Genomic DNA, 144,179 nt, shown 5'->3' on the forward strand with positions numbered 1-144,179 from the left:
CAGCTGCTTTCAATGGCATGAGACACTAACAAACACCCCTTCCACAATGAATTGTTATTACATTTGGGAGGAAAGGAGGCATGGTATAGCCTGACCTTATGGGATCTCAAAAGCTAACCAGGGTCAGTACTTTGATGGGAGACCACCAGGGAAGATACTGCAGAGGAAGACAATGGCAAACCACCTCTTCTTCTTGCTGGGTTCACTGTAAGTTGGTTGTAACTTGACAGTACGTAAGTACATACGTCATCTCACAAAAAGGTTTCCAGTGTGCCTCAATTACGTCAGAACCAGATATTATTCACGAAATATGTTCTCAAACATACTATGAACAGTTGGTGCGATCTGCATCTTGCCCCAGAGGGTGACCAGAGTCATTTCAAAAAAATTCCTACAAAAGGGTTACTACATTAAAAAGGTACTAACTTTCCCACAATATCACTGATACTTCAAGCTGACTACTGCTGCGCCTATTTGTGATTAAATGTAAATAGGCCTGGCAGCTCAACTGATTTCCCAATGGGACAAATAAAATGATCTATCAATATGCAACACAGTGGGTAATTCTCATGTATGAAACTCTCACTCTTGCTTGACCACATTTAAAGAAGGGGAAACAGCAGCGGATTGGGATGCTTACACCCGACTTTATACTTGTCACATGTTCTTCAGGCACAACTTGACCACCCTGGTCTCACTCACTTAGACACTGGCTGTTCCTCAGCCAGATGCAGTTGTCATCTTAAGAATGCTTTCCTGGTAGTAAGACCTATTGAACAAAATTTGACTTCCTTCTGCCTAGGCTTGCTCTGAGAAGGACTGCCTCATCAGGCTCAAATCCACAGTGCTTGTTTACTGTAAAAAATAAAAAATCTGTTGAACACACACGAACACATGAAGCTGCCTTCTACTGAATCAGACCCTTGGTCCATCAAAGTCAGTATTGTCTACCCTTGGTCCATCAAAGTCAGTATTGTCTACTCAGACTGGCGGCAGCACTCCAGGGTCTCAGGCTGAGGTCTTTCACATCCCCTACAACCTGATCCTTAACTGGAGAGGCCGGGTATTGAACCAAGGACTTTCTGCATTTCAAGCAGATGCTCTACCACTCAGCCATGCCCAGTCATAATCAATGTAGTGAAAATCTGGGTACCCCATCACTTGCCTCATTTAAGTGACATTTATATACATCCTTCTGGACTTCCGGCTTGTTTGTTTTATGCAGGAAAAGGAGCATGTGTGCCATTGCGCTCCTAAGAGGTGTACACAAAGCTTAGCGCATCAGTCTTGATGTGTGTTGGGGAGAAGCTGACTGACGCTTCTGGAAGGTGGATTTTTCAATTTAGAGAACAATGAGGGCAAGCAATTCAGGTCGGGCGATTGACACAGGATATAAAAGGGACTGGTGTGATTCTGTCTCTTTTCAATTTCAGTTTAGCACTGGTAAGCATTTCTTTTGCAGCCATATGACGTGAATTTATTACAGATAATCGCTGACCTTTTTTCTTAAAAAAAACATGCAGCACAACATTGAGGTGCTTAGTAATTATTTTAAATTATTTATAAAACACTTAATGGGAGGCTGTTGTGTAATAAAAAGTACTGGGTGATAAGAAGTAGAGTCAGGATACTGCCATAGGATGTTACAGTAGCTACCAGAACATGTGACTTTAAAAGGCTATTAAACAAATGCATGGAGGATAGGACCATCAATAGCTATTAGTCAAGATGGGTAAATGGAACTGCCATGTTTGGAGACAGTATATCTTTGAATACCAGTTCCGGGGGGGGGGAATAACAGGGGTGTTTGGCCTCTATGCCTTGCTGCCAAAACATCTGATTGGCCGCTGTGAAAAACAGAATACTGGTGAACCACTTGTTTGATGCAGAAGGATATTTCTTATTATCTTGAGTTGTAAGTATTGCCAACCTCCAGGTGGCATCTGGAGATCTCCCAGAATTATAAATGATCTCCAGAGTACAGAGATCAGTTCCTCTGGAGAAAATGACTGCTTTGGGGAAGGGCCATAGCTCAGTGGTAGAGCATCTGCTCGGCATGCAGAAGGTCCCAGGTTAAATCCCCGGCATCTCCAGTTAAAGGGACTAGGCAAGGAGATGATGTGAAAGACCTCTGCCTGAGACCCTGGAGAGCCGCTGCTGGTCTGAGTAGACAATACTGACTTTGATGGACCAAGGGTCTGATTCAGTATAAGGCAGCTTCATGTGAGGGTGGACTCTATTGCTTTATACCCTACCGAGGTCCCTCACCAAACCCCACCCTCCCCGGGATCCAACCCCAAATCTCCAGGAATTTCCAAACCTACTGTTGGCAACCCTGTGTGTTGCTCATGTTATAGCTGATATGACCACCTTGGTTGCCGTAGAGCCCAATGATATGTATGTTGGTTTTATAAAGAGAGAGAATGAATGAGAATGCCAGCATTAGGCAACAGGAACTGATGGCAAATTAAATTATCACATCTAAAGACAAATCAGCACCTGGACAAAAAAGTTAAAAAGACCCTCTTGTGAATGGTTAAATAGACCTTGGAAAACATTAAACATGGAAGTTCCGAAGGGTATGATATAGCTATTTTAAATAAATAGTGATTAAGCTCAAACACTTGGTAAAATGTAAATGGAGGCTCCCTATACTAATTTATTTTGAATAATAATTTTGTGATTCAGTGACTATATGACTAGAATTGCTAGGTCCGTCTTCACCACCAGCAGGAGGTTTTGGGGGCAGGGCCTGAGGAGGGTGGGGTTTGGGGAGGGGAGGGACTTCAGTGCCATAGAGTCCAATTGCCAAAGCAGCCATTTTCTCCAGGTGAACTGATCTTTATCGGCTGGAGTTCAGTTGTAATAGCAGGAGATCTCCAGCTAATACCTGGAAGTTGGCAGCCCTATATATGACCCTGATTGGACTAGATGACCCTGGAGGTCCCTTCCAACTGTATGATTCCATGACTGCCAAAGAAAAACATTCATGAATTAAACTATATGAACACTGTAATTTTTAAAACATTTGTGAGCTGTGTTTTCATATCAACAGTACATTATGCTTAAAAATAATGACAGCTTTCAAATTAGTCCCCTGATCAAGAACTGGAGAAGGGAGTTGCATGCATAAAAACAGGTTTCTGCACGCGTCTCTAGCTAGTCGGGAAACTGTGCATGCACAGCAGCCGCACGTGCCGTTCCCTTTGCTAAACCCACAGCTGAGATAGTGCGCACAGAGCCCCACTTTAAAAGATTAAATCCCGGCATCATCCCTTTGGGTGGAGGGAATAGGCACATCCCATCCTCTCTCTCTTCCTTCTCTGCCATTCAGCTGATAGCCATGATTTTAACTCCTAAAAGGGGGAGGGGTTTCCTGTGTGTGCCCCTCAGCTGAAGGGAGGTAGGATGATAAAAAGAAGGATCTAATCCAGGGCCTTGTTTCCCCCAGTGGCTAGACAGATGCCTCCTGAAACCCACAAGCAGGGCATGAAGCCAACCGCTTCCCTCCCTCTGCTCCTCACTGGTCCTTGTGGGTACACAGCCTCTGAGCAGGGAGGCTTTGTTTAGCCATCCCGCCTAATAGCTGCTGATGGGCTCATCCTCCATGAATTTGTCCAGCCATCTTTGGAAGATGGATTCGATGGCATCATATCCCTGCTCAACCCCAGGGTTGCCAACTTCCAGGTATCAAACCAAAATAACAATCACCCGGTGCTGTACTGAGAGATACTCAATCAAAATAACAATTACACGCTGTGAAACTTCTTAGAAATTCTTCAGACCTGTATTCAAGGCGAATTTGAATTCCTCTAGACTAGAGACATGCAAGGGTGATGAATCCTCTTCTGGTGAAACGCAAAAGAATACCTGAGATTTGCGTACCTTCGGTGCGGTTCTGAACAACATCCTTACTGTGGGCCCCACCAGACGCTTTACATTACCCTTTTAAGGGATTCGTATCGGCTCCAATACTACGGGTGAAATTAAGGATATTGACTGTGCACTCGATGCAAGTCAAGTCCACAAACGGCTTACTCTACCCCGTACCTAAAGGGTTCTAAAGATTTATTATCGAACTTACATAAGCGTGCTGTGGGACCTATTTTGTATACTGTATATATTTGTAAATAATAGTTTGTGATAGCTTGGTTCAGTACCACTTGTTTGTTTGTATATACTGTTTGCATGCTCCTAGTTAGCTAAGTATTTCCTGTTTTCTTGTCACTTCTATGTTAATACAACCTGTGTTTGCTATAAAACATATTTGTGTGCTGTTATTTTGATTGAGAACCTCCAGGTACCAGCTGGAGATCCTCTGCTATTACAACTGATCTCCAGCCGATAGAGATGAGTTCACCTGGAGAAAATGGCCACTTTGGCAATTGGACTCTATGGCACTGAAGTCCCTCCCCTCCCCAAACTCTGCTCTCCTCAGGCTCCACCCCAAAAACCTCTCGCTGGTGGCGAGGAGGGACCTGGCAACCCTCCCGTCCCCTATCTCCGCCCTCCCCGGTCTCCACCTCCAAATCTTTAGGAATTACCCAAGTCAGAGTTGGCAGACTTATTTATATCTCATAGCTAAGAATGGATGTTGTCAATAGTTAGTTTAAGGATGGAAGGTTGGTGCTCTTTCCTGAAAAAAAAACACAAAAAAACCACAGTATTCTTCAAATCATGCATAAGTTCTATCCTGTCCCTTCTTTCCCCCCTAAACTATACCCAAATTTATTTATTTACTTCCTTCATGTATATTCTGCCGTTCTCCCCAACAGGGACCAAAAGCTGCTTACAATGTTCTCCCCTCCACCATTTTATGCTCACAACAACCCTGTGAAGTAGGGTTACCAGCCTTTGCTGGCTCCCACAACAGCTTTCAGGGGTGGGGAGGGTGTCATTGTGGTGCACAATACTGTGACATCACTTGCAGTTATGCACCCAGAAGTGACATCACGGTGCCATGACAACACTCTAGGAACGTTCCGAATCTCTATGATAAAAACCATAGGGATCTGGGTAACCTCTAGAGCACTGATGCAATGCAGTGATATCACTTCTGGGTACATAACCAGAAGTGATGTCATGCAGCATCACTGCTAGGTCACTTTTCTCTGCATTTTGCTCCTGCTGCTCCACTGAGCCTGGAGCCCGGGGATGGGATGTTCCCCAGAATAGCTGGAGACCTGACCCAAGGTCACCCAAGTGAGCTTCCATGGCAGAGCAGGGATTCAGACCTGGTTCTCCCTGCTCCTAGCCCACCACACCAGCCCCTCAGCTTTTCAGCAAAAACACAAAGTAGTAGAGAGTGATTAAATAAGTAAGTACCACTTGTTGGACAGCTACTTTAAAAATTATCTCAGTTTCAAAGTGCTTTTTGTTTAATTGTTGACTGCCATGTAAAGAGTATTAATGCAGCATAATCTGGTCTCTGTATCTGGAAGTCCCCACTTTAGTTCTCATTTTGCCTTTGGCCATCTATTATATTGCTTCAACATCCCATGTGTAATATGGTGATAATTATGCTGTTTTGCTTTACGCTTGAATATTTGTATCAATTAACCATATTCCTTTTTTCCAGTGTTATGTCCATGCATACTGGGAGCCTCCCAACCATGCTTAAATCCTCCTGATATGCACAGTTGCCCTGTTCTCTGAACAGGGATTACACCCCTGATTTGCATGCACATACAGTTTTGGTTGTCAGCACTGCCTTAGCAAATGCTGGGAGATTTCCAGAGCAATGCCTGGGAAGAGGGGAGTTTGGGGAGGATGTGACATTGCTTCCAGAGTATGTTCTAAGAATCTTCCCTCATCTCCATGGTAAAGACCATAGAGACATGGGGAGATTCCTATTGTGTCGCAGCAGGCCATTTTTTTCTTCTACTGCTCAATTTCTTGAGGGTGGATTGGGACAGGGTTTACCAGGCTCAGGCAAGCAAATGGAAGCCTAACTTGGGTACGTATGAAGTGACCACTAGATTGTTTTAAGGGTTCTGGTTCACATCTACTAAAGTTGTATGCACATTAGGGTTACCAACCTCCAGGTACTAGCTGGAGATCTCCTGCTATTACAACTGATGTCCAGCCAATAGAGATCAGTTCACCTGGGGAAAAATGGCTGCTTTGGCAATTGGACTCTGGCATTGAAGTCCCTCCCCTCCCCAAGCCCCACCCTCCTCAGGCTCTGCCCCAAAAACCTCCCGCCGGTTGCGAAGAGAGACCTGGCAACCCTAATGCTCATGAAAAATATGTGTTGCCCGTATTCAAACAACGTGTTAACCACTTGTATCAGGAGCACTGTCTGAAAAGGGCTAGTTGTAAAAGTCTACCCACTTTTCCAAAACACCCTATGCTGAAGAGGTCATATGAACAAACCCACAACTGACTCATCAAGTGCTCAAAATATCACCGAGACAAGGAATTCTTTCCATGTCGGACACCTACGTTAGAAAGGATGACTAGGACAGCCATGATCAATCCACTTGCCTTGGATGACTGATTTGGAGCCATTTTTTGATTACAGAGAGAGAAGGAGCTGAATGTCAGCGTATAAATGATGAACAGCTTCTCAATAAAAATGAAAAATACGTTTTGCTGAACAAGTGAGTCAACATTGCAGCCTTGACTTAATTTTTTTCTTTTCTTAAAAATGTAAGATTTGAAAAATTGCAGGCATTTGTGAAATGAGATTTTCAGAATTGAATCTAGCTTTTCTCCAATAACTTTTGCATTTAATTATCAAAGGTCTTTCCCAGAAGTTCATTTAATTTAAGACTGTCACATAATCATCACTTAATGTGATAAGTGGTCTGCCATGGAAATAGTAGAAGACTAAGTTTTCAGTTAGAGTATATTCTGTTTATTTGAATGAATGAATGAATGACAATATATATGTATATATATTCCAGTAGAATATACTCTAACTGAAAAATTTATCTATGTATAGACACACATAAAATAATTCATTTCCTTCAATCTCAAGAGTTTATATGTTCATATTTTTACAGCAGGCTAACTTATATATGCCCTGATCTAGATGGTCCAGGCTAGCCTGATCTTGTCAGATCTCAGAAGCTAAACAGACTACCAAGAAAGTCCAGGGCTGCTACGCAGAGGCAGGCAGTGGCAAACCACATTTGTTCGTCTCTTGCTCTGAAAACCCTGTGGGGGTCACTATAACTCAGCTGCGACTTGACGGCATTTTTCCATCACCAATTCATATAGAATGGCTTTTTGTGGATAGTTGAATCTCACCATCCCTTTAGCCAGCAAGACCATCCTCCATAGTAGTTGCAGACCATAAAAGGAGACCACTCCATGCTTCAAGGCTGAACCACCCCTGTCCTAACATTCAGCTTTGTGGGGGTGATAGTCAATAAAGAGAGTTCAGCTTTTAAATTGATGAAGCTTCATCTGGTGGGATTAGAGGGTCTCTGAGACCCTGGAGAGCCGCTGCTGGTCTGAGCAGACAATACTGACTTTGATGGACTAGGGGTCTGGTTCAGTATAAGGCAGATTCATGAGTTTATGTGTTCTTTTTTGGGGAAGGGCCATAGCTCAGTGGTAGAGCATCTGCTTGGCATGCAGAAGGTCCCAGATTCAATCCCCAGCATCTCCAGTTAAAGGGACTAGGCAAGTAGGTGATGTGAAGGACCTCTGCCTGAGACCCTGAAGAGCCACTGCCGGTCTGAGTAGACAATACTGACTTTGATGGACCAAGGGTCTGATTGAGCTGAAGGCAGCTTCATATGTGTTCATGTGTGTACAATGGCAGAAGATCATGGGGCAGTAGTTCAACCTGGTACTCATCTGGATAGCCCAGGCTAGCCCAATCTCATCAGATCTTGGAAGCTAAGCAGGTCAGCCCAAGTTAATACTTAGATGGGAGACCACCAAGGGCATCCAGGGTTGCTATTCAGAGGCAGGCATTGGCAAACCACCTCTGCACCTCTCATGCCTTGAAAACTGTACAAGGTTGCCATAAGTCAGCTGCAACTTGAAGACACTTTCCACCACCACCACCACCATTTCAACCTGAGGCAGCAGCTTTGGCAGTCTATATGAAAAGGAGGTGGTAGTGAATTCTTTCTTTCAGACCAAGGAAGAATAAATCTGGGATTTGAAACACTTGGCAGAATCCTGGGAACATGGGACAGCCAGGCGTGGAGCACTCCATTCTCCACTGAGACTTTAACCTTTCTGCGGTCTGTCTCTCTTCTCTGTCTGCCTGACCACCTTGTATCTCTGATTACTTGACTGTTCCCCATGGATCTCATCCAGCAAAGCTCTATGGCTCTGATGCCTTTCGAAGGGGAACTATCAAGAAAAAACTTTCCGGCTCTCAAATCTCTGCCGAACCAGATCCCAAACATAATTTTACATGTGCCAAAAAAACACCACCATGTCCCGTTGAAATGAAATGCACAAGTAAGAAGAGAAATGTGCTGAACACAGTTCAGGGGCTAGGCTTGTTTAAACTGGCTTCCGCATCACCTGGAAACACCAAGAATAGATGGTGTCATTTTGAGCGGGTTCTGAATTTATGAAAGCCATAAACCTTACTCTGCCAAGCGGCCAAAATGTGAATCACCATTAAAGAGAGTGACCTGGGCTCCAAAGGAATTCTGGCAGGAAAAGAATTGGAAAGCTGAAGCATGGCTTCCTGAATTACAGCTACAAGATTGCTTTGAAAGGGGAAAGCCCAGAGGCAGGAACAGAGGTGAAAAGGTGCAACATGAACAGATTGCAAGGCAGACGTTCCATTATTCGGGCTGGGGGGAAGAAAGAAAAGTAAGTGGTAAGAGTTTCGGAAAACCATTGCAGCAATTTAAGTCTAGTACGGTGTCAGGGCCGTGGTTAAGAGTGAGAGCTGAAAATCCCCAAGATCAAAGGTCTCTCTCCGGCCCAAAAAGAGCAAGACAGGGATCATCCTGACTTACCTGTTAAGTTGGCTGTCAATATTACAGAGCAAATGTAGACGAGAAGCAGTGGGATGGCATGACGATTCCCCTCTTCCTTTTTCACTTAACCAAGCGGCTCCTTTTTTTTCTTCATTTGTCTGTCTGTCACCCCCTAGATGTTAAAATGTATATCGATGTATTCTGACCCAGCCTAGGAAGCTGAGGAACTGGAAAACCCTTTGTTGGTGTATGTCTGAAAATGGCACAGAAAGGCTGATATTAATTCAGAACACATCAACTGTTTTATTTCACTCTTACAGGGAAATGGTCAAGTCACACTGTTAGGGAGGTTTCAGTTTTAAACTTGGCAAGTGAAAAGGCAACAGGAATGAAGGAAACTTCAAATAACAATATGCAATAGATAGTTTGTCACAAAAATGTTGCTGTTTTGTTCCACCGACAGGTGTTTCTAACTGTTGAGAGAGATCACTTGGCTGTAACTCCTTAGTTAAACAGGCATAAGCTTATTTGATGCAAATATTCTAGTCTGTGGAGCCAGGAGCATACACACAGGTTCCAATTTTCCTTCTTTAACACTTGTTAGGGATCACACCCTTTGCCTAGGAGCAATTTTCTTCATGGTAAGACTACCAGTTTCAATTCCCTATTTAGGATCCTCTTCGATCTTTCACTCATCTCCTTCTCTACTCCTTCCACTACCTTCCTTCCTAACTGTCACTCTCCCAATTCAACAGTAGAATTCTTTTTGAACTCCCTGTCTCAGACTGGTATAAGGCATCTGCATACCCCTCTCCTCCATGAACACGTCCACTCCCCTCTTAAAGCCTTCCAAGTTGGTAGCCATCACAACATTCTGGGGCACGGAGCTCCACAATTTAACTATGTGATGCATGAAGAAATACTTCCTTTTATCAGTTTTGAATCTCTCACTCTCCAGCTTCAGCAGATGATCCCATATTCTAGTATTATGAGAGAGGGAGAAAAGCTTCTCCCTGTCCACTCTCTCCAAACCATGCATAATTTTATAGACCTCTTTCATGTCTCCCCTTAGCAGCCTTCTTTCCAAGCTAAACAGCCCTAAGTGTTTTAACCACTTCTCATAGGGCAGTTGCTCTAGTCCCCTAATTATGATGCATACCTGTTCTCTCCAGGATCAGAGGAGCATGCTTATTATATTACGTGCTGTGGAACACAGGCAGGAGAATGCTGCTGCAGTTGTCTTGTTTTTGAGCTTCCTAGAAGCACCTGGTTGGCCACTGTGTGAACAGACTGCTGGACTTGATGGACCTTGGTCTAATCCAGCGTGGTTTTTCTTATGTTCTTATGTGCTACATTCATAACAACAGCTCAGTAATGGTAGCGGTTGAGCCACAGAGATAGTAGGTGGTAACCAGAGGTTGGAGAGTAGGCACACATGGAATCTCTGTACACTGACCCAAGTCGCTGGGACCATTTAATTGGCAGAGGCTTCAAGGCATCTTTCAGCCCTGCTTTCTGAGAGCATTTTAAGTAGAAATGCCTGAGACTCTTTGTACATAAAAGCAGAGCTACAGCCCTTTCTAAACACTAACACTGTTTAAGAGCACACATGAAGCTGCCTTATACTGCATCAGACCATCAGTTCATCAAGGTCAATATTATCCACTCAGACTGGTAGTGGCTCTCTAGGGTCTCAGAGGGAGGTCTTTCATGGTCGTTTATACATGGATACATTCGCTCATGTTTGCCCCCGGTCTGTCTCGGTTGTTCCTTGGAGTTATGCATGAGTTTTCCCTCCATTAGAGATGATCTCGCTGCCAGCCCTCACAAATCCTGGGTCTTCCCGTTCCTCTGTTAACCCGATTCTTCCCTCTCCGTCCATCTCAGCCCGGGTGAAATCTCCGTGCAAAAGGCAAAGTGTGGGTCACACAAGCTTGGTTTCTCTCACAGCCAATTACAAAGCAGCATGTAAAGAGGCGAGGATTCAAATACTTCCTGCTTCCTTGGAGCTCTTTCTGAGCAGAAGAAAGACTTTTAAAACTGAGGCTTGGGTTCCCCCCCCCCTTTTCAGATTTCTCAGTTTTTTGTTCTTAACATGCTTTTTAATGTGGTAATTGGGTTTGGGAGGGAATTTTCTCTCACAGTAAACAACGTAAGCCAATTACAAAGCAGCATTTTAACAGCTGCGACTTGATATGAGCTTGGAGACTGCTAGTGCATAGATTCCCAACAGGAAAGTACGGGTCCAGCGAACAACAAACCTCAGGTAAAACTCCCATGCATAAACTACACATACAACCTATTACCTGGTCCTTTTTTAAACTGGAGATGCCGGGGATCAAACCTGGGACCTTCTGCATGCTTAGCAGATGCTCTACCACTGAGCCAGGCCTCTCCCCTAGACAGAGGATTCAGATTCGTGATACATGATAAAGCACTTCCAGGATAACCTGCTGATTGAATATCCTGGGACTTAACCAAAGAAGAGCCCTGTTCTGCATCTCAAAGCCCCTAAACTTCTAACATGTTTGTTAAAAGTTTTGTCATTTGCCTTGTAAAGGACTGGCCATGCCCGTTCCACAACCACTCCATTTACATTGCCGTGACGAAAGGCAACACACTCTTTGAATGAATTCTGTGATTTTCAGTCCGATGGGCTTTTCATTTCACACTCCTTTGTTTTAATTACATTTTAAGATTAAGTGTAGGGATCGTGATTTGTTATATCCAATGGGATATTGTACTGATTAGAAGGGTCATCGCAATAAGAACTGGGAGGGCAAAAAGAAAACTGGTTCTGACATAATTATTGGAAACAGCCACATGAACAGGAGCACTCAAGTGGAGACAGGAGTTTAATAGAAATCTGCCTTGACTGCGATTAAGGGGGAATTTGCTGAATTAAAGCTTCAGCTCAAAAGTTTGCTGTCTTTCTAGATCTCTTTAAAAGCAGGATGTTGAACCAAAGAAAGTTGGATTTGCAAGGCCTACTTGACCTTCCAATAACTAAAAAGATTGTCCTGAAATTACAAAGTTACAGAAACAAATGGGTACCCACTAGGGTTGCCAACTGCCAGGTAGTAGCAGGAGATCTCCTGCTAAATCAACTGATCTCCAGCCGATAGAGATCAGATCACCTCGAGAAAAATGGCCGCTTTGGCAATTGAACTCTATGGCATTGAACTCCCTCCCCAAACCCTGCCCTCTTCAGGCTCCGCCTCCAAAATCTCCCGCCGGTTGAGAAGAGGGACCTGGCAAGCCTAGGACCCACAATACTTATGAGGGGATACCTCCCCCCTCACTGCTGATTCCCCACACACCTCCTTACTGCTCCTCACTGCATGTAGCACGGCCTGGATGCATTCAGAGACGATTGCATTGATCCAGTCGAGCGATTCCATATCCACATTTTAATGGGCAATTACCTGTTACTTGAAAAGCTACAGTAAGAGCCCTTTGTCTGCACAAGCAGACAAAGCAAAAGTATATATTTTATAGCTGAGTTCAGATTTTTCTGCAAACATAGGGAGTCCTCCAAGTTGGGAGAACTACCTGTTTAGCATCAGTGTGGCCCCAATTCACGGATTTAGGTATCCGCAGATGGGGATCACACATCACTATTAGATATATAGATTTATGAGAAGTTACAAACATAAGAAGAGCCCTGGTGGATCAGACCAGATCCAGCATCCTATCTCACACAGTGGTCAACCAGTGTCTGGAGATCTCCTGGGATTAGAATTGATCAGTTTACTTGGAGAAAATGGCTGCTTTGGAAGGTAGATTCTATGGCATTATACCCCATTGAAGTCCCCCCCTCCCCAAACCCTGCTCTTCTAGGGCTCCACCCCTCCCCGCCCCAAATCTCCAGGTATTTACCAACCTGGAGCTGGAAACCCTAATTACTATGGAATTATAACTAGGACTGTGATTCTTCAGGACCACATTAAAAAGAGTGAAATGTTGGGCTTGGAGTGCAACTTAAAAAAAATCGCTTTTAAAACAAAACGTTTCTAGCCTTAATGCCTGCAAAGATTTTAGGATTTCTTATCGCACTTTTCCTTGTGCTCAGGATGGCTCATGTGGTAAAAAAGATACTTTCTAATAAAATTGCAGCTGTTCAAACCCAAGCAGAAAACTGAACATCAACATTTACAAATTTGAAAAGCCCAACAGTGCAGAAGCATCTGTCATCATGAGCGTTATTATCAATTCCTTTATAGACTTAAAAGTTCACTTTGAAAAAGTTCATACAACCTCTATGAAAACCTAATGGCAATGTGGTTTGAGTCATCTCTATGGGGAGCTGATACCGTGGGGCAGGTCCGAGTACCAAAAGATCCTGTTTGTTACAGTCACATATTTGATGTGGCGGTAAGATGAGAGTGCCGATAAGCCCTTTTGAACTGATCTTGAGAGGCACATGTGCTCATGTGAAGAACCACTCATCTAGGTGGTAGGATGTGTGTCCTGCCAATGGGCCCTCCCCTCTGCCCCTACCTCTCTGCCAGTGGCAGAAACAGTTGGGGGGGGGGGAGTTGGAAATGACATCCGGCTACATGCTGGCTTCATGTCTGCACATCAGCCAATGCAAAAACTCTATGGTTTCTAGAGCGTCAGTCAATGCACTGATGTCATATCTGGGTTTTTGCCCGAACGTGCCGTCAGCGCTTAGCTCAGTGTCAGTTCTGCCTCTTGTCCTGCCCCCAAACCTTTTGGGGCTGCCCCTGACATCCCTACTTCTGTGTCACCAAAGAATGCTCAGATAAATTCAAATACAGGGTTCAGAGGTATCTCAATTGAGAAAAATGAGTACACTGACTTTTTGTTACTTGTTTTGAATGCAGAATGTGGGGCTGATTCACACATGCAGTTAAAGCCCTAGTAGAGTTTTCTGCTGCTTATCCAATTTCCTTGTAAAATGAATGAGGGTTTTTGTTTGCTTGCTTTGTGTTTACGGTTAAGGGGGGGGGAAGCATCTCTCGTTTTATTGTTCTCTTTTCATTTAGCACCTCATCATCCCAGGGTCCCGGCAGCAAAGCACAGCTATTAAAGCAATGTTGTTTCATCAAGAATATATAGTGCAATTAAAAGTCACACACTGCTTCTGGTGGTTCTCTTTAAACATGTCGCAAAGCATGCTGCTAATGTGCTTCTTATTAAACAGGTTTTGCACTGAGGATCGGACAATAAAAACTTATCACAGCCACCTCCAGCTTTGGCGGTCCCCCAAAACCAAGAGATGAGCTTAGCACACACACACACAAAAATATGCATAAAGGATGTCCATTAGGGTTGTCAACCTCCAGGTACTAGCTGGAGATCTCCTGCTAGTACAACTGATCTCCAGCTGATAGAGATCAGTTCACCTGGAGAAAATGGCCACTTTGGCAATTGGACTCTATGGCATTGAAGTCCCTCCCCTCCCCAAACCCCACCCTCCTCAGACTCCACCCCAAAAATCTTCCGCCAATGGCGAAGAGGCACCTGCCAACCCTAATGTTCATATCTTGTGGCTCTTGAACTTCTAAAATTAATTATCTGCAGCTTAGAAGTTCAGCAAATCTGCCCACCCCTGGCTGTTCTACATGAAGAGTCAATATGGTTTACCAGTTGGATTGTTGGTCAGGGTTGCCCTAAGAATAACTGACCTCCTGGTCTTGCAGTTCAAACCTGGTGGACTTCTGTGGTTATTGCTGGTTCATTGTACAGGCTGTGTTGTGACTGGTACGATCATGTGAATACAGGGCCCAACCCATTTAGATAAAAACTACCAATTTGCTTCATATTTGGAAGATAACAGATGCGAGTGAAGATGCTGGAACAAAAGGTGCAAAATTATATATGTTGCAGTTAACAACTGGTTTGTGGAGCGAAATTGTTTGCTCAAGCTAGTGGTGGAAAATTGATTTAATACATTGTTCTTGAAAAGGGGCTTTATTTTTCACTGCCCTTTCCAACTACTGAAGGAGTCCTGCTTGTTAATAACTGTAATTAAAAGCTCCTTACTCAAATGATAGGTTGTGGTACTGCTACATTAGAATCCACATAAACCAGGCTAAAAAAATCATCTTAACATCATTTTCTACTCATTATAACCCATGGGGGGGGGGAATTCACAACAGCCAAAGTAACCTCTGAATCCACCCCAGCCAAGAATCTCCCGAATTATTCTCCCACTGATACACCTACTATCCCACCTAGGGATGAAGTGATCCACAAAACTCTCACATTTGAGGAAAAGGGGCATTTCAATAAAAAGTGTTCTATAGTATCAATTTTCCCATAAGCACAGCCTCTCCGAATAGGGCATCTTCCTATAATGACCATTCATTACTTGAGATGGTATAGAAGTCAACCTACCGAGCATAAAAGCTCTCCTATATCGGGGCACAGTCAACAGTTTAATATAGAGCAGGAGAGTTCTGGGGTAGGACAATCCCAAGTAAATGGAAGAACAACTCTACGTGCTCTGAGAACTTAAAAAATCCAAATCATATAAACAACCCAAAATTACTGCTCTAGCTCCCTTCCAACCCCATCAACTCCAATTCCAAAGTCTGAATTCCCGATAGGGTTGCCAACTTCCAGGTAGTAGCAGGAGTTCTCCTGCTATTACAACTGATCTCCAGCTGATAAGAGATCAGTTCACCTGGAGAAAATGGCCGCTTTAACAATTGGACTCCCCAAAAACTTCCCGCTGGTGGCAAAGATGTACCTGGCAACCCTAATTCCCAACATAGATAACCTAGTTTCTATCAGTTGCTGCCAAGATCTTATGTAATAGTCCTTTCTTTAAAATAAAAGGCAACCTTTACTTTTCGAAGTGAATACATCTTCATGGCAGCCGCCCAAGCTCGGGCTTCAAGGGAATGGACATCTAGTCCCCGCTACAGCTCCAGGGACTTCGATACATTCATGCAAAAATTGTATCCACATACAGTCCAGTGCTTCTTGACAAGTTTCTATCCAAACAGGAGTACCATTAATCAAAAGATACCGAGAATCTGTGTTGCGCTATGATAGCAAAGCTAACCCACTAACTAGAGCTCCAGCTATCCTGGCTGAGACGTAAATGCATCCTTTAGATGCCTTTAAAACAAGATTAGGCAGATTCGTGGAGGAAAGGTATATCTATGGCTACTAGCCATGGTGACCAAAGGGAATCTCCACATCCACATTCAGAGATAGTAAACCTCTGAATCCTGGTGCCAGGATGCCACATCAGAGGAAGGCCTTGGCCTCTGTGCCCTGTTGTTTGACCTCCAGAGGAACTGGCGGGCTACTGTGCGAGACAGGATGCTGAACTAGATGGACCATGGATCCATCCAGCAAGGCTCTTATTATGTTCTGAAGAAGAAGAAGAAGAAGAAGAAGCAGAGTTGGTTTTTATATGCTGACTTTCTCTACCACTTAAGGGAGAATCAAACTGGCTTACAATCACCTTCCCTTCCCCTCCCCACAATAAACACCCTGTGAGGTAGGCGGGGCTGAAAGAGCTCTAAGAGCTGTGATTATCCCAAGGTCACCCAGCTGGCTTCATGTGGAGGAGTGGGGAAACCAACCCAATTTACCAGATTAGCTCATGTAGAGGACTGGTGAGTCCAACCCAGTTTTCCAGATCAGAGGCCACCACTCCAAACTACTGCTCTTAATCACTACACCAGATTGGCAATAGTACCCAACAATAATAAAATTATAGTCCCGTCCAGTTCATGTGGATCTAAATTTAGGAGACCAACTGCTGAAACTTTCCTAAAGGCAGTGCTTTCTTCTATGCCAGTTTGAATCAACTCTACTTCTTCCTTCCAGAATAGGTTCCATCCTCTGCAACAAAGGTACTTTGCTCTGATTAATAATAATGGCCATCACAGTCCACTGAGTATAATAAGATATCGCTGTTGGGGGGGGGGGGTCTTCTTAAAGATGGGACGCCAGATGCAAATCACCCCTGGGGAGATCAGTCATGCCTAGACTCAAAGGAATGGCAGCTATCCTCAGTGCACTTCTCTGGAACTACTACTTTCTGCATTTTAAACGCTATGGTTGGTGATAAAAACAAATAGACTCACGCTAATTAAATCAATAGCCCAACCAAATGAGTTTTTCAAGCGGAAGTTTTATTAAGCCTTATTTTATTTTAGTGGGAGTCTATTACAAGAATAAGAGGGCAAGGTAGGGGTTGCTTCCAACCCTGTGCTATTAGGCCTCTCACCCAATTAAGGGTTTTATAAAGTATGAGAGCCTAGTTAGACACAAAAGCAAAGGCGGTAACGTTTTAAGGCCAGATAAATTATTGGGATTGTCAACACTGTGTCCCAGCGCACTCACAGGGCTGGAAAAGAAAGAAGAGAGATGTCATCAGGCAACACTTTCAGTTTATCTGTTCACCATCCACCACAATTGAACACCCTGCAGTAGTTTCCCATCATGCCTCCAATTTAGGGTTACCAACCTCCAGGTACTAGCTGGAGATCTCCTGCTATTACAACTGACCTCCAGCCGATAGAGATCAGTTCACCTGGAGAAAAAATGGCTCGTTTGGCACTTGTATTCTATGGCATTGAAGTACCTCCCCTCCTCAAACCCTACCCTCCTCAGGCTCTACCTCAAAAACCTCCCGCCGGTGATGGAGAGGGACCTGGCAACCCTACTCTGATTTCCTGGGAGGACAGGAAGCAGCCAAGCACCAATCAGTCATGCCTGGATCCCCTCCCCTCCCCCTCCTTCCAACTTCCCTGCCATTTGATGGGGCCAAGAGAGAGGAGGCAGGAAGCAACACGGTTCCTGTGCTTCCTGCCTAGTCCTTCCTCAATTTAATTTATTGGGTTGCCAACCTCCAGGGGGGAGCTGGAGATCTCCCAGAATTACAACTGATCTCCAGCTAGCAGACATCACCTTAATGATCGTTTGCAAGTGGATTTTGCCGTTTCACAAAGTAAAGTCCAGCTGGAAAGTGCATTGAAAGTGAATTGGAAGCACATTATTCAGCATGTATGAAAGTGCCCTAAATAAATCACTTATTTCACACACACACACACACACACACACACACACAAATCACAAAATCACACAAGGTTGGAAGAGACAACAAGGTCTGAGCCTTGCTTTGGCCGGAAAGAGCGGAGTAACAAATGGAAATAATAAATAAATAAATAAGGGCCATCCAGTCCAACTCCCTGCCATGCAGGATCCCACAATCAAAGCTCTCCCAACAGATGGCCATCCAACCTCTGCTTAAAGACCTCCAAAGACGGGGACTCCACCACCCCCTGAGGCAGGGCATTCCACCGTCGAACCGCCCTCACCATCAGAAAGTTCTTCCTAATGTTTAGGTGGAATCGCTTTTCTCTTAGTTTAAATCCATTACTCCGTGTCCTAGTCTCTGAAGCAACAGAGAACAAGCTAGTTTTCTCATTAACATGGTATCCCTTCAAATATTTAAACATGGCTATCATGTCACCCCTTAACCTTCTCTTCTCCAGACTAAACAAACCCAGCTCCTTAAGTCTCTCCTCATAGGGCATGGATTCCAGACCTTTGACCATTCTGGTCGCTCTCCTCTGGACATGCTCCAACTTGTCAACATCCTTCTTAAATTGTGGAGCCCAAAAATGGACACAGTATTCCAAGTGAGGTCTTACCAATGCAGAATACAGTGGTAGTATTACTTCCTTTGATCTAGACACAATAGTTTTTTTGATGCAGCCCAGAATTGCATTGGCCTTCTTAGCCACCATATCACAATGTTGATTGAGACTCATATTCAGTTTGTGGTCCACTAAGACCCCTAGGTCTCTTTCACATGTACTGTTGTCAAGCCAACTATCTCCCATCCTGTACCTGTGCCTTATGTTGTTTCTGCCTAGGTGAAGTACCTTACACTTCTCCCAACTGAAATCCATTTTATTGTTTATGGCCCAGCTCTCCAGTCTATCAAGGTCATTCTGAACTCTGACCCTGTCCTCTGGGGTATTAACTATCCCTCCCAACTTGGTGTCATCTGCAAATTTAATTATCATGTCCTCTATTCCATCCTCCAAGTCATTTATAAAAATGTTAAATAGCACCAGTCCCAGGACAGACCCCTGTGGCACCCCACTGGTCACTCCTTTCCAGGATGAAGTTGTGCCATTAATGAGCACCCTTTGGGTTCAGTTGGTCAACCAATTACCAATCCACCTGACAGTAGCAGTGTCCAGCCCACATTTTACTAGCTTTGCTTCAAGAAGATCATGGAGGACTTTATCAAAGGCTTTACTGAAATCAAGGTACAATACATCTACAGCATTCCCTTCATCTACCATACTTGTCACTCTATCAAAAAAAGATATGAGATTAGTTTGGATGACCTGTTTTTGAGAAACCCGTGTTGACTGTCAGTGATCACGGCATTTCTCTCTAAGTGCTTACAGAACATCTGTTTAATTATCTGCTTTAGTATCTTACCTGGTATTGTTGTCAAGCTGACTGGGCAATAATTGTTTGGGATTTCTTTTTTTCCTTTTTAAAGATGAGGACCACATTTGCCATCCTCCAGTCTGCTGGAACTTCTCCTGTTCTCCAGGAATTCTCAAAGATTATTGCCAGTGGTTCTGAGATCACTTTGGCATCTATGGCTTTGTACCCCACCTTTGTATTTATTTGTTATTTATTTATTTAAAAACATTTATTCCGCTTCTCCTGAAGAAAAGGGCTGCTTTGGAAGGCAGACTGCATTGTAAGCCAGAGGTTGCCATCTCCCGGACTGTATTACATGGCAATCACAGAGACACGTGTCATCGCCAGTCTAGACGGGAGTCAAGCCCAGATGTCACGGACAGAGGCCCCCGTACTACCCAGCCAAACGGATATGGAGGAAAGCCCTAACAGAACCAGAAGGAATCCATTTTCTCTGTTCCCAGATCGTGTCTCCAGCAGCTGTCATTTCGCAAGAGACGACCTGTCATGTACGCAGTCTTCCCCCCCCCCCCCATCTGCATGATTAATAGCCTCCGAAATATCAGCTCCGAAAGATCGCTCCTCCAGCATCCAGGAAGTAACCCGCCCGGATGCAGCTGTTCGCGTCTTTGTCTCCGACCCGATAATCCCATCAACCTTTGTCTCCCAACCCTCCTGGAATGTGCACTGTCAATGGTTTAGGTTAGCCTGTCTAAAGTGCCCCCCTGCCCCACCTTAGCAGCTGACCATTAAGGTCTTTGTTCACGCCGGGAACCACAAGGGGGTAATCTAATTAACCCCCACCCCAGAAGGGTATAACTGGGGAAGCCAAAGCGCATAAGCTAGTGAGCCCTCTCTCTCTCATACTTGCTGTTACTCTGTCGGTTTGGGAAGCAATGCTCGAGCATGCAGGGGACCCCCCTCCGCCCCCTTTTCATTCCTCTCTGCTGCACGGAGTCCAGGATGCCGTCTTCAGGATCAGGTGAATATCGCCCCTCTTCAAAGGACCCTGCCACAATGGCGAACGTTCTCTATCTACTACCTTAATTTCCTAGACTCTGTGTGTATGTTATGAATGCGTTGATATGTTTTGTGTGAGTACATATTAATTCAAGTAAACACCTTTTAACTAAATCCACTGCCTCTGCCTTATTTTGAGGGTCATGGTACGGACTCTGATATACGTTGGTTAGATCCCGAAGTTATGTCATTTGCCAGTTATTGATTTGCTAATTCCCCATATAAATATTCATAATTGAGCAATTTGGTTAACAGCATGGCATTATACCCTCCCTATCTCCCTCCCCTCCCTAAACCCCCCTCTCCCAGACACCACCCTCAAGGGGAGGGCAGGGGAGTGGACATGTTCAAAGAGGAGAGGGCTATTCATGGCTACTAGTCAAAATGAATACTAGTCAAGATGCATACCTGTTCTCTCCAGTACCAGAGGAGCATGCCTGTTATATTAGGGGCTGTGGAACACAGGCAGGACAATGCTGCTGCAGTTGTCTTGTTTGTGGGCTTCCTAGGGGCACCTGGTTGGCCACTGTGTGAACAGACTGCTGGACTTGATGGGCCTTTGTCTGATCTAGCAAGGCTTTTCTTATGTTATTATGTTCTTAAGATGCTGCTTCTGTGGAATGGGAGACTCCCAACCCAGGACAGCAGAAGGGCGGGGATTCAAAGGTCTGTGGACAGAGGAGGAAACTGGCAAATATTTTCTTTCTCTCTTGTTAGTGGAAATTTTCCACTGGATCCCACTTAGGAGTAACAAGCTAAAAACTGACCACAGCATGGCAGGAGCTATGAAGTTTTTAGCAGTGTGTGTTTCTTTGAGAAACTGGCATTTACTGCAGTGGGACCTATATAGAGTGGCTGACTCGAGTTGGGAAACACTTGGAGACTTGGGGATGGAGCTTGGGGAGGCCAGTTGGGGTACAAAGCCATAGAAGCCACCCTCCAAAGCAGCCCTTTTCTCCAGGGGAACTGATGTCCGTTGTCTGGAAACGAGCTGTAATTCCAGGAGATCTCCAGGCTCCAGCTGAAGGTTGGCAACCCTAAGCCTGTATAAAAGGAGTAAGAAGACTGCAAGAGGCAGACTGTGTAGGAAGAGGGTTCTTGTTTGTACTTCTGCAAAAAAAATAATCAGTTATGTTGGGCAGGTGAGATGAACCGTTTCTGCAAGGTATTGCTTCCTCTGCCATTGCAAGGTCGCCTTCATTGCTGTATATAACATTTAATAAAAGCCCTCCGTTTCCTCAGAGGGGTTTTATGACAAAAGCTAATACCTCCTCTGAAAGCACCTGCTTGTGTTTTATCTGTTTAAATTTAGCAGCCACAAATTCCTACTCAGAAGATAAAGCAAAGAAAATAGACCCCTTTAAAAGGCAATTGCTTTCTTGACGTAATAGATTGCCAGAGCACAGCCAAGTCCTTTGTCATGCAACTTTTGACTTCTCTCCACCCAATTCTAATTTCGGGTTTGTAATAGCTGGCTGGTATGATTATGTCCCCCCAATGCCATTTTGCTTGGCACTGGATAATACAATTTGCAGCTGAAAGGGAACCTAGGGTTGCCAACCTCCAGGTGAGGCCTGGAGTTCCCCCGGAATCTCCAGACTACAGAGATCAGTTCCCCTGAAGAAAACAGCCATTTCGGAAGATGGTCTCTATTGAATCAAATCCCCACAGAGCTCCCTCCCCTGCCAAAACCCCACCTTCTGCAAGCTCCACCCACAAAATCTCCAGAAATTTTTCAACCTGGAGTTGGTAATCCCAAACTGGCAACTACAGATTGTGAACTCTGTGACATCACATCCCCACTGAGCTCCCGCCGCAAATGCCACCTTCATATGAACATAAGAAAGGCCATGCTGGATCAGACACAGGTCCACCAACTCCTGCAGTTCACACAGTGAACTGTTCACACAGTGGTCAACCAGGTGCCTCTATGAAGACCACAAACAAGACAACTGCAGCAGCACCATCCTGCCTGTGTTCCACAGCACCTCATATAATGGGCATGTGCCTCTGATCCTGGAAAGAACAGGTATGCATCATGACTAGTACCCATTTTTACTAGTAGCCATGAATAGCCCTCTTCTCCATGAACATAACCATGCCCCGTTGGCAGCCATCACCACATCCTGGGGCAGGGAGATCCACAATTTCACTATTCATTGTGTGAAGAAATGCTTCCTTTTTTCTATTTTGAATCTCTCAACCTCCAGCTTCAGAAGATGACCCTGCATTCTAGTATTATGAGAGAGGGAGAAAAGCTTCTCCCTGTCCTCTCTTTCCATACCATGCATAATTTTATAGACCTCTATCATGTCTCCCCTTAACTGCCTTCTTTCCAAGCTAAACAGCTTTAAGCATTTTAACTGCTCCTCATAGAGCAGTTGCTTTAGCCCCCTGATTCTTTTGGTTGCTCTTTTCCTCAAGCTCCACTCCAAATCTCCATGAATGAAGTTGGTAACCCTAGGCAGAGACCATGAATTCAGTCAATCCTTGTTCAATTCCTGAGGAGCTTTCAATTCCAGATTCTCTCTGCAGAACCCAGTTTCATCCTTCAAGCATGTGTCATAGTAAAGGAGAAGGCTCCGTTGAGCAGGACTAGGGTTACTATCCTCAAATTGAGGCCTGGAGACCAGACCCCCTGGAAGAAATGGCAGCTCTGGAGGGCAGACTTTTCATAGAATGGAGAAGAAAAGGAAGTCCAAGAATTACATCACATCCTCAATGAGCTCCTACTGTTCCCCAAATTCTGTCATCCCCAGGCAACACCCCCAAATCTCCAGAATTTCCCAAACCAGAGATGGCAACTCACATTCTTATCAGTAAGTACCCAGATCTGAGTTCTGGGTAAGAGGGGATCCTTCAGCTCCAACACTTCTCCTTTATGAGATAAACCTCTTCTTACAATTAGCAAAAGAACATGGCAAGAGCAGCTTTGCCAAACCAAACTAAAGGTTCATCTGGTGCGGTGTTTTGCCTCTGGGAATCCCACCAAACAAGCAGAGAATGAGGGAGACAGTCATCCCCTGTTCTATCAACCATGTGTATAGCAATCAAGAGTCCACTGCCTCGGGACATGGAGTTTCCATTTTTACCTCTGATGGTAGACCTTCCATCATTCTAATTTTTCATCCAAGTAGAAAAGATCTGAGCTTTTTTATTAATAAATGGTATTGGATGTTTCTGTTTATTTCAAAGACTTATACCCTACATTGGATCCAGTGATCTCCAAAAAACAGCTTACAAGATATGAAAGCTATATGTCCTTCACCCCCATGCCTGCACCAAGCAACTACTGGTAGCTAGTGCAGAATTATCTGCCCAGAAGAGTGGAAAGAAGCCAATTTCCCTGTAATGGCTCTGCTGACCATTTGCTGGCAGGCTAGCTGGGGTTTTTCATCCATGGCTCTCTGCTACTCTTCAGTTCCAATTTCTCCACCCTTCTGTCTACATGAGAATGGCTGTTTATCAGCATAAGAACATAAGTATAGCCATGCTGGATCAAACCAACGGTCCACCTACTTCAGCAACCTGTATCAACTTGAAATGCTTCTGGTACAACCTTGCATCCAAAGAGTTACATATGGACCAACCAGACCTTTGTACCAGGCATGGTGCTTCATTGTCTGGCTATCCAGGTTTGCCTGTCTAGATTTGCGCATTTGCACAGAGGAAAGTGACATGCTATGCGTAGTTCCATAATCCTTCTCTCCAGACTTTCTGTTTTCTTTCCCACAAAGGCTTTTATTTTAAGTGGAGGAGAGAAATTGGGAGAAAATTGCCACTCCCACACTGCTTTTACCAGCAAATATATGGGTACCCATAAGTTTTTCCTCAGTGGAGAAAAAACAATTTAGGGTTGCCAATTGCAATTGGACTCTGTGGCATTGAAGTCCCTCCCCAAACCCCACCCTCCTCAGGCTCCACCCGCCAGTGGTGAAGAGGGACCTGGCAACCCTACTAATAATTAGGTTGGCCAGGTCTCCCCTGGCCACCAGAGGGGGGAATGGGGGGTAGGGTTGCCAGATCCAGGTTGGGTAACTGCTGGGGATTTGGGGATGGAGCCTGGGGAGGACAGGGTGACAGACCGAGGAACCCTACTAATAATTAGGTTGGCCAGGTCTCCCCTGGCCACCAGAGGGGGGAATGGGGGGTAGGGTTGCCAGATCCAGGTTGGGTAACTGCTGGGGATTTGGGGATGGAGCCTGGGGAGGACAGGGACCCTCAGTGGGGCATAATGCCACAGAGTCCACCCTCCAAAGCGTCCATTTTCTCCAGGGGAACTGATCTCTGTAGTCTGGAGATGAGCTGTAATTCTGGGGATCTCCAGGTCCTACTGGGAGGTTGTCATCCCTACTAATCATGCCCATGCTTTAACTTCCTAAGAAGTTGCACTTTCTTTTTATCACTCACTTCTCTTGGGCAACCCCTTGCTCCTTTGTGTCTGATCATCAAAAAGAAAATACCCCCAGAAGGAAACAGTTTACATCTTACTCTGTGTGAGCCTTTGTCTCATTCAGATAACAGATTGGGGAAGCCATCTGTTCACAGACTCTTTTTTTTATTATGTTACATAACTCCTTTCTCTCCACAGTTTTATTTACACCCAAATGTATACAGCAGGTCTTCCAGATAAAGACTATGCATTTAGCTCTTCGCTTTGCCCCATACATCATTCTTTGAAGTCTGATATTAAGTGTGACTTCATTTCTTCCAGGTTTTTATTTCCTCCCAGATAGGGTTGCCAGTAGGGTTGCCAGGTCCCTCTTCGCCACCGGAGGGAGATTTTTGGGGTGGAGCCTGAGGAGGGGAGGGTTTGGGGAGGGGAGGGGCTTCAATGCCATAGAGTTCAGTTGCCAAAGCGGCCATTTTTCTCCAGGTGATCTGATCTCTATCGGCTGGAGATCAGTTGAATTAGCAGGAGATCTCCTGCTACTACCTGGCAGTTGGCAACCCTAGTTGCCAGGTCTCAGTTGAGAAATTCCTGGAGATTTTGGGGGTGGAGCCTGGGGAGGGGGGGTTGGAGAGGGGAGGGACGTCAGTGAGGAATAATGCCATAGAGTCCATCCTCCAAAGCAGCCATTTTCTCCAGAGGACTTCATCTCTGTAACCTGGAGACCAGTTGTAATTTTGGGAGATCTCCAGCCACCCTCTGGAGATTGGCAACCCCACTCCCAGAAAAGAGTTGGGTGAATTGCACTCCAGGAGCCATATCCAGCTGGCAGGAAGTTGCTGTCCAGCCCTCAGGCTGTTTAACAATTGGGGAGAAACAGACTCCTAAGCGGAGTTACATCCTTCTAAATCCATTGAAGTCAATAGGCTTAGAAGAGTGTAAGGCCTTTTATGCATGGCCTTGTGGTCACCCTAGGGTTGCCAACCTCCAGGTACTAGCTGGAGATCTCCTGCTATTACAACTGATCTCCAGCCGACAGAGATCAGTTCACCTGGAGAAAATGGCCGCTTTGGCAATTGGACTCTATGGCATTGAAGTTCCTCCCCTCCCCAAACCCCGCCCTCCTCAAGCTCTGCCCCCCAAAAACCCCGCCGGTGGTGAAGAGGGACCTGGCAACCCTAGGTCACCCCTTCGACGACTTCGGGTTGTTGTTTGGATTATGCATGCCGTTTCCAACTATCAGAGGTCCCCTTGCTCTCACCTTGCGTTTTCCCTCATTTTACCCACATTTTTCAAATTCAAGATAAAACAGGTCCCTAAAAATGCAGGCAAAATGTGAGGAAATGCAGGAGGAGAGTGAGGCGACCCTAGGAAGATTAAATGGAATCGCCCTGAGGTGTCTAGGGATGAGAATTAGGATATAAATACAATATATGAATAAATGTTGTACTTTTATTAGACACATTATCTAGGAACTGCCGAGAGAACTGCACCCCAGTTATTTTTTTACTTTTCAACCCCAAATCCAGAACCCATTTCTTTTCCCTCGACAGAAACTAGGATCACCGTGACTTACAAGCCCACACTCCCAGAGCCAAGCAGTTATTTATGTTAGAATTTGCATCTAAACCAAATAATATTAACATCCCTCCAAGGCAGCCAGGGTAACAGTATCACCCAGGGAACAGCAAGACTCTAGTTTAGGCAGGAAATCCATCATCCTAAATCACCCCCAGCAGCACAATTTATAACCAGTTTTATTATATTTACCGTTTTAATATGACGAAGGTCAGGAAGGGGGGGAGAGTTTATTTTGGGCTTTAAATCAATGACGGAGGAAAAGATCAAGCTATCACTGGCCAAAATCCCTTCCGCTTGGAACAGTTCAGATTTACTACCGCTGAGGAATTTTGTGGATGTATCAAGAACCGCCAAGTTTGTGCGTGATTTAATGTGCATCTGTCTCATTATCGAGAAAATGGCAAGCGAGCGATCATCTTGCAAGGTCTGTGTCTCCTTGCTGCTAGCGGAGCGATCCGCAGTGGCCAAGTTCTCTTTATATTCAAGGGAACGCTACGCCATTGAACTTTAATTAGTAGTGAAATATAATCCTGGCTCAGGCAAACAGGACTCCTGTTTATTCTTGTAGAATTCAAATCAATATCTCCCATCTCCCAACGTGCCTGTAATTCCTATTCAGTGTTTAATTGTATCTATTTAATTTTAACGGCTCAAGGCCCCCCAGGTGGAAGGCAGAAACAACTTCGGCCATCGCTAGGAAGCATGGCTGTTATCGCACAAAAGTGGCACATGCGTAAACCGTTGGTGCATATGTGGCGCCTTCGCCACCCCCATAAAATAACCACAGGCAGGGTTCCAATCTTGCACACCTAAAGGAAATGTGTAGAGCATAGGGTCGCCAGGTCCCTCTTTGCCACCAGCGGGAGGTTTTGGGGCGGAGCCTGAGGAGGGCGGGATTTGGGAAGGGGAAAGACTTCGATGCCATAGAGTCCACCTTCCAAAGCGGCCTTTTTCTCCAGGTGAACTGATGTCTATCGGCTGGAGATCAGTTGTAATAGCAGGAGATCTCCAGCTAGTACCTGGAAGTTGGCAACCCTAGTAGAGCAGCCACAGAGGACTGCCCCACATTTTACAATGCATTTAAGATTATTTTTAAGTGTAAGAAAGTAAATTGTGAACAAGACAAATATGTATTTGTAAGTCTATGTATTGATTTCGGTTTCAGGCAGTTTGCTTACTTCCAGCCAAAACTCCCCAAACAGCTGCAAACCTATACTAATCAAAGAGCCGAGATTAGCTGCAGCTGCCGGCCAAGTGCCCTCTTTCTCGTAAACCCAAGTTCACTGCCATGAAATGAGTGCAAAGGCCAATTCAAGTTGCTAGAAGGAGTACCCAGGATAGTCCAGCCAAATGACATGCTTTCGCGAAGTCACTAGATTGTTGCTGTTAGCAGCTGCTCCCTCGCTGTGGGCTGTGCATTGTCCAAGAAGCAGCTTCTCGTAAACAGCCGCCTAGGGTTGCCAACTCCAGACTGGGAAATTCCTGGAGATTTGGGGCAGAGCCTGGGGAGGGAGGACTTTGAGGAGGGAGATCAGCAGGGAAGTCATACCATACAGTCATACAATCATACATACAATTTCAGAAGCTGCCATTTTCTCTGGAGAGCTGATCTATGGGGAGCTGAACAGTTATAATTCCAGGAGGGAAGGGCCGTGGCTCAGTGGTAGAGCATCTGCTTGGCATGCAGAAGGTCCCAGATTCAATCCCTGGCATCTCCAGTTAAAGAGACTAGGCAAGTAGGTGAGGTGAAAGACCTCAGCCTGAGACCCTGGAGAGCCGCTGCCGGTCTGAATAGACAATACTGACTTTGATGGACCAAGGGTATGATTCAGTATAAGGCAGCTTCATGTGTTCATGTGTTCAGGAGAACTGCAGGCCTCATCTGAAGGTTGGCAGCCCTAGGTGAATTTGAGCCAAGGCTTCAAAAGATAAGTCCCGGATCCTGTTCTGATGCTTCTCCTCTCTTGAACACATGAAGCTGCCTTATACTGAATCACACCCTTGGTCCATCAAAGTCAGTATTGTCTACTCAGACCGTCTCAGACTGAGACTCTGGAGTATTGTCTACTCCAGAGTCTCAGATAGAGGTCTTTCACATCACCTACTTGCCTAGTTCCTTTAACTGGAGATGCCAGGGATTGAACCTTGAACCTTCTGCATGCCAAACAGATGCTCTACCATTGAGCCATGGCCCCTCCCTCTTGTATGTTATGGGAAAGTCTCTTCATGCCACTGGACTCAATTTCGCTCCCAGGTTAACAGTACCATTCTAAAACTTCTGCTCAGAATCCTAATCTCATGTCTATTCAATAGGGCTTAATCCCAGGAAAGTGATCGTAGGATTTCACTCAATCTCTCTTTTTTTGGGGCTGGAATACATGAAGAGACAATAAAGATGAGAGACCCTTCTCCCTTGAGCATGCACAAAGTGCCACTGAGAAATGGCTACCAAGTTCTTGAACAGTCAACCAATAAAATGCAAATAATAATATCACATCAAGCAAATCTGAGAGCCAAGTCTATGACTTGCAAGCAGCTTTAAACCTCAGGTCTGGACATTTTGGAAAATGAACATGGCATGAGCCCAGGAGATGAAATTTTGTCATCAGTGAGTCAAAAAAAGCTGCAGTGCAGACAGGCTGCGGCAGTGAAGGTTACCCGGCAGAGAAATGATGCTTTATTCTCCGCCGGCACACAAGAAGACATCACCGAGGAGGATCCTAAACCTCCACCTCTTAAAAATAATAAACTGCTATCTTCTCACTTTATTGGCCATCTCCTCCTGCCTTGGATTCTTTACTAGTGGGTAATAACTCCTGGTGAAACTTCCTGTTTCACCAAGAAAATTGCATTTGTCTCTCAACTTTATGTTTTATTCTTCATCCATCACGGCACTTCAACCAACTTGGTCCGTTTGACAGACTTTTTTTATAACCCTGACAGTTCGGTCACTCTCCAATGAATCTAGGCAGGGCATTATCTTCTGTTCTTCAGCTAAGACCACCCAAGTTTAGAAACCCAAGTTCTACTGTCAGAACACAGGAGCTAAAGTAGCCATGTCTGGAAGATGATATTATTCATTCCAGTCAGGATTTGGGGTTTGGGTGGGAAAGGGCCAAGAGGGGAGAGGACAGGTGGAACTTGGGGTTACATGATCCATGAGACCAGGGTGGTGATGTAGAGATGGGTAGTGATGGGCAATTTTGTTTAATTTTTTATTTTGTATGTTCTGATGGTCACTAGTTTCTGTTGACCTCAGTTCTGTCAATGTAATTGATTATTCTTTTTCACACCATCTATACACAACCAGCAGAACATTCACTAGAAAATGTAGATTAAAGGTGAGGAAAGAGAAACTGAGGTAGAAGTAAGACTCGCAGGTAGTGTCTCACAAGGGAGAAGCAAAATCAAAAAGTGGGATATTCCCATGAAACCAGCTAGCTTTTGAAATTTTGAAACCAGCCACCTTTTGAAAACGGTCCAGGACCATCGTATCTGTGGGACCGCCTCTCCTGGAACATCCCCCGTAGAGCAATAAGCTCAGCTAACACCAATGTTCTGGTTGTCCCTGGCCCAAGAAATATCTGGCTGTCCTCAACTAGGGGCAGGTGGCAGTTCCGCAGGTCCTGTAAGACCGAGATGTTCCTCCAGGCCTATAGTTGAGGGCAGTAACGGTTTCCATCAGAGCTGGTCTCCCTACATTTCCCCCCATTTTCAACTTATGCCTTATTATATCATTCAAAGAGGGGGTTGCTCTATCTGGATTGGCTTGGTCCTGTGTGCCAAAACTGAGCACCACTTGTTTTTAGATCAGAATTGCTGGGTTTAAAATTAATGTCGAATTGAAATTTGAATCTTTTGTTGTATTGTGTTTTATTATGTTTTTAACTGCTGTTAGCACCCTAAGCCTGGCTCTGGCCGGGATAGAGGACAGGATACAAATCTAATAAATAAATAAATACCTCAGTCTTATGCACAAGCCAGAAATCTGAAACACCAGAAGAATCTATTGTCGAAGGCTTTCACGGTCAGAGTTCATTGGTTCTTGTAGGTTATCCGGGCTGTGTAACCGTGGTCTTGGAATTTTCTTTCCTGACGTTTCGCCAGCAACTGTGGCAGGCATCTTCAGAGTAGTAACACTGAAGGACAGTGTCTCTCAGTGTCAAGGGTGTAGGAAGAGTAATATATAGTCAGAAAGGGGTTGGGTTTGAGCTGAGTATTGTCCTGCAAAAGTAATGTGCTAATCATTGTCCTGTAAGTATCAAGATAATGTGCTAATGAGGGTATGGTATGTTAATATGGAACCATTGTATCCTGAAGTGATCTGTTAATGTGTGTAAACCAAAGCTAATCTGCATGGCTATTGTTGAATGTTGTCTTTGTTAGTCTGGAGGTTTTCAGAACAGGAAGCCAAGCCTTATTCATTCTTAAACTCTCCTCTTTTCTGTTAAAGTTGTGCTGATGTTTATGAATTTCAATGGCTTCTCTGTGCAATCTGACAAAATAGTTGGTAGAATTGTCCAGTCTTTCAGTCTCTTGGAATAAGACCCTGTGTCCTGTTTGTGTCAGTCCATGTTCAGCCACTGCTGATTTCTCAGGTTGGCCAAGTCTGCAGTATCTTTCATGTTCTTTTATCCTTGTTTGTATGCTGCGTTTTGTGGTCCCGATGTAAACTTCTCCACAGCTGCAAGGTATACGATATACTCCTGCAGAGGTGAGGGGGTCTCTTTTGTCTTTTGCTGATCGTAGCATTTGTTGTATTTTCTTGGTGGGTTTAAACACTGTTTGTAGGTTATGTTTTTTCAAAAGTTTCTCCATCCTATCAGTGACTCCTTTAATAAATGGCAATACCTTTCCTATGGGAGACTGTTTTTCTGTCGGGGGTGGTGGTTGGAGTTTTTGTGTAAGTAGCGACCAACCAACTCACACAGATCGCTACTTACACAAAAACTCCAACCACCACCCCCGACAGAAAAGAGGAATAATCAAAACATTAATGGACCGTGCAAGACGGATCTGTGAACCACAGTTTCTCAAGGAAGAAACTAACCATCTAAATCACGCACTGCTAGCAAACGGCTACTCCAAGAATGAAATCAGAAGGGCCATTGAACCAAACAAAAATCAGAAAACTCAAGAAAAACAGTCTCCCATAGGAAAGGTATTCTTGCCATTTATTAAAGGAGTCACTGATAGGATGGAGAAACTTTTGAAAAAACATAACCTACAAACAGTGTTTAAACCCACCAAGAAAATACAACAAATGCTACGATCAGCAAAAGACAAAAGAGACCCCCTCACCTCTGCAGGAGTATATCGTATACCTTGCAGCTGTGGAGAAGTTTACATCGGGACCACAAAACGCAGCATACAAACAAGGATAAAAGAACATGAAAGATACTGCAGACTTGGCCAACCTGAGAAATCAGCAGTGGCTGAACATGGACTGACACAAACAGGACACAGGGTCTTATTCCAAGAGACTGAAAGACTGGACAATTCTACCAACTATTTTGTCAGATTGCACAGAGAAGCCATTGAAATTCATAAACATCAGCACAACTTTAACAGAAAAGAGGAGAGTTTAAGAATGAATAAGGCTTGGCTTCCTGCCCTGAAAAACCTCCAGACAAAGACAACATTCAACAATAGCCATACAGATTAGTTTTGGATTACACACATTAACAGATCACTTCAGGATACAATGGTTCCATATTAACACACCATACCCTCATTAGCACATTATCTTGATACTTACAGGACAATACTTTTGCAGGACAATACTCAGCTCAAACCCAACCCCTTTCTGACTATATATTACTCTTCCTACACCCTTGACACTGAGAGACACTGTCCTTCAGTGTTACTACTCTGAAGATGCCTGCCACAGTTGCTGGCGAAACGTCAGGAAAGAAAATTCCAAGACCACGGTTACACAGCCCGGATAACCTACAAGAACCAGAAGAATCGTCTAACCCATCTCCATTGCTTTACAATTTATGTATGCCTCTATATTTTTCTCCTCAGACAGGTGATTTTTGTTCTTTAAAAACTCCTCTTTTCAAATGGCCTTATCATATCAGTTATGATAAATGAAGTGTCCTCAAGTCACAACCAACTCAGAGCAACTCCTCATGGGGGTTTCAAGGCAAGAGATGAGCAGAGGAGGTTTGCCATTGCCTTCCTCTGCAGCACCAACCAAGGGTGACCCTGCTTAGCCTCTGAGCTTTGATGAGCATAGGCTAGTCTGGGCTATCTGCCTGTTATGGATTGTCATACCAGCATGTAAACTCACAGACTTCAACATAAGTACAGCCCGAGCTATGGTGGTCATTTATTTTCTGGATCCATCATTCAACTGTTCAACTGAAGAGCTGTTGATCAGAAACTGAAAAGTTATTTTTTGTTGATTGAGATATTATTTTGTTGGTTTTCGAGTTACCAAATACCTCCCACTGTTAAATTCACTGAGAGGAGCCAGGCATTTGTTCGATCTTAGTCACAAAAACTGTTTTTAGTGGCAAGACTCAGCCTGGCAAAAATGAAAAATGTGTCAAGAAGAGAGTGACTCTGAACAGCCAGAATTAAATCATGCTGCTCTTAATGCAAGTTAAAGTGCTTTGGCTGGATCATGGCAAGTGTGTACAGTGTATTTCCACCACAGCCTGACCCTACATTTTCATACACATTTGAGGTTAGGGGGCCTTGCCTTTAACTCCCTTCCATTCAGACTTGAATTCTAGCACTTGGTGTTTTTGCTGTTTGATGCTGTAGTGATAAACTGATGTGACCAAGTGGGATGAAAACACTATGGAGAGCAGTTGACGCAGGGATTCCATTTTCAGCAGCAGCCTGGTGTTGATTGTCTTTTATGCATAGCTGTTTCACTCACCGTCACTCCTTCGACGACTTCAGGTCTTTCAGTTTCCGACTGTTAGAGATCGCTTCGCTCTCCCCCCGCCTTTCCCTGCATTTTGCCCACATTTTTAGAGACCTATTTTATCTCGAATTTGAAAGCGCAGGCAAAACGTGAGGAAAGGCAGGCGGAGAGCGAGGCAGCATCTGTCAATTGGAAACGGCATGTATAATCAACCCAAAGACCCAAAGTCATTGGAGGGGTGACAGTGAGTGAAACAGTCATGCATCAAAGACCCATGCATATTTCCGCCCTCACTGTGGTGATTACAACTCAGCCTTCTTCCCTGCACCCACGTTGTTTGCCCACCTGCTGGTAAATTAAAAGCGATGCCTTTAAAACACAGATTATAAAGATCTCATGGCTTCAGAGCTATATTGCCTGATTATGAATTCCCTGACGTTAATTTAATTGCATGAGGGAAGAAAATGTTAGGCTGTGAATGGGCTTCTAATTCAAGAATGAAGGTTAACGTTTGAACACTAGCTTGGCCCTATTTTCTAGTTGCTCATTTTCAGCCTGCCAGATGGTTTGTTCCTCAGACGTTTATGGCTTCTATATCCATTTTATTAGCCATATGTTTTGATTGATCTTGTTATTTCTGACAAGAAATCAATTGGAGGGGTGGGAGGGAAACCAGCAGAATTGCTCTCTACCTTGACAGAACAGACTTACAAAAACTGATACGAACACAAACATAGCCATTGCCATCTAAGGTCTCACAAAGACACTTTGCTGGCAACATATCAAGACAGCTAGAAAAGCAGGTTGATCTAAATTAGGACAGGACACACATTACTTATTTATTTTTAAAATGTTTAACAAACCCTCTTGTGACCAGGAGATATTCAGAGTAGTTTACAATAGTAAAGCCCATTGAAATGCATCATAAACCATAATCAACAAAAACAATCCATAACACATTAAAACAGCAGAGTAAAAAGACCAAACAAGCCATGACATTAGCTCTAGTAGAGCTAACTACTCTAATTAACTAAGCCAGCAAAATTGAAGATCAGGAGGTCAATTTATTGGTGTGCCATCAACAATGATCTAAGTTAGATTATCTGTTACATTTTTGTCCTACCCTCTCTCCAAAATCATGTACATTATTCTCCCTTCCTCTATTTTATCTTCACAACAACCTCATGAGGTAGGTTCAGCTAAGAGGCAGTGATTGGCTCAAGGACACCAAGTAAGCTTTCATGGATGAGCAGGGATCAGAATCTGCATCTCTCCAGTCCAACCCCTACACCACTCCCAAATCTCAAGATTTAAAAAAACCTGCTGAAACAAGACAGTTTTAACCAGTTACTGAAAAACGATCAGGGATAGTGATGGAGTTTCAAAACCTTAGTGCCACCACCTTGAAAGCTCTGCGAAGAACCTCTCCAAATTTTTGTAAAGTGTTACGAAGGATGATATACTGCCTGATTATGAATTTTCTAACAGTTAGAGTGGTTCCTCAGTGGAACCGGCTTCCTCGTGAGGTGGTAAGCTCTCCTTCCCTGGAGATTTTTAAGCAGAGGCTAGATGGCCATCTGTCAGCAGTGCTGATTCTATGACCTTAGGCACCTTGGCCATCTTCTGGGCATGGAGTAGGGGTCACTGGGGGTCTGGGGGGGAGGTAGTTCGGAATTTCCTGCATTGTGCAGGGGGCTGGACTAGATGGCCCTGGTGGTCCCTTCCAGCTCTATGATTCTATGGGTCTATATCAGTGGTTCCCAACCTTTTTTTGACCAGGGACCACTAGGACTTTTTTGTTCGGTGCAGGGACCCCAAGGTTCAAAATAAAAATTCCAAGAATTTGAAAATAAACTTTAATCATAACTGTTAGTTAAACATTAAACTTAGAATAATATTTGAATATATATTTTTATAATAGAGAACTTTTAATTGAAAATATTAATTTATTATGGGTTTATAACTTTGTTTCGCGGACCTTAATTTAGTTCTCGCGGACCCCTGGGGGTCCATGGACACCTGGTTGGGAACCAGTGGTCTATATAGTTGAAAAAGGAGTTAATGTCTGAAGGAGGAGGGAAGGCAGCATGGTATAGCCCAATTTCCTCAGAACTCAGAAGCTAAGCAGGGTCAGTATTTGGAAGAGAGACCTCCAAGGAAGGCTCTGCAGAGGAAGGCAATGGCAAACCACCTCTGCTTCTCACTTTCCTTGAAAGCCCCTTGCCGGGGGTCGCCATAAGTCGGCTGCAACTCGACAACTTCACACAGGCAATGTCTGAAAGAGAAGCCATCTGCCTCCTGGTTGTGTCTGGGAAGAAGTGCGGTGCTTTTGTTCAGATGGCCACTGGTAGGGTTTTCATGCTGAGCACAGGGAGTGCTGAGTGTGGGGAAGAAATTGGCGGGGGGCTCATCGGCATTGCACAAATGCTTATCACTTTCAGCTTAGAAACATTTTGTTCCAACTTAGTGTAGCCCAGAAGGTGGCCCCCTCCCTTGACAAGGCCAATTTGGCCACCTGGATCCACTCCATGGTAACACTGAAAATATGCTACTGTAATACATCTACATAGGTCTCCCCTTGAGGTCAGCTTAGAGACTCCAGGTGACACAGAATGCTGCAGCTCAGATTATCAGGAGCTAGGTGCAGCTTGCATTCTACCCCCATTTTCCAGTCACTCCACAGGCTGTCCATCAGCTACCGGGCTCAATTCAAGGTATTGTTCATCACATACAAAGCCCTTCATGGCTTTGATCCAACTTATCTGCCGGACCACCTCTTTCCCTATGCTCCACCATGACAGCTTCACTCATCTGGCACCTTCTGAAGATGCCACTCTTCAAATGGGCAAAATCAACAACTGCCCATTCATGTACAATTCTCTGTAGTGGTCCCCGTCTTTTGGAATGGCCTGCCTGAGGAGATCAGAAGGGTTCCACCCTCCTGGCTTTCCACAAACTATGCAAAACTGAATTATTCAGGAGGGTTTTTTTATACTGGAAATAGGACTTTGGTCTTGGGACTGTGGCCTATACCACTATCTTGAGTACATACTGTCTGTTGCCGTATGATCCTTCTATGTAATTTGTCACCATTTAATATATAGTGTTAATGCTTACGCTTTGCTTCAGCTTGGTTTCAGCTCTGTTTCCAGATTTCTGCTCGTTTTCATATTTCTACAATCCAAACCTGTCTTGTATTGTTTATTGGATGTCACATTCCTGTTTATTTAAATGGTCTCACACTGTGTAATCCATCTTGAGTCTCAGTGAGAAATGTGGGCTATAAATGACACAAATAAATAAACAAACTTCCAGCCCAAAACTGGAAGTACCATCATCGTATTGAGGTGATGCTCTACGATTCACCCCAAACTCCATGGTTTAACACTAGAGGTTTGGGGCGAATCATAGATCGCCATCCAGATGTGATGATGTCACTTCCAGTTTTGTATCGGAAGTGACATCTCGGGTTTGCATGACACCCAGTGCGAGTATCCCTGCCCCCAGCATCATATGGAACCAGTTTATCATTGAGATCGTACAAAGCTGCCTTATGCAGAGTCAGACCCTTGATCTGTCAAGATCAGTACTGCCTACTCTGACTTGCAGAGGCTTTGCAGAGTCTCAGGTAGATGTATTTCACATTACCTATTACCTGATCCTTTGATCTGGAAGTGCCAAGGATTGAACCCAGGACCTCCTCATGCAAAGCAATTGCGCTACCCCAGAGCCACAATTCCTGTTGGATGGGTCTCTATTCGAAGAACAGCATGGTCACTTTCAGGACTCAGAACAAAATGCTCAGAACGGAATTCACGTAGGCACAAATTTCAGGAGAATAACTGTGTTAGATCTAATTCACATTTAACCACCACCAGCAACATTGCAATAAAATATATTGCCTCTAGACCAAGAAACTGTTTAGGGACACAACAGGCCCTAAACTCATGATCAAAATAAACAGTTCCCCTCCACTTTGAAATGAAAACTTAAAAAAAAAAACCCCAAAAAATATAGGGAATGCTTAAAGTGCAAAAAGAAAGACAAAGGACCAATTCACACAGTACACAAACCCCTATTTGTGACCAAGCGTACACTTAACACAATCAGAACTGTGGCCAATCACAGTCTCCTGGGGAGTGTACATGCTTCTTGCATTCACATGTCATATTTTTAGGAGTATACTTAAAACATCGTTAAGTCTACATCTTAAAATGTAATGTGTGAACTGGCCCAAAAATGTACCGATGAAGGCCCAGTCAGGACCTAAGTCAGGGGTCCCCAACCTTTTTGAGCCCGCAGGCACATGTGGAATTCTGACTCGGCTTGGTGTCCGCAACAACAAAATGGCTCCCACAAAGTGGTTGCCACGGGAGGCAGAACCAGCCACAAAATGATTGCCACAACTTAACTTCAATAACACAGTGCAGATCCTTGTGCGATGGTAGCAGCTGCTGCCAAAGCAACTGTTATATATGAGGGGTAATGCACGAGACTGGAGACGGAGTTCCAACAAAACCACTTCATTAATACTCAGAACTGAACTCTCTTTAATTGAACCGAACTGAACTGTAAGGGCACAACACCCTGGCTTATATGCTCAACCCAACCACCCGGAGCCACGCCCCCAAGTCCTCATTTGGCCAGTAGACGTCCATTGTCCAATGGGAACTCAGCAGCAAGCCAAGTCCATGATTGGGAGGCTTTAGACCACAGTCCAATAGGAACACACAGGCGAAGGAGCCTGGAGTAGACTTCAAGCTCAACATGAGCCTTGTTTTCTGCTGCATACATAACAGCAACATTCAAAAAATATGCACAGCCAATCACATGTCCAATAGTCAATCAGAAGGGTTGCTGGGCAAAAGCCCTACCTGGCCCCACCCACTTCCTAAAAACACTTGGCAGGCACCAGAAAAGGTGTAGACGGGTGCCATGGCACCTGCGGGCACCACGCTGGAGACCCCTGACCTAAATTATTAGCCTCATCATATTATCTGCCTGTGTTTTTGCAAGAGCTGCAGGTAGGAAATTTCTGCTATGCAGTGCAGCCAGTTGTGGGGAAGCTTATTGCATATAACACTGGAGTAATCATAATGTGAAAGAACATGGCAATGATAAATGAAGTGCATTCTGAAAGGCATGCTCATCTCACTGTCAGCAAAAACACAATCTATTTAATTAGCAAAACGCCAGTAGACATTGATAGGAAGAAACGGCGAGAGTAAATATTTACTCTGTGCTGTTGGAACACAAGGAAGATTGAGACATTAGAAGCGGGAACATCTACAGCTGTTAAAATGCAGACACTGCACATAGTCAAAGTAAAGGGATACCATTGAAGATGACATGGTTTGCTTGTATCATAATGGACCTGGAAGGAAGTTATTACCTTCAGCTACGTTAGTTGTCAAATTCAGGACTACTCTTTGAAAAAGAAAGCATTCCTCTAAAGACCTGCATATATTTGAATTGCTGCAAAAATCTAACTTCTGCCATCAATCATGATTGCTAAATCAATATAGATATAATCATCCTTAAATGATCTGTGTCTATCTACTATGGCTTTATCCCACACTTCCTTTCCTGAACAAAGTCTTCCATGGTACCCCTTGACCATGCTGGCTGGCTTTCAGTCTACTAAACGGCATTTGGAAAGCCTTCAGCTGGCGTAGAATGCAACTGCTTAGCTACCAAAGATCATTGGCTACTATTCCTCAGTGGAACAGGCTTTCTTGGAAGGTGGTAAGGTCTCCTTCCCTGTATGTTTTTAAGCAGAGGCTAGATAGCCATCTGTCTATGACCTTAGGCAGATCATGAGAGGGAGGGCATCTTGGCCATCTTCTGGACATGGAGTAGGGGTCACTGGGGGTGTGGGAGGAGGTAGTTGTGAATTTCCTGCACTGTATAGGGGGTTGAACTAGATGACCCTGGTGATCCCTTCCAACTCTATGATTCTAGAAATAGCTATGGTTCTAGGACCCGATTTGTTCCTAGCTTAATCTAGGTCAAAGAATCATAGAGTTGGAAGGGACCACCAGGGTCAACTAGTTGGGGGAATGTCCCTGCATAAAAGGCATTTGAGAGGTGTACCGGGATGGGCTTTTCTTACGGAAAGGACTTCCTTAGGCATCTTAATCTCAAGGGATCTCTTCTCCTCGAGACTTCTCTATCATTGTGGTACATTTACTGTATATGTTACAATACTGCTTCCCTCCTACTATTTGTGTGAATTAGTTCAGTCTCATGGAAAGAGCCCCTGCTTAGTAATGTTTGTTGGGTAGAAATACAGACTCCATGAGTTCCCTCTTTCTGAACTGGTTGTTTTCATCCCTATATCTCATTAATAAATGGATGCTATTTTGAGTACACCCGTCTCTGTTGTGTGAACCTCAGAGCAGGAACCTGAGTGAGTACCCTAACCCTTGTATGTGTGTGTGTAAAGTGCCGTCAAGTTGCAGCTGACTTATGGCGACCCTTTATGGGGATTTCAAGGCAAGAGACTAACAGAGGTAGTTTGCCAGTGCCTTCCTCTGCATATCAGCCCTGGTATACCTTGGTGGTCTCCCATCCAAATACTAACCAGGGCTGACCCGGCTTAGCTTCTGAGATCTGACGAGATAAGGCTAGCCTGGGTCATCCAGGTCATGGCACCCAAATCCTTACCTACAAGTAAAAGGGAAGATTGCAATCCCAATGTGCTGATGTACTATATTTTTGCATGTGCCAGAATGATTTTTAAAATCACATGATTCTTTTAAAATCAAAGTACTAGGAGGAGACGCGGGAGAAACATCCACTCTGAAGTTGGAGCAAAAAACAACATCCACTCTGAAGGGAAACAGCAGGGAAAATGCACACCTGGTTATTGAGGGCAGGAACACTGACGTGCAAAATCAACTGTGCCTTTCTTCTTTGGGGTTCTGTTTCTGGTGCTGCCCACTGCCCCTTATCCTTCCAGCATGGTGTAGCGGTTAGGAGCAGTGGACTCTAATCTGGAGAACCGGGTTTGATTTCCCCACTCCTCCTCATGAAGTCCCTCCCCTTCCCAAACCCCACCCTCCTCAGGCTACACCCCCCCAAATCTCCAGGTATTTCCCAAGCTGGAGCTGGCAATCCTACCTGTAAGGTAACATGAGATAATTCTACTGGTGCTACCCTGTGTCCCGTGGAGAAGGGCAAGCGCAATAAAGTCCACGACTAGAAATCAGGTCCACGAATGGAAGTTCGTAACACCCAATCACTTTCCAGGATGGGTAGCCTATGACGGATTCATTAAGTGGCACATGCTTCAGCAAGCAATAATTTGAGTCAAGGCTATGAATTGAGGTCCAGCAACCCATCAATTTCCCTTTCCTGTGTATTTATTTGTAGGAGAGTGATTTATGTACTTGAGGAGAAAGTGGATTCAGTCCCTTCAGACTGTGTCTCCCTCGTGGTGTGTCAAAGGAGCTTTCCCCTGCCCTAATATATACCACCTCTCAATTTCTAGACTTTCTGACATCCCATAAAGTGGCACTTCATTAAGAATCAACCAGGAATAATCCATCCAGAACCCATTTTTTATTGATAAAAATTTGAGTAGAGAAATATCAGAGTCACTTATCACTTTCCACATAGGAAAGAGACAATGAAATCTTTATTGGAAAATTCTGGCTGGCAGGAACACTTTCAATCTTGTCAGAGATAACAGAGCCACTGAAATATATTGCCTGATCTTTAGAACAGTTACTCTAACCAAACATGCAGTGTCAGCGGATTATGAAGCTTAAATGATTTTCCTGTCAAAGTGCCTACAAGGTTTTCATTTCTCTGCTTCTTTGCCAGCCAAAAAAGGAGGGCCGTACCCAAGCACTTTGTATATGAATGCTGAAAATGTGTCCTTGTGTCAGACTTTATCCATATTACACAGGCCAAGGCCCCCCTTCAGACGAAATAGCGTAAGAAATCATCTTCCAGTTCAAATTCGCTTCCCAGCTCCAGCCTGCAAACCTAACCAGACCAGCTCTCTCAGAGATTGCTCTTTTGTAAGGTGTACCTCTTCAAGCAGTCCACCCTAAGGGAACAATAACGGCCATTAATAGGGTTGCCAGGTCCCCCCTCTCCACCGGTGAGAGGAGCCCCAAAAAAGGAGGGGAGGGTTTGGGGAGGGGAGGGACTTCATTGCCCTAGAGTCCAATTGCCAAAGCGGCCATTTTCTCCAGGTGAACCGATCTTTGTAGCCTGGAGATCAGTTGTAATAGCAGGAGGTCTCCATCTGGTACCTGGAGGTTGGCAACCCTAGGCAAGTGGTATAGAAAAGAGAGATTTGACACTTCAGTCTCTCTTTCTCTTTCAAAAGTGATGCCCCCCCCCCCCCCGGCATGCCCCAAAGCATAATCAGTCCCACAACAGTCAAGATGTAGCGGTTAAGAGTGCAAAACTAGGACAGGGGAGACCTAGATGCAAATCTCCACTCAGATACAAAGCTTACTAGGGGACCTTGGTCCAGTCCTTCTCCCTCAGCCGTATGGGCGTGTGTGTTGTTGTGAGATAAAATGGAAAAGGGGAAGACCATGTATGCCATATTGTGCTGCTTGGAAGCAAGACAAATAAATAAATCTAAATATTGTCGAAGGCTTTCATGGTCAGAGTTCATCGGTTCTTGTAGGCTATCCGGGCTGTGTGACCGTGGTCTTGGTATTTTCTTTTCTGACGTTTCGCCAGCAGCTGTGGCAGGCATCTTCAGAGGAATAACACTGTCCTCTGAAGATGCCTGCCACAGCTGCTGGCGAAACATCAGGAAAGACAATACCAAGACCACGGTCACACAGCCCGGATAGCCTACAAGAACCAAATAAATCTAACACTGTTGCTGCCAGGTAGCGCATCTTTCCCTGCGGAAGGGTTGCTTTGCACGGCAAATTGCACCTCTGACCTTTGAACCCCTTGTCTGGAGAGCAGAGCGGCTCTCACAAAGTCCAAAGTTGACCGTCCTTGTCCAGTATTGTTAATCTTTTTTTTTCCCTTTTCTTTTTTAAAGAAGGTACTGAGATAGTGGCAAACTAGAGAGTGGCCTTTTATACAGGGACGTTTCCATGCGGTCACCCCCGCCGACTGCTTCAGGGCTTCTTTTTCATTATGCATGCCTTTTCCGCCCGTCAGAGGTCGCCTCGCTCTCCCCACATGTTCTGCCCGTGTTTTCCAGATGCTGTTTTAGCCAGAATCTGGAAATGCGTGCAAAATGTACAGGGAGAGCAAGGCGACCTCTGACGGGTGGAAAAGGCATGCATAATCAAAAGGAAGCCCCGAAGCAGTCGGCGGGGGTGACCGCGGGGAAAGGTCCCTGCATAAAAGGTCAGTAACTACATTTTAATCCAGTAGCACCTCAGAGACCAACGAGACTCAAACCCAGCTGCTCTGCTACAGACCAACGTGGCTACCCTCTGAAACAAACTAGAGTCTTTAATGCACTAAGGATTACAAAGCAACAGCCTTATAGACGTAGTAGGAATTTTTTTAAAGCAGCATGAGGTTCATTGTACCTTTTACACAATGAAAGAGCTCCCTCTAGCTCTCTCTGAAGTGCGTTTTGATTCAAGATCCATGCTGCAGACAAACCTCAGCATAATGCTTCACAGGGTGCGCGTCCAAGCCTAGTTTGAGATAGGGTTCATTTAGGCTATAGAGAGAGCCTGTTTTGGGCACAAAGATTTAGTCCTGGAATTAATCACGTGTACATTTTCACTTCTTTCTCATACTAACGGAAGCTATTAGCAGCAAGTAATCAGCTGAGATCTGCAGAAACCTACAGCTGCATTTGGATTTCCGACATCTCCTTTGTGGTTCTGACTTTACATCCTCCATTTTCACTCTCGCACAACTTCGTTCACACTCTCGTTTGAATGCACAGACCCCCATTCACTCAATTTAATAACTTGAATACCGTTATGACACTGCTGCCTTCTCCTTCCTCTGCATCCCTTGTTCCAGCAGCAGATCCATCAGGTTTCCATGCCGAAAGGGCTAACAATTTAACTTCTCAGAAGCTGGAATTTTTTATTAATGTTCTTTAACACCACAGGCACACTAAGGAGGTCTCATTGTAATATGATAATGTCAGAACTCTTGCAAAGGTTGCAAATACTGCAACCTGCTCTTATCGCTGGTTTTTCCCCCCTTTTGCCCATTTTCTCTAATGGGGCCAAACTGATAAGACCACTGTTTTCCTTTAATTTATATGCTCTGCACCTTAATTTGATAACATATTTATCTCTCGTTGGCCATAAGAAATGTATGCACTCACAGGCCAAAGCTGACCTTAACTTCACAAATAAATTATTTTGGGCACTCGTCCACACAGTTCAGAAAGTCACATTAGCCCCTGGCTCTCAAAGCCCTTATCATACTGCCATTGGGATTATATTTTCCTGAACAAGTAAGTTTTGTGGACTAACTCTGGGCACGTGCAGAGATTTCCCTCACTGCTTAAGTAATCATCCCCAACCTTGTTTTATTGAAACACGAGGTTTAGACTGGCTGAATGCAGGCAAATTTGTACCCTTTTTTTGTACCCACAAATTATGAAGATGAGGAGGAGGAAGATGAGGAAGAAGATGAAGGTGATGAAGAAGATGAAGAAGACGACGACGATGATGAAGACGATGAAGATGAGTTTATATGCCGACTTTCTCTACCACGTAAGGAAGAATCAAACAGGCTTACAATCCCCTCCCCACAACAGACACCCAGCGAGGTAGGTGGGGCTAACAGAGCTGTGACTGGGCCAGGGTCACCCAGCTGGCTCCATGTGGAGGTGTGGGGAAACAAATCCAGTTCACCAGATTAGCCTCCGCCGCTCATGTGGAGGAGTGGGGAATCAAACTCGGTTCTCCAGATCAAAGTCCACAGCTCCAAACCACCGCTCTTAACCACTACACCACGCTGGCTCTCTAGTAACTAATTCAAAATTACTCTGAACCTAACAAGCTCCCTTGGCACAATGAGGATTCAAACTTGAGTCTCCCAGATCCTAGTCTGACGCTCTAACCACTACACCACAGTGGTTCTCAGGGCTTGCTTCTGTGGCCCCTTGCAGGTATACATAGGGGTGAAGCATAAACTGGCCTCTCTACAACTGCAATGTTTTCCCTCTAACATTTAAAGTTTCTCCTTATAGACAAGAAACTGAAGGGTACAGACATTATAGTTTTAGGATTACACCATTTAAAAAATAGTGATGCGTGAATGAGACATAGCTCCTTGGAAACCAGTGGATCCTACAGCTGGGAGATGCACATATCAGAGGTACAAGAAGACCAGCAATTACTTGTTGAATGTGCACTCAGATGCATAGCTTGGTTTGCTACCATATGGGGGGTTGAATTGCGCTGAAATGCATGTGACTAGCTTCTAATTATGTTTGGAAGAATGGCAGGGCGTCTCTCTAACTAAACTCCCAGGGACACTCCAGCTCCGCTGTCATGAACGCAGCTGAAGAATCTGTCCACGAATACGGCCAACATGGTGTAGTGGTTAAGAGCGGTGGTTTGGAGCGGTGGACTCTGATCTGGAGAACCAGGTTTAATTCCCCCACTCCTTCACATGAACGGCAGACGCTAATCTGGTGAACCGGGTTGGTTCTCCCCCTCCTCCACATGAAGCCAGCTGGGTGACCTTGGGCTAGTCACACTCTCTCAGCCCCTCCTACCTCACAGGGTGTCTGTTGTGGGAAGGGAAGGCGATTGTAAGCCGGTTTGATTCTTCCTTAAGTGGTAGAGGAAGTCGGCATATAAAAACCAACTCTTCTTCTCGCAGAGCTTTGTATGGGTGTATGCTTCCTCCACTCTAAAAGCCAAATCCTGATATCAAGAGAGCCTTGAAAGATTTGTGCATTACACTGCAGTGGGAATTTAGCGATTAATTACAGGCATTTCATTCATCTACATTTTAATTAAAATGTGCCTCCTTATCAGGATCTAAAGCTTGCTGAGGGATCGAATGCACTGTGCGAGAGCATTTTTTAAACCAGTAATGGTCTAACATCATCCCCTTCCTGCTCATGGAGATAAAAGCTTCACTTTCATAGAGACTTTCTAATAGTCTCATCAGCTGCAACTAACTGGTTTTCTATTAAGGCCAAGAGGCAGCCATTAATAGAGAGAATCATCTTCTATCACTTTCGCCTTCCATAGGAAATAATGTACAGCTTCAATAAGGAATTTAACGGGTTTCCTGTTGGTCGGGGATGTTCACAAGAACAATACAAGAAAGAGCCCGATTTCTATTTTAACTAGAATTTCTGAACGATACCGTAGTGAAAATGGAGCCCTGCCTTTTCGAGCTCTTCCCAACCATTCCCGCAGAAGAGAGGTACGCTCACTTGCCAATTAGCACTTTAAACCCATTGCAAACGTAACATAAGTGCTGCAAACACAAGAAGCAGCCTTTCATTGAGTCAGCTCCTCGGTCTATCAAGGTCACTAATGTCTGCTCTGACTGGCAGCTGCTCTCCAGGGTCTCAGAAGTTTTTCACAGCACCTACTGTCTGATCTTTTTAGCTAAAGGTGCAGGAGATTGAACCTGGGATCTGGAAGACCCGGGTTCAAATTGCTACTCTGCCATGGATTCTTGCTGGGTGACCTTGGGATACATATTCTCAGCTTGACCTATCACACAGGGTGGTTGTGAGGATAAAATGGAGGAATGCAAGCCTTTTTGGGTCCCCCACTGGGGAGAAAGGTGGGGTATAAATGAAGCTAAATAAATAATACCACTGAGCCACAGCCCCTCCACCATTAATAAGGTGTGGCTCTTTAATAATGCTTTGCAATTATTAAGCGTATCTGTAAAATGCTAAGCGTGCATTACCAATGTAAAGGCTGAGAAACAAGCTTTATCTTTAAAGAAAGCCTCCGGATGTAGGGCATTTCTGCATTCTCACGTTTCCTCGCTTCTAAATTCCTGTTTCTTGCGGGGGGGGGGGTGTATTTCAGTTCCGCACGTGTTTTGCTCCCTCTAGTGGTTGACTCAACATCAAAGAGCTTTAAATCTGGCATTAAAAATCTCCAGTTTAAATCTGCAAGGAGATACACTGGATTTAAAGCTGGCTGAACATCAGATCAACCACTAGGGGGAGCAAAACACGTGCAGAACTGACTTCCCACCCACCCACCCCCAAAGACACAGGAATTTTCTGGGAGACTCAAAGGTACTCTGAGCTTGATGTTTTTCTTGTTCAATTCCCAGAAGCTGACTCTATATGACAGAGAAGCGTCCACATAAGCTTTTGTCTAAACAGAATGTTTGTGCCATTTAATGGTCTCAGATTTTTCTTTAAGAGGAGCTAATTGTTAGGAGAATAAGAGCTTGGAGAAGCAGATGAGGGAAAGCAGCAGGGGTTTTTAGGAGTGTGTGCATCCACCAAGTTAGCAGCAGGGGAGACTACCCCTTGAGGTGGGGGATCACTTTCTCTCAGGTCTGACATGGTTGTAGAGGATCTGTTGCCTTACAGGAGCACCGCCTTACCTCCACTTCCATTGTATCCATGCATTTAGAAGCATTTAGAGTCCCATCCTCTGCTGCCAACAGAAACAGCTCCCTGCCCTCCTCTCAGTGACAGCCCTTCAAATACTTGCGGAAAGTATTTCTTTAGATGCTGGCCTCTATTTAAATTATTTATAGGCTTGCCTTTCCCCTAAACAAATGGGAACCAGGGCAGGTAACAACAAATAAAGCATAAAAAATAGAGAACAGCATTTTTTTAAATTGCAATAGTTGGGAAACATATTTGGCTTCCAAACTTCATTTGGCTATGCTGAGGTGGATTTACAGACTGAGCAGATCAGCACTGCAGCCAAGTAAGATAGCCCTGGCTTCATTCAAAGGCGCATTTCTTCAACACAGGGCACGCTCCTTAGCACTATTGAACTACAAATGGTGTATCCATGAATGGTGTGTTCTAAGCAAATAGTTCATCCTGGCTCATCAGGGCACAGACAGAATAATTACAGTATAGGCAGCCGCAGACTCATTTAAAAACTTTACTCGACAGGGCCATAATTATAGCTTGTCCCTAATCCTTTAATTGCCACTGGCATTTGATGTATTGTGGGCTATACCACCTGATAAATGGGAGGGGGGACCCAGAATGCTCTGAGGCAATAAGCCGAACAGGCAGCAAAGTAACAGGAGTGGCCTCTTAAATAAAATGTGTGACTAAATAGGGAAAACCTGTGAAAGGAACCATGATGGAGAACAGAGCCGGACAACAGACAGAGGGGATGCATGCTAGTTCCCACCAACAGTATGAGTATTTGTCTGCTTTGAGACATTATTTCTGCAGGACATTTATGAATCTCGCCTGCACACCTGAAATTTAACAACAGCTGCTTCAGAGGATGTCTACGCCTGCCCCATAGCCAGGTTGATTTAGTAGTTATCCCATTGCCTGAGGAGAAAAATCTGAGGAGAAAGTCTCCCACAGGGCACCCTCACCAAATTTCAACTCCCAGCATTCTTTGGAGGAAGCCATGACATTGTAAAGTGGTATAACTAGGCCCATCAGCTGTAGTTTAGGAAATTCTTGGAGCTTTTGGGGCAGTGCCAAGGGATGGCAGAGTTTGGGGAGCAGAGGGGGCTCAGCTGGGATGGGATACCATAAATGTGATGTGATATCAGACCTTGGAAGATGCCATTTTCTCCAGGGGAACATCTCTGCCCCTGGAGGTTGGCAACCCTACTACAGATATATAGGTTTGTAAAGGAGATATTCCCATGGGTAAATAAGGGCTGGACCAAAGTTTGCCTAATGCCTAAGTATGATTAGAGAATCAACCTCAGTTTGATTGCAAGGAATGGACAGAGAGAAACACCCAAACGGACATTATACAGAGCAGCTAAGGCAATTGCCAGACCAAATCGTTGTCCAAATCACTGTCCTTTGTGTGTGGAAAGTGCTGTCAAGTCGCAGCCGACTTGTGGCAACCCCTTATCGGGTTTTCAAGGCAAAAGACTAACAGAGGTGGTTTGCCATTGCCTTCCTCTGCATAGCAACCCTGTATTCTTTGGTGGCCTCCCATCCAAAAACTAACCGGGGCCAACCCTGCTTGGCTTCTGAGTTCTGACAAGATCAGGCTTGCCTGAGCATCCAGGTCAGCACAACCACTGTCCTACACTGAACCTAAAACAACAACAACAACAAAAATTTAAACCAAACCTATTTAAAAATGGATGTAACTGATCACTATTCTGCAACACAATATGTACTTTCATAGTTTCATTGCACATCAACTCTCTACGTAATGCTTTTCGATTAAGCAAGAGATTACGTATTTCTGCTTCCATCTACCTCTCTGGTGGTTTCGAATAAGCTTTCCCCTCCAGCATCTTTAGACACTTGTTTGGCACAACTAAAAAAAAATTATTCCAGATGAGAGAGAACAGCAGGATCATAAAGAATGGATTGTTTACAGGAAGATCAGCACTTCAAGTCACGTCAAGGGTTTGCTAATTGTATTTAATTGAAAGTTCCGCGGTGAGACATAAGTGCAACGTTCTTCAGATTTGTAACAAAGAAGCCTGTGCACTATTAAGCATTTACTGGCAAGGCAGCTCAACTGATAGGGTAATGGGATGGAAGGCCAGCCACCTCCAGTTGGCAAGATTGTTAACAAAGGTCATTACTGAACCACTTGCAGCTGAGTTGGACTGGATGACCCTGGTGGTCCCTTCCAATTCTATGATTCTAGGTGTTGGGTTTGTTTGTTTTTTAACAATTCACCGCCAGTATAGCAATACATGTAAACACGTTAACAGCTTTTATTTCGCTAGCAGTTGACAGCTTTTCATTCACCACTCAACCTGCCCCCCATTTTTTAAAAAAATACACACAAATATTAAATAAATAGTAGCAATAAATCTCATAACGATATTTTCAGGGGCTTTAAAAAAGACATTTCACTTAAATCAAGTGGTACCTTAAAAGAAAAACACACACACACCCCAAAAGGAGGCAAACCAGTACACTGCAACACAACTGGAAGCCGGCATCACTGCCACCAATTCCAGCAACATCACTTGCTGTTTGCATTCAACCCAGAAAACCCATTGCAATAGTATTCATAAAATACAAAATTCTCTGAAATAAACATTCGTATTGCATGGTTAGAGCATTACATTCATCTACAAACTAAGGCCCCCACATTTTTACAATCTAATATGTTCTGGGAAGGCCATTAGGCTCCATGAAGCCAAAGGCGATGACTGACTAGCCCTGGGTCTCCCCCTTGATGGACAGGTTGCATGGCTGAGACCCGCGGATACAAATCTCTAAGCATCCCTTCCCGGTTCCAGAAGGAACATGACAGCGAGGAAAGGTTTGGCTTGTATTCCCGGCCTCTGTTTCTCCCCACAACTCCTGCGTTCTCACAGTCTCCCAAGATGGAAGGGTTTGCCCATTGGCTAGAAGCTACTGTTGAGGAAAGGAGAGGCTCACAGAGTTGGCACGTAGGTGGCTTTTTGCCAGAACGGTTCCAGGTTATCTGTTGCATTGCAAGCCGTGGCTCCGACGCACACGGCGGGACCGAAGTACTCTCCGCCAAGGCAAGTGGCCGTACAACACCACAGCTTAGCTTTTCAAACCAAGCGTTCTCCTCTTCTCCCAAAACCGCAGGAGCTCCATCAGACACAGCAGACAATAGAGCGGATACTTCTACCCGAAACAGGCGCTAGGACATAACTCCAAAGACAGGATTATGACGGCAAATGCTAGGGCCATACTCTTCATAATCTTTCTTGGTGTGACATACTTGGAAGAACTCTGGCTGAGAAGGGTAAAAAGAAAAACAAAAAAAGACAAGAAGCGGGCATGAAAAAACTTATACAAAAACCAAGGCAAAAATCATTTTGCAGCTGGTACCGGTGAGACACAACATTAAGACCACAGCTAGATTCGAATCCAGCAGCACCTCAGAGACCAATGAGATTTTCAGGTATGAGCATTTGAAAGTCAAAACTCCCTTCATCATATACCAGATACAGCTCTGACTTTCAAAAGCTCATCCCCAGAAAATGCTGTTGATCTCTAAGGTGCTCCTGGACTTGCATCTAGGTCTTCTACTGCAGACTAACACTGCTCCCCTAAGAAAACTATCAGCGCCATAGATGCTACAATGAAAGTGGTAGAGAATTTGCACCAGGAAGATGCAAAGAGGCCACTCCAGCACAGATTTGGAACCATTTCCTGTGGAAACAGCAGCAGCAATAAGGTCCACTACGCATAGTTAAATTGTGGAACTCCCTGCCCCAGGATGCAGTGATGGCTGCCAACCTGGAAGGCTTTAAGAGGGGAGTGGACATGTTCATGGAGGAGAGGATTACCCATGGCCACTAGTAAAAATGGATACTAGTCATGATGCATACCTATTCTCTCCAGGATCAGAGGAGCATTCCTATATATTAGGTGCTGTGGAATGCAGGCAGGACAATGCTGCTGCAGCCGTCTTGTTTGTGGGCTTCCTAGAGGCATCTGGTTGGCCACTGTGTGAACGGACTGCTGGACTTGATGGACCTTGGTCTGATCCAGCATGGCCTTTCTTATGTTCTTACATAAGAAGAACAGCAGCATCCCACGTGTGAAAGACCGGGTCCAGGCTATTTCATCAATTTGTCCCAAAGCTAATCAAAAGGCAAGTTTACGGATATTTATTTTGGGTCTATTTAAGGTTGCAGAGGCATGGCTTAGATGTAGAGTGCACACTTTGCATACAGGGGGTCCTGGGGTCAATCCTTGGCATCTACACTTAAAGGACTCAGTATATGGCAACTTTGTGACTCAGTATATGGCAGCTTTGTGTGTTACTCCACCAGGTGACAGAAATCTAGAAGTCGTGCAGAATCCAAAAAGCTCTGGTCCTACCTCACACCAAGTATACACCATGCCAAAACGTCAAGGTGAATATTTGGAGTGTGGTCTGCTTAAATCCCTGTCTATATCACTTTGACTGCATAATTCAGCAGAAGGTGGTTTGCCATTTCTCTCCCCACCCCTTACATGTCATGGGCTTTGCATGGACATATATGCTATTGGGTGGCTACATTTCCTATTAATATATAAGAAAAGAGGAACCAGAACCTCACTGGCCCCTGCAAACTTCTCCTACGGAATACACTTATGGGTTTCTCTTCTGTCACCTTTCCAAATCTGCTTAACACTGAATCAGACCCTTGGTCCATCAAAGTTGGTATTTTCAGACTGGCAACAGTTCTCCGGGGTTTCAGGCTGAGGTCTTTCACATCACTTACAGCCTGATTCCTTTTACATGGAGATGCTGGGGATTGAACCTGGAACCTTCTGCCTGCCAAGCAGATGCTCTTCTGCTGAGCCCTCCCCCTTTGCTCTAGTTCAGGGACAGGCGACCTTTTTGGTTCAAGTGCCAAAAAACCAAAACACCTACCTGTAAAGATGTCAGTGCATTGGCAGACAAAATGGGCAGGGGTGGGGAAAGAAAAGGTGTACCTGGCCAGTGGCGCTGCCACCACCTCAGAGGCTTGGTCCCTCAGAGGGAGAACTGGCTTTAATAGCCAAGCTAAATGCATCTGTTATGCCACTGTTTGGCACGGGTTGTCCACCCCGCTCTAGTCCAAAGCAGATCAAATCATATCTCCCTAGATTGTAATGCAAGTTTTACTAGGATAATACAGTGGCGGAGAGTGGTAAACTGCAGTATTGCAGTCCAAAGCTTTGCTCATGACCTGAGTTTGATCCCAACGGAAGTTGGTTTCAGGTAGCCGGCTCAAGGTTGACTCAGCCTTCTATCCTTCCGAGGTCGGTAAAATGAATACCCAGCTCGCTGGGGGTAAAGGGAAGATGACTGGGGAAGGCACTGGCAAACCACCCCATAAACAAAGTCTGCCTAGGAAATGTCGGGATGTGACATCACCCCATGGGTCAAGAATGACCCGGTGCTTGCACAGGGGACCTTTACCTTTACCTAATACAGCACAGAGTCTGTCTCTTAATGTAATATCAGAGCATGCCCATCAATGGAAAGAACACTGAGCTTTCGCTGATCTGCTAGGGAAGTCTGAGAAAAAGATAATCTTCACTGTGCGTGAGAGACAGGAGCAGGACGCTCTCTGGATCTCTTCCAGGACCACCGTTCTACAACAGTGTGACTTCACAGGACACCTACTGTGGATGCGAGCATGGAACCTCCAAACCAGACTGCGTAGCGCTGCATATGGTGACTTATCACTTGCACGTCCACCGGCTTGGGCTGGAAAGCAAAGACAACCGCTCGTTCAGTGCGCCATCAGACACAGCATGAGAGAGCATCAGACCAATGGTCCATCTCAAGCACAACTTCTCTGGTCCTAGAAAGGTTTACAGCTCAACCCTACATCTCAAGAGGCTGCTGTGAGGGAGGGAGGGGGGGAAGGAGGGAGGGAGGGAGGGAAGGAAGGCCACCAAGAAATATTTTTAAACAAATCGGTCTGCAGCAGAATCGCCACCGGGACTCCAGAGGAATCCACCAGGGGAGGCAGAGAGATCTCTCCCCCACCCTCGATTTCCCCCCTTACCTGCGTGAACTTTTAACTGCAGTGATTCAAGTTGCTCAAGAGGCAAGGGCCCAGTTCGTTCTCTCCCTGTCTCTCTGGCACAGGGTGCTGCTGGGGCAAATGCCACCAAGCCGCCTCCACAGATGCTCTGAAAGCTGGCATTTTCTCCAATCAGACAACAGGATGCAAGGCTCATGTGCTCGCTTCCTCGTGCGCTTGTGGAAGCCACGGACACTATTTTGCCTTGGCCACAGCAGCTCAGCACTGGACAGTGGCTTGAGTCAATGCTTTCACCACCCTGGCAAAACCGTCTCTTGGTTTATGAGCTTCATTAACAGCAACATGTGCCCTCGTCTGGCTCACTGGCAGCTTTTTAATAGGCAGTAAAACTCTTGTTTACCTTTATCCGGCCTCCGCTGAGCTCTTCACTAGCCTTCAGTCGGGCGTCCACGACCCTTTTCAAGTCTCTCTGCAGCCGGCGTCCAAAATCCCTGAACATTGTGGATCCTCCTGAAAGAACCACATTCTACAGGGCAAAGAAAGAATGTTTTTTTTTCTCCCGTGAGGCTTTATAACCCAGAAGTGGCATGGAGCGCATGGCTAATTCAAATCTATGGGAAAGCTCTACTGGAAAGCCCCAAAAGCCCTGCCTTGAGAATAACATCCCGATAGAAAAGTGAGAAATGAGTGGCATTACCCTTTGATTGCATGGCAAAACGGGCTGTTTCCCTGGTCTGCGCTGTGGGCAGATCGGACAGCCTGCTTATTCTCGCTGCGTGTGTTTGCGACATGCTTAAGACCGACATGGGTGTCAATAAACCTGCCCTTAGCTAACAGAGCTACACCAACACACACACTTTCACTCAGGATTTAACAAAAGATTAACTGTAAGGGTGTTGAAAAGAAAGGTCTAAAGCCCAAAGGAGCTTAGATTTCACAGAGAAAGTTAATGCTGACCATCCAAAGCACTTCTTCAAACTAAACCTTGCCGCTTCAAAAAGAGCGGCAAAGAGCCTCTCAGCTGTGCCTATGGTTTCCTCGCGCTGTGCATAGTCAACTTTTTTGGAGAATGGACAGGGAGAAGCTTTTCTCCTGCTCTCACAACACTAGAACGCGAGGGTCATCTGCTGAAGATGGAGGGTGAGAGATTCAAAACAGATAAAAGGAAGTATTTCTTCACACAAGGCATAGTTAAATGGTGGAACTCCCTGCCCCAGGTTGTGGTGATGGTTGCCAACTTGGAAGGTTTTAAGAGGGGACAAGTTCAGGGAGGAGAGGGCTATCCATAGCTACTAGTAAAAATGGATACTAGTCATGATGCATACCTATTCTCTCCAGTGCCAGAGGAGGATGCCTATTATATTAGGAGCTTTGGAACCCAGGCAGGATAATGCTGCTGCAGTGGTCTTGTTTGGGGGCTTCCTAGAGGCACCTGGTTGGCCACTGTGTGAACAGACTGCTGGATTTGATGGGCCTTGGCATGATCCAGCAGGGCTTTTCTTATGTTCTTATGAGAATCGTGTCTGTTAATGCTAAACACCGTACAAGAAAAAAACCTACGTGGCAGCACGGGGCCAACATTTCCTGGAAGGGAATTTGCTGTTTCATGAGTCAAAATATCTTCTTTGCTCTTTTACTGGAACTGCAGAGAATTCAAGCCTGCTTATGATGGGGAGACCACACATTGTTCAGGGGAGGGGGCAGTCACTTGAGCCCATCTAGTTTGGATGCATCATAACGAAGGAAATAGCAATGCTGTGACTAATCCCACAACTTTCAGGCACCACAACGTGGAGGAAGATCTCAGAGCCAGAGAGATGCTGCAGAAGAACTGGGAGAAGCCACGTCATGCTTGGCCCCAGCAACTTCAGTAGCTTCCATAAGGGTTGCCTGTTTGCCTTTGAGCAAATTATTGCCCCCCAAGCCAAAACGGCTGTGCATGTGCCTTGCTGAACAACCAGGCGCAGCCATCTTTGGAGGACTCCCAAAAAGGCACTGGAGCTACTCAAAGTGTATGACACAAAAACAGAGCAGAGCAGGGCAAGGAGAAAAGTACAGCTGAAGCCATGGCTCAGTGGTAGAGCCTCTGCTTGGCATGCAGAAGGTCCCAGGTTCAATCCCCGACATCTCCAGTTAAAGGCACTAGGCAAGTATGTGATGTGAAAGACCCCTGCCTGAGACCCTGGAGAGCAGCTGCCGGTCTGAGAAGAATACTGACTTCGATGGACCAAGGGTCTGATTCAGTATAAGGCAGCTTCTTGTGTTCATGTGTGTTCAAAATGTGTGTGTGTGTGTGTGTGTGTGTTAAGTGCCGTCAAGTCACTTCCGATTCATGGCAACCCTATGAATCAATGTCCTCCAAAACGTCTTATCTTTAACAGCCTTGCTCAGGTCTTTCAAACTGAGGGCCGTAGATTCTTTTATTGAATCAATCCATCTCTTGTTGGGGCTTCCTCTTTTCCTGCTGCCTTCACCTTTTCCTAGCACAATTGTCTTTTCCCGTGACTCTTGTCTTCTCATAATGTGATCAAAGTACGACAGCCTCAGTTTAATCATTTTAGCTTCTAGGGTCAGTTCAGGCTTGATTTGATCTATAACCCACTGATTTGTTTTTTTAGAAAAGCAAAATACCCAGCAAGTATTCGCATGACTGGAAGCTTCTTCAGAAGCAAAGATCCAGCACAGCCGGAGCTTTTCGCATATGTCTATGTACTTCCTGCACCCCACCTTCCTCACCAGTGAAATGTCCTTAAGTTGGCCGAAAACCGCCACTGGATAAAACCACTGCTTGTCAGAAGCCACCCAAAACAATCTTTATATTTCCTTAGAGAGATCCCAATTTAAACAACAGGAATCAAAAGTAAAGCAAAGGGGTGGGGAGCAGGGCAGGGCTACTCCAAAATGGGCAGAATGCTTATGAGGCCTGAGAAGAATTTTCTCAGTTCCCAGATCTTGCCTTCCAAGCCCATGAGAAGGATGATGGCACCCAGCTTGGCAAAATCCCGCCCCCCTCCTTACGCCAGCTCGAATTCCACCAGTGGCAGAAGCTGAATCACCTTCATCGCAGCACATTTGCAAACAAAATTCTGTTGCACGGGAAGAAGATAAGTTGGTTTTTATATGCTGACTTTCTCTGCCACTCAAGGAAGAATCAAACTGGCTTACAATCACAGTCCCTTCCCCTCCCCACAACAGACACCCTATGAGGTAGGTGGGGCTGAGAGAGCTGTGACTAGCCCAAGGTCACCCAGCTGGCTTCATGTGGAGGAGTGGGGAAACCAACCCTGTTCACCAGATTAGCTTCTGCCATTCTCATGTGGAGAAGTGGGGAATCAAACCCGGTTCTCCAGATCAGACTCCACCACTTATGGCAACCCAGTGGGGCTTTCAAAGCAGTTCTGAGCTCCGTATAAACATTCAAAGTGATCTTGACTTTCCCTGAGAAACAAGGGCAAGGAAACCGTGCGGTCAAGAGGCAAGCTTTCAAAAAGCCACCGGTTTCATTTCAGTTGGAAGAATATCGTATTCCAGACACTCCACCAGCCAGGCATTTCATGATGGTCAGACAGTGCCACCTATCTACTGCATGGGTTTCTAAGACACCCCCCTTACAACTGGCTTAAAAGTTTTGAAGATATCTGGTTATCCAAAATATCTGTCTGTGTTTTTTTGTTTTTGGTACAACAGGAAGCAAGGTTCAGCAAGTCTTTTAAAAGAATGAAATTTTGCACCCTGATTCTAAACATCTTTTGCTGGAAGCACTGTCAATCTCAGCAAAGCTGGCTTGAACACATTGAGCACATGAAGCTGCCTTCTACTGAACTGGACCCTCGGTCCACCAAAGTTAGTATTGTCTACTCAGACTGGCAGCGGCTCTCCAGGGTCTCAGGCAGAGGTATTTCACCTCTAAATGGAGATGCTGGGGATTGAACCTGGGACCTTCTGCATGCCAATCAGAGGCTCTACCACTGAGCTATGGCCCTTCCCCATTCCAAGCCTCTCCTGCTCCAAGCCTCTCCTGTTGGAGGAAAATCTCAAACAAGGCTGAGCAGAGGGGCAGCACAAAAGCCATCAATTCAAGTGAGAGTGCTCAGGATTGCCACCAGCATGCTGCTAAAGCAGTTACAAGCCCAGACGTACATCAGGATGGGGGATAAACCAGCAGTGGTATTTTATCATCCCACTGACCGTCCTCAGCAGCTGGTTATTTACTACCAACCTACAGAAAAATCTATCTATCTTCCTCACATAATGCAAAATTCTCTCTCCTTTCTTTTATTGCTTTCCTCTAATTCCTTCCCACTTGCCCCTACGGTCAGATTGCACCTGCCGTGATATTTTATGAACATATGACCAGCAATGAATAGTGAGTTGTTACTGAATAGTAGAGAAAGATGTCAGCAGCTCCCCCCCCCAAAAAAAATGGGGATAAAGAAGGCAGTGATGACCGTGCCCCCCCAAACAGCAATAAAGATGACAGTGGCTGCGCCTCCCCCTAAAAAAAAGGGGATGACCAGGACTTGAATCAATTGAAGTGCAACTGATAGGCTTATGTGTGTAAAGTGCCGTCAAGTTGCGGCTTACTTATGGCAACCCAGTAGGGTTTTCAAGGCAAGAGACTAACAGAAATGATTTGCCATTGCCTGCCTCCGCGTAGCAACCCTGGACTTCCTTGAGGGTCTCCCATCCAAGTACTAACCAGTGCCGACCCTGCTTAGCATCCAAGATCTGACAAAATCAGGCTAGCCTGGGCCATCCAGGTCAGGGCAATTGATGGGATTAGGTGGGAGTAAATCTGCATAGGATGGTGCTGACAGATACAGAAGATGGACCTCATTTCAAGGACTTCGTCTCGTGGCAAGCCACACTGAAAGGAGCCACATCTGTTTGCTGAGAATTAGCGGACATTAGCTGCTGTTCAGAGGCCAGCATAACCACACACACACACAAAAAGCAATGCAGCCCTAAAAGGAAGACCCAAGTAATTTAATCCCAGTTGTTAAAGATTAAGGTTCATCTGCTGAAGCTGGAGGGTGAGAGATTCAACAGGAAGTATTTCTTCACATGCCGCATAGTTAAACTGTGGCTCCCTGCCCCAGGATGTGGTGATGGCTGCCAACTTGGAAGGCCTTAAGAGGGGAGTGGACATGTTCATGGAGGAGAGGGCTATCCATGGCTACTAGTCAAAATGGATACTAGTCATGATGCAGACCTGGATTATCTCCAGGATCAGAGGAGCATGTCTGTTATATTAGGTGCTGTGGAACACAGATAGGACAATGCTGCTGCAGTCATCATGTTTGTGGGCTTCCTAGAGGCACCTGATTGCCACTGTGTGAACAGACTGCTGAACCTGATGGGCCTTGGTCTGATCCAGCATGGCCTTTCTTATGTTCTTAAGGCTGAGGAACCAAAAGAACAGACAGAAATTCATAAAAGCAGGCTCCAGCAGGCTGCCTGCTACAGACTGTGCAGCAGGAGTCTCAAACACTGCTGTTAGCATTTAAATGACTAACATCTCCCAGAAACACTTAAAATAAAAAGGAAGAGGCTAGCTGGGGAGGAGGAGAACTATTCGTTATTACCAAACAACAATAAATGTCCAGGGGACAGGCGTGCTCATTCCCTTCTGTTCTCTACCCTCAGAGCTGCCTTCATTCTTCCTTACTCTCGTTCTTAAGACACAGAAAAATACCCAGAGATGCCCATCTTTGTCAATAGCCAGACAAGTCTGAGGCCTCCTCTTCACAGAGTCTTGTTAACTTACGGAACTCAGTGCAACATGGTCTGCTGATTTAAGCTGGAGACTTTTTTAGAGAGCCAGCATGGTGTAATGGTGAAGAGCGGTGGTTTAGAGTGGTAGACTCTGATCTGGAGAACTGGGTTTGATTCTCCACTCCTCCACATGGGCAGTTGAGACTAATCTGATGAACTGGATTTGTTTCCCCACTCCTACACATGAAGCCACCTGGGCGGCCTTGGGCGAGTCACTCTCTCTCAGCCCCACCTACCTCACAGGGTGTCTGTTGTGGGGAGGGGAACGGAAAGTGATTTTTAAGCCGGATTGATACTCCCTGAAGAGGTAGAGAAAGTCAGCATATAAAAACCAACTCTTCTTCTTCTTTAGAAAAAGGATTAAATAAATTCATGGAGGGCAAGTCTATCAAAAGACCTTCAAATGGTACCTCCATGTACAAAGGTAATGTATAGCACACTAACTTGTTATTTGAAGGTGTTAAAAAATTTTAAAGAGCTATGTTGGCTCTTTATCCACAAAGACAAGACCAGCTGTCATTGACGTACAAAGTATCTAGGTTCTGTTTTTGGAACTTGAGATACGACATGGAGCAATCTAGATCCACACAGAACTTTTATTAACAAGCAGGGTACCCGCAAGGACTCGCGGGTGGCATCTCGTTTCCCCCTCCCCCCCTATTTCTTCTTTCCCTTTCCTAAAGGCCCCCACAGCCTCTCCCCTTTTTCTGCTTCCTTCTCTCCTTCCCACTTACCAGCCTACCTGGACCTTCTACATGCAAAGCAGTTGCTCTATCATTGAGCCACGGCCCCTCCTCCAAACAGCTACTGTCGCTCATACGTGAACATCCTTCCACTTCCGTAATTCCATGTTCTGCATCTCTTGGCATATCATGTCTGAACATTTTGTGCAGTTTCCAATTTTTGCAGTCCCAGTCCTATTGCATTGCTTATTAAATCTCTCTGTGGCTATTTGATCACATTCTTTACACAGTGCCATGCGCCTTGAGTCTCACTGGGAAAAACAGACTACACGTGATTAAAACTAAATGCTGATTTCCACACCATCCTCCTGTTCTAGGCAGACCTGTCCCTGAACTGTCTTCTTATACCTGGTAGAATCTACTTATACCTTTATGAGCTTCAAACACAACTGAAAGTACTTAAGTCCCTCCCCTTCCCACACATGCCAACAATACCTTATATAAGGGACGCCGGACATCAATAGGACAGTTCTGAATAACTTCATCGACAACATCAGAAATGGACTCCATAAAGTCTGGGTTGGCAAACTGAAAAGAAATGAGGCAGTCTCTCTCACACACACACACAAATGAGTGCGCTGGACCATGAAAGAGAGAAAATCCAGAGGAGCACAGTCCTCACCTAGAGTACTGTGTTCAGTTTTGGACACCACAATTTAAGAAAGATGTAGACAAGCTAGAACGTGTCCAGAGGAGGGCAACAAAGATGGTGAGGGGTCTGGAGACCAAGTCCTATGAGGAAAGGCTAAAGGAGCTGGGTATGTACAGCTTGAAGAGGAGGACTGAGAGGGGATATGATAACCATCTTCAAGTACTTGAAGGGCTGTCATATAGAGGAGGGAGTCGAGTTGTTTTTTGTTGCCCCAGAAGGTCGGACCAGAACCAACGAGTTAAAATCAAATCAAGAGTTTCCGTCTAGACATTAGGAAGAATTTTCTAACAGTTAGAGTGGTTCCTCAGTGGAACAGGCTTCCTTGAGAGGTGGTAAGTGCTCCTTCCCTGGAGGTTTTTAAGCAGAGGCTAGATGGCCATCTGTCAGCAATGCTGATTCTATTACCTTAAGTAGAAGATGAGAGGGAGGGCATCTTGGCCATCTTCTGAGCATGGAGTAGGGGTCACTGTGGGTGTGGAGGGGGAGATAGTTGTGAATTTCCTGCATTGTGCAGGGGGTTGGACTACATGACTCTGGTGGTCCCTTCCAACTCTATGATTCTATGATACATAGAGATACTCAAGTCAAAGCTCATTGATTTTGTTGGGCTAAGGCCAGAGAAACTCTGCACAGGATGAGTCCTGCAGCCCCTTGAAGACCAACAAGGTGCTCCAGGAGGCGGTTTTAGTGCAAGAAAAGCTTGCGCAGGCAAGAGTCTTGTTCATCAGACGCAAAGAATGATTCACTGTATTTGGCCTTTATACAATGTGGGCCTGGTGTATGCACAGCCATGGTTATCATGAACGTGGCGAGTGCAGCCACACCTGATCAGTTTGCATCTGTTCAAACACCACATTACTTACATGTAATGGGTAGATTTAAGTGGCACATGGAAGAGCGCTCTTTCCCCAAGGAGTTCACATAAAACCAGATGCACTGCAACATCAATATCCAGAGTCACTTAACTGCAGAATACTAGCTACAGGCTGAACAACTTCTATTCTACAGTGGCCCAAAGGTAACCCCTGATAGTTTGCGAACAGCTCTGCGTGTCATGCAATTCTAATAAAGCTGTGGCTTAACCACAAGGTGGTGCTCTCTCACTAAAAGATGCATTACTGTTCTGACTGTAATTATACTATTGTTATTATTACCCAACAGTAGCAGCCATTTCTCTTACCTCCGGATGAAAGAAGATTTCTGGACCAAGGAACCTTTCATAGCCAACATCTATAACAAATTTATTTCTGTTGATTGCATGGATGCCTGTGTATTGCTTAATCCACTTACGTGGATCCAAATCATACTTCGCGAATTCTTTGACTATGTCAGGGCAAATATAGCAGTACTTTTCCTGTGAATACAATGGAAAAACGGAAGCAAGACGCGGTTATTTTTGGTTATTTGAGAAGACAGACTCTCCATGGCTGCCCCTGCAACGTTACTGGAGGATGGAGCCAAAAGCAAAGCTTTAAAAGGTAATTATTGTGGTGAAGCCTAATCCTGAACTCAGAAATCCCACCGAATGCAATGTCTTACTCTCAAGTAACCATGGGTGGGATCGCAGCCTCGGACTCATCATAGCAAGAAGAGGGACAGTAAGGTCCCAAACATTTAGAACAAAAATTATCTCACCTACTTTATGGAAGTGGGCGAAGGGAAAAAAGATTGCAGTCAAACTGAGGTCGGCAAAATACATTCTATACACTTTAACAACACATGACAGACATGAAGCTGCCTTATACTGAATGAGACCATCGATCCATCAAGGTCAGCACAGTCTACTCAGGCTGGCAGCAGCTCTCCTATATCTGGAGATGCCGGGGATTGAACCTGGGGCCTTTTGCATGCCAAGCAGATGCTCTACCATGGAGCCACAGCCCCTCCCCTAATTTCTCCCCTCTTCAACTCATTTGAAGGTCAAGAGAAGAAGAAGAATTAGTTTTTATATGCCAACTTTCTCTACCACTTAAGGAAGAATCAAACAGACTTACAATCACCTTCCATTCCCCTCCCCACAACAGACACCCTGTGAGGTAGGTGGGGCTGAGAGAGCTCTGAGAGAGCGGTGACTAGCCCAAGGTCACCCAGCTTGGCTTCGTGTGTAGGAGTGGCGAAACCAACCCAGTTGACCAGATTAGCAACTGCCGCTCACGTGGAGGAGTGGGGAATCAAACCCGGTTCTCCAGATTAGAAGGGAAAGACAGTCCTGCCGAACACATTGGTAGGGAAAACTCCTGCGTTCAGCGTTGGAACCCATTCAGGGATCAAGGCAAAGAGCTTTGGCTGAAGCCAAGCACAGAACAGGGCTTTAAACCAAAATGTGCAGAGAGCTCCTGTATCTCTTAGGGAAAGCTCATTAAAGTCCCGTGGGCATCAGAACATGTGACTGTGGCATCTGGGGAAAGCCTATGTGCCCACTGGAGCCTGTATTTATGTGTCACTGAAGCCAACATACTAACCAATACCTGGCAAATAGGGCAAGGTCAGCTGACTTCGCCCAACAGGCCACTGAAAACCTACACTCTTCTATTAGATTGAAGAGGGTATTAAATCAATTAATACATGAAGATCAAGCAGGATTTTTACCAGGAAGATTGATTAGTCAGAATGTAAGGGTGGTAATAGACCTCTTAGAATATGCGGAACAAGATACAACTCCGATAGCTATGATATTTTTGGATGCGGAAAAGCATTTGATAATGTAAATTGGCAGTTTATGATTAAGGTCTTAGAATTTTATGGATTTTGGTGAGAATTTTAAAACTGCCATAAAAAGTGTCTATACTCAACAAACTGCCAATTTGTTGATAAATGGAATATTATCACCGAAGATTGAAATTCAAAGGGGAACGAGACAGGGATGTCCTCTTTCCCCTCTGTTGTTTATTTTAGTATTAGAATTCTTATTGAAAAATCTTAGAAAAACTGATGAAGTAGTTTGTGTAAGAATAGGGAGAAATCAATATAAAGTTAGAGCATATGCTCTAGAATGTTTTTTGATTGATCCGATAGAGCAAATTGATAGATGGAATAAAATCTTGGAGGTTTATGGAAAGCTTTCAGGCTTTAAAATTAATAAAAATAAAACTAAGATATTGGTCAAAAATATGACTCTCTCACAACAACAAATATTAACTAAAAAGACAGGATTTAATATTGAACATAAAGTTAAATATTTAGGTATATGGATATCGAGCAATAATCTTAATTTATTTCAAAATAATTATGTTGATCAATGGCAACAGATAATAAAAGATTTAAAAAGTTGGGGGAAAATACCATTATCATTATGGGGACGAATTTCAGTAATTAAAATGATGCTATTACCTAAAATGCTTTTTTTGTTTCAAAATCTACCAATAGTGAAAGGTGCTCAGATATTTGATGATTGGAAGAAAGATATTTCGAGTTTTCTTTGGGGTAAAGAAAGACACAGGATAGCATATAATAATTTAGTAGAATTGAAAGAAACAGGAGGGTTGGGATTACCAGATTTGACAATGTATTATCAAGCAGCTTGCTTTACCTGGATAAAAAACTGGATTCTTTTAGAGAACCCGAAGTTATTAGAATTAGAGGGATTTAAATTACGATTCGGGTGGCATGCATACTTATGGTATGAGAAGGAGAAAGTAAATAAATAATTTAATTTAAAGAATTTAATTTAATTTTGTAATAAATTTAATTTATTACAAACGTGGAATAAATATAAAGGTTTTTCTTGAAAGTAAAACTCCCGGTTGGATTAATCCCATAGAAGCCTTTATGAGAAGGGGTGCACATTTAAATTTTGATAGCAATAAATATAGAGAAATTATAGAATACAAAGATGGGATATGGATGTTGAAAACTCGAGAAGAACTTCAAATTAAAGATTGGTTTATGTACTATAAATTAAGGGACATATTTAGTAAGGATAGTAGGATGGGTTTTAATCAAACCAAATCTAAATTTGAGATTATATTATCTAAGGGTAATAAAGGATTGCTAGGTAGGATTTATAAATTATTGATAGAAATGAATTTAGAACAAGAAAGGATTAAACCAGCGATGGTGAAATGGATGAGGGAATTAGGTTACAATATAGATTTGGAGATATGGGAAAATTTGTGGGAAAAGGAATTTAAATTTACTATTACTATTGAAATAAGAGAAAATTTATATAAAATGTTTTATAAAATGTTTTATAGATGGTACATAACTCCAGTATTATTAAGTAAAATGAAAAAAGATGACGAGGCTCTTGGTTGGAAGTGTGGAACGGATATAGGTACATTTATGCATGTTTGGTGGTTTTGCAAAAAAATTAGGAGATTTTGGCGATTAGTTTTAAAGGAAACTAATAATCTGATTAAATCAAAAATAAAAAAAGATCCTGCCTTTTGTTTATTGGGTATTCCAAAAAAAGATTTAGATAAAGGTGATAGAGTCGTATGTCAATACAGTTTTGCTGCAGCCAGAATTACAATTGCTAAAAAATGGAAGCAAATAAATAAACCTTCAATTAAAGAGTGGAGAGAAAAGTTATGGATTTATATGCGGATGGCCAAAATTACAGATTCTTTACATGGTAAAGATATGGTTGAATGTAAACAAACATGGTCAAAGGCCGCCGCATATTGGGATAAGTTGGCAAAAATGGATTTTAAAGGTATAGTTAATGAATTATAGATTAATGTGCTTTTTAATTAATAAATGAATAATAACATTTTTATATACTGTCATAACACCGCTCCGGACGTCCAATGGTGGAGGGCACATAGGTGGGTGGTAGTGGTTTGGGCACTACAGATTTTTCTTTTAAAAGATAGTAAATAATGTATTAGCAAGGGATGTAATAGTGCTCTGTATTTGTATTTGTGTATTTTATGTTTTTTTTTCTTTGTGTGTATTGGATTATGATTTTATTATTGTTTAATTTTTTTTCTTTTTTTTCTTTTTATGTTTAATTTTAAAAAGTAATAATTTTTTTTTAAAAAAAAAGAACATGTGACTGTGGCATCTGGGGAAAGCCTATATGCCCACTGGAGCCTGTATTTATGTGTCACTGAAGCCAACATACTAACCAATACCTGGCGAACAGGGTAAGGTTGGCTGACTTCGCCCAATAGGCCACTGAAAACCTACACTCTTCTTTTTATTATAAAATATGCATTCAAATGCAAAGGAACAAGCAGAACTCCCCAAAGCCCCTTGCTGAAATACTGTAGTACATATTATTTTTGAATAAGAGGAAGCATTTGTCAAAGGCTTCACACTTTTGCATCAGTTCCTTAATCAATTTCTTCTTAGGGGTGGCAGTTCACTGTATTAAGCTATTTGGGCTGGTCTTAATAAAATTTATTACATAGATTTTGGTTATATCCAGACTAAACATTCCTACTACCGACCCCTGATTTCTCCCTCCTGCCTTTCTTGAAGGTCCGTCAGGAACAGTATTTTGGGGAGATCAGTGGGCTGCAGCAGGACGGGAGCAGGCAGAAATGGTTCTGCCTTATGTGTGAGTGGGAAATGTGGTTCTGGATCCAATGTCTTATTTTTGGATTTTGTTTCAACTGGCGTGGCTACTTTTTCTGCATAGTGGTAATTCCGCCTCTGTTGTCTCGTGGCCACTTTTGGTGAGTTTTAGTTCCCTTTTCATCCCCTTAGTGGATAAAAAAAGCCCAGTGCTAATTGCCTCCATGTGACTATAGCTCACTGGCAGGAGGCGGCCACCAGAAGAAAACTGTTTTGGGAGGAAGGGACGTGACTGAATTCAAGAGGGAAAGCCAGTGTTATTACCAAACTATTGCATTTAAAAGGGTTGCCAGAGAATTGCTATGAGTTGGATGCATTTCACAAATATTTTTTTTACCTTTATGGCCTTAGCAGTTTCCAACGATTGCTCGGGCGGGATTCCCACCTCCCTCTCCCTTAGAAGCTGCTGAATGAAATAGGAAATATCTCGACCCGCAACCGGGATATGTTTGATGCAACTGCCAATTACGTAGCCTTCTGCCTGCAGAAAAGAGGGTGGAGGAGGGAATTGGGTAGTTATTGTTTATAAGTAAAGGACCAGTTGAACCTGTTAGCCATTTCAAGCATCATCATCATGACAGCAAAACTTAGAAGGCACTACATGAAGACCAATTCATACAGCCTTGAATACATGGAACTAAGATCCTCATCCTAGGTGCATCAGAGTATATTTCAGTGTGATAGTTCTCGGAGTTCTTCATGTAAGATAATGGTTATGAATTCTTATTTTAAAAGGCCAACACGCAACGTAACTGCATGCCCTGCATTTTGGACTAAATTGTAAGTTATCTTTCGATGCCTTTCTTCACCTACATCGTTCTTACAAGACACATATTCATAAAATAACCCTGTGCTTTTCAGTTAAGGTAAGCAGAGACTGGGCATAAAGCAGGGGTCACTGCAGGAGTGAAGGGGGAGGTAGCTGTGAATTTCCTGCACTGTGCAGGGGGTTGGACTAGATGACCCTAGGGTCCCTTCCAGCTCAATGTTTCTATGTAAAGGTGAGTACATAAGGATGCTGACCATACAGCACAACTTACCACTGGAATTACATGAGTCACACCATCTCCACTGTCAACAACAGTCCCTGTTAAGGTCCGCTCTCCAACCTGCCGCGAAGTCCAAGAGGCAGCTAAGGCTAACACCGCCTGAGCAGAAACACAAAACCACACTTGAGTACCCCAGCAATACACCACCCCAAATTTCCAGCTGGAGTGAGAGCTAATGGCTGAACAGCTAGTTTAGTAAGTACCGAGGCTAAAAGCCCCCCGGTTCAAATCTACCACTGCCACCAAGTAGACTTAGTTAAGATGTTATTTCCTAGCTTCAACCCGCCCTATCTCTGATGGGGATAACACAGACTCGTCAACTAATAAAATAAAATAAAAAGGAAATACAGTATATCTGTGCTTTAAAAAAAACTGTTACCTGAACAGCGATGTAAAGTCCTGGTATATTAAAAGATTCAAACATGATTTCTGCAAGGTATTCTCTGTTTTCAGGAGTGTTCAAGGGTGGCTCAGTCTGTTCACAAAAGAGATTATTAAAACTATAGAGAACATCTTTTATTAAGGTTGCTTTCCTGTAAGCGTAATGAAGTTCCGGCAGTCCTCAAAAGTAGTCTTAAGTGGAAGCAATGGAAAATGAAATCCACCAAAAATATCACATATTATCTGAAGCCTGTTTGCATTCATGTGTGGACTGTGAATCTGTATTTCTGTGTCTTGTGCATCTTATATTTGATGGGGGGGGGACACATGAGGAAGGGAAAACCACTACTTCTCCCTTATGTCCAGCTGTGCTCCCCTACTACACTGTCTCTGCTCCCACCCATACACACCCGTTTCAGTTTCCCTCCCTCCAGTCCCACTTTGTTCCACCATCATCTGCTCATCCTTTTCCACGTGCCATTTGGAGCTGGTTCAGGCTGCAACTTCACTCTTAACACTTTTATTTTACCCCCCCCCAATTGTTTCTAAAGCATGTTTTGCTACAAACCTAAGGGTCCTTCTGGATTTTCAGAACCTGAAACCGTAGTTGTGGCTGGCCCTATCATGCAGATTTTTCGATCCGCACAAAGGTCAGCCATTGGCTATTGGACATACGAAGATATTACGGTACAATATAATCCCCTGATTTGGATGGCTTCAAAATCTAGCAAACGCCTGTTATAAAAGACCTACAGGACTCTGCAGCTGGAATGTTCCTAGGCTCACAAGATCCTATTACCTGTATATAATCAAAGTCAACTTCAGCCAAGGATACCGTTTGCTACAGATAGGTTCTTTTACGAGCCCTTGCCAAAGTTACTGCGGTGAGGAAACTAGAAGGCTCTCCTTAGGTCACAGCACTGGTCAAAGGTATATTTGGAGAGTGACAACATGAAAAAAGACTCTTCCCTACAGTTTCAGCGAGTTAAAGGCTCAAGGATTCTTCTGCTACAGCCTCGAGTTAACATGTAAAGATGCCGGTCGGCAGAAAAACTACTGTTCAGGCATCTTGCTCATGTGTATCCTTTATTAGAGAATTGTTACTGAGAATTATTATTCTCGGAACCAATGGTTTCCTGTAAACACACAGATGGAATTTTAATATGGAACCTGAAAACCAGCTCGCATATTCGAAACCAGGACATACACTGGCACCAGAAGCACAGATAATGTATTGCCCCACACTATATTGCTTTCAATAAAGCCAACCACACCTCAATTGAATCAGCCAGAGTCTCCTACAGCGTGTTTATCTGTGCACATGTTCTTCCTTTTAGCAAAGGATCCTGTGGCCATTAGACAGCCTGAGACTGTGGAAGCATGCCTGCCATCCTTTCTGGCCTTCCCTGTGCCGAAATTCCTGAGAGGTTTTGCCCATAATTAGCAGTGTGAGGATATACCACAACATGATCCCTTGCGAGGGACTTTTACTTGAACTCAAGGTAAATGCCACCTTCCTCCAGATCACACAAGAAGCTAGCTGACTGCTGAATGCTTGCTGAAATCTGAGTAACAGCTAGATTCGAGTCCAGTCACACTTTAGAGACCAACATTTTAGGGGTATTAGCTCTTGAGGGTCAAAGCTCCCTTCAGAATGTGTGTAAGTTTCCTGTATGTACCTAGAGGGAAGTCTGCAGCAACATTTTGGGGGTATATTACCCAGGGTTCAAGAACAGTCTGTGCAAAAATCTATTAGGTCAAAAAGAAGAAATCATCTTAAGCTGGAACCACACCATAGGAAGCAAACACAGGACTGAAGAGGGCATTTGCAGGGCAGTATTGAGGGGAAAGAGATTAACCCTTGCTTCACCTGCAGCAGCTCCCCTCCAATAATCCTAAAGGGGAATGAAGGTACTAAAATGTCCAATAAACAAACCTCTGTCAAGTAGTATCCTATGTATAATTGGAAATCTGAACTGACGGCGAAAAGACTGTACATTATATTTGGAATTTATTTTGAAATATATTATTTGATTTGTGGCTTGAGTGTGTACAACACAGAACATTATCTGTAACACAGAACACTACCTGTTGAATTAGCTTTATGTATATTTGTTTGGGACTACCACTGTATTAACTGTGATGTGTCATTTATAAGTTTTCTGTTTCAATTATAAAAGCAAACAGTTGAAGTTGTATATAATTTGGAACTTTCCCTGGTGAATTAGCAACCTGAATATGGGTAACTACTTGACAGAGGTTTGTTTGCTACTCCCCTCCAGGCTGCTTCAGGTTGGTTTCCCCCTCCCCAGCTGGGAATATAGACCAGCTAAACAAAATAGCCTTCAGACTGGCACTTGTAGCTGCGAATTGGCAGGTGAAGGACAGGTAAACTGCCTCCAATTCTTGCCTGCAAATCCCCCCCACCCATTATTGTAACTAGGGTTGCCAACCTCCGGGTTGGAGATCTCCTGCTGGAGATCTCCTGCTATTACAGCTGATCTCCAGCTGATAGAGATCAGTTCACCTGGAGAAAATGGCCACTTTGGCAATTGGACTCTGTGGCAATGAAGTCCCCTCCCCAAACCCCGCCTTCCTCAGGCTCTGCCCCAAAAACCTCCTGCTGGTTGCGAAGAGGGACCTGGAAACCCCAATTCTAACACAGGTTTGGGAGCATGCATTTTGCAGGGCAAACTTCTGGTTCTACTTTCATATGCAGAAATTTTCTATTCCTAGCCTGGAAATCTGGCTGGCCATATACCCCACTTATGCATTATGGCATATCATGGCTAAACATTTTTTTTCTTCTTTTCACTGACTGTGGTTGTTTGCTGTTTCCCAATCATGTTATCCTTAACCTGCAATGATTATTGGAAGTCCTTGCTCTCTGACTGAACTGGAATTTTAAAAAAATGTGTAACCCAGCTTGAGTCTCAGTGAGAAAGGGGGGCTACAAATGAATAAAGTAAACAATTAAACGCCGATCAACTGTGCAATCCTATACAGTTATTTAAGCCTAAACCCACTGAAATCAATGGGCCTAGACTGGAGTAACTCTGCACAGGATGGGACTGTAATTGGACCTATTGTCCAATCCCACTGGACTCTTCTTAGGAAATATTTAGCAAACTACAGAAAGTGGATGGCAGCTCCATCATTCTCAGAGCAAGCTAAACAAAAGTAAAATTGCTATGTTGATAGGTACCATTTATTAAAAAAAATATGGTTACAAAAAACCTTTTAGGATAATAAATTACATTAACATCACGACTTTACAGTCAAACTGCTGCCAATTCATCAGGAAAAAATGGTTGGAAGGGGGCATGAAATGCAGCCATTTATAAGTCTAAAGGCAGAGCTAATTTGGCACCTTGTTACTAAAAAATACTCCTTTTAAAAAATAATTTTAAAAAGCATTGACATTCTGTACGTTGTCAGCTTATGGCAATGTAAAAAAAAATCAGAGATAGTAAATTTCAGGAAAATGTCTTCCTTTAACGCAATAGCGCTATACAGTAAAAAGCTTCCACAGAAGGCAATGCATAATTGCCCACGTAGCTGCTAAAACACAACATATTGCTAAGTGACATTTTGCTCCATTTTGCTGTAATGCTGTCCTTTGTTTAAGTAAAAATCAGCCAATTATTTCAAGCAGCAGCTGTAATCTAATCAAGCCGCCCAATTTTTTTTTTTAAAAGCAATAATAATAAAGAGCACTCAAACCTGGAAGCCTGCTAAAGAAATTCATTGGAATATTGCCTGTGATTTTATAAAATTGTTCCTCCAGAAATAAAGAACAGAGGAAAACCCGAATGCAATGGAGAGTCTTCTGAGGGGCCTCTTCATCCATGATGTCTTTAGGTGTATACACCTTAAAAAAAGGTAAAGGTCCCCTGTGCAAGCACAGGGTCATTCCTGACCCATGGGGTGACATCACATCTCGACGTTTACTAGCCAGACTTGGTTTGCGGGGTGGTTTGCCAGTGCCTTCCCCAGTCATCTTCCCTTTTCCCTCAGCAAGCTGGGTACTCATTTTATCGACCTCGGAAGGATGGAAGGCTGAGTCAACCTTGAGCCGGCTACCTGAAACCGACTTCCGTTGGGATCAAACTCAGGTCGTGAGAAGAGCTTGGACTGCAGTACTTCAGCTTACCACTCTGCGCCACGGGGTTCCTGTATATACCTAAGAATACCTGAAACATACATGTGAAAATGCAAAGCAGATACATCTTACAGGGACACCTGTCAGAAAGCCAGGACTGAACAATTCAGTGGCCTGTCTTGGCGTCCACAGAGTAATGTCTGAAATGGCCCTGAAACCCTACTCATAAGAATAACATGCCTTTCGCCTGTTTGCCTTACCATTAAGAAGTAGTGATCCTCCGGTTCGGCTCGAAGATATTTAAAAATAACCTGCTCCATGAACTTTTCCATAAGATCCCAGTCTTCTACGATGCCATGTCGTATAGGCCACTGAAGCAAAAGTGAAGGAGCCAATGTTTATATAACAATAATTAAGGGCCCACGAGGACTCGCGGGGAGCCATCCGAGTGAACTCTCTCTTTCCAGGTGGGTAGCCATGTTGGACTACAGTAGAAGAGCAAGATTCGAGTCCAGCAGCATCTTAAAGGCCAACAAGATTTCCAGGGTAGAAGCTTTTGAGAATCACAGCTCCCTTCGTCATATCTGACAAGGAGAGCTTTGATTCTCAGAAGCTTTGACTCCCGGAAGCTTGTTGGCCTTTAATGAATATGAGATTCAAAACAGATCAGAGGAAATATTTCTTCACACAACACATAGTTAAATTATGGAACTCCCTGCCCCAGGATGTGGTGATGGCTGCCAATTTGAAGGCGTGAAGAGGGGAGTGGACATGTTCACGGAGAATAGGGCTATCCATGGCTACTAGTCAAATGGATGCTAGTCATGATGTATGCCTATTCTCTTCAGGATCAGAGGAGCATGCCTGTTATATTAGGTGTTGTAGAACACAGGCAGGATAATGCTGCTGCAGTCATTGTGTTTGTGGGCTTCCTAGAGGCACCTGGTTGGCCACTGTGTGAACAGACTGCTGGACTTGATGAACCTTGGTCTGATCCACCATGGCCTTTCTTATGTTAAGGTGCTACTTGACTTCAATCTTGCTCTCTGTTTGCAAGATCTCTACATTCTCAGGGCTAATTTCACCTCCCTTCCCCCACAGTTTCCCTTTGACTTTCAACTGCTCTTGACATTCTGTACTCCTGGAGCATAGGCAGTCCTCACCAGTCTGAGGTCTCCCCCTCCCATTTTTCTTTTGGTTAATTTACAGAGTTACATTTCCTGCATCCCTGGGGAAGTCCCTCAAGTTATGTCGAGAACCTCAGTCTGATTCAGCTTAAGGCTGCTTCATGTGTTGAAGACCAAAACCTGACACTGATTAGCATGCTACCAGGTCATGGGTTAGCCTGTATCAATTTCAACATGGAATGCACTGAGAATGTGGTTGTTCGCTCAATGTTGTCAAGACCCATGGCTTGAAAAATAAGGGAGAACTGAGAGGGGCTTGAAGTCTAGATTCCAGCAATGGGCAAAACAGAAAGGAGGAAAGGAAGGAGAGTGGAAGGACAACAGCAGTTCAATATGCACAAATTCAGTTGCTCAATCTCAGGCATCGTTTCAGATGTGGGTCAACTAAAGAACTAAAGCTGTTTTGAAGAGGGATTACAAAGAATGGAGATGGCACCACGTGAATATTCTGGGAGGGAGTTCTAGATATGGCGGTGGGGTGGGGGGGAAGGTGGCGCTGCCTAAGGAAGCAGGAGACACTTGAAGTACCAGCCAATTTGATGCAGCCAACTTAATCACATGGATCTACTTCACAGTGACCTCAAGGCTAGAGTACTGTAATTCACTCTATATGGGTATGCCCTTGAAGTTAACTCAGAAACTCCAGTTGATGTAGAATACTGCAGTTCGGTTGCTACCGGGAACTAGGCAGATTCTGCATCCCCATTCTGCAATTACTCCATTGACTACTTTGTCAGTTTACCAGGTTCACCACATGAAGCTGCCTTATAATGAATCAGACCCTTGGTCCATCAAAGTCAGTATTGTCTACTCAGACCAGCAGTGTCTCCCCAGGGTCTCAGACGGAGGTCTTTCACATCACCTACTTGCCTAGTCCCTTTAACTGGAGATGCCGGGAATTGAACCTGGGACCTTCTGAGTGCCAAGCAGATGTTCTACCACTGAGCTATGGCCCTTCCTCAGTTCAAGGTTATCTCTGGTGACTGACTACAAAGCCCACCATGGGGCTAAACCCACTGAATTAAAGCGCAATGATTTCAGTGAGAAGCAGTGCTGTGCAGTGGTCAAAGCTCTGGACTAGGCCAAGGGAGACTCAGGTACTAGATGGCTTTAGGCTCAGAATGTGGGGCTAGCCCATCACAGAGAGTTGTTAGGATACAATGGGTGAAGGAACAACCATGTATGCCCCTGTGAGCAATTTGGAGGAAAGGTGGGATAAAAATGTAATAAATAAATGGGCTTACACCAGAGTAACTCTGCATAAGGCTGCACCGTTAGCCTGTTCCCACTCTCAAACTACTACATCCTATCTTCACATCCATAAAACAATGCCAGATTATTTAAAAAGTTAAATTTCTGCTCGTTAAACTGGAATACGTGTTGAATGGCTACGTGTTGAAACAGGGAACACCTGTGCATCCTCCTATTATTTTAGAAGCATCTTTCTATTCCCAGCTGAGCCTTGCCGTACCCAGCTGAGCCTTACCTTTGTAGCATAGGTAGGTTTATCTATGGCTTCATCTCCAATGAAAAAGTCTAGATCATCCACTCCCTGCATCACCCTCCTCTGGGCCTGATCTCCCACTTTGGCCGACTCCCTTATTGCAATGCCTAAATTAAAAAAAAAAAAGGAGTTTAAATGTAAACTGACAAGAGCGCACAGTCCTTCCAAACTACAGCCATGAACATCACTCTATTTAGTGTACCCTCACCAAAAAAAAAAAAATCCTAGCCAGTTCAAATATAGATCTCTCTCTCCCCAGCCAGGTGGCATCTGCAATTCAGTATTTAAATTGACCGGAAGACTCCCACGGGATTATTCAAGTCGTCTCCATGGTGTCAGGTAAAGAGGAAGTCACTTGTTCGCTACGGGCAGATCCCTGGCAGCCACACAATGGAGATAGGAAGGAAACAGAGCTTGTCATGGCAACCAGAAACTGATTTAATGAGGACTGGTCCTGGCAAGAAGGAAAGCAAGCTTTTCCCCCCTCCTCTCAGCTATACACTAGCCAAGGACACGGGTGCTGTAAATACCATTTCCCAGAAAAAAAAGACACACAAACACACACCGCTCCACGAATGCCAAGTTTGGAGAGCTGGGAAGCCAAACTGTTCCCTTTTCATCAAGAAGCGTGTATTTTAAAAGGCAGGATGGCATTTACTTACATGACGGGATAATGAATTGCGGTTCTGTATTCCCTGCATATCCCAGCTTAGTATACCTGAAACCAAGAAAGTGGCCGGTTTTAAAACGCATAGCCAGGCAAAGGCGTAAATAAGAAGAGCTACATTTTCCCCAAATCTGTTACTTAAAACAAAGGACTCTAAAACGTTAATGATAGTTCAGCATCAACTGACAGGAGAGGAAATAAGAATCCCAAGGCAGGCAGCCAATCAGGAGTTGGGAAGTATTTACAGAAATTTATAACAGCAATCGCCACTGCAATTTTATATATTTTTTATCTATTTTATTTTATTACAATTTTTTATAATATTGTTTAACATCATTATTGGGTTGATCAAGTATTGTATAGGCTACCTTATGATTTATGCTAAGGTTATTATGGTAATCACTATTTAATGCTCATTATTATAGCACTATTTACTGTTCATAATTGCTATCATTGTTTATTGCTTATTATATCATAATATTATATGTCTTCCTTTTCTTTGTCTTTGTATATGATTGCAATTGTTTTGATATGGTATTTTAAATTTTTCTTCTTTTCTGTGTTATGTTTATAAAAAATAAAAAATATATTTTTTAAAGGAATTGAATTCTGTCAGGGCAGTCGTCACCTCTTGCAAACCGTTTTCTTGTTTCCAAGAAGACCCAGAGTGGGACATGTGCCAGCTTCGCACGCCAGTCTGCAACAGCCTTGCCCAGCTTACCTGTGCATGCCTAACCCCAAAGGAAGAAAAGAAGCAACTTCTGCAAAGATTCTCTGGCTGGTCACTCAGAGACAATTCTCAGTTACCAAGGGAAACCAGGCTATTCACAACTTTGTTGAGAGCCAGCTTGGCACAGCGGTTAGAGTGCTGGATTCGGATACAGGAGAGCCAGGTTCGAATCTCCACTCTTACCATGGAAGATTGCTTAGGGTTGCCAGGTCCCTCCTTGCCACCGGCAGGAGGTTTTTGGGGCGGAGACTGAGGAGGGTGGGGCTTGGGAAGGGACTGGAATGCCATAGAGCCTAATTGCCAAAGCGGCCATTTTTCTCCATGTGAACTGATCTCTATCGGCTGGAGATCAGTTGTAATAGGAGATCTCCAGCGACCACCTGGAGGTTGGCAACCCTACCCCCAATGCCATTAACCTAATGTGAAATAGTGCCAAAGTGTCACTGTCTTCCCAATTTTCCCCAACAGAGTGATGAGTACCTCCCAGGGGCTGCTTCAGGTTGGGAAAATGGCTCGGAGGGAAGGGAGGTTTAAGCCCCACTCCCCCTGCACATGCACCACGGTCTTGATCTAGGCCACGGTCTTGATCTAGGCCAGGCCCATGCACACCAGGGAATTCAGTTCCAAAGAGGCATGGGGAGTTTTTAATGTGTGAATCGGCCCTGGCAAGTCAGATTGCTGGGCCTGGACCAGTTATGTTGACCAGCAGCAGCCATTTTAAGCCATAAATTAGTTGCAAATAGGGTTGCCATGTCCCTCTTCACCACCAGCGGGAGGTTTTGGGGCAGAGCCTGAGGATGGCGGAGTTTGGGGAGGGGAGGGACTTCAATGCCATAGAGTCCAATTGCCAAAGCAGCCATTTTCTCCAGGTGAACTGATCTCTATCGGCTGGAGATGTCGTAATAGCAGGAGATCTCCTGCTATTACCTGGAGGTTAGTAAACAGAGGTTAGCCTGCTGTAGGATAATTAGGAAAAAACAGCAGAAAAATGCAGAAATTGTTATGCTGTTGTAGAAAAGTAGTGATATTTAGTATTCATAACAAACTACATGTATGTAACATAAAACATATGATACATCAAATAAAGCACAGAATTAATCCTTAGTATATACACTGATATACAAAAGTGAGTTCATATAAGAACAAGTTCTAGTTGCACTGTTTGTGGTTCCAAGATTCATCGGGTGTGGTTTCTTGTACAGAGGTCCGGTTATCACTCTGTTTCGGCTAATGAGCCTTCTTCAGGGACCACTATATGCACAATACTAAATTAAATAAACAATAAAAATAATAAGCATAATAAGCATATAGGCATAAATTACGAAGAAGTTTGCTTATATAGGAAATAAGACATTGCTATATCATTATTATACTTACACGCTAGATGTTAGTAACCTGCTTACGCATTGGCCAAGAACAATGTCTCCATTACATTTTTAAACAGTGTATTCACAAGCTTAATTGCTAATAGATTACACCCAAGCAACTCCTTTAAGGTACAGTAAGATGTCATAAATAACAAGCCAAGTCCAGTGTTGTATTAAGTCCATTAGGATACAACGTATTAAAGAGGTGGATGTACTTAGATTCTTGACGTTGCAATAACAAATCAACATCAGTTTTTTCATTTCCTTGCTTCACAAACCGCCAAAGTACAAATAAGGACAAATCTTCATCAGTGTGGTTGTTGTCCCAGAAGTGTTGCGTGAGAGGCGCTTCCAGCACGCGGTTCCTAATTCTCGAGTGATGCTCACTGATGCGATATTTTACTTGTCTATTCGTCTTACCAATGTACCAATATTGGCATGCACATTTTATAGCATAAATAAGGTACTTAGAGTCACAATTATTAAAACTGTTGATAACAAAGTTACGACCTGTTACAGGGTTAGTAATTTCTCGAACTGATAACATAAATTTACAACTCTGACATGATCCACATTTAAAATTTCCTTTAGGTAGGGTGGAAATTATATTGGATTGTGTGACATTTCGTACCAATGCATCCCTGAATGAACGGGTGTGTTTATATGCAATACAGGGGGAGGGGGGGTTGGAGCAACCCGGTAGATGTTGGACTAAATGCCAATGCTTATGTAGGATGTTCCTAATAAGAGGAGACATGGATGTATACTGAAGAACACAAGTAAGTTGTGTAGATGGTAATGTAGATTTCTGTGTTAATAATTCAGTTCTAGATTTTTGTTGAGCTTTTTTTAAGGACATCTGAATTATTTTCCTAGGATAGCCTCTATGTGCTAAGTCTTTTTTTGCACCGTTGAGCTGCTTGTATAAAGTCTGGCTCATAGGTGGCATTACGCTTAAGCCTAAGTAGCTGGCTATAAGAAAGGTTGTTCCTCAAATGTAGTGGATGGAAAGAATTGTAATGTAGGAGAGTGTTGCGATCCATGCTCTTTCTATAAGGGCGGACCCCAAGGTTACCGCATTCCTTCTTATATACGGTAACATCCAAAAAAGGAATCTCAAAAGGATTCGATTCCCCAGTCAATTTAATATTAGGATCCCTTTGGTTAATCCAATGGCTAAAGTTATCAAAGCTATGAGAGTCTTGCATGGCAAAGATAAGGTCATCAACGTACCTAATATAAAGAAAAATCCTATCACTGTAGGGATTGTTGTGTAAGATATGGGCATGTTCAAACGCCACCATGTATGTTAGCAACAGATGGTGCGCATGCGCTGCCCATCGCAACGCCGTAGATTTGTAAATAAAATAATTTGAAAATAAAATAATTTGAAAATAAAATAATTATTTTCCATGACGATGTCAAGGAGACAACTAGCACTTGTTCTTATATGAACTCACTTATGTATATCAGTGTATATCTGTGCTTTATTTGATGTATCATATGTTTTATGTTACATACATGTAGTATGATATGAATACTAAATATCACTACTTTTCTACAACAGCATAACAATTTCTGCATTTTTCTGATGTTTCTGTTTTCCTAATTACCTGGAGGTTGGCAACCCTAGTTGCAACTTGACAGTACTCACATCATAAATAGATAAACGGTTCATTAGTGATCACTGAAGAAAGCTTTAAAGGCTGAAACATGTCTGGTCTGGGGATTACTGTGTTTGGTCTAGTCATCTGAACTGTATGTATTGTTACTAGCCTGTTCATTAATTGTACTAGGTGCCATATGTAGGTGCTATACCTGAAGCCATTGTTTCAATTCTCCGATTTTATTGCTCTCTGTTCTATTAAATTTTTGTATTAGTCTTTAACTTTCTGTTATTAACTTTTGTATCTTGTTCTGAACTTTCTGGCTTCCTAACTCATTTAGGGTTGGGTCTTTTTCCCTTCATTTTTTTCCTCCCTGGTAGCAAGCTCACCGTACAATTTAATTCAAAGGACTGCAGATCAATACCATGCACCATATAACACGACAAATTAGGACGGACCAGTGCATTCTCCGCATCACGGGCATAACTACTTGTGATCATAATATAGAGTGCCATCAGAGCCTCTGATCTTTACAAGAACCCTGGAAAAGTCAAAGGCTTAAAATCGCAGCACCCTTACATCAGTTCGTAGAATGAACACAAAACCTGAATTGGTGAGAACAGTCAATGAATCTCTTTCCCAAATTCAGCCCCACGTTAGCAGAAATTGCGCACAAAGGGCTCAAAAGCTTTTGGATATGTCATGTAAAAACTGTTTAATAGCATCTTTTAAAAATGTTATCTGGCCACTGCCATTAAAACGTATTTATGGCATACTGCTAGGGTTGCCAAGTCCCTGTTCACCACCGGCGGGAGGTTTTTGGGGCAGAGCCTGAGGAGGGCGGGGTTTGGGTAGGTGAGGGACCCGAATGGGGTATAATGTCATAGAGTCCACCTTCCAAAGCAGTCATTTTCTCCAGGTGAACTGATCTCTATCAGCTGGAGATCAGTTCTAATACCAGGAGATCTCCAGCCACCATCTGGAAGTTGGCAACCCTACATGCTGCCTACATCGTGAGAATGGAGTTTAAATCTTGTTATCTATTGCAAACTGTTTGATTTCACTCTTAAAGAAACCACAAAGACAGCAGTCCGTCAATGCTGTGAAGTCAGGAAACCTCACCTTGCTGAAACAAACAGTGGAAATGAAGTTCCTCTTAAGGCAGTTCCATTTTAATACCATACAGGCATCCCAAGTGTCTTAAAATAGCTCACCCTGTCCCATGTGAAAAACCAGGTCAGCATGTAAACTGATCACTAAAGAAACTTGTCACCGTAGCGAGAAGAAACATATGCGGCAAAAATACTGTAATGTGTGTTCTGATTTATCTGACATATAACTTTTTAATTGCTTCTTTAAATTACAGATCTGCTTCTTGGGTTTGCTTTACGCTCTGTAGTTTTAACCTGATTTTGGATTTTTTGGGGTTCAAATACCTGCTTGGGGGATCCTTCAAAACAGAAGGGCAGTTTACAGATATTTCAATAGAGCTGTAATTAGCAAACCAGTTAATTCAAGGAGAATATTAACGTATTTTTTAAATACACTGTATATGTAAATTGTCAGCCGAGGTAGGGAAAAAAATATTCCAGTTGGGACCTGGGGATTTAGCTGTAGAATAAGTAACTGTTAATCAAAGGATTAAGCAGTTACCAAAACAATTTTGGATTCCACGGATGAAACGCACACCTGTTCTATTAGCATATACCCTGCTCGCAACCCAGAGGGCTCACATCTGCAGAGTGCTTCGGGCTTGACAGGGACTGTTACAATCACTATGATTTTGATAATTGGTTATTATGTACTGTGGGATGGGGCAGAGATGAACCCTCCATCCCCTGGGAAATGAACACCCGTTAACATAACGAACAATACCTGCTAGATATTGTCGAAGGCTTTCACGGTCAGAGTTCATTGGTTCTTGTAGGTTATCCTGACGTGTTACTCCTCTGAAGATGCCGGCCACAGCTGCTGGCGAAACGTCAGGAAAGAAAATACCAAGGCCACGGTCACACAGCCCGGATAACCTACAAGCACCAATATCTGCTAGGCTTATTTGCAAAGCTTGAGGGGGTGGAAATACCAAGCATTTGGCTACCTAAGAAATATTTTCAAAAGAAGCTTGTCTGGTAGGTTGTTTTGTTTTTTTCTTATAAAAGGTCTAATCGGCTTAGGCCCAACACACCTAAGAGATCACCTTCTTTTCCCCGTGTCCCACAGTGATCTCCAAAATCCACCCTCATGGATCAAACTAGACATGGTAAGAGAGCTTACCTTCACACATTATTTAAAACTAAATTTCTGGCATTTGGGGCCTCAATTACAATTAGGGTTGCAAGGTCCCTCTTTGCCACCAGCGGGAGGTTTTTTGGGGGGAGGCTTAAGAGGGCGGGGTTTGGGGAGGGGAGGGACTTCAATGCCATAGAGTTCAATTGCCAAAGCAACTTTCTCCAGGTGAACTGATCTCTATTGGCTGGAGATCAGTTGTAATAGCAGGAGATCTAGTACCTGGAGGTTATTGCTGTGTTCCGTATGGAAAAATACCGAAATAATGAACAAAATTTACAACTAAACCTTGTTTGCTTTTACTGGATGTTGTATATACTTCATACAAACTTATAGTCATATGGCTTATCTCATACACATACATACAGATTTACATATCTGAATACACAGGCATAATATGCCCTTGCAATTTTTCCAAATCTGGTGTAATTGCCAATTTTTCTATGAGCATTACTTGCCCTTATAATCTATGCTGTGCCATATGCCATGCCAACTTTATTTCCCGAGATTGGGTAAAGTTTTAATAATCTTTATCAAGGCATCAATCTAAAAAATAATAATGAAAACACTTATAATAAAATACAAACATCATAGATTAATTCCTTTTACCTTTACCATACTTACTGAATTGGAGGCAACAGCCTTCCCCTGCAGGTCACAATTGAAAAGTGCCGGACCTAACATGAGGTCCCTATACTTTTTATTCATCTTAATGCATTTAACTTTTTAACTTTTTCAAAAAGGGGGACAGGTCCTTTCAATACTTACCGTAAAGAAAAGCTGACAAGCCCAGTGCCCTGTTTAATCCCTCTGGCTCAAGAGTGTTAAATTTAAATATATATATTGATTCCATTTTGGATAATGCCTTTTCAGCAGAAACTTGTGTAGAACACCTATCTACTGAATCCAAAACACAAAACCTAATTTTATTACAATCATGATTATTATCCAAACAATGTTTCGTTAAAGGAGCCGACAGTTCCTTCCTTCTAACGTGAGACAGGTGTTCTATAATCCTTAATTTAACCGGGCGTGTCATTTGCCCAATATATCCCTTTGAACATTCACATAATACATAATAAATTACATAGGCAGAGTTACAATTGTAAAAATTAGTAATATAATGTTTGCCATATCCCGGTATCTCAATTTCATGCCCCTCAAGCGTATTTGTGCATATTTTACAATTTCCACATTTGAAGAAACCTTGTGGTAAAGACCTATTTGTCATTTTCACATCTGATCCCTTGGTTATATCTGAGTTAACCAAGCTATCGTCAAGTGATCTTGTTTTCCTTAATGCTACCAAGGGTTTCTGGATACACCCTGAAACTTCTGATATAATTGGCTGAAATTTAGTTATAATAGACCTAATTTTGAAGGCCAAGGGTGTGTAATCAATTCCCCAACATAATCTTTCAACAGGTTGTTCCTTATTCTGTTTAGCTGTTAACATTAATGTCCTAGGACCTGGAGGTTGGCAACCTTAATTACGATCAAGGCCACAGAAAAAGGGAGTCCCCATGTCCAAACAGTTTTGCCTATAAAAACCAACAACAATGAACATACACAGAGTGCTTCCATGCTTTTCTTTTTTCCTTCCAACGCTAACAAGGAGCACAGGAAGACAGTTTTTATGGGCAAAGCAGCACAATCTGAACTGGAGGACCAAACTCCTGTGAGAACTGTGATATCCGTATTGTCTTGTATGATCCTTAACAATACCATTGGGCCCCATCCAGACAGAAGGGTACATAGAAAGGAATCTCCAGTAACTCTCCTACTTATGGATAGGGCTGCCAACCTCCAGGAACTAGCTAGAGATCTCCTGCTATTACAACTGATCTCCAGCCGGTAGAGATCAGTTCACCTGGAGAAAATGGCCGCTTTGGCAATTGGACTCTATGGCATTGAAGTCCGTCCCCTCCCCAAACCCCACCCTCCTTAGGCTTCGCCCCAAAAACCTCCTGATGGTGGCAAAAGGGGACCTGGCAACCCTACTTATGGATCTCCCTCTCACTAGACATGCCTGGATCAAGTCTGAACATTTCCTACAAGTGTTCTCGGGCCCAAACTAGATGTGCTCCAGGGAGATCCAAGATTGAATTTCCCAATATTTTTTAGAGAGAAGTTGGAGCCAAAGCCTTCCCCGACCCGCCAACCTCCACCACAAGTCAGATCAGGTATGAGGGAACAGAAATTTAACCCTTTCCCAATATGGCTGTGGCTGAATCACTCATTACAAATTCATCATTCAGCTGCCCTGACCTGGATGGCCCAGGCTAGCCCGGTCTCATCAGAACTCGGAGGGCTGAGTTGGATCAGCCTTGGATGGGAGACCACCCTCAGCGATTATGGTTAGCCCTGGAAAGGAAAAAAGAATGATCTGTCTTCTTTCCCTTCCAGGGCTAACAACACAGGGGGTGGGGGGGACGACTAAATGTTTATCCACCTTGCATCACAGCTATGATCCAAGCCAGGGGACCCTTTAAGAATGTTGGGAACATCCAACCAAACTGAGATTTTTCCAGCCCAGATTAGCAACATAAATGGAAAAAAAGAAACCAGAATTTTGCAGTGTTCAGTTGCCAGCAGTCCACCATTTAAGAGAAATTAAGCTCTCCCGAATAAACTCATTTTATGCCACCAAGTACAAAAAACCAAGAGATATATTGGTGAGATTTGTCCACAAAAGAACCAGAGATCTGCTGCTTAAGACACAAAGAGACGATCCACTGATCTGGGAAGGGAATTCAATACAAATTCTATCAGATCTTCCAAGAAGTGTTCTAACTAAAAGAAAAGAGTATAACGACTTGAAGCAAGAACTGGTTAAGCGACAAATCAGGTTTCGTTGGCTTATTCCATATTCTTTAGAGATCTCTCTGCCAAAAGGGAAAAGAACAATTCACAATCATCTTCAAGCAAAAGATTTACTTGAAGAACTAAAAACTTTGGAAGATACTGCCTCAAAAGATTCCGAAGATAACCCAGAAGAAGGCCCTAGCAAATCACAACTGACCCAGAAGGCAAAAAAACAACCGCTTGAGAAGCGAGAACTCAGAAAACACAAGAAGACTCCAGAAGGAGACAAATAAGACCAAGCAGCTGCATTGTAGACTTGAATCTTAATTTCACCATGAATCATCTACAGATAACATCACTGAATATTAACGGTCTTAATTCTCCTAATAAAAGAAAGAGAGTCTTTCACAGCTTAAAAAAGCAAAAGAAAGACATCATTTGTCTTCAAGAAACCCATATTAAAAAAAATCATGAGAAAATCCTACATATAAATCATCTTGGAACTCCTTATCTCGCATCGGCTCAAGTGAAGAAGAGAGGCCTAGTCATTTATATCAATGAGAAAATTCTGACCGTAAAAACCCACATAGCAGACCCAGATGGACGTTATCAGATTTTAATCCTTTTCGGATCAGATGGAATTTGTTTTACAATAGCACATATTTATGCTCCGAATGCTGCCAAAGAAATTTTCTATGAAACATTGTTTAAGAATCTTGCAGAACACCATCAAGGAGAAATTATAATTTTAGGAGATTTCAATGCAGTCGTGAATCCCATGATTGACAAGACCCACAGCAGCACATCCGGGAAGTTGCCGAAGAGTGTTCTCAAATTAATGAAAGAATTTAATTTGATTGATATATGGAGAATGAAAAATCCAAGAACAAAAGATTACACCTTCTATTCAAATCGTCACGAGTCACATTCAAGAATTGATATGTGCTGGGCCTCCAGATCAATGATAACAAGCGTGGAGAGAATACATATTGCACCCAGGATATTGTCAGACCACAATCCAATTGAACTGACCTTGCTAAGAGGTAAAACAGGGATCAGAAGATGGCGGCTGAATGATCAAATTTTGCGGAATAAACAAACACTTGAACAATGCCAGCATGATCTGAAAGAGTTTTTTATTTTAAATAAGACTGAAGGCATGTCTGATCTTATTATATGGGACGCCAGCAAAGCTTTTATAAGAGGGAAAATGATAGCCCTGAATTCCAAAAAGAAAAAAGAAAGACAGAAGAAAATTAAAGAATTACAAGATCAACTAAGAAAACTGGAAAAGTCCAAATCAAACCAGATAAAACTACACTACATGATATCAAGATGACCAAGCACCAAATAGAGTTGATAGAAATAGAAGAAATCAAAATAAAAGTCAAATATGCCAAGCAAAGGTATTTTGAAAGAGCAAACAAACCAGGTCGCTTTTTAGCCAACCAACTCCGACAACAAGAGAAGAAAAGGAAGATAATTGGTGCCAAAGCTAACGGGATAATTTATAATAAACAAGAGGAAATTGAAAAAATATTTGTGGAGTACTACAAGCAACTTTATTTGAAAGATGACCTGCAAGAACATGAACTCTCAACCTATTTAGCAGATGCACAATTACCTAAATTATCATTAGAAGAACAAGAGAGTCTCAACCAGAAGATAACAACTCAAGAAATCGTAGATGCCATCAATAATTTAAAACCAGACAAGGCACCCGGTCCGGATGGTATAACACCACAATACTACAAGTTGTTTGAACAATTAACTCCGGTCTTACTCTCTCTTTACAACGGGGTAATTGAACACGGTAAGATCCCTCTGTCATGGCAGGAAGCACATATTTCTCTGATTCCAAAAGAAGCTGCAGATCAATATCTTCCTCAAGCTTATAGACCAATATCATTACTGAACATTGACTATAAAATTTTTGTCTCTATAATCACCAAAAGATTTCAAAAATACATTGGTAATTTGGTACATCCAGATCAAACAGGTTTCATCCCAAAGAGATTAATGAGAGATAATGTGAGAGATAATGTGAGTGCAGTTAAACATGTAAAGTCAAAATCATTAAAAACCGCAATGATATTTTTAGATGCAGAAAAAGCTTTCGATAACGTTTCCTGGCACTTCATTTCTAAAACATTACAACAAATGGATTGTGGAGAAACTTTTCTTAAAGTCTTCAACATGATATATTCGGTTCAGAGAGCTCGTTTATTGATCAACGGTTCGCTGTCGACAGAATTTAACATTACAAAAGGTACAAGACAAGGCTGTCCTCTTTCTCCACTTCTATTTGACTTATCAATGGAGGTCCTTTCAAATTATATAAGAAACGACCCAAAAATTAAAGGTTTAACAATAGAAAATGAAGAACACAAAATCAAAAGCTATGCAGACGACGTTGTCCTAATCTGCCAAAATCCTGAACAAACACTTCCACATGTTTACAATCACCTCATTGAATATGCAAAATATTCCGGTTATAAACTTAACAAAACGAAGACGAAAATTTTGACTTTCAACTTAACAACAGATGAAGACAAGCATATTGAAGATATCATCGGATGTCGAATTACCAAAGAATCAGTGAAATATTTGGGTGTCAACATATCCTCACAAAATAATACACTTATAAGGTCAAATTACTTGAAAATTTGGGGAGAAATAGAAAAAGATCTGAGCTTATGGTCAAAAATGAACATCTCATGGATAGGAAGGATATCGACAATAAAGATGAATGTGCTTCCCAGACTAAATTTTTTATTTCAATTTTTGCCGATTGACATCCCCGACAGGACACTAGAAAACTGGCAAAAACAAGTCAACCGATTTGTTTGGAATGGAAAAAAACCGAGAGTTAGATTCAAAGTCCTTCAAGTCGAAAAGAAAAGAGGAGGGCTGGCATTGCCTAATCTTAAATTATACTACCATGCTGCCTGTTTAACTTGGATAACAGAATTGATAAAACATCCCAAAAGCCGGTATGTTAATTTAGAGCGGGCGGATTTGGGACAAGGTTTCCATAAAGTTTTGTGGGATTCCAAAACCAAAATTCAAAAAAACAAAGTACTAGAAGATTGTGATGTTAAAACAGCGTTATTGAAAGTGTGGAAAAGATACAAAAAGAGAATAAGCCCTTCTCCGCCATCCATAATGTCTCCAACCGAAGCTTATCACGACAATGTTAAACTGAAACCGGGTGTCCACTTCACTTACAATGATATGATAGAATCTACGGGAGAAATTAAGACTATGATCAAACTTCAAGAAAAATTTCAAAAGCTGAACTGGTTAACTTATCTACAATTGAGGTCCAATCTGCAAAAAGACTGTCTATACCCTCAACCATTTCGCGAATTAACAGAATTTGAGCAGTTTATATTTAAAAACGATTCACACGTATTAGGGAAAATTTATAAGCTCCTCCTGAAATACGATACAGAAGAAGAACAAGTGAAAACAAATATGATAAAGTGGATGCAAAATTTTGGAGAAATGATCAATATGGACATATGGGAAAAACTTTGCACTACTGAATTGAAATATACTGTCTGTCAAGAAGTGAAAGAAAATTGGTATAAAACTTTTTACAGATGGTATCTGACTCCAAATATGCTTTCCCAGATGACAATTCCAGGGAAAAAAGGTGCATGTTGGAAATGTCAAGTGACAGACGGTTCTTACTTTCATGTCTGGTGGACATGTCCAAAATTACAACTATACTGGAAAAGAATTCATCGAGAATTACAGTTGATGTTAGATATTAAGTTTACACTTGATCCCAAATTTTATCTACTCAGTATAGTGCCGCCAAACTTACCTTCGAAATCGCATGACGTTCTCAAATATGCTACAACAGCTGCCAGAACAGTGTTAGCAAGAACCTGGAAACAAACTCACATACCTGAAATTGATGCCTGGAAAGATGAACTTTTGGAATATGCAAGTATGGCCAAAATGACTTTTGAATTAAATCCTAAACCTAGTGAACCTATTGAGCAATTTAAGGAGAAGTGGGCGTCTTTTTATACTTACATAAAAGGTAGCTAATACCCTAATCAACTGCTAAGTAGAATATAAATTTTTAAAGATTAGAAATCAATCAGACTCAAGCTTAACAAATTAAAGATACTCTGTAATTATGTTTTACTCAGAAATATTTTATAATACTGTATTGTTTTTATAAAAATAACGTTTACCTCTTCCCTTTTTTTCCTTTCTGTACCCTCCAATTATATAAATAAAACAATTATATATATAAAAAAAGAGAAATTAAGCTCTCCTTAAACAGAGTTGGTCGCTCGCATTACAAAAGTTTATACTTCTGCTTCAAACCCCCCACCCCCATTTTCACTTCTAGGTTTCACACGTTTTTTTCTAAAATGTAATTGCAATAAATATAGTAACATGTAGAATTTTATCTCCATTTCAATGAATTAGAAGCTCAGATAAATATACCAGACTTAGCAAGTCTTGTCTAGGGTCTTGTACCATATGTCTGTAAACTGCCAGAAATCCAGATTCAAATGTCATGTTTTTATCCATGCTTTTTAACATTGATATTCTGTTTTTGCCTCTAGCAGGCTTGCTACAAAGAACATTACTAACCCCCATACTGCCTTTTGATCCATTCAGATTAAAGAGCGAGCGAGAAGCAGCTACAAAAATATTATCTTCATAAATTCAGCATTATTTGGGATAAACACCCTGATATGAAACAAGAGCTCATATACATGTTACAATCATGATGTGATAACTATCTTCAAGTATTTGAAGGGCTGTCATATAGAGGATGGTGCCGAGTTGTTTTCTGTTGCCCCAGAAGGTAGGAGCAGAACCGACAAGTTGAAATCAAATCCAAAGAGTTTCCATCTAGAGATTAGGAAGAATTTTCTAACAGTTAGAGCGGTTCCTCGGTGGAACAGGCTTCCTCGGGAGGTGGTAAGCTCTCCTTCCCTGGAGGTTTTTAAGCAGAGGCTAGATGGCCATCTGTCAGCAATGCTGATTCTATGACCTTAGGCAAATCATGAGAGGGAGGGCATCTTGGCCATCTTCTGGGCATGGAGTAGGGGTCACTAGGGGTGTGGGGGGGAGGCAGTTGTGAATTTCCTGCATTGTGCAGAGGGTTGGACTAGATGACCCTGGTGGTCCCTTCCAATTCTATGATTTTATCATTCTAAGTAGTTCTGTAGCTAGATTTCATGTGGTCATTGTCCAAAGGGCTGTTGTACTAGTCTGCTGGGGACAAAAAAATTATTTCTAAGGCTCTCTGATGGTGGAACGTTTCATCAAGTTGCAGCTAACTTATGATGAACCCCGTAGGGCTCTCACAACAAGAGACAAACGGAGGTGGTTTGCCGCTGCCTTCCTCTACATACCAACCCTCGACTTCCTTGGTGGTCTCCCTCCCATCCAAATACTAACCAGGGCTGACGCTGCTTAGCTTCCAAGATCTCACAAGATCAGGCTAGCCTGGACCATCCAGGTCAGGGCAATAATCTCTACAAGCACTAAATCCATTACTTTTAATTGAAATGTTGTGCCAATCTACTGTTATTTTACATATTCAAGACAAAATGGTGTAATTAGTTCTGCATGCCAGCTGATAGAGATCAGTTCACCTAGAGAAAATGGCCGCTTTGGCAACTGGACTCTATGGCATTGATGTCCCTCCTCTCCACAAACCCCCCCCCCATCCTCAGACTCTGCCCCAAAAAGCTCCCGCCGGTGGCAAAAAGGGACCTGGCAACCCTATGGAAGGGGTGTTAGCGGTCTTGTCCAAACCTCTGGCCAATGCAAGGAATCCAAAGCTACAATGTGTTCGAGAGATGGCTATACAGCCTCAGCCTGAAAACCCTCATAGGAAAGCCTGTCCATTCCTCCCCTCCAATCGAGGTGTTCATTCCATTGTTAAATTATTTTTGTTATTGTTGTTGTTTTTGCTGTCAAGTCATGGCTGACATGGCGACCCCGTCGGGTTTTCAGGGCACGAGACGTTCAGAGGTGGTTTGCCATTGCCTGCCTCTGCGTGTGCTGGGAGGGTTCTGAGAGAACTGTGACTGGCCCAAGGTCACCCAGCAGGCTTCATGTGGAGTGGGGAATTGAGCCCGGTTCTCCAGATTAGAGTCTGCCACTCTTAACCACTATACTACGCTGGATCTAGCAGCAGAAAATGGGTCATTGTGGGGAAGGGAGTTCGGATTGCAATTATGCTTCTTCCTCTGGAGATGAGACAGAAGCAATTTTAAGCTCTTAACCTTTGCTGGCTCTCCTACAAAATTCTTTTTACTGGTAGGGAATTTCTCCAGCACTCAGCCTCTCTTCCTGTAACTTAAGCCCATTAAATCTAGTCTTGCCCTCTAGAGCAAAGCTTCTTAAACTGTGGGTCACGACCCCACATGGGGTCGTATAACTGAATGTGGGGGTTGCGAAAAATTTGCATTCGTCTTTAATAAATGGTAAAATTATATGTATACCAAAGAATTGTTTTAAAATAAATTTCATTATGATTTATGATCAGTAAATGTTTGATTTGTATGCCTATTTTATATACCTATATACCCGGGGTCACATAAAAATTTCTCGGGAGGTGACGAGTGGAAAAGGTTTAAGAAGCCCTGCTCTTAGAGGTTCAGAGGACAAACCTCTGCACTCATCAGTATAATATTTTATTCCCTCAATTGGAACAGTCTACAGCAGTGGTTCCCACAGTGGGCCATATCACCCCCTGGGGGGCGGTGGGATTACCTAGGGGGCATTAAGAGGCAAGGAGGCAGCAGGGGGGTGCTAGAGGTGGGCCTCTTCAACTGTGTTGCTGGATAGGGTAGGGGGCAGTGGGGTTGACTCTGTGAAACCAAGGGGGCAGTGGCCGGAAAAGTTTGGGAACCACTGGTCTACAGGAATAGGCTTATGCAAGAAAGAAGAATACAAGCAGGGAATAAGCTAACACAGGTGGGTTCAAACCTGACTAAGAAAGTGGATTTCTCAAACAAACCTGTTGTTGTTTTTTTACCCTCCTATGTTTCTTCCACCCTTGTCGTTGCTCAAATGGGGGGGAGGGGAGAGTGGGGAAGATATAACTGCAACACCACAGAGCAGTTCCTGCTTCTAACATTTAACTTCTTATCAGTCTCCATCTGATTAAAACTTCGAACTAAGCACCGGTGGCAATCCCACAGGGTGGCAAAAACATGGGGATGGGGTGCCTTCTTCAACACGTTAGAAACAAAAGTTGACCTACAGCAAGCACACAGTCCTGATGGTCGTTTCCTGAGTATACATCAAAATTTGTGAGCTACGAGGGTAAAGGATCAATATTGGTAGGAAGGCTGACAAAAAATAACTGCAAGACCCTCCTTGGCAGCTGGCACCAATAAAACGTTAATAATATAGAAAGCGTTCCTATGGGGATGGTTTTAAAGATGCGGGATCAAAGGCACAGAGAACTAGGGAAAGACACGTAAAGCTGTGTGGTTTGGGGGATGGCTCCACAACATAAGAAGTGTGCCAGAGCCGCTCTTGGAAGAGGGGGCATGAAACCAGCACAGGTTGCTCTGTATGTACATAGGCACATACCAATCCTAGCTCCAGTTCAGAGCAAGGATTCATATGTCCCTACGTGAGAAAGAGGAAGGTGCCCCAAAATTATGGATGTGGAGAGGGATGGCATTGTGGGTTCATTGGGATACTGTATCAACCATGGCAGCAGTGTGTCGATTAAAGCACAAGAGAAGTGTCACAGAAAAAGAGGTGTCCCCTATGAGGTCAAGGTTGGAAAGGGTGATGACCCAGCATCCTAATGACTCAGGCAATCTAAGACCTCTTCAAGCTCTTTGTAAAAAGAGGGAAAGAAAGGCAAGGTGGCAAGCAGTGGAGAATGAACAGGAAGAAAAAGAGTTGGTTTTTATATCCTGATTTTCTCTACCTTTAAGGAGTCTCAAAGCAGCTTACAATCACCTTCCCTTCCTCTCCCCACAACAGACATCTTAAGAGAGCCAGCATGGTGTAGTGGTTAAGAGCGGTGGTTTGGAGCGGTGGACTCTAATCTGGAGAACCAGGTTTGATTCCCCACTCCTCCACATGAGCAGCAGATTCTAGTCTGGTGAACCGGGTTGGTTTCCCCACTCCTCCACATGAGGCCAGCTGGGTGACCTTGGGCTAGTCACACTTCTCTCTGAACTCTCTCAGCCCCACCTACCTCACAAAGTGTCTGTTGTGGGGAGAAGAATGGAAGGAGACTGTAAGCTGGTTTGAATCTCCTTAAAAGTTAGAGAAAGTCAGCATATAAAAAACAACTCTTCTCTGTAACAAAATGGTTTTTTCCTCTTGTGATGCTAAATTAGATTTTAGATTATACTTTACTGTTGTTACTATTCAGGCATATTGCTTCTTCTAAGTTTCTGCTCTGTTTGAAATGGGGTACAGTGAATGCTGCAGAAGTGCAGTGGGGCAATCCACCAAGAAAAAAGGGTTATGCTCCAAAGTGACTCTTTCAAAAGACTAAATACAACCTAACCGAATTCAGGTAGAAGTGAGAGTCCAGCGAGGTCATTTGGCACAGGTACACAAGAGAGAGCCCTGACCTGGATGGCCCAGGCTAGCCTGATCTCGTCAGATCTCAGAAGCTAAGCAGGGTCAGCCCTGGTTAGTATTTGGATGGGAGACCCCCAAGGAAGTCCAGGGTTGCTGTGCAGAGGAAGGCACTGGCAAACCACCTCTGTTAGTCTCTTGCCATGAAAACCCCCAAAAGGGGTCGCCATAAGTCGCCTGTGACTTGACGGCACTTCACACACACACACACACACACACACACACGAGAGAGAAAAGTCCCTTTTGAAAGCCAAGAGGGGGTACAAGGCTGAATTCTTCTATACATGGAGAACGGGTTGAAATTAAATCAAAAGAGTTTCCGTCTAGACATTAGGAAGCATTTTCTAACAGAGCGGTTCCTCAGCGGGACAGGCTTCCTCGGGAGGTGGTGAGCTCTCCTCCCCTGGAGGTTTTCCAGCAGAGGCTAGATGGCCATCTGTCAGCAATGCGGATTCTACGACCTTAGACAGTTCACGAGAGGGAGGGCATCTTGGCCCTCTTCTGGGCAGGGAGTAGGGGTCGCTGGGGGTGTGGAGGGGAGGCAGTTGTGAAATTCCTGCATGGTGCAGGGGGGTTGGACTAGATGACCCTGGGGGTCCCTCCCAACTCTGTGGTTCTAAGAGCCTCTTGGGGGGGGGGGGAGTCCGGACGGTAGTAAGGGAAAGACCCCCACCCACTCACCCACCCTCTTCTTTTGCTGGTCCCTCTGTGCAAGTTAAGGGGAGTGTGGGGAGAGGATTGGGCAGCCTTGGCTTCTCCTGGAGAAGGCGCGGGTTGAGGAGAAGGCGCTTCTCAGGGCCCAGGAAGGGAAAGGAGGGCGTGGAGGGGCGATGAGCAGGTAGGCCGCGGGGCCCCGGCAAGGCAGCGACGGGGCCATGCCAGGGCAAAGGCAGGGAGCCCGGCTCCGCTTGCAACTCACCCGGTGCCGCCGTCCACGACGCACGGGAGCAGGGGGGTCGCCATCTCCGGCGGGAGGGCGGGCGGGAGGGAGGGAGGGAGGGGGCCTCTCCTTGCCGCCCCGCCGCAGCCAGCAGCACCGCGCCGCCGGCCGGGCTGACAGCGCCGCCCTCAACGCGCCTGCGCCAAACCCTTTCGCCACGTGGTTCTCTCCGGAACTGCGAGATCCCGCGCGGCCGCCCCCTAGGCGGACATTTTGGAGCCGGGCAACGCTGGGGGGCCCTTTGCCCTCACGCTCGCCCCGCCTCCGTCACGAGCTCGGGGGGTTGCCTAGCAACGGCGCGGCGCGGAGGCCCCAGCCAGGAGGGGAGGAAGGGCGGCGATAAACGGAGCCTTGGGGGCACCAGCGACATTTTATTTTAGCAAGTCGCTCTGGTTCGCAAATGTTTGTAATGTGACAGCAGGTAGACTTCCCCTGACTATGGAAGATCCACTGGTTTAGCAATTTGTAATAATCTCTTTACCTTTCTGTAAAATGTATTAGGACAGCAAGGGAATAGCTTGTTGCTGGGCAGGATATCTCTGTGTGGTTATGCCTGTGTGCTAAGGAATTGGGGCAAGAGCCTTGGAGGGTTACAGTAAACCATAACAAGAACTGGGTGAAACTATTACTCCGCTGCCGCCTCGATGTCTGGAGTGTGATCAGCCTACCCTGAATGTTGATGGGTTGTCATATCTTGAATTTGGATAAATATCCCTTCCTCGGTATGATTGGGGCTCAGAGATTTCTGCCCATTAGGGCCTCTGAGTCAGCAGCTGCAAATAAACTGTTTTCTTGAAATAACAATCTCAGGTCTCTCTCTCCCCCCACGAACCCTTGTTTACCATATCAGTAAGGATTTTTTTAAAAAATGGGTTCGTCTTTAAATTGTCTCTAGGTTCTGGTTTAGAATATACGGAAACATTAGGGACTGAAGAGAGGGAGCTTTGGACTGGGTGCATGGTTGGTTTCCCCCCCCTCCCCCACCCCCCAAATAAACAGAACTCGTTGTGGTACCTTACATTTTTATTCTTATTCAAGTAGGGATGCCAACCTCCAGGTACTCAGTACAGGAGCGAAGTGTGTATAAAGTGCAAAAAAACCTTATAAGCTCCCAAAAAGACATGACAATACCACTATACACACTATATACGCTACTAAGCTGAAACACACAAGCTTAAGACAGACAAGGTGACTGTACAAGGTGGAAACAAGTGTCAAAATGACACCGCCGATGTTCATAGAGTCTCTCTCCATTGTAGGAGAAGTGGTATCCAAAAGATTTTCATCGAGGTTCCCAATGAGGAGACGATCGTTTCGAGTTCACAATGGACAACTCTTCATCAGTCCTTCAACGTCCTTTTGTACATTCATTCATTCAAATAGTCTCCCATAACGGGTAAGATTTCAAAAAATGCCAAATCATTATTATTTCCCACGAAGGGTAAGAGACATCACTTCCCACTTGGGGTAAGGATTATAGTGTGGCAATCCTGTATATAGTGTGTATAGTTGTATTGTCATGTCTTTTTGGTAGCTTATAAAAATTTTTGCACTTTGTATACGCTTCGCTCCTGTACTGAGTTCCTCATCCTCCCGATATTAGTACAGTGGTGTCTATTTCTCCCCCAACCTCCAGGTAGTGTAGTGCCTATAACCATTATATATTATTAGTAATGCATGCTTTTATATTCAGACTGCATGTGTGTGTTAAGTGCCGTCAAGTCGCTTCCGACTAATGGCGACCCTATGAATGAAATACTGCATACTGCACTTACAAAGGTGCTAAGCCCAGGACAAGAGTTAACATCTAGCACAATACCATGTGTAAGCACACATTCATATGCACACACAAGGAAGTTTGGGAATGGTGGCATCCATAACTAAGAGGCCAACAGATTACAGTTCTTGCCTGGTACAGCTTTTCACTGATAAACAACTCAGAATTACCTTCCTGTTAAGGAATGTGGTTTCCTGCTTACAAAGATCACAAGACCAAGTGCTTGCTTAAAAACAGCCTCGGGCAATCTCTATAGGCTATTCTAATAAGATGTTGGAGTAAACACCCAATGGGCATTGAATCTATGCACTATGGAACACCCCTAATCAGAGGTTATAAACGTTGCTGACTGTAATCCTTTGTTTGGTGTGCAAGCTGTCCTGCGCATCTGGGCAGTTTCCACCCGGTATGTATATTGGATCCAATAAACAACTGCTTTAAACTAACAACCTCTGACTGTGTTATTATAATTAACTGTGTGTGTAAAGTGCCGTCAAGTCGCACCCGACTTATGGCAACCCCTTTTGGGGTTTTCTTGGCAAGAGACTAACAGAGGTGGTTTGCCAGTGCCTTCCTCTGCACAGCAACCCTGGACTTCCTTGGTGGTCTCCCATCCAAATACTAACCAGGGCTGACCCTGCTTAGCTTCTGAGATCTGACGAGATCAGGCTAGTCTGGGCCATCCAGGTCAGGGTATAATTAACTACTAATATAATAATACAGAAGCACTTCAGTAGTAGTTGGAGCTCTCCTGCTATTACAACTGATCTCCAGCCGATAGAGATCGGTTCCCCTGGAGAAAATGGCCCCTTTGGCTATTGGACTCTATGGCATTGAAGTCCCTTCCCTCCCAAACCCCGCCCTCTTCAGGCTCCGTCCCAAAAACCTCCCGCCGGTGGCAAAGAGGGACCTGGCAACCCTATGTTCAACCATAAAAGTTCGAGAGCTGGAGTCGACGTCTTCCGATGAACCACTGCATCTGAAGAACTGTGTACCCCACACGTTTAATATTCAGGAAATTTTAAAAAAATGTTCTCCTTTTAAGGTGCCACAAAACTACTGTTGACTTTTGCTGCAACAGACCAGCATGGCTACACCCTCTGGGATTATTTTCCAACTTTTGTTCTCTCGCAGTGGACACAGATATAATTTTAGAGGTAAAATGATAGCTTTTGAAAATAGCATCTTTCCAGGCACAGGGCAACTGATTCAATACAGGCTACCGAAAACAGCTCAGGAGCACAGTTCATTTTTTTCAACAAGGTTGTTCTTAGTGGGAGACCGTAGGCTGGTCACTCTTCTGTTAGTCTACCTACCCTATCTCACAAGAGAGTCTGGGGGGTAAAATGGGGGAGAAGGAGAACCATGCGTGCCACCTTGGAGGAAGGTAATGGTCGTGGGGGGGGGGGGAGATTTTTAAAAAAGTGCTAAATAACCAAGATGAAAAGGATGGAGTCCCGGCCCAATGTTTAATTTCTAAAAAGGAGATGCTAGTGGAGCCTCAAACGTCACTTGCAAATAGCACCCTCAAATCTGGGAACGATTCTCTGAATCACTGTATTTACTCAGTGGTGACAGAAACGCACTCTGAGCAGTTGGGCACTTGCATGAACACATGAAGCTGCCTTATACTGAATCAGTAGGGTTGCCAGGTCCCTCTTCGCTACCGGCAGGAGGTTTTTGGGGTGGAGCCTGAGGAGGGTGGGGGAGGGGAGGGACTTCAATGCCATAGAATCCAATTGCCAAGGTGGCCATTTTCTCCAGGTGAACTGATCTCTGTCGGCTGGAGATCAGTTGTAATAGCAGGAGATCTCGAACTAGTAGCTGGAGGTTGGCAACCCTATGAATCAGATCCTTGGTCCAGCAAAGTCAGTATTGTCTACTCAGACTGGCAGTGGCTCTCCAGGGTGTCAGGCGGAGGTCTTTCAGATCATCTACTTGCCTAGTCCCTTTAACTGGAGATGCCGGGGATTGAACCAGGGACCTTCTGCATACCAAGCAGAAGCTCTACCACTGAGCCACAACCCCTCCCCATGCATGACTCTTTCTTCATCCATTTCAGAATTATTTATCTTTGACACTGAAAACAGATGCCAGCACAATGCTCTGGAGCAAATGAAGCCTTGCAGCGGTTCTTTTGCTAGTTGTACAGAAGGCAGTTTCAGCAGGTATATCTTGTATCTCTCCCGTTTTAAAAAATAAATGTTGTATAACTGAACATGTAACAATAATTGAGGCTAACTGTATCTTGACTGCTAGATTTGCCCTTGGAATGGAAGACTACCCTCTCCCTCTTTGGTGAACGATGCATTATCAAGTATGAGGATTCCTCACCCACAGACACTCATATAAGCATTTATATTGAGCACCATTATGGGAGTTCTCTATGTAAAGGCATGGCTGAAATTAAATGGCTATCGAACTGTTTTGTCCCATCTCATGGCTAACCTTCGGCACATGAGAAGGTACATGAACGACTATATGGAAGGACAGCATTTGGCCCAATTGTTCTTTGGGTGTATAAAATATAGGGCAGTGAACTGTACCCTTTCTACCAGTGGATTACAACAAGAAGAATAAATTATTAAGCACATCCATATAGACTGGGATCTTTAAGAGCAATTTTTCCTTAAAACACAAATTTAGCATTAAAATTTCTGGGGTTTAGTAATCCCAGAAGACAACATACCACAATGTAATATACATCTGATTCTTTTCTTTTTGAACTTAACATTTGGGTGAGCCATAAATAAAAGATTGCGAAAGGAATTTTGGGAGTAGATTCGTCTTAAACGAAGCACTAAACTATTTGCACGTGTACTTAGGCAACAGTCCAAAAGATATATTAAAAATATCCATCGGATATTGTTAAGTGTCACCATATGGTAGATTAGGAAGTATGATCTGCTAACAGTAAAAAATAAATTTGAAAGATGTTCTTATGGTATAGCATAAACTTCTGCTCAAGAATAGATTCATGGCTACTTCATATATGTTATGCATTTCATAGATGGAAGGTCAGAGCATCATATATGCATGTTGCAAGAATATACCACTCCTTAATTTATTTTATACCTTTTTTTAAGACAGGTTAAAGTGGGTAAGAATAAATAATGCATAAATGAGATGTTTCTGTCGTACATCGGAGTTCGTCACATTCCTCTGCTGGTGCTCAATGTACATTCTTCATGCATTTTTTCCTTCCAATTGCAGCGCTGTCAGATTCACTCACTGCTGTCTGTCTGATTACAGAGTTTCATATTCCACCCTTGCCAATCACTCCTTCCGAGAAACATCTGGATGGTCCTGTACCTATCAGCAAAGAAATGAAACTGGGCCACCTAGACTAACTTGAAAAGAAAAAGAAAAAAAGACCAGGCCCACCATCACCGTCCGCACCCCCAAAAGCAGACTGAGAAGGCCTGAGCATGCTCATTCCCTTTCAGGAGCCACAGTTGTAATTCCAGGAGACCCCCAGGCTAGAGTTGCCAACCTCCCGGTACTAGCTGGAGATCTGCTGCTATTACATCTGATCTCCAGCCGATAAGGATCAGTTCACCTGTAGAAAATGGCCGCTTTGGCAATTGGGCTCTATGGCACTGAAGTCCCTCCCTGAAACTCGCCTTCCTCAGGCTCCGCCCCAAAAGTCTCCAGGTACTTCCCAACCCAGAGCTGGCAACCCTACTCCAGGCCCCTATTTAGAGTTGCCAACTCTGGAGTTTGGAAATACCAGGAGATATGAGAGTGGAGCCTGGGTGAGTGGGGTTGGAGGGGAGGAACCTTGGTAGGATATAATGCCATGAAGCCCACCTTCCAAAGCAGCCATGTTCGCTAGGAGAAGTGGAAGAAGTGATAGAAAGAAAGAAAGAAAGAAAGAAAGAAAGAAAGAAAGAAAGAAAGAAAGAAAGAAAGAAAGAAAGAAAGAAAGAAAGAAAGAAAGAAAGAAAGAAATTTATTTCCTTTGAAGATCAGTTATAATTCCAGATCTCCTGACCCCACCCAGAGGTTGGCAACTCTACCCTTAGAGTTGCCAGCTCTGGGTTGGGAAATACCTGGAGATTTTGGGGGTGGAGCCTGAGGAGGGTGGAGATTGGAGAGGGGAGGGACTTCAATAGAGTCTGTTTTCCAAAGTAGCCATTTCCTCCAGGTAAACGTAGGGTTACCAGATCCCTCTTCGCCACCGGCAGGAGGTTTTTGGGGCAGAGCCTGAGGAGGGCAGGGTTTGGGGAGGGGAGGGACTTCAATGCTATAGAGTCCAATTGCCAAAGCGGCCATTTTCTCCAGGTGAACTGATCTCTATTGGCTGGAGATCAGTTGTAATAGCAGGAGATCTCCGGCTACTACCTGGAGGTTGGCAACCCGAGTTATAAGGATTACTGAGATGATGGATGTGAAGTAGGGTTGCCAACCTCCAGGTGGTGGAAAACAAATCAGACACCTCTATATACTTATCATAAGATGAGAAATTCAGTATAGGAATAGCTATGAGCAATGCCAACAATATTCTGGCTATATATTTACAATACGTGGTAATATACCCACCAACAACATATATTCCCAACAAGCATATGTATTTATTTCTTTTCCATGTAAAATTTCCCCAAAGCACAAGTTCACAACAATTCCTATGTAAGGTAAGTATGGAATAAAGTCAATTGAAATGTCCTTAAAGATGTACTTCTTTTCTTTGCAGCAGTTGATTAATTGCAGGAGAAAACGATCGTTTCAAGGCACACAGCCCAATTCTTCCTCAGTTCTTCAAAATTATATTGCGTGCAATTATTCATCATCATCCATAGTCTCAGGTTTCAACCGAATAACCCATTTATGAAAAAAGTATACTATACTTCCCCAACAGAGGTAAGTAGAAGGATACCGTCCTTCTAGTGGCACGCAATATAATTTTGAAGAACTGAGGAAGAATTGGGCTGTGTGCCTTGAAACGATCGTTTTCTCCTGCAATTAATCAACTGCTGCAAAGAAAAGAAGTACATCTTTAAGGACATTTCAATTGACTTTATTCCATACTTACCTTACATAGGAATTGTTGTGAACTTGTGCTTTGGGGAAATTTTACATGGAAAAGAAATAAATACATATGCTTGTTGGTAATATATGTTGTTGGTGGGTATATTACCACGTACTGTAAATATATAACCTCCAGGTGGTGGCTGGAGTTCTCCTGGGATTATAACCGATCTCCAGGTAATAGAGATCAATTAACCTGGAGAAAATGGCCGCTTTAGAAGGTGGACTCCATGACATTATAACCCATTAATGGGAAGCCCTTGGAACAATCTGAAGAACTATGAACATGCAGGCATTATTTGTGAGATATGATTATTGTTGTTCCATATGCAGGGAAGGGATTCGGGAGCTCCCACAGAGATCTGTTCTGCACCATCGCCCCCGTATCCCAAAGGGCAAAATCTAAACTCTCTTAGCAAAGTAGGCCTGTATTAAAATATTGTCGAAGGCTTTCACGGTCAGAGTTCATTGGTTCTTGTAGGTTATCCGGGCTGTGTAACCGTGGTCTTGGTATTTTCTTTCCTGACGTTTCGCCAGCAGCTGTGGCAGGCATCTTCAGAGGAGTAACACTGAAGGACAGTGTCTCTCAGTGTCAAGTGCGTAGGAAGAGTAATATATAGTCAGAAAGGGGTTGGGTTGAGCTGAATCATTGTCCTGCAAAAGGTATCAAAGGTAACGTGCTAATACTTACATTGTCCTGTAAGTAACAAGACAATGTGCTAATGAGGGTGTGGTATGATAAAATGGAACCATTGTATCCTGAAGTGATCTGTTAATGTGTGAAATCCAAAGCTAATCTGCATGGCTATTGTGGACTGTAGTCTTTGTTAGTCTGGAGGTTTTCAGGCCTGTATTCTTTTGTTCCCCTTGTGCCTTGCTGATTGGTGTGATTCCTAGCTCCTTTCCCTTTTATATAGCTTGGGAGAAACGGTTTCTTCCAGTGGCAGCTAATTTTTAATTAATTGGCTAGATTCGAGTCCAGTAGCACTTTAGAGATTTTTTGGGGTAGAAGCTTTTGAGATTCAAAGCTCCCTGATCTTTGGCTCTTGAAAACTTATATCCGCCCCCCCACCCAAAAAAATCTTGTTGGTATCTAAGATGCTACTGGACTTGAATATACCGTAGCTCTTCTACAGCAGACCAACATGGCTAGCCACTAAAACAAACTTCACTAATTGCCTCTGCCTATTATAAGAACAGCCATTTGGCAAGAGTTCACCTGGAGAGGAAGAAACAGAAACACATGAGCCCTGTAAAGTCTGGTACAATTGATTTTCTGCCTCACGCAGCTAATAACAGATGTCCTACTTCAGGCTGGGCTAGGGCTAGGAAAAGAGTGTTTGTCTGATAGAACTGCCGTTTTTTAACCGCTGCCGTCCATTATAAAATAAAGTCTGCCATATGCCTTTGTGAAGAGAAAACCACTGAGTTTTACATGGCATTATCTTTTTTTCCCATTCCTTCCTCCCCCCCCACCATACGTCAAGTTATTAATGGGCTTTTGAACAATGAATCCATTCTAGCACATCACCCATTAAAGCATTCTCCAGTGAGTGAGTGGATCACTCAAAGGTGAATTTTTAAATTGATTCTTTTTTTTAAGTCAAAGGGAAGTCTGCAACACTACGATGAATGTGATACAGTGAAGTCAGGTGTCTAATAATGATGATGATCATCACCATGATCATCATCATATAATTTAGATAGCACTTGTGATGCTCCTTGGGCAGCCCAGTCCTGAGGGCTGCTGCAGCAATAGCATCCCGTTGCCAGAGCAACAGCAGCACTGCTGGCCCGTTACCTAACTGGGTACCACGCAGGCCAGGGATAGGTCTGCCAGCTTTGGGTTGGGAAATTCCTGGAGATTTTGGGTGTGGATCCTCGGGACAGCAGGGTTTGGGGAGGAGAGAAACCTCAGTGGGGCCTAATACTACAGAGTCCAAAGCAGCCATTTTCTCCAAGGAAACTGATATCTGTAAGCTGTAATTCTAGCAGATCTCCAGCCACCACCTGGAGACCGGCAACCCTACCTGGGGACCAGGCAAAAGCCGTTGCAGCAGACCAGTCATGGCCTAGGCCCTCCTGGAGTACCTACCAGTGGCACCATTGCAGCTAGGGTTGCCAGCGTCCAGGTACTAGCTGGAGATCTCCCACTATTACAACTGATCTCCAGCCGAAAGAGATAAGTTCACCTGGAGAAAATGGCCGCTTTGGCAATTGGACCCTATGGCATTGAAGTCCCTCCCCAAACCCCGCCCTCCTCAGGTTCTGCCCCAAAAACCTCCTGCCGGTAGCAAAGAGGGACCTGGCAACCCTAATCACAGCCAGCCAAAGGCACAGTGGCACAACACTGCAGCCAAAATGGACTGGGAGTATGCAATGAATTACAGGATGGCAGGCATGAGGCGTTGGCCCTGGTGGACACATTTGGAGAGTAGAGGGGTGTGACCAGCCTCAGCATTACCAACCCCCCCCCAAAAAAAAAACTAGAGCAAGCCCAGCAATAGTCCACATGAACAATGTAACTGGTTACACAGGAACTGACAGAATGCCAGGGAGCAAAAAAATTCACATGACCAAAGGATTGGAGAACTGACCCATGCATTTCCCCCACATTGGCACCCCAATCTGTATCAAACCCCTCTATGGCTATTTTTTAGGGCCACAGTGGCGCAGAGTGGTAAACTAAAGTACTTCAGTCCAAGCTCTGCTCACAAGCTGAGTTCAATCCCAATGGAAGTCGGGTTCAGGTAGCTGGCTCAAAGTTGATTCAGCCTTCCATCCTTCCGAGGTCGGTAAAATGAGTGCCCAGCTTGCTGGGGGTAAAGTGTACATGCCTGGGAAGGCAATGGCAAACCACCCCGTAAATATCATCTGCCTAGTATAAGTCGTGATATGACGTCACCCCATGAGTCAGTAATGACCTGGTGCTTGCACAGGGGACTACGTTTACCTTTTTAATATTAATATGTCTGGCATTCCATTCACAGAAGGTTTGCACAGTGGGTTGGTTGACCCTGAAAACATCTCACATCTACGTGTTAAAAACATCATGCATGGTGCATGAAGTGGCTCTAGAAAATAGGCACTGGGTCTAGGTACCTTTGTAGCATCCTGTGCCATATGCAAAAAGTGTCAGAACTCTCTAGCTCACCAATGTGCAGTCCTTCCTTTTTTTGCCAGCCTTCTCGTCACGCCACTCATGACCCACATTAGCTGTGTGACTCATCTGAAACAGGTATCCTTCTGGGGACCAGTGGGGATTGACATATAATCTTAGAAGTGAGTTGAAAGCTCTGTTTCCCCTCAGGCAGCATTCCACTTTGAACACTTCCTTCTCGAGCACAGTCCATATACTCCATCCTTGGGCAACCTAACCTGGCCTGCTACCTTCAGCCACTAAAGCAGTGGCTGTTATAAGGGGACAGCTCTCGCGTCATATCTGGCGGGGGGAAAGAGGGATGCAAATACCTTCTTCAAGGATAAGATTCCATGGTTACGATCTTTGCTGCAGCGAGCGCAACTTGTGGGTGCTGCACTGTGTAGGCGGCAGAGTGGATAGCTCCGAGGATACCCCGAGGCTTCTCAGAAGTTAAGACAGAAAACCTGTCTCTAGAAATTGAGCTACCGCTGTGTACAGGCCCCCAGACACTGTGACGCTGTTTGCTGCCCAGGCACACACTAGCAGACAGGAATCTTCATCCTTCTGTTTTTCAATCTGCCTAACTGGAGTTGAGCAAACTTTTGACTCTGTTCTGTACCACTGACCATTCTTCCTACCCCTTCAAGAACGCAAAGGTTTGTTTTCTTCACTCCCACTGCCCCAGCCCAGAATGTTGTATGAGTGTTGTTAAAAACGAATCTTTGCTGTGAAGTGAAATCATTCAAATAACTAATTCAGCACGATGGCTGTATATTAACAATCAGTCTCATTTACACATAATATATTCAATAACACCACATTGATAACAACAAAAAATACAACAAAAATACAGCTGGAGTAGCTACAAATGCAGGTAAAATTCATATACACTTGACCAAAGCAGGAACCAAGATCAGGGATCCAGGTCTTCCATGCGTGGATTTTCCCCCCTCTACTTTAACAATCTATTTTTGTTTTGCAGATCAGCGTTCTTAGTTTAATCAAAGGCAACAGTCGATATTGGACCACCCCTAAATCTCCAGGAGATTCCCACCCTGGATCTGGCAACCCTAACCCCCCCCCATCACCTGCTGGTGGCCAGGAGGGACCTGGCAACCCTACCTGTACCTTAGTATCCTTTACAAGCATTCTTTGCAACACCCTTCCTACCTTCTAAGAAAAAAGGACTCCGGTTTCCATTTCTATTCTACTGTGTCTGACAAAGGGAGCTTTGACTCTCTAGAACTTACACAGTTGAAACTCTTGTTGGTCTCTGAGGTGCTACTGAACTCAAATCCACTTGTTTCCACTTTCCCATTGCTAAGCACCACTAAGGGCCATAGCTTAGTGGTAGAGCATCTGCTTGGCATGCAGAAGGTCCCAGGTTCAATCTCCGGCATCTACAGTTAAAGGGACTAGGCAAATAGATGATGTGAAAGACCTCTGCCTGAGACCCTTGAGAGCCGCTGCCGGTCTGAGTTGACAATACTGACTTTGATGGACCGAGGATCTGATTCAGTATAAGGCAGCTTCTTGTTCATGTGTTAAATGGAGGAGGGGATGCAAACAGAAGTTTTGAGATCACTGCCTAACTGGTCTCCCCTTGCCCAACCTTTTTTTGGGGGGAGGGGGGCATATAATCTCCAGCCTAAAGAAGAGCACACTGTTTTGTATGGCTTTGGCTTAATAAAAACTATTACATAGCTTTTGGTTTTGGGGTTGTGCTTGACAGTACTGATGCGACCACAATATCGGTGAGGGTCAGACTGAAGCCAAAAGGTGAGGATATCAACAGAAGTATCTACAAATAGCTCTTCCTATGGGGCTAACGCAGGTGTAAGTAACAAACAGCTCAGAAGTCAGAGGTGCCTCTTAAGCCACTTGGGCTCTCCTGCAAGTGCCCACGGGGGAAAGGCTGCTATACACAAAGAAAATCCCCCCCTCCACTGCTCACATGGTTGGAGCAGCAATGAGAAATGTAAAATGCCATTTAATTATATGTGGCATCTAGGTGAGCAGCCATAGAAATACAATAATGCTATTCCCGTTACCTTTTTTCTGTATCAGTAGAAACAGACAGTGTGGAAATCAGCAACTTCAGTTAGCTAACTTTCTATTATGCTTGCTCCCTTTTTTACCCAGCTCACAACTGAGTCATTCTTCATAGATGATGGGTTGACTGTCATTAATTTGCTAGCTTTATTATTTTTTCCCCTCCCGTCTGGGACTTTTCAGTCTAGAAAAAAAGATGTCAAAGGGAGGACATGATAGAGGCTTATAAAATGTTGCATGGGGTGGGGAAAATGGGGTGGGGAAAATGAATAGAGAGAGCTTTTTCCTCCCTTTCCCATAATGCTATCAGTCAGGGGCACCTGATGAAACTGATGGGCAATGGGTACAGGACAGTCAAAAAGGAAATGCTTCTTCACTCAACGAGTAATGAAAATGTGGAATTCACAGCCAGTGAATGTAGTGATGGCCACAGGCAGGGATGGCTTAAAAGGTTATTAGACAGATTCAGAGGAGAGGACCATCAGTGGCTACTAGCCACAGTGAGTTAAGGGAACTTCAATATCTGGAGGCAGCAAACCCCTGAGTACCAGTCCTGGGATGTAGCATCAGGGGACGGTCTTGGCCTCTATGCCCGGTTTGCCCCCCAGGCCAACTGGTTAGTTGCTGAGTTAAACAGTATGCTAGACTAGATGGACCACTGGTCTCATCCAGCAGGGATCTTCTGAGGTTCTTGTGTTTTTTCTTTGTAGCTCTCCAATCTTATTCCACTCACTGCATTTTAGAGCAATCTAGCATATAGAACACGTATATCTGTCTTATGTTTCAGGTGGGTAGTTGGGATGGCATGCAGTAGAAGAGCAAGATTCAAGTCCAGTAGCATCCTAAAGACCAACAGGTTTTCCAGGGTATAAGCTATTGAGAGTCAAGTCTCCTTCTGTCCAACACCACATCTTGCCCTTCTTATGTTGAGTTGGGACATTGGTTTGTCTAGGGCAGAACTGTCTGTTTTGCCTGGAAGCAGCTCGCCAAAATCTCTGGCAGCACATCTCCTCATTCCTGCTATCGGTGATCCTTTTTTTATCAAAGGTGTCTGTTTTTATTTATATCGACAAGATTAACATGCATGATTTATTTTGATTGCTTTTTGTATTTCCCATAACAGCTAGAAACTTGCTCTTTTAACATGTATGTTCAGATTTTACATGTCCCAGATCCATCATTAGAAGCTAAATTATGATGACCATGTAAATTTCTAAAAGGGGATACATGTTATTCTGTTACAGTAAAAACAAGGAGGAAACTTGAGGTGCTGAAAGATGCCAGTTTATAGAAGCAAAAACTTCTCAGGGACTATAAATGTTTTTTTTTCATCCATGCATACCAAGAGCCATGCAACAGTGCATATCAGGAGTGAGCGTAGCCACAATGTTCCCAATATACAGTCACCATGTTGTCTGAACAAGGGAAATCGATGTATTTTGCACATGCTTCAGTGTGCACAACCCAGAACCCTGAAAAACCCAGAGGTCAGTTTGTGTTCAGGGAAGATGTATGTGCAAGCAAGGCACATGGGCTGCCTCTATTCAGACATTTGGACCTTGGGCTAGTCATAGTTCTCTCAGCCCCACCTCCCTCACAGGGTGTCTGTTGTAGACAAGGGAGGGGAAGGTGATTGTAAACCGGTTTGATTCCTCCTTAAGTGGTAGGGAAAGTTGGCATATAAAAACCAACTCTTCTTCTTCTTGAGTCAACCTTGAGCCAGCTACCTGAATCCGGCTTCTGTAAGGATCGAACTCAGGTCATGAGCAGAGCTTGGACTGCGGTACTGCAGCTTACCACTCTGCGCCACAGGCTCTTTAGATAGATAGAATTGCCAACAGTTTAATAGTAATCCTGCTTTTTTGTCTTTAACCACCTGAAATGCTGAACCATTTATTATAATCTTAACTCTGTGCTAGGAGAAAAATAGGTTCCCCGATAGATTTATCTATGCGTGCGTGTTTGTGAGGAGGGGTCAAACATTCAGAATCAAAGTCTATTACAAATAGATTTATTATGCATATGTGTTTGTGGGGGGTGGTCAAACATTCAGAAGCAAGGTCTACTAAAAACAAAAAGCTGAAAGCCCTGTTAGCCAGACCTAGTAGTCCCTCGAAAATAAAAGTTGTATGCATTAAAGTCAGGCGCCATCTGGTATCCATGTTGTTTGTATAGATGTCACATGTGCAGGAGAACGTGCTCTTGTTCCTCTGCTAGACAAAGGTAATTGTTACCTTTGTAATTTAATGTTCACTCCTGGGGATTGAAATGATTAATTCCTTGTATTTGTAAAGTGCTTAAGGATCCTGCCACGGAAAGCACTGGGAGTGCAATTAAAAGGAAAGCATACCATTATAACCTGGAACAGAAAGACCACAGATGATTGCTAGGTTGCCGTATTTTTGAAAGAAATATCGGGCAGCCTCCTACGTTGATGTTATTACGGATTTTGCTTGTTTACATCAACTCTGCCTTTAGCTTATGAGTTTAATTTTCAGCATCAGAATTTCCATTCTGTCTCCTGCGAGGAGAGATAGCATGATCCAATGCATAGAGCAGGCAACCCCTCCCCCAACAAACAGGCCGAGCAGCAGCATGTCACAGCCTTTTGATGGGCACACAAGCTGCTTCTCTGCCCAAGGGACTGGGGCGAGGCCTTGAGGACTGAATGTGGCCTTAGGGCTCAGCATGTTCCCAGTGCACCTGGCGGTGGTGAAGGACAACCCTTGTGTCCTCCCCGTCCATGCTCTGTTTGCTGACACATGACAATCTTCCCAGATAGACATTGCAGTGGGTGGGTTGGCACTCGAGCCTAAAATGTTGCCCGTCTTCGACTTGGAGAGAACCAGGTTCGAATTCCCAGGCAGTCCTAAGCTCACAAGGCAAACTTGGGCCAGTAGTTCTCTTTCAGCCTGACCCACCTCACAGGGCTGTTGTGGTGATAAAAGGAGGGTGAGCCAGATATGCTCCTCTGAGCTTCTTGGAGGAAGAGATGAAAATGGTTAGATTCAAACCTGCATGCAGCCACAAAGCAACCTTTGGTCCAATAGTATTGTCTTAGCTTTACCTACATCAGATGGTTGTTGGATGGATAATCAATCCTAAGACAAGTAACCCCCTTGACTTCAATGGATTCAGAAAAATGCAACTGTGTTTAGGATTGCAGAGTCGCCCTGAATCCCTGGAAGAAAAAGACAGCACAATCCCTAATCACTTTAAACTAGTGAATATGCATCTGGACTGGTTTACCCTGCGATCCAATTTCTCATTTGCTGGAGAGTCACCTCTACTGAACGTGGGTGAGACTGATTCTGAGAAAACATGCGCAGGGTTGCAGCGTAAAGCTGTGATCTTTCCTAAGACACTTCTCTGCTTTATGGGTATTATCCATTATAGAGAATTAGCCACAAACCATATTAAGTGGTTTGTGGATCTCATTATCATTTTCCCCCCAACCAAAAACAAATCCTCAGCGGCTTCCAAAATGTCCCAAATGTATCACGGAGCAAAAAAGAAACATCGTGGGTCCCAGGATTTCTCTCTTTGCCTGAACAACCCCAGCAGGGAGGGAAAAGCAACCTCTCAGGCAGGACCCTTGGCGTAGATGCAGAGAGCGCCTGACAGAACTGCAAGCACAGGAAGGAGAGACATACAGCACAAACCTAAGTAAATTTACTCAGATGTAAATCCCACTAAAAGTAAATAAGACTTACTCCCCGATAAACGTGCACAGGTTTAAACACACATAAACACATGAAGCTGCCTTATACTGAACCAGAGCCTTGGTCCATCGAAGTCAGTGTTGTCTACTCAGACCGGCAGCGGCTCTCCAAGGTCTCAGGAAGGGGTCTTTCACATCATCTCCTTGCCTGGTCCCTTTAACTGGAGATGCTAGGGATTGAACCTGGGACCTTCTGCATGCCAAGCAGATGCTCTACCACTCTCCAGGGTCTCAGGCAGAGAAAGGTCTTTCACATCACCTACTTGCCTAGTCCCTTTAACTCACTGGTCCCCAACCAGGGGTCCGTGGACCCCCAGGGGTCCGCGAGAACTAAATTAAGGTCCGTGAAACAAAGTTATAAACCCATAATAAATTAATATTTTCAATTAAAAGTTCTCTATTATAAAAAAAATATTCAAATATTATTCTAAGTTTAATAACACTTATGATTAAAGTTTATTTTCAAATTCTCTGAATTTTTATTTTGAACCTTGGGGTCCCTGCACCGAGCAAAAAAGTCCTAGTGGTCCCTGGTCAAAAAAAGGTTGGGAACCACTGCTTTAACTGGAGATGGCCGGGAACTGAACCTGGGACCTTCTGCATGCCAAGCAGGTGCTCTACCACTGAGCCACAGACTAAGTTCAAAAGCCGGGTAATAACTTTCATTCGGACCAACCCTAAACTATGGGCAAACAGCGTGCCTCATTTTGACGAAGAGTTCTAGAGAACTAGAAAGTTTGCAACAACAACAAAAAGGAGTCTAGCAGCACCTCGAAGGCTAAGCAAATTTATTCCAACGTAAATGGTCCTAACTTCACCAGGTGCATCAACCCTGTCTTGGGATACCTGCGTGACGCTCCCCACTTAGAAGCCTTGCAACACGCATGCGCGGGCCGGGACGGCCCTAGCGGAGGGGCGGACAAAAACCTTCCCCCTCAAGTCCCTTCCCAAGACGCGCTCCTTGCTCAGCGCGCGTGCGCGGCTGGAGCCGGCGGTGGGGGAGGGGCGGTCTGCGCGTGCGCGCTGGAACCAGAGTCCGTTGGCGCCTCGGCCGTTATGAGGCGGGGGCGGCGCTTTGCCCGCTCGCAGCCGTTGCTGCTGCTATGGTGGACGGCCTCGGAAAGGCGGAGTCGGGAGCCCAGGTGAGGCGGTGGGCGACGCCTCCCCAGTCAGTGCTCCCCCTTTTCCCCTCACACGACTTGGGGGGGGGTTTCTATTTAACCTAGTACCCAGTTTCCCATGGCACCTTTATCATAGAATTGGAAGGGGCCATAGAGGCCATCTAGTCCAACCCCTTGCTTAAGGCAGGATCAGCCTAGAGCACCCCTAGGGTTGCCAACTTCCAGGTACTGATATGAAATTGTGCAACCCTAAGGGAATTATCTCAGTACGCAACCACAACTTTTCCTTATAAATATATTTCTTTCTTACAAAGTTTCTTTCTCCAAGTGTATATTATTTTAATTTTAACTTGTCTTAACAACTTGTACAACAACAAGTTAAAGATTCTGATAAGTGTTTGTATAGTGAAGTTTGTATAGTGAAGTTTAACTATTCAGAACTTATAATTTTGTTGTTGTACAAGTTGTTAAGACAAGTTAAAGTTAAAATAATATACACTTGGAGAAAGAGACTTTGTAAGAAAGAAATATCTTTATAAGGAAAAGTTGTGGTTGTGTACTGAGATAATTCCCTTAGGGTTGCACAACTTCCAGGTACTAGCTGGCGATCTCCTGCTATTACAACGGATCTCCAGCTGATAAGGATTGGTTCACCTGGAGAAAATGGCTGCGTTGGCAATTGGACTCTATGGCAGTGAAGTCCCTCCCCCAAACCCTGCCCTCCTCAGGCTCCGCCCCCAAAATCTCCAAACCCAGAGCTAGCAACCCTAAGCATCCCCAACAAGTGGTATGTGCATACCCCTGAAGCAGGGCATGAATGGTAACCGCTCCATCAACATCCACAGTTATTTACTTGCAGGCATACTGCCCCTGGCCGTGGAGGTTCTTTTCGTTGCTAATAGACATCCGTAGAGTTCGCTGATTGTGTCAAATCCTCTTAGAAGCCAGAAAATGCTAACAATTGACGCTTTAACAAAATTATCTACGCTAAGAAGCTCCTGTGCTTTTGGTTTGTGTCAGAGATCCAAATATTCCAGATCCTGGATCATTTGGGTTGTGTTTTGCATCACTCTTTTCTGGTGATAACCGTTTTAAGAATGGGGTGGCTGTATACCTTATTCCAAACAGGGCTGCACTATCAGTTTAGGTTGATGTTTATTTATGTAGCGTTGGTAGCCGAGAAATCTAGTCCCTGCCCCATTGAGCTTACAATCTATAATTTACCATCGAGATGGGAAAGGGAGGGAAGGGGTGGTTGCAATGTGTTTATTTCAACAACTGGTGATTAGTTTTAGTAGGCAAGAGGGTGCTAAAGTCTTCAGAGAAAATATGGAAAAAAATCTTAAGATGTGAGCCTAACAGTTTTATACCTCAATAACTTCAGCACTGAGTTTGCCTCTTTCACAGAGCTGATGTGAAGCTATCTGTCATGACCTCAGGATCTCATTGCTAGAGAGTTACAACTAGTTCACACTCCCATCAGTGATGTCCCAGTCTGTACTGCTTTTGTTTCAGTGTATAGATGCAGTTTTCTTTGTCATTTTCTTGGCCCCAGTGGGACTTACTAAAGTCAGAAGCAAGCTGGCTAAGTGGCCTTTCCTGGGCAAATTCTATGAGGAGGCAAACAAAGCCCTGGATCTACTAGCCACATAACCCCAAATAGAAGAACATAAGAAGAGCCATGCTGGATCAGACCAAAGGCCCTTCAGGTCCAGCAGTCTGTTCACACAGTGGCCAACCAGCTGCCTCTAGGAAGCCCACAAACTAGACAACTGCTGCAGCATTCTCCTGCCTGTGTTCCAAACACTTAATATGATAGGCATGCTCCTCTGATACTGGATGGAACAGGGATGCATCAGGACTAGTATCCATAAGAACGTAAGAAAAGCCCTGCTGGATCAGACCAAGGCCCATTAAGTCCAGCATTCAGTTCACACAGTGGCCAACCAGCTGCCTCTAGGGAGCCCACAAGCAGGATGACTGCAACAGCATCCTCCCGCCTGTGTTCCCCTGCAACGGATAGAAAGAGGCATACTTCCCCTGGTACTGGAGGGAGTAGATATCCATCATGGCTATTATTATTCTTTATTTACAAAATTTTGTATCTTGCCTTTCTGCCCTTACAAGGGCCACCAAGGTAGCTAACAATTTAAAACACACATGATAAAATCACATATTAAAACCATTAAAATCAACCACCACCACCCCAAACAAAACATAATTAAAACAATTTTAAAACAGAGTTAAAATCCATACAAAACATGAACAACAGCAAATGAAACATTGGTTAGGAAGGAGGGATCATTGAGATCCCAGGTTCACTACAAGTGGTCTGGCAGGTCCATAAGGAAGTAGGCAGTCCTTCAGATATGTCCGTCCCAAACCATATAGGCCGGGCTTTAAAAGTTAAGACCAGCACTTTGAATTGTGCCTGGAAACAAAATGGGAGCCACTGTAGATGGGCCAAAACTGAAGTTATATGGTCCCTATCCAGTCTGACCAAGAGCTGTTGACAGGTTTCTATCTTTTTATTGGCCTAGGCTCTTGTGACTTAACATCAGTTTATGTAGAGGTTAATCAGAGGAAGCTTTCCATAGTATGGAGATAACTGGAAAAGAAAAGCTTCATCTGCTTTATGTCTGGGGGTCAGCCTGTTGTTAAATTCATAGGAGCAGGGCTGGAAATAAGGGCGGTTATCCTAATAAGGAGTTCCTTAGAGGAAAGGTAGGATGTAAGTGTAATAAAGAGATACTGATGGGTGGTTCCCCACCCCCTTTTCTTCCACTGTGTTAGGTAGGCAGGATTAAAATATCCATTTGGAATAGGATCATTAATAGTCCAGTCATCAGAATTAATGTTTAATTTCTTAACAATTTGGCTTAAAACTGCTGGTAGAGAGACTGGCTTTTGTTGGTATTGTTTAATGGGAAGTTGTTAGCTGGCTCCCCTGGGATGTTGCCCAAGGCACACAGCATGATGCTAAATGACTGCAGTTATTTAGCTTCAAAAACTAGGAAGTAAACACACCAGAAACCCAGGTGCATTGTTGCTTAATTATCATAATAATTTGCATATGAAGTTCTCCAGATATGCACCTGCTGTTATTTGAAGGGGGGGAAAGGGTGAGCTTTTATTATATTAAAATCCCGATTAGGTTTTAATAATCAGGGAGTGGGGTTCTTCTTAAGCGCTAGCAGCAAAATAAGAGGAAATGGAATCTGGAAGTACAGATGCAGAGAGTCTTGATCCTCAGGACATAGTCTGTGCAGAACGTGTTTGCTGCTGGGTGCCCATCAAAAGTATCCATGCAGCCTAGAGTGATGCTTGGAATCCTCACCTGGTCTCTAGCCTTCTTCACTCAGGTCTTGAGACAAATCATAATGATGCCTATTATATTAGGTGCTTTGGAACCAAGGCAGGGCAATGCTTCTGCAGTCGTCTTGTTTGTGGGCTTCCTTGAGGCACCTGGTTGGCCACTGTGTGAACAGACTGCTGAACTTGATGGGCTTTGGTCTGATCCAGCATGGCCTTTCTTATGTTCTTATGATGATCCCACACGGATATCTTCCAGCACTGTCCAGTGTAAAGGTTTTGGTATCATCAAAAGATGAACCAGTAATTCTTCTAATACTCTTTGTTTTCCATAGCCGTACACTCATAATAGAAAGGCACTTCTAATTTATTGTATTTTTAAAGTAATCCCCTAACTTTAGAATCCCAGTGACACTTTCAAGAGAAGGAGCTGTGATGGAGCAGATCTTGCCACAAACTCACTCGGTGGCTTGAGGCAAATCATTCTCAGCCTCATCCCTACATCTGCAAGTCAAGGATAATAATACCTGCCCACCTTACTGGGCTGTTGTAAAGATTACAAAAAGATAATGTGTGTGAAGTGCTTTTGTGTTGTGCATCTCAAGTACCATATAAATGCTAAGTAATTATTAATAATTTGTTTGCAATATTAATTAATGCTGTGTAATACTAAGTCAGCATGGTGTAGTGGTTAAGATGTTGGACTAGGACCTGGGAAACCAAGGTTCAAATCCCCGCTCGCGCCATGGAAGCTTGCTGGGTGACCTTGGGTCAGTCACACACTCTCAGCCCTGACCCTGGCTAGTATTTGGATAGGAGACCTCCAAGGAATATCAGGGTTGTGACAAGAAGGCAGGCAGGCAATGGCAAACCACCTCCCAATGATCTCTTGCCTTGAAAACCCTATGGGACTGCCATAAGGCAGATGTGACTTGACAGTGGGGGAAAATTCTGTTGTTAACAATAATTACAAGTAAACCCATTTCATAAAACCTGCAAATATTATATTGTAGCCTGGGGGAGGACTATTTATATTCACCTAGTGCCTGCCTCAAAAGCAGTTTTGAAATTTTTTAAAGGTCCTACATAAAAATTCTGTCACACAGAATAAGATGTCATTATACTGTTACTGGTAATCCCCACCTCCCTACCTGCTAAGACACAAACATATACAATTGTTATTTGAATGCATTCTTCAGGAAATTTGGAGTGTTCATACATTGGTACCCTGGGTCTTAATTAGTTGTGCCAGGATTGCATTCTCCAAAATTAAAATAAAATTTTGGTATAACATTCCAGTTTGAGGTGTTTGTACTAGAACAGCATTGTGAGTGTCCCATACTCAGTACTGTAACATGTACTGAATATTGTCTTAAATACCTTTATTCTATAATTCTTTTTTCTATTACATCCCAGAAATCCTGTTTGGAATCTCTAGATGCAATATGGTTATGTTTCATAGTTTGCATGATGGAAAATGAATTTAAAATAAAATTAAAAGAAACCAATCATGAAGCCAAAATTCAAGGTTACTGTGGTAAAAACAGTACAAGTTTAAGTAGAAAGTGCCGTCAAATCACAGCTGACTTATGACGACCCTGTAGGGTTTTCGAGGCAAGAGACATTCAGAGGTGGTTTGCCATTGTCTGTTTCTATGTGGGCTGAGAGAGTTCTGAGAGAACTGTGACTGGCCCAAGGTCACCCAGCAGGCTTCATGTGGAGGAGTGGGGAGTTGAACCCAGTTACTACAAGGTTACTGTGGTAAAAATACTACATAGTTTTGTAATACCTAATCTCTTGAGTGTGTGTGCTGGCCTCAGGACATTTGGGATACTGAAACAGAGCATCCCATTAAATTGAGAGACTTGTCCATCTTACAAAAAAACCCATATTGCATTAGGCTCCCTATTTGTTCTGATCAGGAGACTCTTGGGAAATGTCTTGAAACTTGTGAAGCAAAATAAATGGTCCATTATATCTAGAAAACTGAAGAATAAGACAAAGGGAAAAGATAGTTTGACCTTTTCTTCACTGTATAAATGATTGTGGCTCAAGCCAGATTACATTTGGAAAGAGACTGCTTAGATTATCTTTCTAAAAATGGACAGGGGCCATACTCTTAGGCTTTCCTGTTGTGGGAGTGGGTTGCTGTCCTTGCCATCGGGTTGTCCGTAAGAAGGCGAAGATGGGAACGTAACTTGTTCAGGAAGCTTCACTCACAAATTTAGAGTTAGATGTTCCCAACATGTTGAGGACTCTTTCAAATGCTTTTTCCACTGTTGCAAATGGGTGGCATGTCAACAAGCAGCGACTGAATGTAGGCAAGGTGGAAGTGAAAATGGTCAGGGATCATGTTTATCTGGAGAAGTTGAGGGGACTAGCTTTTTTTTTTTTTATAAAGTTTTTATTTTTATAGATGGGAGGGTACAGGAAAAAAAAGGGAGGGTAAATCGTTATATATTTATATAAAAACAATACAGTGTTATAAAGATTTTCTTAATAAAACATAGTTACAAAATACCGTTCAGTTATTCTACTTGTGTCATATTAATATTCTTTTATCAAATATTCTAAATTTTGCTTAACCATTAATTAACATAAAGAATAATGCACTACCTGTTATAAATATTTAAACCAACATACTTCATTCAAATTAATTGCAGTTCATATAAGTGTAAAATAACGCCCACTTCTCATCAAATTGTTCTGTAGATTCATTGGATTTTAGGTTTAACTCAAAAGTCATTTTTGCCATACTAGCATATTCTAACAGTTTTTCTTTCCAGTCTTCTATTTCGGGTACATGAGTTAGTTTCCATGTTCTTGCCAACACCGTTCTAGCTGCGGTTGTAGCATATTTAAAAACATCATGTAAATTCAAAGGCAGGTTTGGCGGCACTATACTGAGTAAATAAAATTTGGGATCAAATGTTAACTTCATATCTAACATCAACTGGAGATCTCGATGAATTCTTTTCCAATATATTTGTAATTTTGGACAGGGGACTAGCATTGATTTCTCTCTCTGTCCTTAATCTATTAGGAAGTATTTATTAACATGATACTTTTATCAGAAGAGACAGTGTGTGTTGTGGTTTGAGTGTCACGCTAGGAGTAGGGAGATCCGGATTCTACTCACTACTCAGCCATAAGCCTCACTGGCTGCCCTTAGTTCAATCACTTTCTCTCAACCCAGTCTACCTCACAGGATAGCTAGGAAGAAAGAAACACATAAGCTGCCCTGAACTCCTTGAGAGGAAGGGAAGAATAAAAACATAATTGATGGAAGCGATGGACAAAACTGTGTTTTACCAACTCCATTTCCTGGTCTGGGAGGAGAGGATCTGGTTAGACCTCTAACTTTGAGAGGCAACCCATGTAAATTTATAATGGACTTCCATTGAAAATTGGCAGCTGATGCAGACCCCTTCCTGATAATGTCAAGGAGATGAGGACATATACCTTCAATTACTTTATGCAAAATCAATTGACTTTCAGGCCAAATTTCAAGTACTGTTTTTTGTTTTTTTGTTTTTTTTACAGAATTCTACATTGTCTGTACTTAGCATACCTCTACCATTCTCCCCATGTGAGCCTTTTCATCCTCTGAGCTCTAGGCTAGCCAACACGTCTGAAGAAAACATGCCCTTTCCCTTTTAACAGAGGCTTAATGAGGTGTTGTTTACCAAGTAATGTTAGCTTCCTATATGCCATGAAAAAGCTTCAGCTGCCCATTTCCACACATTAAGCTCTAATAAAGGGACAGGCCATCTTTCTCCATGCTTTTTGGGAAGCTGTGCTTTTAATGAAGGGTTTTTACCTTATCAGCCTTGTAATGGTCTGCTTTATTTTATGGACAGTTATGGTGCTGCTTATGTCTAATGGTGTGTTGTTTATCCCGAGACAGGTAACCTGAGACAGGTAACCAGTAGTCCTCTGAGGGAAATAGCTCCAAAGAAAAGGAAGTGATTCCTATCAAGTGTTTTAAGAAGGAAAATGGGAACTTGTGTCTATGTTCCTGCCTCCACAAATGTTAGAAATTTTGCTTCAAGCTTATGCTTGTTTATCTAAGAAGTGACAGCTGAGTGATCTCTCCCAACAGTTACTAACACCTGTCAGTTGAACAAAACAACTACATTTTTGTGACAAACTATCTATTGTATATAGTTACCAGAAGTTTCCCTCATTCCTGTTGCCTTTTCACCTGCCAGGTTTAAAGCTGAAACCTCCCTTACAGTCTGACTTGACCATTTCCCCATAAGAGAACCAAAAAAACACTTTATTTGTTGAGATTTCATATCAGTCTCTTGTGTGCCATGTTCAGACATGTACCAACAAAGGGTTTTTCAGTACCTCAGCTTCCTAGGCTGGGTCAGAATATATCTATGTACATTTTATACATCTGGGGGGTTGGGGAACCATTATAGTGGAATGGAAATATTACAAATAAATAATGAATTGACGCTACTAAGCTCAGGAGAATTCTTGCTGCAATCACCTTTAGGAAGTTAGATTGGTGGGGGACTGCTGCAGGAGCTTCTCAGTAGTGGCATTGGAGAGGTAGGACCTGTTGGCTAGACTGGTATGCCTTTTTCGCACCAGTATGCAGGCCTGTAGAAAGCAATGCAAGGCCTTTCTTTGCAAGGCCTTTCTTTTTAGGAAGGAGTTGTGATTCCATGTGTATTTTATGCCTGGTTGAGTAGCCCTTCTATCCTGCCTTTTATAATTAGCATGTTGTGTATTAATGCAGTATAATAAGATGTTCTTTTTAGAGCCATTAGGATTTTATTGTTGGATTGCATATTCTAATGGAGTGTCTTGTATATGCTTTGCTGCTTTCAGCAAATTTTGGCAAAACTCCACAGAAATCAATAAAACTAATCAGCTTAATGGAAACGGCTTCAGCGAGGGTAGAGTGCATTGTGTTTATACTATGCATGGTTTTTCTGCAAATAAGTGGAAGGTATTTTGAATGGGGCAGAGGCAGGCAATGACAAACCACCTCCAAAGGTCACTTGCCTTGAAAACCCTATGGGGGTTGCCATAAGTCAGCAGTGACTTGACAGCAAAAAAACAAAACAAAAACCAACAGGACTATGTCTAGAGTTTAAAACTGAAAGACGTACCGTATTTTTCACTCTATAAGACGCACTTTTTTCCTCCTCAAAAGTGAGGGGAAATGTCAATGCGTCTTATGGAGCGAATGCAGCGGCAGCGGGGCGTGGAGCCGGCCGCCCCAGGAGCTGGCTGTGACGCCGCCAGCTGAGGCTAGGAGGCCCCTCCCAGCCACCCAGCGCAGGGCAGAGCAGTTTAACCTCCCCCTGCGCTTCCCGGTCCTGAGGCTCAGCTGTTGGGCGGGTCCTCGGACCGGGAAGCACGGTGTGTGTGTGCGAAGGTTAAACTGCTCTGCGCTGCCTGCCCAGGGACTGGTCCCAATCGGGCTTGCAGCGTGGAAAGGGAGGCTGGAGGCTGCTGTGCGCACGCTCTGATCTCTCAGAGCGTGCACACAGTGGGGCTTTGAAGGCTTCAGCCTCCCTTTCCACGCTGCAAGCCTGACAGCTCCCAATCGGGCTTGCAGCGTAGAAAGGGAGGCTGCAGCCTTCCTCCTAGCCCTGCTGTGCACATGCTCCACAGAGCAGGACTAGGAAACTGGAAGTGGAGTGCAGTAATCTCTCCACCCAGCCCTGGCCATAAGAACCTCTCAGCTGTTGGTCGGGAAGCTCGGGGGTGTGTGTGTGTGTGCGGAGGTTAATCTGCTCTGGGCAGGCAGCGCAGAGCAGTTTAAACCACCACCGCCCCATTCCCGGGAGTCCCGGGAAGGGGGGCGGTGGGGAAAGAGGAGGAAAAAGAAGAAAAAAATATTTTTTTAAAGACCCAGCGGGTCTTTAAAAGAAATATATTTTTTCTTCTTTTTCCTCCTTTAAAAACTAGGTGCGTCTTATAGAGCGAAAAATACGGTATACTTGTAGTTGTATATGCAAAAAATATTTTAAAACAATTGTTCACTAGTCATTTGTGTATAATCTGTGGGTTCGATCCTAATGCACCTGTGTGCACAAGGGAGACTTCTTTTCATGCAAGGTTTCTGCTAATTTCTTATACACAAAGCTCTTCTAGATGCCTACGCATTTTGCAGTTTACTTTGTCAGGGGATCTTCTATAGAAATTTCTCAGCTGGGAGCTGAGAAGTTTCTATAGAAGATCCCCTGACGAAGCAAATTGCAAAACGCGTAGGCATCTAGAAGAGCTAAATAAACTCTCAACCTTGCACCTTGCTTCCCTTTTTTACTCCTGCCCACTGGTACAGCCTTATCTTTCTCCTGTATTTTCGGGAAGACAGCCTGGCTGCCATATGATGGGGGAGTGGGAAAATTCTCTTCCACAAGCCTAGGAATAAATGCTCACAGTCCTTAGGATATGACAGTGAAGCGTTGAATTTGCTTGATTCATTGTTTTTAGTTAACAGATTGCCTTTCTGTTTGTTTCAAAGCTGCTTGCTCGACTTGAAGGCAGAAGCTTCCTGAAAAAGCTTGAACCGTACCTTTTTGCTGAGGAAGGCTATCCCATTCATGGTAAAACATATTTTCCTTTTTAAAGTATATACAAGTAACAACTGACAAATTAGAAGGTACATAGCAAATGTGCCAGTTTGGTGCTTAATCTATCACACAGTTGTATGACCGCAGACACATGTGGGATCTATTAAAGACAAGGCTTCTTCCAGATGTTTGCTTTCTATATGCTGAGATATTGACGAGGGACACTTCTAAATATGTGTTTCACCCCTTTCCCTACATGCACTGCATCTTCTGCACAGTTTTATGTACTTTTTCTTTTTAAAAAATCCTTATGCATTAAGATTGGAAACTTGAGAAAGTCAGATTTTAATCTCTTTTTATGCTGTATAGAACCATTTAATTCTGCTTCCTCTCAAGTAGTTTGTAAGGCAGCAGATTTCGTTTAAAGAGTGTATCTTTAAAGGACTTTGAGATTTATAAGTGGAAAGTATAGCTTTAAAATTATCTCTTATTCTGTAATCTGAACATTTTTACAGGAGTCTTGTTTTTCCCTTGGCCCAACATTTCCACCAACAATAACAACCTCTAAAAGCTAAATAATGGCTTGAGAAACTGTTTTCTCAGATACAAAACATGTTGGTGTGAACTTGCATTTATTTCTATAATGCCATTTATTCCTGGGTAAATACTGTAAATCCAGAACACCTTCTGTTAAAACTTCCTTCTTTTAACTCAGGGCACCTTTCCTCGGACACTCAAAGAGGCGGCTATCTGTCTGCTGCTTAAAAAAGCCATCCCTTCAGGAAAATGATGTGACCAATTATCGCCTGGTCTCTGATCTACCCTGTCTGGGCAAGGTGATTTAGAGAGCGGTAGTGAACCAACTCCAAGTCTTCTTGGATAACTCATCTGCCCTAGACCCTTTTCATTCTGGCTTCAGGCCATGCTATGGAGAGATAGCTCTGCTATTCTTTATTTGATGACCTCCATCTGAGTGTAGACAAAGGCCAAGCTACTCTGTTGCTCTTATTGGATTTATCTGCAGCCTTTGACACAGCAGATCATGCCAACTTGTTGAAGCGCCTGGAGGCAGAAGTAGGTATCGGGATGTGCGTTGAATTTGTTCAAACAATTTTTTTTTGGTTCAAATAATTTCTCATGGATCAAAGTCAAAGGGTTGCTAATGGAAAACAGTTGTCATCGGTGTGGGACCTATTTTGTGGGGTTCCATAGGATGCAATTCTATCCTCTGTGCTTTTCAATCTCTCTATAAAGCCCTTAGGACAAATCATTCGTAGCTTTGGGGTTGGTTGTCATTAATATGCTGATAGGAATAAAAAATAAGACAGTCGTGCTATACAAGGGGAACTAAGCAGAAATCACAGCAGCTATGACCACAGCAAATTTAAAAGAAGGGACAGAAATGTACAGTAAATCATTTATACAATGATTATGGTAAGACAAACTCATTCAATACAAGTGGGCCTGAATTGGTGCCTGGCTGCAGTGGTCAACTGGCTAAAAGGGAACCATAAAAGGCCGAGGTAATGCTGGTTGGGAAGGAGGAGATCTTGAAGGACATTGTTCTCTCCACTTTTGATTTTATTTATTTATATGTGTGGAGTACAACTGACCCTTGCTGACTCAGTTAAAAGCCTTGGGGTCATACCAGATCCAGCTTTATTACTGGAGAAGCAAGTTAAGGCAGCTGCAAAAAAGGCTTTCTGCCAACTCAGCCTAGCCTCAATACGGCTGTCCTGGCCACCTGGATCCACGCCACAGTAACATCGAGACTAGTCTACTACAATGCACTGTATATTAGTCTCCCTTTAGGAACTCCAACTGGTCCAGAATGCCACGGCTCAACTCTTAACGGGACCTAGACGGAGCATGCATAGTACTCCCATTCTGGAGATGCTCCATTGGCTGCCCATCTGTTACCAGGCTCAGTTCAAGGTCTTGGCCATTGCATGCAAAGCCCTCATGGCCTCGTCCCCTCTTATTTGCAGAACCACCTCTCTCCCTATGCTCTGCCACAACAACTTTGCTCATGTCAGTGGGGACTTCTGCAGGTGGCAACCTGTAAATGGGCAAAAACAACTGCCTGTACACATGTTTTCTCTGTTGTGGCTCCCTCCTTGTGGAATGGCCTGCCTGAGGAGGTCAGGAAAACTCTGACTCTCTTCTGGCTTTCTGCAAACTATGCAAAACTGAACTATTCAAGAGGACTTTTCTGTGCAGGTAATAGGGCTGCACTGTACAAAATGGTTTTACAAACTTGCTTGGATAAATGATTAGGGACTGTGGTCTATACTTATCATAAGTAGGATCCTGTTTATGTGATTTCTGTACCAGTTCATGTGTCATGTGACTACTTATGCTATGCTTCAGTTCTTTCTGGTGGTTCCAGACTTCTAAAGTGCCAATGCATTGGTTACTGAATGTCCCATTTTGTTGATTGCACTGACTCACTATGTGTAATCTGCCTTGAGTCCTTATGAGAAAGGCAAACTATAAATAATGTGAATACATAAAAATACTAGATCAGGAGGGGAAATTACGGCCCAAATCCCATGTGCTTTTACTTTAGCTCAGAATGTGGTGCTGTTGAAAGTTCAACATACAAAAGGAAAGGGATTTTGGAAACAAAAAGGTGTGTGTTCGTGTTAGAACTGAAAGCTGACCAGTTGCGTCTGTCTCTGAGTTACAGGTGTCCTTCTAGATTAAAAAAACTTGTTTCTTCCTTGTTGAACAGGAGATATTGTTGAATTCCATGGTCCAGAAGGAACAGGAAAAACTGAAATGCTCTATCACCTTGTGGTCCGCTGCATTCTTCCAAAAGCGGGAGAGGGCTTGGAAGTCAGCTTGCTTTTTATTGATACTGACTTCCATTTTGACATGCTGCGTCTGGTGACCATTCTGGAACACAGGCTGTCCCAGAGCTCCGAGGAACTGATCAAGCAATGCCTGGGGAGGTTTTTCCTCGTGACCTGCAACAGCAGCGCTCAGCTGCTTCTCACCCTTTACTCTTTGGAAAACATGTTGTGCTCTAACCCTTCGCTCTGCCTCTTGATGATTGACAGCATGTCAGCCTTTTATTGGATCGACAGAGCAAACGGAGGGGAGAACTTCAGTCTGCAGGAAGCAAACCTGCGGAGGTGCTCTCAGTGTCTTGAGAAGCTCGTCCGAGAGTATCGCTTGGCCTTGTTTGCGACAACCCAAACCATCATGCAGAAATCATCGAACTCTGCTGAAAGCTCTGCGAAACTCCAGTTTGAGGCAGATGTGGACTACCGGCCTTACCTCTGTAAATCGTGGCAACAACTGATAACCCATCGTATCTTTTTCTCCAAACAATGCCATCCAGGCAGCACCAGTGGATTTTCAATCGCATCTTGCCATATCCCCAGTAACAGTGTTGTAAAGCGCCCATTTAGCATTTCAGAATGTGGAATCCAGTTTTAATGGTGGGCTGTTTTTAATAGTGTACAAAATGTCGACAGCTGTGTTGTCAAGTTAGTGTAAACTTATGTATTTTTTAAAAAAACTTTAAAATTTTATAGAAACGTTCCATAAACTGTAATTTGACAACTTCAGAGAGTACTCCTGCTTCACCCTTGTGGTTGTGGAAGTATTAAGAACTTTTAAGAAGAAACAGAAGATCAGTCATCCCCTAAGGTGTAATAAGTAGCTGAGGGCTGTACAGTTTCTCTCTCTTACACAGAGCTACGTTAACAAATGGGTTGACAGCAACACGTAACACCTGAAGCTCATAGGAAGAGCATATACCATGTTTGAAACGGTTTGGACTGGAAGTCAGCTGTCATTGAACCAGAGATGGAAACAGATGCTGTTCTTATTCAGTAGAAAAACAACAGATCTATTGCTAACTCTACAAAATGTCTGTTTTCTTGTTGTCTACTCATTTCAGAGTCTGATTGGTTTTTTTATCATCTAAACCAGGGGACCCCAACATGGTACCCATGGGTACCATGACACCTGCTGACACCTTTCCTGGTGCCTGCCAAGTGTTTTCAGAGAGCGGGTGGGTCCAGGTGGGGCTTTCGCCAGCATGAAGAGTTACTATTAGAATTATGCATAACCTCACTTCCTGACATCATGTGGTTGGGTCTGTGTCCTGTGACAGCCATTTTGTGGTTGCGCCCACCACCCTGTGTCAGAATTTGAAAGGTGCCAACAGCCTCACAAAGGTTGGGGACTCCGATCTAAACAAATGTTTATGCAATGTGAAGAAGAAGAGTTTTTATATGCCGACTTTCTCTACCACTTAAGGGAGAATCAAACCGGCTTACAGTCATCTTCCCTTCCCCTCCTCACAATAGACACCCAGTGAGGTAGGTGGGACTGAGAGAACTGTGACTAGCCTAAGGTCACCCAGCTGGCTTCATGTGGAGGTGTGGGGAAACAAATCCAGATCACCAGATTAGCCTCCGCTGCTTGTGTGGAGGAGTGGGGAATCAAATTCTCCAGATCAGAGTCCACCGCTCCAAACCACTGCTCTTAACCACTACACCACGTTGGCTCACTGTGGAGAAACAAATAAAGGCACCACCTTAGGACTCTTTTCATGCTAGGTCAGCCATTCTCATACATGCAAGTGATTCGGTAGTCTTTAAACTCAGGATCTTGTTCCAATCCTCAGGGGTTTGCTACAGTCTACTTTCATTTGGGGGGGGGAAGCTATTTGCTAATTTTTTCCCCACGGCTGCATCAAAACGGCAACTTTCCCCAACAACTGTCACGCTAGTAACTAGTAGAAAAAGTGTCTTCAGAAAAGACTGAACAGAATGAAAATGTAGAGCTGAAGTTTCTTATTTTGACAGTCATCCACTCAGAATGTGAGAGTCCATTTGGTGTACCGTATATACTCGTGTATAAGCCGAGTTTTTCAGCCCAAAAAAAGGCTGAAAAATCCCAACTCGGCTTATACACGGGTCAATACGGTAATTGGGCGGTTTCTCCTTTGGAGCCGCCTGAATTGCGCTCCCGCCGGCCAGCTGATTTTCCCCCGCACACCCCCACCGCACCGCGCCTTCTGCTGTGTGGCGGCAGTGGCCGCCGTTTTAGAGCGCAGCATTACCGGTAAAGGGAATTTCTTATTGACCTTCGGCTTATATGCGGGTCAATAAGAAATTCCCTTTTCTGGCCTCAAATTTGGGGGGTCGGCTTATACTCGGGTCGGCTTATACCCGAGTATATACGGTAGTTCCCCAGCCCCCCAATAGTGCTTTTGGGCAGCAAGACTCTTTCAAAACTTACTGCTAAGAACTAGTGTAGGAGTCTTTATGAAAGGGGGGAAAGAACAGGAACAAATTTGTGCGGAGAGAGAATTGGTGATTAACCACAGCTAAGACCTGTCAGCCTGTGGATGGGGAGGATATCAAACTAATGAGGTCTAAGCACAGAGAGCTACCAGGATAATTACAGTAGTAACATTCAAAGCCTTATAAAACTAAACATAATGGGGTCTGGTTTCCTTAAACCAGGGTGCTCAATGTAAGGTCTATAAAGTTCATTTTCAATAGCATGAACACTCAGTATAGTTCAATGTGAAGAAATCTCAAGACTTGCTCTTCCTATGAACAGCACTGAGTTCTAGCCACGTGTTGGTTCTTTCCTGTTAATCCTGTCACTTCAGTGAATCAGAATATAACATCCTGTGTAATGGGGCAGCCTCGCCAAGATATCCTTTCAGTGATGTCACTGGTGAATGATTGGTGAATGTTTTAAATATTCAGAGGCATTCACATTGGTAATTTCCCATCTCCTGCATTTTTTGAGTTCTCTATTTGTCTCCATTCCAAACAGTTGGTTTACTGCTTTTCTTCTGCTCAGTTCAACTTTTGACTTGAACTGCAATTCTAAAACCTGGCAAACCTTCCATGAGATTGCAGAATAAATAAGCAAACCAACAGGAGAAGCCCAGCCTACATGAAGTCAAAGCAGAATATTTGTGTTCGGGATTCAGCTTGCAACATGTCAAAATTCTGGCAGACTGCTTTCAGCTAACAAGAAATGCCCTGCAGGTCTGGCAAGGGGAAAATATTGGAACTGTATAGAAAATACTAATCTATTGCCTCTGGGGCTCCAATGGCTTTACAAAATAAACGGTCTTTTGCATTATTTACAAATCCAGTGCACACAAAGTATCTGAAAACTAAAAAGTTCTCAGCACTCTAGTGCACAGACGAATAGAGCTGACATTAGAAGAAGTATTCCGTTTCAGGCTATACTCTGTTCCTAGCTGGTATGCTTCATGGAATTCAGCCGTGATCCCAAGAAATGCTTGTTTTCACCGACAGGGTGACCCAGAGGTAGAATCATGGAAGGGACCATACCGGCCACCTAGTCCAACCCTTTGCTCAATGCAGGATCAGCCTAAAGCCAGGTATATGGCTAAAGAAGAGCTCTGTGCATCTCACTCAAAGTGCTGCTATAAGCTTAAGCAAGATCCCGTTTTTTAACCCCAAATAAGGCAACTTTTTCTTGTACAAGACTGAAGGAAATCAAGAAAAATGACACAGAGCAGAATGTTGCCAAAGTCTAGTATGAAGCCACATCAGAAATGGACACCAAACCATCTTCCAGTTTCTACATTTAGCAACAAATTATTATTTTTACCAAGATGATACAGAAATCATGTATCAAACACATGATAAAGCAACACCATCAAGATTTCTAAAATCAAAATAGAAATTGGTATTCAAAACTATTTTCTTAATATAACTTTCCCTTAGTTTTCTTAGCCATTCATCTTCCAGAAATTTCTTCCATACTTTTAAGGTCTCTGTTCTAGTTGCTGGATGAAATGGAGCAGGGTGTCATTAGTACACTGAGGACAGTGCGCTCCGTTTATATTTATTTATATTCTGCAAGGAGTTTAGGGTGCCGTACGTCAGTTTGAGTCCCAGCAGCTTCTGACACTACCCTGGTGAAGTTCATCAACCAGTGTGAACAAAGCAGTCTGCATCCCAAAATCAGGTCTGAAACCCAATTGAAATGGATCAAAATAATCATCACTCACACACACAAGAAAGTACCAGTCTACCACTAACAGAGGTCAAGAAAGTAAGCAGTGGAATGGGCTGTGTGAGGAAGGCGGTGTCCTGAAAAGATTTTGGGAGGTTCCACAAGGCCATTTTATTTCCTAGGTTTTTTTATTGCGTTTGAGCCACAGGCATTCTTGGCTCAGAGGGACAAAGGGCATCTTCAAGATGGGTGTTTCCTTTTCCTCTTAGCTCAGGAGGCAGGATTAAATATTTAAATTTCTCCTGGCTTCTGAGGGTAAACATCCCCTATAGCCAGTTCTATTTCCTGCCTTTATCGAGAGAGCAGTCTTTAGCAGCTCTCAGCTTCAAGGATCAGACAATTCTTCATATTTACTACTCTTACCTATTCTTAACCTTCAATATCTTACCTATACTATACACTTCTGCTCCTTCCTATCTATTACTATCCTCTTCATTTTGGAAATAGAAAGAGTAATAGGTCGGAGAGGGATCCTTCCCGCCAAAACAAAATGGTGGATTGGCAAAACGACAACTATATCGCCTCAGCCGATTTGGACCCTAGCTTATTAAGGGCCATGCCGGATCCTAACGAGCCCTCAACCAGTCAATCTCTTGACTCGAGGGTCAAAACAAAAAAGAAAACTAGTTCAAGCGGCGGCAGCAAGCGCAAAAGGGCTGTCTTGGCCGATAGTAAGCGCGCCAAGCGCTTAGTTGAAGCCGCCCGATATGCAGCCGTGCCGCACAAAAACGGTAGGAATACCGTGGCGGCCAGCGGCACGGAGACTACGGTGGCAACGGTCGCTTCTCCCACGCAACAACTTCGGGGAGCAATTCAGGAGGCTGCCGGCTCGCCTTTGCCTCGCAGCGCCCCGTCTCAGTCCGTAGGCGGCTCACCTTTAGATCCCTGCCCCTATTGCAAGAAAGCGGGTTGGCCTTCTTGAAAGCAAAGCTTTCTTCACTCATTAAGGATGCCTTCACAGAGGGTTTGCGAGTGGCTCAACCCCCCCCTCCCAAGTTACGCGCAGCATCCTCTAACCCCGGCATTACAGGCAACCCAAGACTACCATTCCTTGGGAGCTCACCCAGTCCAGATTAATGCCAGTACCTCTTATGGAGATGGCAGATGGCCCACGAAAGCGGCCCTTAAAGACAACTCTGGACAAAGAACGATGCAAGGGGAGGAAAGAGAGAACTCCATTTATTCTTGAGACGACAAGAATGAAAGGGAGGGGGGCGAGTTCAGTTCTGATGGGGAAGATCTGATTGAACAGCCAAAGCAATCCAGAGTATTTAATGCAGAGGAATTCCCTCTGCTATTGTCTAAAACTCTAGCTGCCCTAGACCTCTCAGACGATTCTGAAACTTCAAACCCTCAAAGTAAAAAAGGGATGAGAGAATTTTTTCATATGCATGATACCCCAGATAAGGTTGTACCAGTGCCTGAGTATTTTTTGTCTCTCATGAAGTCAAGAGTGGGATAAACCCATGGCTTCCAAACAGTTCCCCATAACATCAAAAAAGTTTTACAATTTAGATCAGAACACCTCAGACATACTCAAAATGCCACCAGTGGAAGCACCAGTGTCAGGTCCCGGGCGGGGCTAGGAGGCTGGGTAGTCGTGCGGTCCAAGGTCGAGTTAGTGGAGATCAAAACAGGAGTCCAAACGCGTCCAGAAGAAGAGTCGTCAATGAAGCCGAGGGTCAGAGTGCCAGGAATGCAAGCTGGTCGGAAAGAGGGTCAGGAGCCGAAGTGGATGCGAAGCAGTCCGGAAACTGAATCGTTGCTTCCACGGAGACACCTTTCAACAGCCTGGGATTATATGGCCCTCCGGTAGTGTGCTCATTAGCCCCCATCAATTACCTAGCCTGGCTCCTCTCAGTATTCAGGGCTTTGTGTCCGTCTATACTCCCGTGCCTGCTTGCGACGGGTAGCTAAGTCTTTGCGTAATCTTTCCCGAAGCCTATCTATCCGTGGGGGTGAATCTTCTATCCTTGCCGGCTGACTCTCCTCATCGTTAATTATGAGAGGAGTGGGAACTTCTGACTCCGATGGAGGCAAACTGCCAACTTCAGAGGAGACAGAGGGCCCCACCTCTGCCTCTGTTTCCAACTCAGCCGGGATCTGTGTCTGTTCAGTATCTAGATCCCTGCTGCTCACGACAACCAGTCACTGCACTGCACACTTCAGACCTAGTTACAGAAGAAGGACAAGCTATGATCAGGGACCCTGCTGACAGAAAGGCAGAGTTAGCTTGCAAAAAGTCCCACGAGGCTTCTGCATTAGCAATTAAAGCCTCAGTCACATCAGCTCTGGTTTCCACAGCAGCAATAATCTGGACCAGAAAATTGGCCCAACTTATCCCACAGGAGGAAAAGCAGGCCTGTGAGGGTGTATCCAGGATCTTAAGGGCAGTGTCCTTCCTGGCGGACTCAACACTAGACACCATGGCATATGCGGCTAGTGCTTTAACAACAACATCTGCACCTAGAAGAGCCCTATGGCTACGCCCATGGCAAGTGGAACACCGATCTAAATCAATTCTCATTGGTTTTCCCTATCAAGGAAGGCGATTATTCGGGGACAAATTAGACCCCATTTTAGTAGAAACTAACTACAAGAAGCCAGCCTTGCCCAAGTCTCCACAAAGATTCCAAAAAATTTTCCAACACAACACCATTTTGTTCATACCATACACTACAAAAATATAGACCTGACCAACGCAGGAACCAATGGAACCAGAACCGTAACTCCTTTCGTAGAGGAGGACGGTTCAACAAAACATCAAAATTCTCCACATTCCAAGGGGACAACGGGAACAAGCCCAGCCGCCAAACTAAACAGTGACGCCACAACACAGCCTGTGGGGGGCAGGCTCAATTTATTTCAACCACAATGGTCAACCTCCTACACAGACCTGTGGGTACAAAACATAATCACGCAGGGGTATCAGAGTTTTCTCACATACCTCCAGTCAGACTACTGATATCCCAACATCCAAAAACAAGGACATACTTCAAAGAACATCAGAAGCAATCCAACACCTGTTGGACATCAAAGCAATAGAGACTGTGTCTCCATTGGAACGCTCATCGGGAATCTATTCAGTATTCTTTACTGTTTCCAAGCGGGACGGGGGATGGCGAGCCATCCTAGACCTGAAATTTCTGAACAGATTTATTCCGTTAAGACGATTCAGAATGGAGACACTGAAGTCAGTCACAGAGGCATTAAGACCAATGGACTTTCTAACGTCCATAGACCTCACAGAAGCATACCTGCATATTCTCATATACCCACAACATTGGCGCTTTCTGAGGTTCCTATACCAGGGCCTACACTACCAGTTCAGGGCCCTCCCCTTCGAATTAGCGTCGGCACCACGAGTATTCACCGAAGTACTACAGTGAGGGGGGAAAGTATTTGATCCCCTGCTAAATTTGCCCGTTTGCCCTCTGACGAAGAAATGACCAGTCCATAATTTTAATGGTAGGTTTATTGTAGCTGTGAGAGACAGAATAACAACAGGAAAAACCCCAGAAACTCAGAAGACAAAAGTCAGAGATTTATGTGCATTATAATGAGTGAAATAAGTATTAGATCCCCTATCAAACAGCCAGGTTAGGGTTAGGGTTCTGCTGTCGACAGAAGTAATCAATCCATCAGATTCCAAACTAGCCACCATGACCAAGACCAAAGAGCTGTCCAAGGATGTCAGGGACAAGATTGTAGACCTGCACAAGGCTGGACTGGGCTACAAGACTATTACCAAGCAGCTTGGTGAGAAGGTGACAACCCTAACCCTAACCCTGTCAACTTCCCTTGGTCTGGGGCTCCATGCAAGATCTCATCTCGTGGAGTTGCAATGATCATGAGAACGGTGATGAAGCAGCCCAGAACTACACGGGGGGAACTTGTCAATGATCTCAGGGCAGCTGGGACCATAGCCACCATGAAAACAGTTGGTAACACTACACCGTGAAGGACTGAGATCTTGCAGAGCCCACAAGGTCCCCTTGCTCAAGACAGCACATGTACAGGCCCGTCTGCAGTTTGCCAACACACATCTGAATTACCCAGAGGAGAACTGGGTGAAAGTGTTGTGGTCAGATGAGACCAAAATCGAGCTCTTTGGCATCAACTCAACTCGCCGTGTTTGGAGGAGGAGGAATGCTGCCTATGACCCCAAGAACACCATCCCCACCGTCAAACATGGAGGGGGACATATTATGCTTTGGGGGTGTTTTTCTGCTAAGGGGACAGGACACCTTCACCGCATCGAAGGGGCGATGGACGGGACCATGTATTGTCAAATCTTGGGTGAGCACCTCCTTCCCTCAGCCAGGGCATTGAAAATGGGTCGAGGATGGGTATTCCAGCATGACAATGACCCAAATCACACGGCCAAGGCAACAAAGGAGTGGCTCAAGAAGAAGCACATTAAGGTCCTGGAGTGGCCTAGCCAGTCTCCAGACCTTAATCCCATCGAAAATCTGTGGAGGGAGCTGAAGGTTCGAGTAGCTACACATCACCCTAGAAATCTTACTGACTTGGAGAGGATCTTCAAAGAGGAGTAGGACAAAATACCTCCTGAGATGTGTGCAAACCTGGTGGCCACCTACAAGAAAGGTCTGACCTCTGTAATTTCCAACAAGGGTTTTGCCACCAAGTACTAAGTCATCTTTTGCAAAGGGATCAAATACTTATTTCACTCATTATAATGCACATCAATCTCTGACTTTTGTCTTCTGGGTTTCTGGGGGTTTTCCTGTTGTTATTCTGTCTCTCACAGCTACAATAGACCTACCATTAAAATTATGGACTGGTAATTTCTTCGTCAGAGGCAAACGGGCAAATTCAGCAGGGGATCAAATGTTTTTTCCCCTCACTGTGGTTACCCTGGTGGCCGACCTTCGAAAAGAGGGGATAAGAATACACCCATACCTCGACGACATACTGGTATGCGCAGATTCCAGACAGCAAAGCTTACAACACACAAGACGAGTAGTGGAAAAGTTGACATTCCACGGATTCATAATCAATTACAAGAAATGCAAATTGACTCCCACACAACGAATAAAACATCTTGGGGTCGATATAGACGCACAAAACAACACACACTACCTTACAGATGAGAAAATCAACCTCATATCGTTACTAGCACACAAAGCCCACACATCCCAGTCATCCCAGTGGCTTCTCAGACCCTACCAAAGGGACATACAGAAAAAACTCTGTGGGCTGAGGTTACAGCTGTTAGAAAGATGACTTTCATCCTCAACCATTTTAAACCGACCTTTGTAAGTGGCTCATGCAGGCTCCAAGTGGGAAATCTGTGCCTTACAGGTGGGGCGAGAAGATTGAAACCTCTAAAGAATGATTTTATGTGAGGATGTTTGGTTATTCTATATCCGGCCACTCGTGGAACAATAGTGGCTATGGATGCTAGTTGTCTTCTTAGTGTGGATGTAGCTAAACCAATTTTTTGACCCTCCTGAAGAAAAGACAGTATGCCTAGTGTTCGAGGTTTGAGTGGATTGATGTTTTTGCGCCTGCACCATCTAGTGAATGCCTTCCAGGTTGAATTATAAATCCAGAAGAAGAAGAGTTGGTTTTTTTATGCTGACTTTCTACCGCTTAAGAATCAAACCAGCTTATAATCTCCTTCCCATCTCCTCCCAACAGACACCCTGTGAGGTACGTGGGGCTGAGAGCTCTAAGAGAGCTGTGCCTGGCCCAAGGTCACCCAGCTGGCTTCATGTGGAGGAGTGGGGAAACCAACCCGGTCCACCAGATTAGAATCCACTGCTCATGTGGAAGAGTGGGGAATAAAACCCGGTTCTCCAGATTAGAGTCCACAGTTCCAAACCACCGCTCTTAACCACTACACCACTCTGGCTCAGGGTTGGATCCAGCCAGTGTTTTGTTTGTCTTTTTTGCTCAATCTTGCCCAGTTTTCCTTATTACAGCCCCTGCCCCCACATGACTGTTGTCCATGCAGGTCCCATAAACCCCAGTGCAGCCTTTTTGAGTGATTGGGCTTCTGTCGATCAAACTCTTTTGACCAACAAAGCTGTTGATGATAAAAACTTAAACATGAAGAACCAAAGTCCCCTTATCAAAGTTACTATGGCCTTTTTGTATATTCTGTACAAGTAGGTAATTTAAATTCAAGGTTACATGTGATTCACGATGTATAAAAGCAAAAAAATATACAGTCAAATGCCACTGTATACAAGACCTTGAATTGCGAAAGAGTCCTACAGAATGTCTTTTAAAAACCTGCTTGTTTCAAAGGAAATATTTCAGTTCAGTAGGCTATAGTGGTGGTGCGCTTTATATGGCTGCTTTCATACTTTTGCCATTAGTCTAATGCACTGGTAAGTAAACAGTGCATTAAAATATAGGGTGATAAAAGGACTACGTTATTCAGCCTGAAAGTTGATTGTAAACTGTGAACAGGCTGTGGAGCTTTTATGTTCTATGCATGTCCACACTTGTGACACTAGAAACTCAAGAATAGTATAGGTGCTATGATGATGATGGTTCACGTTTGCACGTCCACAAGTTTAAGGGTTGGATCCGACCAGTTTTTCTGCTGGTGCACAATGGAGGAGGACCCCTGAAAACGCTGCCAATGGATGGGGATTCACCCACCCCCGATTAGTGGCTGTGCTGGTGGGGAGAGCGGAGGTTTTTATTATTTGTTTGCTAGTTTTCTTGTTGACAGTCATCTAAATTGTTGATGTTTTGATGTTGTTTGATGTCTTTATTGTGTTTTTGGTGAGTTATTCCACTTAGCTATTTCATTGTGTGAGTCTAGTTCAGTTGAAAGGCTAAGTGTAATGTATTGCTATCTGTACCCCACTGTTCCAAGTAGTGAGAGATTCCAGAGGCTCGTGCTTACATGGGATGTTTCCTTTTGGAGACTTTACTTACGGTGTTTTGTAGTATTTGCTTTATACTAGTGGATAGCATCGTTTCAACTAAGAGTAAGTGCATTCGGACAGGACAAAGTCATTCCAGAGCAGCTTCATGTTCACCTGAAGGGTTGGTAAAGGAGGGCCAATTTTGTATTGTGTACAAGTGCCTTAAATGAGCAGTTGGGGCTTTTTCTTAAGTCCAGAGAATGCCCTGAAGGCATTCAATGCACTGCCATCTCAGAAAAAACATTAGGATTGCAAAGTGGCCAGAATCTGGATGGGAGACTTATTTTTTTTAAACCCCTCCACTCTGAATTCCTTGGGGAGAAGGTGGAGTGGAAATGCAACATATTTGCATTTTTCAACATTTGTACCAGTTTATGGGGGATGGGTTGATCTTGTCAGATCTCAGAAGCTAAGCAGAGTTGCTATTTGGATGGGAGACCACCAAAGAAGACTCTGCAGAGGAAAGCAATGGCAAACCACCTCTGCTTCTCACTTGCCTTGAAAGCCCCTTGCTGGAGGTCACCATAAGTCATTTGGGAGTAGGGTTGCCAACCTCCAGGTGGTAGCTGGAGATTTCCCGCTATTACAACTGATCTCCAGGTGACAGAGATCTGTTCACGTGGAGAAAATGGCCACTTTGGAAGGTGGACTATGGCATTATACCCCATTGAAGTTCCACCCCCTCAGGCTGCACCCCCAAAATCTCCAGGTATTTCCCAACCTGGAGCTGGCAACCCTAGTTGGGAGGTTGTTGGAAAGCACATTCAATTTTATTGTCAGCTGAAGAACTCAGCTGGCTAACATTCTCTCTAAATTGTAAAGCATCAAGCATGTGCTAAACAACTTGAGTATAATCAACATCATCAGTCAGATCAGTTTCCGTCTTGCTGGGCTTTAAAGTTTTTCATTCCTTTCTACACCAGCAAATCCCGCATTCTGTCCACATAATTACAGAGTTATTAACACTGTGTGGTTGAACTGTTGTACAATCAAAAAGCTTGAGTTCCTTTGCTCTAGATGCAATGTTGATTTGAGAACGATGTTACCGACTTATTAAAACCCTTCATTTAATTGTAAACCTGAAATGGTAAAGAAATTAACGAAACAAATAAATGCTTGGAAACCAAAAACCAGGATAAATAGTGTATAGCCTATAATTAGCATCCAATAAATGTTACTACCAAAGCGATTCAGAATTAGAATTGGTCCAATGACAATATGCTATAAACAAACAAAACGCACATGAGCCAAATTCCTATTACTGGTGGAAAATTAATCTCCATTCTCAATATGTGTTAAAACGATTGCTTGGAATGCTGTTTCTAAAACGCATACAAATTGACTATTAGAAATGAAACACAGGCTAATATTTTTTGTTAAGATTCTGTAAAAATGTTATTGATAAACAAGATGCAAAATTGGTAAATAATATTACAGTGGCTAAAATTATAGTTTGTAGTGGAAGAAGATTCCTGGATACTTAGAAAGCTGGTTTTACAGGACATGGGACCTTGCTATTTCAGTTAAATTGGTTTACTATTTAAGGATAAGGTAGGATAGAACAATGGAAACCCCATTTCATATAACTCTGGTCATTATTTGTAATATTTTGGAGTGATACATTTTGTGATAATGTATCCAATTTTTTTAGTGTATGTGCTGACAAAGCGAGCACATTTGTGATAATGTAAGAAATTTTGCTTTATCTTCTCTCCTGTATTGAAAGTTGAAGAAGCATATTTGTGCAGAGAAGCCCAGCATAGTCAGTTTGTTTATGAAGTTATAACTGCATAAGCGTAGAGTTTTCACTCAGCCATGCAAATAGTTTATTTTATTTGACCATGTATTTACATTAAGATGTTTTAAAAACCAACATATAAGTTGAAAGTGATGCACTTCTGGCATTTGGGTGGGTTCTGGAAATGCCACTCCAGACAAAGCTGTCTGTCACATGTCAAGGATGGAGGATCATTTGCAATGAGTTTACGGTTTGAGCAAATTAAACACCATTTTATTCTAAATCCATCTCAAGCCATTTTGGGAAAAAGGCTACCACTGCCACACAAGATCAAATTCAAGTCAGGGCACATACCGTATTTTGATCAATACAGCAAACTCTACATTTAGCCTGAATTCCATTACTCCAAAGTAAGCATTTTCCCTTAACAGCTCAGCACAGCTATCCGCTGCTGTGATAGGCAAAGTTTCAATCAATCAATCGACCTTTATTGGCATATACTCACAAACATGACGTAAGTAGTACACTGAATTCACTGTCCATACATTTTCGATTTAAATATGGTTTACTCTTTAGTCCTTATATTGACACTTCCATCAAAAATTCCGCCACCTTTAAAGTGACTTCAGGAATAGTATCATTCAACAAAAACCAGCATACAGTAAATTCTTGGCTAGATTTCATTTTATCAATCAAGGGTAGAATTGTTTTTTTACGAGGACCGTTGTGCAGATGACAATTTATGATTATATGCTGTAGCGTATCATGTTGACTCAAGCCACATACACATAATCTTTTCTCAAAAGGAATATTTTTAAACCTGCCATTTAGTACCGCCGAAGGGAGGGCATTCAGCCTGGCGAGCATAAATGCCGCCAAAGTTTCATTTTTGGCTCAGAACCTGCTTGATCTCCCCACCCCGGTGTGTATAAAGCTCCTTTAAAATTAAGATGAGAAAGTTGTAGAGTAAACCGTAGTTGCTTGATGGCCTGAGTTTACCTTGTTCTAAGGGAGGATACGTTTAAGATAGACAAAAATTGTTTCAAAAGTAGCAGTATAGTCACAGGAGGAAAAAAAATGAAGTATAACAATTGTGAACTAGGGCGTTTTTGCCATAGCATACTGCATGAGAAAAATAGTGTTTTGTTATAGAAACGCAAGCCTTGTCTCTCTCCTAGAGAAAGCAAGAAGCCCTTGACATGCAGCCAACTCTGTGTCTAAGCGTCTTTGCTGGAAGCCCATCATTGCCCACAGAATTAGACGGGGAGTCCTTTGAAGTGGAAATACAATTTCCCATTCCCCTTAGCCCATTTGCATTCTCTCACAAGCCTGGAGTAGACAAAATTATCCTTCCTGCCCATCAGGAGAATTCATATTCCAGAAATTCTACAAGTATACAAAGACTGTATCCCTGTGGCTTATACCTGAACAAATAATTCTAAAGTGAGGTGTCTTCAGACAAGAGTGAACAGGGTTTTCAGGTGAACCTGAAAACAAATTTAGTATCTCAAAGGCACAATGTAATGGTCTGAATGCCAAGAATGACAGTTTATACCTTTGCCACAAATTACTTTTAAAAACGAGGAGGAATAAGTAATTATTATTCTTTGGGGAACTCACTCTGACAGGTAGACACTTGCCCAAGACTATCTTATAACTTCATAGCATAATTTGAATGTAGTGATGAGGGCTAACACCATAACTAAGAGAGAAATCCTATGCAGTTATACTCAGAATCCTACTCAAGTCTTTTGGTTCTTGTGGGTTATCCGGGCTGTGTAACCGTGGTCTTGGTATTTTCTTTCCTGACGTTTCGCCAGCAGCTGTGGCAGGCATCTTCAGAGGAGTAACACTGAAGGACACTGTCCTTCTGTGTTACTCCTCTGAAGATGCCTGCCACAGCTGCTGGCGAAACGTCAGGAAAGAAAATACCAAGACCACGGTTACACAGCCCGGATAACCCACAAGAACCAATGAACTCTGACCATGAAAGCCTTCGACAATATTTCTACTCAAGTCTGTTCAGTGGGGCTCACTCCCAGATAGCGCTGTTAGTCTGCTGGACCGTATTGATAACAGGCCAATGTAGTTGAAATGACACATTGATTCATAGTAATTTTAAATATCTGTATTAAGTTTTATTTAAAAATAAATAACCACTACCATTATAAGAGATATTCAACTGGACCTAGGATGAGATAGATTGTTCCCGTGTGAACTGTGCAGTTTTAAGTAGACTTTAGAAGGGTGTAACTCTGCTAAAGATTACCCTTCAGAACACTTAGCTGCATTGCTCTGTTCCCACATAAGGAACAAGTAGGCCAGAGTCTTAGGATCTTAGGGGAGGGGCTGTGGCTCAGTGGTAGAGCATCTGCTTGGCATGCATAAGGTCCCAGGCTCAATCCTCGGCATCTCCAGTTAAAGGGAATAGGCAAGTAGTTAATGTGAAAGACCCCTGCCTGAGATCCTGGAGAGCTGCTGCCAGTCTGAATAGACCCGTGTTGGCGAACCTATGGCACGCGTGCCACTTCCGGCACGCGTTGCCCTCTCTGCCGGCACGCGTGGTTCCTCCCAGCTGCTGGCCTTTCCGGCTCCGCCCCGCCCCGGATGGGGGAGGCTGTAGGCAGGCGGCTGCTCAGCTGGGCCGCGGGGGCTTTGAACCGCTCGGTTCAAAGCCCCCCTTTCCTGGACTCCTTGCCAAATTTTTCCACCCCAGCCTCAGTCCCGATCCCCCCCTGCCCAGAGCCGAGGGGGGGGGCGGAGAACCCCCCCTCCCTGCTGCCTCCCGCGCCACTCCCGGGCCTGGCCGTGGGGGGAGAAATCCCTGCAGGGGGTGCGCGCATCAGGGCCTCCCGCTGCTCCTTCCCCGGCCGTTGAGCCGGGCCTCCTTGCCTCTCGCTGCCCGGAAGAGGGGAGCCCGTCGCCGCTTCCTCTCGCTGACGCTGTCGCGCCTCCTTCGGCGTCTGGTGCCCCTCCGCCCCCCCGGAGGGTGTTCCGCCCAGCCGCCCTTCTCACTCCCAGCAGCCGGCTGGCCGGCTGTCCCCCGCGGCCCTCTGGAGGGGCCCACGTGGAGGAGTAGGGTGCGCGCGTGCACACACACACATGTGTCAGGGGGGCTGGACTCCCCGCCTGCCAGAAGGCCCCCCACCCCTCTTCAGTTGGGCCGATTCAGGGGCGTCTGCCCTTTTTGCCTTTGGGGAACCTGCAGGGGAAAGGTAGGTGGTGGTGGTCGGCTCCTGTCTGGGGATGGTGTCGTCGGCGCTTCGCCCCCCTCCCCCCCCCGGCCAGGCGCCCAACTGTGGAGGTTTGTCGGCGGGTGGAGGAAAGGACGGGTGGGAGGGGCTTTTATCCTGCCGTCCTGACCCCTTTTCTCCCCCCGCGGGTGGTGGCTAGCCCCCGCCGGTGTCTGGGAAGTCCCGAGGTGGCCCGGGGAGGCCTGGGCTCAGGACAGGGGTTATTGGCCATTTGTGAATGGGAGGTTTTGCCTTGGACTTGCCACTGAGATGCACATTTACCCCATCCAGAGTCTCAAAACTGCATGGGGGGTGTCTATTTGTGAAAGAGAGGTTTTGCCTTGGACTTGCCACTGAGATGCACATTTACCCCATCCAGTCTCAAAACTGCATGGAGGGGGTGTCTATTTGTGAAAGAGAGGTTTTGCCTTGGACTTGCCACAGAGATGCACATTTACCCCATCCAGAGTCTCAAAACTGCATGGGGGGTGTCTATTTGTGAAAGAGAGGTTTTGCCTTGGACTTGCCACAGAGATGCACATTTACCCCATCCAGAGTCTCAAAACTGCATGGGGGGTGTCTATTTGTGAAAGAGAGGTTTTGCCTTGGACTTGCCACAGAGATGCACATTTACCCCATCCAGTCTCAAAACTGCATGGGGGGGTGTCTATTTGTGAAAGAGAGGTTTTGCCTTGGACTTGCCACTGAGATGCACATTTACCCCATCCAGAGTCTCAAAACTGCATGGGGGGGTGTCTATTTGTGAAAGAGAGGTTTTGCCTTGGACTTGCCACTGAGATGCACACTTACCCCATCCAGAGTCTCAAAACTGCATGGGGGGGGGGGTGTCTATTTGTGAAAGAGAGGTTTTGCTTTGGACTTGCCACTGAGATGCACATTTACCCCATCCAGAGTCTCAAAACTGCATGGGGGGGTGTCTATTTGTGAAAGAGAGGTTTTGCCTTGGACTTGCCACTGAGATGCACATTTACCCCATCCAGTCTCAAAACTGCATGGGGGGGTGTCTATTTGTGAAAGAGAGGTTTTGCCTTGGACTTGCCACTGAGATGCACATTTACCCCATCCAGAGTCTTAAAACTGCATGGGGGGGGGTGTCTATTTGTGAAAGAGAGGTTTTGCCTTGGACTTGCCACTGAGATGCACATTTACCCCATCCAGAGTCTCAAAACTGCATGGGGGGGTGTCTATTTGTGAAAGAGAGGTTTTGCCTTGGACTTGCCACTGAGATGCACATTTACCCCATCCAGAGTCTCAAAACTGCATGGGGGGGTGTCTATTTGTGAAAGAGAGGTTTTGCCTTGGACTTGCCACTGAGATGCACATTTACCCCATCCAGAGTCTCAAAACTGCATGGGGGGTGTCTATTTGTGAAAGAGAGGTTTTGCCTTGGACTTGCCACTGAGATGCACATTTACCCCATCCAGAGTCTCAAAACTGCATGGGGGGGTGTCTATTTGTGAAAGAGAGGTTTTGCCATGGACATGCCACTGAGATGCACATTTACCCCATCCAGAGTCTCAAAACTGCATGGGGGGGTGTCTATTTGTGAAAGAGAGGTTTTGCCTTGGACTTGCCACTGAGATGCACATTTACCCCATCCAGAGTCTCAAAACTGCATGGGGGGGGGTGTGTGTGTCTATTTGTGAAAGAGAGGTTTTGCCTTGGACTTGCCACTCAGATGCACAACTCAACAATAAGCCCCCCTGCAGAGTTTTGAGAATGCAGATGGGGAAAATGGTGTTTGTCAGTCATTGCCATGATTTAATTTTATGGATGACAAAGGATAGTACAGTTAGTTCTGAAAATGAAATCCTTAAAGTGTGGAATTCTCTGCCAAATAATTTTAAATCAATTAAAGCACTTGGGATTGCTTTCCTTACTTTGTTTGAATCATTTTATGCTTGTGAGCATAAGATGTTAACGTATGAGGGTTTTTTTCTAAACTAAAACCTCAGTATTCAGGTTAAATTGCCGTGCTGGCACTTTACGATGAATAAGTGGGTTTTGGGTTGCAGTTTGGGCACTCGGTCTCTAAAAGGTTCGCCATCACTGGAATAGACAGTACTGACTTTGATGGACCAAGGGTCTGATTCAGTATAAGGCAGCTTCATGTGTTCATGTGAAATATCAATGATTATCACCCCCAAAGTCCTCAGCTGTAAGGAGAGTCACTTAAAAAATGAGAACATCTTCCATAGGGACTTAAATCTGCTTTGTTGTCTCTCTACAGTTCTTTTGACCATCCTGGTGGCTCTAAATTCACAAATAAATACTAGTAACCCCGTGGCACAGAGTGGTAAGTTGCAGTACTGCAGTCCAAGCTCTGCTCACGACCTGAGTTCGATCCTAAGGGAAGTCGGTTTCAGGTAGCCGGCTCAAGGTTGACTCAGCCTTCCATCCTTCCAAGGTTGGTAAAATGAGTACCCAGCTTGCTGGGGGTAAAGGGAGGATGAATGGGGAAGGCACTGGCAAACCACCCCGTGAACAAAGTCTGCCTAGTAAACGTCGGGATGTGATGTCACCCCATGGGTCATGAATGACCCGGTGCTTGCACAGGGGACCTTTACCTTTTTAACCCTGTTTAGGAAAATAATTTTAAGAATCCAGAAGGGGTTCCATGATTAGAGATATTCTGGAGAAGTTGTTCCATAAAAGCCATTTAGTGCATTTAACAAAGTATGTTGGCATTCCTGGTCTAAACATAATTGCTCAGTCCGAGTGGAGGAGGAGGGAGAAACAGATCAGTAACTGGCTGAAGGAAGGATGTGGGGAGTTGGTGGGTGAACCAGCAAGAAAGAAACTAATTGGGCCAGCTGCCCTGTAGCCACAAAGAAAATGACAGCTGCTTGGCCTGTATTTCTTTTCTCCTAGTGGTCCAGAATCATGACAAAAGACTTATCACCTCGTTTTGCTAGAGAAGTGCCATCAATCATTGGTTTTGGCCCAGAAAAGTATTTGCTTACCTGGCTCCTGAGTCTTAGAAAGACTTGATGCTTTTTATTGCCAGCCCATAAATTATATTCACTGCATGCTTGGGAGTCATATATATGATTTTTTTTTAAAGAAAAAAGAAATCAAACTCAGCTCATGCTCATTAAGATGGCAATTAAGAAGGCAGCTTTTATAGAGTTCTTGGACTGGAGCAGAAATTACCACATTGACATAAATGAGACAAATTAGGCTGGCTGGTTTACAGACTGGGCTGTCCCTCTCTGATTTTATCAGCCCCCCCCCCACTCCAATATTTGGAAAGCCCTTCTTTTAACCCCTCCCCGTTCCATTGATGGAGTTTGGATAAATGTTTTATAGCTGTGGCTTCTGCCTCTCAAATATCTCACCTACATGGGAAAAACTGGAACATATTCAGTGCAAACTAGAAGCGTTCCACTCTCTCCCAAGTGGAAATACCATGCCAGTTAATCTAGGAGTGAGCGGTGACTGGACTGTTACTATTTGTGGTCCCCCATGAGCTACCGTCGAGCATCTGGAAGCTCTATTGTGCTCCTCCAGTGCCTGCCATTCACGTGCTGTTATTTAATTAATTAACAGCTCCACCAAGGGAAGCCAATAATGAGTCCATTAAAGCTTTTCTCCCCCCATTTTCCCCTAACAAATAAATAAATAATATGCATAGTAGGAGCATATGTTGTGCTCTGTTTTCTCCTTGGAGAGCACTTACAAGTACAACCTGTTTATATTTTGAGTGTTTAATTTTATTTTATTTTTACAAAAACCACCTCAATCAAGCTGCTCCTGCTTCCATATTTGGGATGCAACAGACCTAGTCAGTAGCAGAGTCCTCGCCCCCTCCCTCCCTCCCTGGCAACAGCAACCTAGCACTTTACCTTCATTTCCTTGTCTCAGGTGCCAAGCTGGGCTGCCTCCGTACGCTTCCCTGATGCTACAGGTGATCCGCTCCCCTATGCCAATTTCTACATGGCGAATGGCTGTGAATTCCTTACCGCCAGTAAAATATTGCTGTGCAGGTGCTGATGCCTGCCCAGAACTTAAGAAAGTAGCTGGCTCAGGCCACAAATACATTTGGAGGCCCAGATTTGTGTGAAAGGAGCCTCTGGCAAAAAATGCATGAAGGCACTGCTTGCTGTCAGAGCGTCCTCATCAGGCGGTCACTGCTCGTGAACCTCCAAGACAAATGTAGTCACCTGCCACATACGGTGGTCCACCCAGTACTATTAATAGGGTTGCCAGCTCCGGGTTGAGAAATAATTTGGAGATTTTGGGGGTGGAGCCTGAGGAGGGCGGGGTTTGGGGAAGGGAGGAACTTCAGTGGGGTCAAATATAATAAGAGTCCACCTTGCAAAACGGCCATTTTCTCCAGGTCAACTGATCTCTGTCATCTGGAGATCAGTTGTGACAGCGGGAGATCTCCAGCCACCTGGAGGTTGGCAACTCTAGCTGATCAACCACTCTGTTTTATGCAGTGCAAGGCAAGCAGCAAAATCTGGAAAGCTATTGCGCCTCCAGTGATTTGCCACAGGGCATGGCTGGTGACTTTCAGCTTAATGGATCGCATTAGGTAGGCACTAATGCCATTTTATCTAAGGTTGCTCTTGCTGCAATGACAGCTTTAAGTTCCGGTCAGACTCCACCTGCAGTGGGTCAGAGCACCCTCCAGCATCCTTTTGAGCTAGGCTACAGGAAAGCCTGAGACCTGTGAGAGGAGGAGGAAGAGAGTTTGAACTCGGGCAGGGCCACCTCTCACTACCGTATGAGAGGTCTGTCTCTCTTCCCTGGCTGCCTTGCTTCCTGCTTTTTAAAGGATTTCATGTTGGCGGGGCAGCCCACAGGCTCCTTTAGAGCCCCATGGAATGGGGTGTGTTCCCGCTGGGAGTGAATAACAGAGGTGGTTGGCTTCCCACAGTCCTTTCTTTCCTGCCTCTCTTCCTTTCCTGCCACCTTACAGGTCTCAGATGTTAAACAGGGTCAGCCCTGGCTAGTGCTTGGATGGGAGACCACAAGGAATACCAGGGCTGCTATGGAGAGGAAGGCAATGGCAAACCACCTCTGTTAATATCTTGCCTTGAAAACCCTACTGGGTCTCCACAAGTCAGCTGAGAAAAAGTACTTAGAAAAAGGAAATCGTTTGGGGAACAGCCCGCTGTTCCCATTCCTTTTATGTTCAGTGATTCGACGAGCATCAAGCGCAGCCATCGGTATTTGCGCACCACTCAACGGCGCTTCCTTTATGGCCTCATTTGTGCTCAAATGACTCCCTGATCCTTCTCGGACGAGGATCCAACTTGTTTATTAACTCGTTGGGTCCCAATGTGTGGCTTGCCGGGGCTTTCTTTCGTTGGCTTGTTCCCGCTCGGGCGTCCGAGCTGGAGCTGTGAAGTGGCTTTGTATTCTCCCCTCTCCCACATAACCCTCCCCCATCGGCGCGGGCCGAAGTAGTGTACAGTTTTTATAAACGTCCCTCAGGCTTTGCCAGGACCCTGGCAGCAAAGCAGGCTGGCAAGAGACAGGACCTGGCTCTGTTCTGTGTCACGGAAGTGAGGGGAAGGGAGCCCGAAGGCCCAAAGCCAGAGCCACCTTCGGAAGGAATGTGACCAATCGCCTCCTGGGTGATGTCATTCCATGGCAGAGGCGCTCCTCTCTCCCCTGGCGCTCACCGTGATGCCAGCTCCAAGTATCAGTGTATTTTCCTCAGCCTGGTCCATGCACTGTAATAATTAAGTCAAGTGGAAAAAATATCGAAGAAAAGAACGGAGGAAAAACAGCATGTCGAGGCAGCTGGAGCCAGCAGCGGAGGCCCGCTGAGAGCTATAAAGGGGCATTGTGCGGCGGCCACTCCTGACTCCAGGATATTTACTTCCCTGACAGAACTTGGAGAAGATGGGTAATAAGCCGCCCTTTATTTCCAGAGGTGTC

General features: G+C 44.0%; 2 protein-coding genes and 1 non-coding gene across 4 annotated transcripts; 1 reads left to right on the forward strand and 2 right to left on the reverse strand.

Moving 5' to 3' along the window:
- Positions 1 to 49,876: 49,876 nt before the first annotated feature.
- Positions 49,877 to 92,682, reverse strand: ACTR3B (actin related protein 3B). 2 transcript variants are annotated; one of them, XM_056857497.1, is made up of 12 exons: positions 92,646 to 92,682; positions 74,326 to 74,381; positions 73,646 to 73,770; positions 71,233 to 71,343; positions 66,869 to 66,964; positions 66,481 to 66,588; positions 65,778 to 65,921; positions 61,101 to 61,274; positions 59,704 to 59,796; positions 53,151 to 53,276; positions 52,384 to 52,467; positions 49,877 to 50,009 (listed from the first exon to the last, which is right to left on the reverse strand). In XM_056857497.1, exons 3-12 carry the CDS (start codon positions 73,715 to 73,717, stop codon positions 49,902 to 49,904), a joined length of 1,116 nt encoding a protein of 371 aa, XP_056713475.1. In that variant the 5' UTR covers positions 73,718 to 73,770; positions 74,326 to 74,381; positions 92,646 to 92,682; the 3' UTR covers positions 49,877 to 49,901. The 2 variants fall into 2 exon arrangements, with proteins under 2 accessions (XP_056713475.1, XP_056713476.1); XM_056857498.1 differs by having other exon boundaries at positions 49,877 to 50,013.
- Positions 92,683 to 96,399: 3,717 nt separating this feature from the next.
- Positions 96,400 to 96,471, reverse strand: TRNAT-GGU (transfer RNA threonine (anticodon GGU)). Its single transcript has one exon. It is a non-coding gene; the product is annotated as a tRNA-Thr (tRNA).
- A 13,015-nt stretch (positions 96,472 to 109,486) lies between these two features.
- XRCC2 (X-ray repair cross complementing 2) lies at positions 109,487 to 122,828 on the forward strand. Its single transcript, XM_056857814.1, has 3 exons — positions 109,487 to 109,528; positions 119,310 to 119,391; positions 122,093 to 122,828. Exons 1-3 carry the CDS (start codon positions 109,490 to 109,492, stop codon positions 122,800 to 122,802), a joined length of 831 nt encoding a protein of 276 aa, XP_056713792.1. The 5' UTR covers positions 109,487 to 109,489; the 3' UTR covers positions 122,803 to 122,828.
- Positions 122,829 to 144,179: the final 21,351 nt, after the last annotated feature.

The sequence above is a fragment of the Euleptes europaea genome, chromosome 11 (genome assembly GCF_029931775.1).
Source record: "Euleptes europaea isolate rEulEur1 chromosome 11, rEulEur1.hap1, whole genome shotgun sequence".
In the NCBI taxonomy this organism is placed as follows: Eukaryota; Metazoa; Chordata; class Lepidosauria; order Squamata; family Sphaerodactylidae; genus Euleptes; species Euleptes europaea.

Coding starts and splice junctions, on each gene's coding strand:
- ACTR3B (XM_056857497.1), bottom strand. CDS start 73,717: ATGCAGGGAGTGGATGATCTAGACTTTTTCATTGGAGATGAAGCCATA. Junction 65,922..66,480: donor TGACTCATGTAATTCCAGTG/GTAAGTTGTGCT, acceptor TCTTTTCTGCAG/GCAGAAGGCTACGTAATTGG. Junction 52,468..53,150: donor TCAGCGGAGGCCGGATAAAG/GTAAACAAGAGT, acceptor TTTGCTTTCCAG/CCCAAGCCGGTGGACGTGCA.
- XRCC2 (XM_056857814.1), top strand. CDS start 109,490: ATGGTGGACGGCCTCGGAAAGGCGGAGTCGGGAGCCCAG. Junction 109,529..119,309: donor AGGCGGAGTCGGGAGCCCAG/GTGAGGCGGTGG, acceptor TTTGTTTCAAAG/CTGCTTGCTCGACTTGAAGG. Junction 119,392..122,092: donor GGAAGGCTATCCCATTCATG/GTAAAACATATT, acceptor CTTGTTGAACAG/GAGATATTGTTGAATTCCAT.